Consider the following 144179-nt stretch of genomic DNA (forward strand, 5'->3'; position numbering starts at 1 on the left):
GGAAGGAAGGAAGGAAGGAAGGAAGGAAGGAAGGAAGGCAAGCCTTTAGCTTAGGTTTTTAAAAAGAAAATGAAGTCACTTCTTGTAAGGAGCATGCTTGTTAGTTTTGTTTGGATAGCTGTAAAGTAAAGTAAAAAAGAGGAGAGAGTTTATGGATTCTAAACTGTTTAATAGGAAACAGTTAGATAGTGATTGATAATGGGAGTAAACCAAATTTTATTTGCAACAACCTTTATTATGCAATATTTACAAGTGAGAAGTCGAAGTTATTGCCAACTAAAATTTGTGTATTGTCATATCTTTGACACACAGCTTGGAACAGTAATGTAATTAATGATTTTGGAAAATAAATATAGCACCTCACATTTTGATAACCTTTATAACATACTGGGGTTGTTACAGATTCTGTAAAGTTCAATTTGGACTCTTGGATGCATTTGAGGCAATCAAATCAAAAGGCAGTTGGCTTAATCCTGTAGTTTTCCTTGTATTTTCTGCTATACTGATGATATTATTCTCTATGTGGCAATTATTAAAGAAAGAGTTCTTCGATGATAGCTGTTTTTGAGAGATTTCTGACAGCTGTTTTTGAGAGATTTCATAAAAGTGGCTAAAACTAAAAAAAGAAATGCCACATTGGTTTTGAAAAGATTGCTATGCTAGGACACATCTCAACTAAATGACTACTAACCCATGATCCAAAGTAGATAGAAGCTGCTTTACAAGCTCCAATTCCCAAGAATCTGGATTTGCTGTGTTCTTTTCTAGCAATCATGACTGCCTCATGAAATTTATTCCTAACTATGCCAATATTTTGGTCCACTGCAATTAGAAAAGGATTTACTTGGCACTGGTCTGCAGTAATTGACTCTGCATTTCAACAGCTGAAAAGTTCATCAATTAAAGAATGTTCTTTGGTTTATTAAAATCTGAATGCCTCAACTTTTGTGATGACTGACAGCAGCCCTTTGGGACTAACAACAATCTTGTTAGAGACCTTGGGAGGCAGATCAAAGATGCCTGTTGCCAGTGCCAGCCTGTCATTTTCTTCTCTAGAGGGGATATTCACAGATTGACTACGTGCTCTTTATGAATCACAAATTACTCATATGCATGCTTCTCTTTTTATACATATAATTTTTATTAAAACTTTTAAACAAGAAAGTAAAAACTAACAGAAATTAACATAAAGGAAGAAAAAAGAAAAAGAAAAATGATAGGAAAAGCAAAGAGCATGGGAAAAGAAAAAAGTTTAAAAAAATAGAAAAAAATATATAAAATGGCTTCTGATATGCTTTATGGCAATTATAAGTACAAATATATTTTAACCTCTTTAAAGTTATATCATTTCTTTCTATAATGTATCCTAGCTACTCATCAAAACCAGTTCATTTTTTTTATTTTTATGCACAGAAACCGCAAGAGGCTTTCAGTCATCAATAAATATGGATAATATCATTTCTCTAATCAAAAAAATCAATTCATCCATTTCAACAAAATCAGTCAACTTCACCAACTATCCACCATGGGCAATGTAGAATATTTCCATCTTTGTGCATAACTCATACTCAGGTTTGAACCATAGAAAAGTACCATTTTCCTACTTCAAGTCCTGCATCTTGGAGATTACAACCGTATATAAAAGTGAACATAGCTGATTCCATATCACATCTTCTATTACTTGATTCATGATCAAACTAATTTGTGGGGGAATATGTTTCTCTGGTTGTTGGTTTATGTTTGCTGGATTTTGAGGCATCATCATTAAAATAACGCCCTTGTCTTTTCAGCAAAATTCCCTGCTTACAAGACTTTGAACGTATCGTTGAATCTGCAATTGGCCACAAGCAGTTACTTTCAGACTTTCAAGACTCTATTAGTTTGGCTGTTGCAATAAAAGTAGTCCTGACTTACATGGCATTGGTTTCTTGGTCTCTTCTATCTTAAAGAACAGACAGACTGACAGACAGACATGATACAGATACAATTATAGAAACAAATAGATATAGAAAAGATGATTAGGGGGCTGGAGGCTCAAACATATGAAGAATGGTTGCAGGAATTGGGTGTGTCTAGTCTACTGAAAAGAAGGACATAATGGGATGACATAATAGCAGTGTTTCAATATTTGAGGGGCTGCCACAAAGAAGGAGGTCCACCTATCTTCTTTTTTTTTATTGAAAAAGTTTTTACAAAAAAAAAGCTTCCCCCCCTTTCCCCCCTCCCCCTCTATCCCCCCTCCCCCCTCCCTTCAAACCCCTCCCCCCCGACTTCCTGGAACAAACACAAGGTATAGTTTAAAAATAAAACAAGCATATGCTAAAAATTTTCCCTCCTAACTCAGTTATACTCCTCCAATTCTCATCAAATCCTAACCTCCCCCATAGCAATCAGAAATAATACATCCTAATCATTCAAAGGCAGTCTGATATCTCTTAGTCTGATATCTATTTTGGATATAGTCAATCCATTTTTTTCCATTCATTTAAGTATCTTTCTTGTGTATTGTCTTTTGAAAAGGCTGAGATTTTTGCCATCTCAGCCAAATTAGCAACTTTCAATATCCATTCTTCTATTGTAGGTAGTTCTTTTTTCTTCCAATACTGTCCTATCAGTAGTCTTGCCGCTGTTACTAAATTTAGAATCAATTTAGTCTCAATTACTGTACAGTCTGTGATAATTCCCAGTAAAAAAAATTGCGGTAGGAACTTTATCTTCTTTTTCAAAATATTTTGTATAATCCACCAAATTCTTATCACCTTTTTTGCGCCTATTTATTCGCGCAGGACTGGCATAGAAATTTTTAGTAGTTTTATTATTTGGATTTAAATTTTATGGGGTTTTATGGTTTTAAATGGATTTTAATTTGGCCTTATATTTAATAAGTTTTTTGATTATTGTTTTATTGTGCACTTTTTACTTGGCTGTGAACCGCCCTGAGTCCTTCGGGAGCAGGGCGGTATAAAAATCTAATAAATAAATAAATAAATAAATAAATAAACCTATTTTCCAAAGCACCAAAAGGCAAGACAAGAAACAATGGATGGAAACTAATCAAGGAGAGAAGCAACCTAGAACGAAGAACAAATTTCCTAATAGTGAGAACAATTAACCAATGGAATGGCTTGCCTTCAGAAGTTGTGGATGCTTCATCACTGGAGGTTTTTAAAGAGTCTGGACAGCCACTTGTCTAGAATGATACAGGGTCTTCTGCTGGAGCAGGGGTTGGAGTAGAAGACCTCCAAGGTCCTCCCCAACTATTATACTGTTATTTTATTATACCGCTGATGTGTGTGTGTGTGTGTGTGTGTGTGTGTGTGTGTGTTTCCGAACTGCTAGAACCTATTTTTCATGTGCAACATAGAAGCTTAGGTAACTGGCAGTTAATAAGTTAATAAGACATCTGTGAAAGCTCATTAATGGGTATTGAATAATTTGTTGACAATTTCAGGAGTATCTAAATCATGAGTTAAATGGATTTCAAGATCCTGTTATCCTAACAGAGTACGTGGATCATTTTTCTTTCATTAGCAATGAAGCAGAAATAACAATTTTATTTATATGCATACACACTTCCATGCCTAAAGCTTGTCCCTTTGAAATTGCTAGCACTAAATCTTGTTCAACTCTCAATGTGGAGAGAAATATGGAATTAGCAATAAGCCACCTTGCTAGCAACTTTGTTCACTGCATGGTTAAAAAAATTAATATCAGACTTTATAAAATGCTTTGGCTTCCTCGTCTTCAAGATAGTCAATGACTGAAAATAATGTATTAATAGTCACAGATAGTCTTGTTTACCAACCAACTGACTGTTCAAAGTTGCAATAGCATGAATGAGTGGTATTTTCAACTGGTCCTCCAAGTTCCAGCCATCGCATCGTCTCCACAATCACTGAATTATGCTTCTGGACCTTGGCAACCAGCTTGCAATTAGGAAGGTTGCAGCATCTTGCAGTTATGTGATCATGATTTGCAACCTTCTTTGCAGGCTTCCTACAAGCAAAGTCGATGGAGAAGTGATGTGGTCATGGGGCATCATGCTTTACACCACATCCTTTAGCAATGGCAGTCCTGGTCCCAATTGCTAATGTAACTTGAAGACTATCTGCATTTAATCTAGACTAGTTATGCTGATCAATCAATTCATCACAGCACTATCATTTGAACTGGGGGATTTTACCAAGGGAGATTGAATCTATTTATTTTCTTTAGGGCTGCCATCCATGTCTGGAATATTGGTAAATTTTTGATTAATTGGTTAATTGTATGAATTAAAAACAACAGTTTGAACAACTACTTGCTGTGAAATAATAAAAAATATTTGTAGCTCGGATTTTAGATTTTGGCAGTGGTTTGCTCTCCAAGCTATTTTCAATTTAGCTTCTGAATGTTTTGTTACCAGACTAGGCAACATGATCAGCAGGATTTTCTTGTCCTTAGCTTATACATTACTTGTGTGCCAGTTTGGTCAGTTGGCTGTGTGATTGGTGTTCAGCATCTGGTATGAGGAAATACTGTTCGTCAGTATACTGTATCAGTCCTGGCACTTCTATTCTCCTTTCTTCAATTGTGGTTGTCAGTAAGTGCCGGTGTGGATAAACCAGGTTCTAACCATTTACATCTGTGGACTCCTTCATTTCACATCGGAACCTGACAGCCTATTTGAGTGACCAGTCATGGTTTGAGGTCATTAAGAGGCTATTAAATGCTAAAAGTCTCCTTCACCCACTAGATAAGTGCTGATAGGAATGGTATAAAGCAGGAGTGAAATCTAATTTTTTTTTTGCTACCGGTTCTATGGGTGTGACTGGGTGGGTGTAGCTATGTGACTGGGGGATCAAAAGACAGAAACTTACTAGCAAGGTCCTGCTAAAGCAGGGTTGGACTAGATGACCTCCAGGTCCCTTCCAGCCCTGGATTATCCTCTGAAGCTGTGTCTAGTGCCAGGTTTGTACTCCTTCCTTCCTCTCCTCCTTCCTTCCTTCCTTCCTTCCTTCCTTCCTTCCTTCCTTCCTTCCTTCCTTCCTTCCTTCCTTCCTTCCCTGCCTCCTTCTCTCTCTCTCTCTCTCTATCTATCTCTCAAAAATGAACCTCCCCCCACACACCATTTTTCCTCCCAGCAGGCTTCCCTGATAGCCCAAAAAACGGGTGTGTGTGTCCATTTTTCTTCCCAGCAGGCTTCAGGGAAGCTTGCTGGGAGGAAAAATGGACTCCCCCCACCCCCCATTTTTGGCTAGCACCCAACTGAGCTGCGTGATCATCAGAGGCTTTTTTTTTTTCTTTTAAAAACATTTTTTTATGTAAAATTTCTAGAAAAATATTTTAAAAGTAAAAAACCTCTGATGATCATGCAGCTCAGCTGGGCATGGGGAGGAGCAGGATTTTGCTACCGGTTCTCCAAACCACCCACTCCCATCCCTACTGGATTGGACGATCCGGTCCAAACCAGCAGCATTTCACCCTTGGTATAAACCTAACCTGGGGTATCTAGGATCTAACAACTTTGAGGTAAGTTCATTTCCTGAAAATATCTCAGACTGACTGACAAGCATGTTATTTTCTTTTTTTGTGGACAACAAAAACAAACAGACACAAGCACAAGGCAATAGATGACTGCAAATAGGAAGGAAAAGCGGGGTGGGGAATGTCCCACCACCTTTTAACCTGTCCAACATATTGTGCATCTACTGTATCTCTTTCCAGCTTCAAAACATAAGTGTTTGTCTAAGAGAAATAGATTGCATAAAAACTTACATTATAATAAACACAATTGCATAGAAAATGGAACATATTTGGTTAAGCAAATTATTTCTATTCAATTAATTTACTTGTATTTCAAGAAATATTTCCAAACTTAAAAGTCTTCCAGCACTTAAAATATCTGATAGACCAAGTCTGTTAAAATGGGAACATTGTAACACTCTGAAAATTAGTCTGCTTGATAAACTCGTTAGTTGCATGTCACACCAGAATATATTTTTTTTGCAGCTTTCTACTGTGATATCTTGAAGATTCTGATTTATTATTTCTTCTGGGCATTACAATATATAAGCAGATTGCAAAGCTGGTTATAAAAGAAGCAATGGGGTACTCCACTGCATACTTCCCTCCATGTGGATGTAGTTCCGTTGAGGACTACACGTTGAGTGCGGTTGGTCAGCCAGTTACGAATCCATCTGGTGGTGGTGCTGTCTAACCCACATTTTCTACTTTATCTAGTAGTAGGTTATGGTCTACTTTATCAAATGCTTTACTGAAGTCCAAGTAAATTATATCAACAGCATTCCTCTGGTCTACTAATTTAGTCATTTTGTCAAAGAATGCGATAAGATTAGTCTGGCATGATCTGTTTTGACAAACCCATGTTGGCTTTTGGTTATTACTTTGTTTGCTTCTAGGTGTTCGGTGATTCGTTGCTTGATTATCTTTTCCAGAATCTTCCCCCGTATTGAGGTGAGACTGATAGGTCTGTAGTTTCCTGCATCTGTTTTTTCCTTTTTGAAGATGGGAACTACATCAGCTCTTTTCCAGTCCTCTGGCAGCTCCCCTGTGCTCCAGGATCTTTGAAAGATATAGTTCAGTGGTTCTGAGATCACGTCTGCCAGTTCCTTCAGAACCTTGGGGTGTAATCCATCCGGTCCTGGTGATTTGAACTCGTCTAGGGTAGACAGGTGTTCACTTACCATTTTCTTCCCTATTTTAACTTGTGTTTCTAATCTGTTTTTTGTAGTGCTGTTATGATAGGTTGGATTGTTTTTCCTTTTGTGTAAAGACAGATGCAAAATATGAGTTAAGTAGATCTGCTTTCTCCTGTTGCTTGTCATCTTCTTGCCACTTTCTCCCAGCAATGGGCCAATTGTTTCCTTGACTTTTTTCTTGTTTTTAACATGTTGGAAGAAGCTTTTTTTATTATTTTTTACTTTTGTCGCTAGCCTTTGTTCATTGTGAGCCTTAGCTTTCCTCACTTCATCTTTACAGGCTCGGGCTATTTGCTGATATTCTGCCTTAGTTATTTGCCCCTCTTTCCACTTTTTATATTTGTCCTTTTTGTCTTTCAATTTGTCAGATAGTTCTTTATGCATCCATGCTGGTTTCTTTTGTGATCTACTATTTTTCTTCTTCATTGGTATTGTGTTAGACTGTGCTTTTATAATCTCACTTTTCAAAATTTCCCAAGCTTCTTGAGTTGTTTTCCCCCTGAGGATTCTCATCCATTGAATCCTTCTATTCTTCTTTCTTCAATTCTCTTCTATTCTATTCTATTCAATTCACTTCTATTCTCCTTTCTTCAATTGTGGTTGTCAGTAAGTGCCGGTGTGGATAAACCAGGTTCTAACCATTTACATCTGTGGACTCCTTCATTTCACATCGGAACCTGACAGCCTATTTGAGTGACCAGTCATGGTTTGAGGTCATTAAGAGGCTATTAAATGCTAAAAGTCTCCTTCACCCACTAGATAAGTGCTGATAGGAATGGTATAAAGCAGGAGTGAAATCTAATTTTTTTTTTGCTACCGGTTCTATGGGTGTGACTGGGTGGGTGTAGCTATGTGACTGGGGGATCAAAAGACAGAAACTTACTAGCAAGGTCCTGCTAAAGCAGGGTTGGACTAGATGACCTCCAGGTCCCTTCCAGCCCTGGATTATCCTCTGAAGCTGTGTCTAGTGCCAGGTTTGTACTCCTTCCTTCCTCTCCTCCTTCCTTCCTTCCTTCCTTCCTTCCTTCCCTGCCTCCTTCTCTCTCTCTCTCTCTCTATCTATCTCTCAAAAATGAACCTCCCCCCACACACCATTTTTCCTCCCAGCAGGCTTCCCTGATAGCCCAAAAAACAGGTGTGTGTGTCCATTTTTCTTCCCAGCAGGCTTCAGGGAAGCTTGCTGGGAGGAAAAATGGACTCCCCCCACCCCCCATTTTTGGCTAGCACCCAACTGAGCTGCGTGATCATCAGAGGCTTTTTTTTTTACTTTTAAAAGCATTTTTTCATGAAATATTTCAAGAAAAAATATTTTTAAAAGTAAAAAAAAACCCTCTGATGATCATGCAGCTCAGCTGGGCATGGGGGGAGGAGCAGGGATTTTTGCTACCGGTTCTCCAAACCACCCACTGCCATCACTACTGGATTGGACGATCCGGTCCAAACCAGCAGCATTTCACCCTTGGTATAAACCTAACCTGGGGTATCTAGGATCTAACAACTTTGAGGTAAGTTCATTTCCTGAAAATATCTCAGACTGACTGACAAGCATGTTATTTTCTTTTTTTGTGGACAACAAAAACAAACAGACACAAGCACAAGGCAATAGATGACTGCAAATAGGAAGGAAAAGTGGGGTGGGGAATGTCCCACCACCTTTTAACCTGTCCAACATATTGTGCATCTACTGTATCTCTTTCCAGCTTCAAAACATAAGTGTTTGTCTAAGAGAAATAGATTGCATAAAAACTTACATTATAATAAACACAATTGCATAGAAAATGGAACATATTTGGTTAAGCAAATTATTTCTATTCAATTAATTTACTTGTATTTCAAGAAATATTTCCAAACTTAAAAGTCTTCCAGCACTTAAAATATCTGATAGACCAAGTCTGTTAAAATGGGAACATTGTAACACTCTGAAAATTAATCTGCTTGATAAACTCGTTAGTTGCATGTCACACCAGAATATATTTTTTTTGCAGCTTTCTATTGTGATATCTTGAAGATTCTGATTTTTTATTTCTTCTGGGCATTACAATATATAAGCAGATTGCAAAGCTGGTTATAAAAGAAGCAATGGGCAAATTGTTCAGTGCTACAGAAGTGAGTAAGCATGTTCATTGGATAGGTGTATTTAATGATAGATAGGAAGTATGGGGTCCATAGTTCAGGTTGATTTAAGCATTTCAATTTCCAAGGAGAAAACAATGAAAAACTAAAATATTATATCTCCATAGGATAGATTTAATAAATGACCTTTGACCGTATAGTCAGGTCCCTGTTTGTTCATTTTATAAGGCATGAAAAATGCACCTTTGCTACTTGTAAAAACACAAATGTCTGTCGTGGATAAGTTCTGAGTGTCATATAGTTCATATTGTTGCTCTGTCTATTGACTGGTTGTTAGGCAAAATTGACATAATTTATGTCAATTTTGCCTAACAACCAGTCAGTTCAGTTTGAAGATAAGAAAAGTAGGGTGAACTCCCTCCAGATTCTGTGCATGTGAGAATGCTATCTGATGGGACTTCAGAAGTTTTTGCTTCGATCATCACTCCATCATCTGGAATTCTCTCCCTATCTGATTTTTTTTTTTTTATTATTATTAAAAAAGTTTTACAACAATTAAATTTTTCCCCCTCCCCTCCTCCTAAACCCCTCCCCCGGACTTCCCGGAGCAAACACAAGGTATAGTTCCTTAAACAAAACAGTCATACATTAAACTTTTTAAAATCTAACACAATTATAATCTTTCTCTCTCACATAACCTGACTTCTTCCATTAAAATCAAAAATAACATCCTTCATTCAAAAGCAATCCGAAATTTCTTAATCTGATATCTATTTTGAATATAATCAATCCAGTTCTTCCATTCATTTAAATATATTTCTTGAGTACTGTCTTTCAAGAAGGCTGAGATTTTAGCCATCTCAGCCAAATTGGAAACTTTCAATATCCATTCTTCTATTGTGGGTAATTCTTTTTTCTTCCAATATTGTCCAATCAACAGTCGTGCTGCTGTTATTAAGTTCAAAATCAACTTAGTCTCAATCACTGTACAGTCCGTTGTTATTCCCAAAAGGAAAAATTGTGGTAGAAACTTTATCTTCTTCTTCAGAACATTCTGCATAATCCACCAGATTCTTATCCAGAAAGACTTAATTTTCTTACAAGTCCACCATACATGAAAATATGTAGCATCATCACAATTACATCTCCAACATTTCGCTTGCATATCTGGATACATACATGATAATTTCTTAGGATCTAAATGCCATCTATAAAACATCTTATAAAATTTTTCCCTTAAATTCTGCGCTTGCGTAAATTTAACATTTCTAACCCAAATTTTTTCCCATGTTTCCAACATTATTGGTTCTTGAATATTCTGTGCCCATTTTATCATACAATCCTTTATTAAATCTCTTTCAGAATCTATTTCTATCAACACAGTATACAATCTCTTTATATGCCCCTGAGTTTGATTTCTAATTTGTTTAACCAGATTTTCTTCATTTTGAATGATACCAATTTTCTGATCTTCTTTCCATCTAGCCTTTAACTGTCCATATTGAAACCAAGTATAATTCCTCCCTTCTTCTTTTAATGTATCCAAAGATTTTAGTTGTAAATTTCCCCTCTCATTGTATAAAAGATCTTTATAAGTAATCATTTCTTGTTCCTGTTCTATATTTATATTCTCTACTGCGTGCGAGGACATACCCATATAGGAATTTTATAATTTAACTTATAATAATATTTTTCCAGACACATGAAGAGAAATTCTCAACACATGATTCTTAAAAGCTTTATCTACTTTCTTATCATACAATAAATATGCATGCCAACCATATAATAAATCATAACCTTCTATATTCAAAATCCTTTCCTCCGTCAAATTAAACCAATCACTTATTACCGAAAGAACAACTGCTTCATAATACAGTTTTAAATTAGGCATTTTAATCCTCCTCTTTCCGTGTATCTTGCATTATTTTCATTTTGACTCTCGCTTTTTCCTTCCCATATAAATTTATTAATTCCAATCTGCCATTCATCCAAATTTTTATCTTTCTTAATTATTGGTATCATCTGAAACAAGAACAAGAATTTAGGCAAAACATTCATTTTATAGCTGCTATTCTCCTAACAAAGATAATTGTAATTTTTCCAAGTATTCATTTCCTTCTGAATTTTTTCCATAACACATCATAATTATTCTTATACAATTTCCATTTGATGAAGTAAGAAAGACTCCTAAATATTTAACCTTTTTTACAATTTCAAATCCTGTTATTTCCTCTAGTTTTTCTTTCTGGTTCTTAATCATATTTTTGGTTAACACTTTTGTTTTATTTTGATTCACTTTAAACCCTGAGACCCTTCCATATTGATTAATTACTTCCAACAAATATACACTCGAATTTATAGGCTGAGTCAACATAACAACCAAATCATCTGCAAATGCTCTAACTTTATATTCATATCTTCTAATTCTAATACCCTCTATCTCCCTTAACTCTCTTATCTTATCCAATAAAGGTTCCAAAGATAAAATAAACAATAAAGGTGATAAAGGACACCCCTGCCTTGTTCCTTTCGCAATTTTAAAACTATCTGTCAAACTACCATTAATTATTATCTGAGCTGTTTGCTCTCCATAAATTGCCCTAAGTATTCGTAAAACCATTTCCAAATTGCATTTTGTCTGATAATTTAAATAAAAATTCCCAATGCAAACGATCAAAAGCTTTCTCTGCATCCAAGAATATAAACGCTGCCGGAATCTGATTTTTCTTTTCCAAATATTCCAATAAATTCACTATCTGCCTAACATTATTCCTCATTTGTCTCCCTTTTATAAAACCAGACTGGTCAGTGTGAATCCTTTGTTGTACAATTTCCATTAACCTATTTGCCATTATTTTTGCAAAAATCTTATAATCATTATTCAAGAGTGAAATCGGTCTATAATTCCCAGGCTTAGTACAATCCTGATCCTCTTTTGGTATCAATGAAATAAAAGTAGTCCTCCATGATGGTGGTACTCCTCCTCCCATCAATATCTGATTAAATAACTCCATAAGTAGACCAACTATCTCATCCTGTAACTTTTTATAATATATTGCTGTAAGTCCATCTGTGCCTGGGGATTTCCCTATTTTTAATTGCTTTATTACCAAAATAATTATATTATATAGGCCGATTCAACTCTTCCCTTTGTTCATTAGTTAAACCTTTAACTTTATATTCTTTCAAATATTTATCAATATCCATATTCAATATTGTATCTCTGGCATATAAATTTGTATAATATTCCAAGAAAGCTTTTTTAATTTTATCCTGTTGAAATCGCACTTTACCCTTGTATTCAATTCCTTCAATAGTACGTGCTTTCTGTCTTTTCCTTAACATATAAGCCAACCACCTCCCTGATTTATTGGCATTACAAAAAGTATTATGTTTAGCATATTGTATATTGGTTGCCACCTGATCTGCCATTAACATATTAAATTGACTCTGTAATATCTTTATCGCTTCAGTAGTTTTTAAATCATGTGGATTATATACCAATAATTGTTGTTTCCTCTGAATTTCCTCTTCTAAATCCCTACGCTGTTTTTGTAGTTTTCTCCTCTGTCTACTATTAATATATATCAAATTTCCTCTCATAAAGGCCTTACTCGCGTCCCACACCATTTCTATCTGATCTTCTTCTCCTCTTCGGGGTTTCAAGACAGGTTAAATCCTGCTTTAGTCATCAGAGGCAGGATTAATGCTGGGGTAATGGAGTGAATTTGCATAAGCATGGTTTTAAGTATTTTCCTCTGCATTATTAGAATTTGGTTTTGTTTGTTTACATGTTGGAATAGTGTGTTCCCAAAGTAAGCAAAATCAGCTAGGATAAGAAAAAGCATCAGGGGAAAGGGGGGAACTAGGTCACTGTGACCGGCATTTTCTGAATGGTCAAGCCCATTTTATAAGATCATCCATTTTTACATACTCCTTGATGTGCCCACCAGTTTATCACCTCCTGCTTTATGTGACATGTTCTCAACCTCTGATTCACAGTTCATGCTAGCAGTCACTTTATTTTTAGGCTTTGGAGTTCAATTCTACATATATTTAACTGCAAGTAAATTTCACTGAGGATAACGAAATTTATTTTTGAGTAAGCATACATACAGAAGCATAGCATCCCACTCAGCTAATTGTTATTCTGCTATTCACTGACATCCATCAGGATCATCATCATCAAAAATTAAGATCTGATAGGGAGAAAAGAAAGAAAAGAAAAAAGAAAAGAAAAGAAAAGAAAAACTGCTTGTCCTAGGGATGAAAGTTGGTATTATTATTCTTTTAAAAGGGTAGGGAGGGAAAATAAAAATAAAAAATAAGGTGACTATCAAAGTGATTATAGTTTTGTTAAATATTGAGTAGGGACAAATTTTCATGCTGTGTTTTTCAACTCTCTCAAGGGAAAAGGAGCAATTTATATGCTGTGCTTAGGTTTGTTCTTACCCTTAAAATCTTTGGTGAAGTTTTAAAACGTTACGAAAAGACTGCTAAGAAAAAATATTCTTAAATTGTTTTTATGAATATGTCCTATCCCTGACCTTCAGTGTCAAACTGAAAAGAAGCCATTAGAACAGATGTTTTTATGTCCCAGGTATGTTCTTTAATCACATCTTCAAATAATTTGTCTTAAACTATAGAAGATTTAATTGATCTGCTTAATTACTTGGTATATCCACTCCAAGGACCATGCTTACTGCTTTAGGTTGCAATCTTATGCTCATATTTATCAGAATATGTCATATGGAAGAGCTACATTGCCAGCTACAAAAAAATAACTTTTCTTATAACAGGAAAAGTAGCTACCACTGTTGTTGTTTTTAAGACATCCACCTTTCCCTTGCCTTTTGGACCCATAGATGTGCAATGTGTAATACATTAGCTAAGAAAGAGATGTAAAGAGGTGTAAAGTAATTGCTAAGAAAGAGATGTAAAGTAATTGACTCCCAGTTAAAATGCTGGGAGTTAAAACACTGTCATTAATTTATTAGTTCCTCTAGCTTTTGGATACCAGGGATCAGTTCTGTGGAAAGAGGTTTTTCCACAGACTGGAGGGGGCATGGTTTCATATGCTGCCTGCACACTGTGGATGGGGTTCAGTTGTTTGTGCCGCCCAGTTTCTGGCATGCCGTGGGTCTATGCCAGTCCACGGACCACGGGTTGGGGACCCTTGCCTAGCCAATTAATTAACACCTGCAGTATAGTAATGCTGCCTCTTGCCTTTAAAAGCAGTGTTTACCAGCCTGGACATTCCTTTGATTTTTCTCAGCCAGCTCATAGTCTGAGGACACAACCCACAATTTGAAAATAACCATGGTTAGGAAATTCTCTTCTGAAATTCTGAATGGGGAATTTATTCCTGCTCTCCAGATGTTGCTAAATTATCATACAACTAGCGGTGAGAGATGCTGAGATTTAGAATTTATCCATATGAAAAGGGCAATGTGTTTCTCACCAAACTACAGCTTTGTAAATGTATGCATATGGTATACAGAATTCCTGATTTGAGGTAGGACACACAATTCCCTAAAAGGCACAATTATTCCGATGAAATAAATGAAAACTTAAAGAAAAGAAAAGAAAATAGAATATTTCTTGCTGATACAGAACAAAAATCCTGGTTAGTCTTGCTTTTGCAAGACTGGAATATTTTCAATTGATACACTATAACTCCTTAGGCCAGTTTTATCCATAATACCTTATTTTCTATTCCATATTTTTAGTGAGTGATCTGTTACAGCTGAGTCATATTCTCAGTGGGTGGCCCTGGCTCAGGTTGGCATATATTATTTGTTTTGTTGTTGTCTCCCTAAAGAAATCAGAGCTCATTCTGGTCTCTTCATAGTTCAAATCTCTAAAACTGGTAGGCCTTCTTTTTAATATCATGAATTGTCTCTCTGAGGTGAATCAACTTGCAACAGGTTTGATTATTCAGACCAGCTTTTTCCAAATCTGTAGGTATATTTGGGCTACTATTTCCAAAAGATTTCAGGAGACATGGCCAACACATCAGAAGGTCATTTAGGCAACATTAATGTTCTGATTTCCATTCAAAACAATTGGGACATTTATTTTTGATGCACTGTGGAAAGTTCCATTTATTTTGCTCATCTGAACTGAATGAGTCCAGACTAAATTGGATTTTCATGACTAATAGCTAGTCCATTGTCAGTTTACAATACATTTATTGTAAACTGGCAACAGACTGAGATAACATGCTACTTCCACTCTTCCATCTTACCTTTGATTAATTTTTAGTCAACTTTAATGTTAATATTTATTATTTTAATATTTTAATACTTTATTTTGTTTTACTTACATGTAAGCTGCTGAGCATCAACCTTCAATGAGATGGGTGGCATACAAATTTAATGAACAAATAAATTGTAATGTTTAAATTACAATAAAGATGCTAGGATAGGCAAAAAGCAATGCATGAAAGTTCATCTTAATTATCACTTATTCTCTGCTCATCTTTCCAACCATTCTTTATAAGTTCTAAGATAAGTTCTAAGTTTAGTCATAAAACTCCAAGGACATGGTTTTGCTTAATAGGGAAATCTTTGTTATATAAGTTACAATGACACCAAGAAATTAATATATGTTTCTTTGGGAAAATAAGGATATTTGGAATTTAGTGGCCAGCAGACACCAATTTTGAAAACTGAAGCCTTTAAACACATTATTAATATGAATGGGTGGTCCAAAAGACTAATATGGTTTGCTGCTCTGAACAATACAGGTATTCATTTTAGTGATTAACTTAACAGTTGCTCTAGAATGCATCTAAGTCTTTGTTGAACTCATAATTTCCAGCCTGCATAACTTAACATGTGCATATGGAATGAGGAGCATACATATCTGGAGATTACTAATTGGGATAGAAAAGCATAGATGCAAATGTGAAGTAATAAACAGTATCCATATTTTTGGAGCAGAAATGTCTAGTGGATTATACTAAAGTTTTCAGAAATATTCTCAGAGTGCTTTTTTTTTCCTTTAAGGAAACTGAGCAGTGATATTTTAGCATGTTGATAGCTTTCTTATGTTTAATACATTTTTGCTTGAATAACCTATAGTAATTTCTTTCAAATGCAAACTTAACTGCTATGGTAGTTGCTTAGACTGGGCAAATTAAATTAAGCTTCTGGCACATGATTTAAACTTTGGTATAGCTAATTAAGTATCTAATGATTGAGGATGTTAAGAATTAGTAATGTTCAGGGCTAATAGCATTGTCAAATCTTCCTTCTAAGCATTGTCTACCTCCTTCAATATCAGTGGCTTGCAATGTCCTACTAGGATCTCAAATTATTTTGGCTGATTGATCTTCAGTTTTAATGACCCTAGTGACACTTGGGGGTCATTTGCAATGAGTTTTATACCTGTTATTAGCTCAGATGCTGTCAATACAAAGAGAATTTCACAAGCTTTCAGGAAAACATTTATTGAGAGCGAAGGGTATATCAGCCGGAACTGATAGATCACAAAGGATTTATGAGTTGCTCTTTGGTAGCAATAGTTGTTCCCCATCCTAGGAGAAATAAAGCAAACAGGCAGGAATGGGCAATCTGGAGTTGCTTTTCATGAAGAATTTGTGCTTGCAGTTAAGTTTTGATATCCAAAATAAGCCTAGGATTGAAACTCTTTTTCCCCTAAGTGCATTTCCTTTGAGCCAAACTCCATTGAGTGCATAGCAAGATCCCAGTAAAAAGCAAATCCTACTAACCTGAAAACACCGCACTGTTGATTGAAAGGAGTGGGGAAAATGTATGGTTTTAAATATCAAGACCTTTGAATGTTCTTTGGCTAAATTAAGGCATGCTTAGTTAAGCTAGATCAAAGTTTTCTATATGCAATGTCTTTTAATAAAAGAATAACTGAATAGTATCACTGCTGGACACATTCATTACGCATTTGTCATTTACAAAGTTGATTATATAAATCTTAATCATTGCACTACTTGGCTTCTATTTAGTGCTGTTCCAATAGCGTAGTAGCAATGAAAGTAAAAGACAAACAAATTTACAAGACCAGGCCATTTTCTAAGCATCATTTGAAAGTGTTCTGCTCCAGCAGTAACTTCTTTCCTCGTGTTGCAAGAATAGTATGTCTAGCTAAAACATTAGTGGAAACAGAACAGAAGAAGGGCATATTTTATATACAAAATCAGTTTGTTGGAACACGTTTCCTGAGATTAGATCAAACAACAGGGCTAATTGTAAAATTAGCACCCACTCACCCAAAAAACACCCTTCAGTGGCACTACTGCATTGCAAGAACTTCATTAGAACATACTGTCCTGTAAATTCTCATTATTTTTCATAAGATGGGGCTCACAATAGTTAAAAATGCAATTGTCTCTACCTTTTTAGGTGTCAATTCTACAAATTTCTTTTTTTTTAACGACTTCTTCATACTACCTTTGTCAAACTCTTGTAAAAGTTAATTACAACTTTGTATGCTTTTAAAAATATACATGAACACCTTTTTATGACCTTGCATTCTCTATTCAGGGTACACAGGTAACTACCAAAGCAATGTTGATAATTACTGAGATCACAAAAGGGAAAAAAATAAATTTAACCTTTTCTGCTCTTGCTAGAGTCTGGGCAAAAATCTTAAAATGACGTTTGGAATAGAAACTACAGAAATAACAGAAAAGGAGCTACAAATAAATATTTCTTTCCTGTATGAAACTGATACCTTATCTACATAGTGTATTTTTAAACAAATGCTTATACAATGTAAAAAAATCTTCAGCTTCAAGATTTAGCCTTACTTCACAAACGGGTGATCAGACCACAACCCGGATTCGTGCAGACCTTGAGCCACTTTAAATTGTGGTCCCTAAAGTCTCTCAAATTCACATGATGAAATGTATCAGTAATCTGGCAAATGATTTTCTACCGTTAAAAGAAAAAAAATGGAAGTGGGACAAAAAGGAAAATAATTCTGTTAATATTTACATGTTTAGGAATTTATTTTATTCATTTCAGTTTATGGACTACTTACTTATACAATTCTAGAGAGCCAACAATATTCAGATGTAAAAATATCCCTAAAAACATTCCATCATTAGAATAATATGTGTTGCTGTTGTAAGTAAAGTCTTCCATAGCTTTGGCATGACGCAGTTTTTACCATTTTTCTGAAAGACAAAATAAGTGAAGCCAATCTGACTTCAGATGGTAGGCTGTCCTACAAGGAATGTTATATATAGTCCCAGCAATCCTCTTTAGGACATTCATGGAGGGACTATCCATGAATTAAGTGGTTTTTGTATCAGCAGTGGCCCCATCATGCTAGAATTCAGTTTCAAGAAACTGTCTCTTCCTTACAGTTTCTGGATATTAGGATATCTAACACATCTTTTACTTAAACTGGGATTTTTTAAAAAAACTACAACTGAATAATAATCAGCATTTTAATGATACCTAATTCCATACTAATGGAACATCTTCCCTAATAGTTTCATACACGTACAATAGCGAGGAACCTCAGGAGCACTGCACAGTGGCATGGCCAAAGCTTAAACTCTCCTCCCCCATCAATATAGGTAGTTCTCAATTAATAACTGCCTCATTAAGCATCTGCTTGCAGTTACAGTGATGATGAAAAAGTAACTTTCTGACCAATCCTAACATTTATCACCTTCAAAGCAAAAGAAAGATGAAGATATAAGTACAATTGTGGTTTCACTTAGCAAGTGCTTTTTTATGACCAAGTTGTTTGCTTGACAATCAGCAGTTGATTGTTAAATGAGGACCACCTGTACTGATTAGGAAGGATTAGAGCCACAATATCTCTGATTTTTATAGCTAGCTAGAAAGGATCATTACCAATGCTATTGAATGCTACTGAGAGGTCTCACATAATAATGTGAACCACATCACTCCCCTTCAAGTCCCATTGCAGATCATCCATGAGAATAATCAATGCAGTCTCTGTTCTATGTCTAGGCCTGATTCCTAGATGGAAGGGATCTAAATAATTAGGACCTTCTGAATAGAAGCTAATCATTTTTTTTTTGTTTACATTTATACCCCGCCCTTCTCCGAAGACTCAGGGCGGCTTACAATGTATAAGGCAATAGTCTCATTCTATTTGTATATTTTATACAAAGTCAACTTATTGCCCCCCCAACAATCTGGGTCCTCATTTTACCTTACCATACCTTATAAAGGATGGAAGGCTGAGTCAACCTTGGGCCGGGCTCGAACCTGCAGTAATTGCAGGCTTTGTGTTCTAATAACAGGCTTCTCTATTGCCTGAGCTATCCCGGCCCTTTTTTCAACCTTACCAAAAATGGTAGGTAGGAAACTAGATAATTATCAAAGAAAGCTAGGTCAAGGAAAAGGGGAGAACAACACTGCTTCCTTCAAGTAGTAGGCACTGCCTCTTTTGCAAAGATGAATTCACTTTTACACATGCTATTATGTTTCTTCTTGTTATCTGCAAATTATGGGGCTAATTTGCCATTGATATGTTTCATCCTAGACATGACTGTGTCAATTTTTTCAGCCATCACAGACTCAAAAGAGCCCCAATTGATCATGCAAGATGTTGAAAATTATCTCGCATGATCCTATCCATTCAGAATCTACCTCAGAGCAAACAAGAATGATTTTGTCTTTAAAAAACTAGCCAAACTGTGTCAAAAGGCCAGCAGGAAGATCTTTTAGGAGAATGGAATGTTGTGACCTAAATGACATTACCCATTGACACTTTATAGATTGAATAATTGTGCACTCTACCATCATGGTATAGGCCCAAGCATGGACTTATAACTCTCTCCAGTCCTTTTTATTCCTTGTCTTTCATCAGCATTACTCCTGGCATTTCATCTGGTGCTTCATCTTTTGGAGATTATCAATAAATAAGGACCACTTGGAGGTTAGTTGGGAACAGTAGCGCCATGGCTTAAAAGTAACAAGATTTTTTTTTTCCTGGATTGTTAGGAATTTCCCAAGTGCCTAAGTAGATCTATAAGCTGCTTGAGGTGGGCCGGTTTAATGAGCCTGTTCTTCTAAGATGGTTATTAGTGACTACAAATCTTAAGGCAATTAGATAGTAATCTGCTATGATAATGGATTGAAGTTAATCTCCTCTCCTGTCAGTTCACAGTCTTATCAGTACTAAGGTGAAAACCAGTTCCAGTATATATGTGTACCACATAAGATAGAGTTGTGATTATTTTGGATAAAACCCTAATTGTCATGGTAACCATAAGATCCTGAACTCACACACCCCTTTCCAAGGCATGGAAGGTCAAATTCATGTCTCAATATATGAAACCTGGGGAGGATTAGATAATGAATCATTTCTAGCTTGGTATAACCTCTAAATTCAGCCAGTTGTGCCTTTTTCAGCTAACCACAGCTCTGCTTACATTAATATATGAACACAATTGCACATTTTTGTTTCAGCTGGCTTTGAAGTATGGTAAACATACAGTTTTTTCTTAGAAAAATAAAGAACAAACATGATTCATAACAACAAACATATTTGTTTGTTTATAACTTTGCTTTACAAAGTTAGGCTCTAGAGCAAAACCAACAAAAATATTACAAAAAACGTATGTTCTAATAGAATATCTAAAATCAAACAGGTATATAAATTATTTTTAAATGACAGTTCAATTTCCATAGAATGTTAAAGATTAGGTGTGGTACTATTTGTAATGTAAAAGTTAAATGACAAAATAAATAAAAATGACAGATTCTGAAATACCCTTCTTTATAATAAAGGACATGTGGTCACTGTACTCAGAAGAGGTGAACAGGGTTTATTCCAAAGATGTCGTTTTTCCAAACTGTTCTCTGCTTCTTGCTGTACGTTGTAGTATGATTTAGGAAAATTAAACTTGGTTCTAATCACAGAAGGGAGAGGTTGGTATGTTGACTAGATTGCCTTCCTTCATTCCACTTGAGATGTGGGGTCAGGGACTATAGTAGCACACTCGCCATATTTGGGTGGCCTTTGTATGCAAAGGTTGAACAGCATGCAGGAAGTATTCCCAATAAGGGGGGATCCATTTCATTATTGTGGAAAGCAGAACACACAATAACTGTGATATGAGCCTTACAAATTGCTTTCAACACACACATCCCAACTGTAATGTGGCTAAAATACGTTGGTGATTAGAAGGTTGATTTGAGTCTTTTGTAGCAATAAAGGAGAATATTTGTACCTCGGGGTTGAAATAAGGGGTCCTTGTTCCTCTCTGAGCTTGTTTGTTTTCTTGAGACATTTCATTACATTACCCAAACTAGGTAATAGTATCCATGGTGTCTTTTATCTTTCTGGAAATCATTTATTCCCATTAATTATATATTTTCCATGTAAACTGCAGGATAATTGAATAGATCCAAACACCAAAACACAAGTATTCTTGTACTTCAGAAAGTATTCCACTCATGTGGAACTAATTATTTCTGCTTAGATATCCACATAACCCAATGTGGATATCCGTATCAAGCTATTTTGTATTTGGATTATTCAGTTTCCATTATCCTCAAATAGAGGTTTGCCATACACAGCAGTTGTTTCGTTTATTACATGTTGTTAAATCTTCTGTTAGCTGGGGCTTCGCTTTTGTAATGATAATTTTGATGCAAAATCAAGTCAGCCTACATACAGGCAGAGCCAGGATGAAATATCAAGGAGAGAATAGAGCCATTACCATAGCAACTGCAGAAAGATAGAAATGGTGGCGATCAGTGGAGAAGTGAAACTCCATAGATTGGGACAGTATCAAAACTTATGCAATCATTTTGCTTCTTTCAAGTGTTAGTTATAGCCAAAATGAAGACATTTACTTTTCCTCCTTGGTGTAATTGTATTAGAACTGTTAATGGCCAGACAGCTTGGATAGTGACTACATTAAATCAGGGGATGCACTCCATTTGATTAGAGGCTGCATTTTAATTTGATCTTGAGGCTGAAAGCGGCAGAAGCAACAGAGATTTAAGAGGAGAGGCAATAGGAGGAATCCAGGATTCTGAGGGAATTTAATAACTTAAGTGTCTGATTTTGCATAATAAAATACCAAAAATGATCATACCACTTGCAGAACATATTTAAAGAATCACGAAATGACACTCATGATTTGTTTTTATTGCCTTGTGCTTTTCCCTTATAAACTTATTTTGTGATTCACAATATTTATCATTTTTAATAATTACATTTGTCTCCTATCCTTCTATGTGAAAATCATCACTGGCAGCTCTTTCTGCAATGTAAGTTCATCACTGGAGGCCAACTTGCTGGCACAGTGATGAATGCGTGGCAGAGGTCAGGATAAAAGATCTGGAAGATCTTACAGTTAAGTAAATCATTGAAGTTATTAATGACATGGTTGTTAAGTGAATCTGGCTTCCCATTGACTTTGCTTGCAAGAAGGTTGAAAAAAGTAATCACATGACCCCGGGATACTGCAGTCGTCTTATATATGAAATATTGGTAGTTGCCAAGTGTTTGAATTTTGATCACATGACCATGGGGATGCTGCAACTGTCATAAGTGAAAAACAGTCATAGGGGCCTTTTTCAGTGCTATTGTAACTTTGAACGGTCACTAAATGAACTGTTTTAAGTCAAGGACTACCAGATTACAAGGGAAAATATTATCCATAGAAAATAAAAAGAGAAGACTAGAAACACTTTGATATTCCAAAAATTGACATGAGGCAGTTCCGTAGACAACTTCCTCAAAATGCAAAGCAACATATACTGTGGGAAAGCTGCCCTGCCCCAACTTTCGGATCCATTGATATATGTATACACCTAACCTGTATACAATGGATGGGTCTTGTTTATAATAAAGCATTTGTCCTAAAGAATCGCAGCCTCATTTTGAGACATCAGTTTATCTAAAATGACTATCAAGACAGCATCACACATGGTTATCATAACAGAATTTTTATTGGCAACACTTTACACTCCCCCCTGCAAGAAGAAAAAATATATGGAAAATAAAGATATGAAAATGATCATTCAAATTAAACCAGTTGGTTTCAAAAAAAATCAAAATGTAAAGGAATATTCAAAATCCACAACATTCCTACAGAAATTTGGTTTCAGCTTTACTAAGGGCAGCAAATACAATCTTTTAACTGCTTAATATGTGGTATATACAAACTGATATTAAAATACCCAAGATGGGATCCAGAATTTACCAGCGGTAGCATCCCTTGAACAGACTTTTGCTCATAATGCTTTCATTTACAGAGACATGAAGCGAAGCAATTTTCATCAATTCCCTTCCCCATTAATCACTCCACCTAAACTACTCCAAAGACTCCCAATCTTTCTAGAACAGATTTAAAGAGGTTGCAAGGAGAAATCAACAAAAATGATCTCTCAATTCATTAGAAAGTTCCTTCTTTTAGATCATATGCTTACTATGAAAGAATTTTGTTTTTGGGGGGCAAACTCTGGATCATATCTGCATAGGTACTAGAAATTATACCACAAAAAACTGAGAAGTTATCAATTTCCTAGAGAAATAAATGCTACAAATTGGACTTCAGAATGTATACAATCAATTACTACTATTGCAAAAGGCCGTATTATGAAATAAAGCAAAGTATAGTTAATAATTTAGACATGATTGTACAGTTTAAGACTTTAAAAGTCATAAAACAAAGATCAGAATCCTTTACTAGAAAGATACATTAGATTCAATAATTATTAGGTGGGTTTAGGATAGGACTGCAGATCCCCTTTGCAATCAGGTTCCCCACAAGAGGTGACCAAATTTTCAATGCAATCTTTTAAAATTAAGTTTTGACAGCAAGATTTGGATGTGGGCACTGTTTTAGCATAATAAAATCACCTATACGGGAGGAAAATTTGTAGAGTTGTATTTAAAACATATTAAAAAGAATACTAGGCATTTCTCAGTATTGAGCAAATCTTTTGTCATTTGGTTGTTTTCTGTATGGCATAAAGATTCAGGAAGTATATACAACATAAGTTCCATTCCTATTCAGCTACAATCCTGCCTAGTCCAATGCCTTCCAGATGTCCTAGCTTAGAACTCCCATATAAAGACTGTAAGAATCTAACTTTTAAATATCTGGAAGGAACTAGGAACTAGTATTACTAGCTTTATGCTAGTCATACTATAATTATGTTATTGGTGCTTATTTTACTATTTAACATTTACTTATTTTACTTAATTTATAGGTGATCCAACTCCTAAACAACTTTGGGTAAAAAAAAAATTAAAACATTCTACAGTAAAAAGATAAACACTTATGAAATGGTTATTGGTATAATATGCTGAATAATTTTGGGAGGGGCAACCTATAAAACATATAGTTCTATGACAACTGTAAGTAACAGTGACAGAAAGGTTCTGCACTTAAAATTCCATTAAAATAAAAGTATTCAAAGGTGTACACTTATTGCATAAATTTATTTTCAGTTCCTTATGCTCTCTGACTTTTTAATAGCACAGATGACACTCTCCTATAACTGAAGTAGAGAAACTATAATGGGGACCTTCAACACTGAATATGATAAAATGTATTAAAAGTTTGGAACGGTGGCTAAATTAATAATACACACATATATTGAATAGAGTACAAAATATATGAACCTAAAAGCAATACTCGAGTTATTTGTTTTAAAGGAACTTAAAAAATGAAATAAACTAGAATCGTACTGAACTACAATTTATTGCGCAAGCTTATACAGTACATTTCTTGACTGAAGTCCATTAAGCTCAACAGAACTTAATGTTCTTACAGCAAAAAATACCAACTGATGTCCTTTAGATACTCTGGACTATAACTTCCACACACAACCCCTTGTTGTTTGCTTTTTTCAATGGGAGTGACAGCAGCTGAAGTCTAAAATACCTAGAAGGTACTAGATTGCAATCGTTTTCAATGGTTTAATAGGACTGCAGCTTTAAATAATTCTTAAAAAAAAAAGCTTTAGAGATGAAAATTTTAAAGCCACATGGCTTCAAGAACTTAACATAAAATGCTTGATGCAAAGAAGCTAAATTGGCTACAATAACCATAAATACTGAGTTTGTACAACAGTATTTTAAAGAGAGGCACATGATGTTGTAATGCACGACAAATTTCTGCCAGCCTTCAAATGTTTATTTGCCAGCAAATGATTAATTTTTCATTTTTTATTCATGTATTTGTTTTATAAGCTTATTTTTTCTACATTCATAGTGTTCAGAGCACCATTAGGTCACATAGGCTGCAGTAGATCAGAATGTGGCCATTACTGTCAATTAAAAGGAACAGTTTCTTTTAACTGTTAACCCCACTTTGTCCTGTTTCTTGTATGGACACATAAAAAGTAACAACACTTATACAAAAAAATAAGGCACATTTATTTTGATAAGGTTAAATTGAAATAGAAAACACAATTCAGAGAGCATTAGTATCCAAGTATTCAGTAAAAAAAACCTTGTACTCAGACTTCCATCTTCCTTATTCTGTATTCTGGAGTAATTGCACGTATCCCAATGTGTCAAGTAACAAAACAGATTCAACATATTTTCCAAAAAAGATGTATAATTCCAGAATTAAGTTCCACAGTTCACGATGGTTGGCTAATATTAAAATCTTCCACATTTCTCAAAGGTTCTTGGATTTCACTCTAGAGTTAGATAGAGTGGGATAAATGCAGACTCCTTGTGGAAAAGCTGAAATAATAATTTATAGAAGTCTTTACAAGTATTTGGACAATAGCTTCACCAGAGAATTTTCAGGTTCAATCTCCAACTGTGATTTCAACAATGTATGTATTTAAGAGTCAGACAGGGATCAGAAAACAATTTAAATTCAGTGTTAGCTCCCTTTCAGGTACAAATTATGAACTTAGAAGTCATAAACTAATATTTAACCTGAGATTCATTTTGTTGATGAGAGATAATATCCTTTGTTTCTCCCTCAGTTCTTGTATTCATGTATACTGGTGTTGGCATTTTATTAGAGAATAAGAAAAACTGTTTGCATCATGGCTTTTATGGCATTTAAGATCAAATGAATGCATTGTCATAGTATCTAGAAGCCGGGATTAAAATGTGCTTCTTATTGCACATCAATCTTTGAGAAGACATAGAATTGTATATTCTTCTTTAGTATCCAAGTCCAAACATCAGGTTTCATCTCAATTGAATTCTGTATGTGTTAATTTCCATAGGATTCATATTAATCTCACTGATATTTCTGGCATCTGGAGATGAATGCATCAAAGATAGGGACGTAGGTATTAGGCTTTCCACATGGAATTTGTTAAAGAGTTTGTACACCCTTAACTGAAAATGGAAAAAGACAAAAAATAAATTACTGCCAACACCCAGTTCAATGCAAACTTTATTTCACTGTTTTAAAGATTAGTCTTCCAAAGTTTTTAAGCTGTATGAAGAACTTCTCTGGATAGAAGAAACTTTCCACTGAAGTCACTTGAAACAGGGCTTATGCCTATTTTTGCTAAAAGCAAGAATAGAGTTTGCCTAGAAATGCCTAAAGGAAACTAACCAAGATCCAAAATGCTCTTCTGTTGCCAAGCCTGGATGAGAACCAAAGCTTCACACAAAGCCTAGTAGCCACACTTTAGTTACAGGGAGCAGATACAACAAAAGTACATATTTTAATTTTAATTATCTATTCATGGATTTTAAAATATCTATTTTACATATTATTGTTTATCTTTATTGACTATTGTACGCTACCCAGAGTCATTTCTTGCAATACGGACGGCTATACAAATCTGACAAATACGTAATCCCATACTACATAATTGATGTGAGTGTATTGTTTTTAAGGACAGCAGATGAACCAGCTAAAACTGTAAAGGAAAATTGAATGCCATTCTGACAAGTATAAATCTAGAGAATTCAATGGAACCTTAAGCATATTCAGTAAACTAAATTTATATTTTTCCTTACAGAATTTTAAAATTATGATGACTCATGGCAGCAGAAAGTAATATAAAGCTAATTAATATTAGGTACTACTGATTGAAAAAAACCCCATTCTTAATTGACAGTATATGTTCAGAATTAACTCACAAGCTGAGTTAATTTTTTCTTTCTATATTAAGGATACCAAAATATGCACCCTAACATAATGCAATATGTAAAAACTATAAAGTCTACTATAAATCTGGTCTCCAAAAAGAAATTCAAGCTCTGATTTGTGATAATAGCATGAAGCTTTACTGCTTAAAAATATTAACTCCATTGAGCAGACCCAACTGGAAACCAGATAACCAGTTCAACCAGTATACAGACCTTATTAAAATACGGTATCTTACCTTTCCCTGAGTGGTGGAACAAAGGAGCCCTAAGTCTGTGTTTGCAAATCTACAATCAAAACCCTTTCTGTGAAAAATCAAGGCAGCTTCTTCAGATGGCCCCGAATCTGTCTGAAATCAAATTTGGAAAACAATTAGGAAGTTTAGGCAACTTATCTTACATAATGTTTAGGCAGCTTACAAGGTATTTGACAGCCTAACACTGTTCTGTCTAATCTGTATAACGCTAGACTGAAATACACATACACACTTGAAGTCCTGAACATTATTATATGGCGAGCAATATTTACAGAAGTTAGACAACAGTGGTTAATATAGCAGGTAAAATCCTAAAATGCATGAACAAAGTAATTTAGATGATATATAAAATAGGTTCTGAATTAATATTTCAAATAGTTCAAAAGAGAAAGGATAAAATCCCAGTAAATTTCAGTAAAATTTGATATGACATATTTAACCAAAATATCTTCACCAAATAATAAAAGAGTAAATCCAGTTCAACTAAATCCAAATATATTAAATGATTTAGCAAACTTCCATACTGTTAATACACAATGACATTATTAAGATATATTATAAACATTCATTTATCTCTCAAAATGATTAAAAGTTCCCTGGAAGTTCATGTGTATGTTTGTATTTATTGAGCATATACCAGTAATATAAAACAAATTATTTTGTAACAAAAGAATGGTGAAAGTAGTTTCAATTGGCAACTGATAGGGAAAAAAACGTTGCAGAAATTCTCAAGCAAAATCTCCTTAGAGATTATATTCTTTGTTGTGCTTCAAAAGAGCTATAGTAAATCAGACCAAAATTCACTAAATCCAACTCAAATTCACTTTTACGTTCTGTAGAAAGTCCACAAGGCACAAAACTGGAAATTTTACAGAGACATCATAACTACTCCAAATTAAGTTAATGCCCATTCTGAAGGAAAATTATGTCTTTAATAGAACTGATAGCAATTCTTACAATAAAGTAAAACCCCACGGTTGCTCCCTTCTACTCACAAAGTAATAGTATTTTTCTTTTTAACTTTTATTATTTTAAAGAATGTCTTCAGCCAATCTTTCCAATTTATTCAAAGCTGTCAAAAGGAATGTGCATATGCCATAATATTCTACTCTTAATTTAAAGAAGATGTCATGACATATACTGCTGGAAATATGTAGCACTCCTTCCTGGTTACTGAAATATGTGACATATGTTGTCTGTCTTAATACGTTCATAGTACTAATTCATTATCTTACCAATTTAGCAATTCGAGAATATTTTTAGAGTCTTAGCGCTTCAGTGACATACATTATGACTCCTCAGGGTGCCGTCCGCCAAACAATATCGGCTGGCGGCCCCCAGGGAGAGGGCCTTCTCTGTGGGGGCTCCTACCCTCTGGAATGAACTTCCCACAGGACTACGCCAACTGCCTGACCTTCAAACCTTTCGCCGCGAGCTGAAAACATATTTGTTCATTCGTGCAGGACTGGCATAGGATTTTAGATTTTATAGTTTTAATTTTAAAGGGGTTTTATTGTTTTAAATTTATTTTAATTAGAGCCAAATTGAATAAGTTTTTTAAACAGTATTTTATCTTGTGTTTATATTGTGCTTGTTTTTATCTGGCTGTAAACCGCCCTGAGTCCCTAGGGAGAAGGGCGGTATAAAAATCTAATTAAATAATAATAATAATTATTATTATTAGTCAGATAACTTCATAATATTGTTACCATTACAAAAATTGTAGTTTGTGATTTATAAGACATAAGACATTTATCACTCTCTCCTTCAGCAGGTTCACATAATAGCAGCCCAGTTATACAGAAAATTAAATTCATTGTGAAATAGTTTATGTTATAGGAGAAAAAAAAAGAAATGCATCTATAAATCAATGCACATTAAGAGGAGGCAGCTATACTATATTATGCTTGTTACATATAGCAAGAAACTATGGATCTCATCTGCAAGCATATCATGCCTGTTCTCCACTACTCTGGAGCAGGATTCTCCATCTTTGGCAACTTTAAGACTTGTGGACTTTAACTCCCAGTGTTCCTCAGCCAGCTGGGAGTTGAAGTCCTCAAGTCTTAAAGTTGCCAAGGGTTGGAGACTCCTGCTCTGGAGAACACCACCTGAATATTTGGTATCAGTAATATTTCACAAACATTTTATATTTACAGGAATACTGGGAATTTGTAAGAGTGTGCATTAGGAACTCACCTTTGACTGTATTGTCCTCAGGTTAACTATATGCATATCACATGGCATAGATGAAATTAAAGGAGAAAAAGTATTCAAAAGTGAAGGGATAAAGCTGCCTGCAGAAGTAATCATTGGAATCACAGGATGATTTATAAAAGATGATGTTATATGACTGCGTAGAGAAGGGTAGCTGACAGGTGACTGTTCTTCTTTCTAGTAAAAAGCAGAAAGAAATTAATTAGCTATTTGTCCATGTGGTACAGTGGGTATTTACATCTATTTATATTGATACATGAGCCTATGGATAAAGCTAAATGCGTGCAAATTTTACATGTGCCCAGTTATCACAGTAATGTCCATTTATATATCTACTGCTTGGATTCAGGGCAAAGTGTTACTTACATTTTTCCCTTATCAACTTTTCTGCCTCTGTCAGACTTGGTCATGCTATATAAGAATGAATGATTACAAAAATGCTGATTTCAATTTGAAGTCAGCACTATCTAAAGAATGCAGCACTTTATTTTGTTTTCTTCTTTTATTATGGCACATAGAGCATTAATTGTTGACACGTTTTATCCCACTTGTTACGAGTCTTCCATTATTACTAGGCCTCAATCCCTTGAAAGTTCTGATTCAAGAGAACATTATTCAGGTCTTCTACCTACTTTGATAGTCTATACCATCTCTGTAATATCTCAGTTGTTTCCACTCCATTATACAGGTAGTCCTCACTTAACAACCTAATTGGAATTTCCAACGCTAAGCTTCACATTAGTCAAAATGTCACTGATATAATGCTTAAAGTGATGGAAGTTCTAACAATCTGCAACTGCTTGTCTACTTTTTCTCGTATCCTGGGATGTGCCAATGCCTTAAAACTAAACCTTGCAACATCATGGCAGTCAGGAGGTAGCACTTTGCTGCTAGGAGCCCCAACAGGCAGACTGGACTGTGTGGTGGGCTAAGAATGTTGAAGCCTGGCAGCTGGGGCAGCAGCGGCAAGCCCAGCACCAACAGAGCCCCCGTGCCAAGGAGGAGCAGGAAGTCTGCAAAGATCAGCAAGGAGTGGCAATGGATAGATAATAGCAGAGTTCGGAGAGGCCAAAAGGGCACAGATGGGTGGGAGGAGACAAAAGTGGGGAGAATTGAAGAATAGTTGTAGATGTGAATGGCTGCCAAGCACCTGGATTTTGATCAGAGGGATGTTGCAATGGTTGCGACTTTGAGGATGGGTCATATGTACGATTTGTCACTATTGTAATTTCAAACAGTCACTGAATGAATGGCTGTTCAGCAAAAACAACCTGTAGTTGTAGTGCAATTTTTGATTGCATTAAGGCGTCCAGTTTTTCCTATTTGTTTCCCATATTCTGTGCATTGGTAAAGAAATATTGGGCTTTTTGGAAACACTCCCATCCCCCAAGTGTTACACTTCTTAAGCGTCTGAAATTATATACCATCATAAAATAAATTATGTATTGCTGAAAGACAGCAAAGGTATTTATGTACTGTAACTTAAATCAGGGATAAGAAACAGAAACAAAATCAAAATGAGATCTAAACCCTAACTATGCATTTTCAGTGAACCTGCTGAGGTGTCTGCACACCTAGCCCTAGTTGTTTTTCATCAAACCAACGTCTTTCTTTCAAGGAAAGCACTGAGCAGTCAAGAAACAGCTGCATTTGCAGGTACCACCACATTATAAAATTAGGGCTTTCAGAGAAAGGCCTAGAACAGTGGTCCTCAATCTTTCCAGCTTGGCAGCCCTGCCCAGCATGGGGGGGGGGGATGTGAGTGGCAGGTGCATGCCCGCACACACAGCTCCATTGGTACAAATGGCAGACGTTCCCTCTCCATTCACATGAATGTAGGTTTGTGCATGAGTGGAGGGCACTTGTGCTTGCACATGAAGCTCCACTCATGTGAGTACAGGACACTTGTAGACTGGAGCTTTGCATGGTTGCATATTGCATATTGCTCATGTGGCCCAGTTTTGAACAGGCTGTTACCCGGTAGTGGGCCATGGCCTAGGAGTTGGGGACCCCTGGCCTAGAAGGATAATACAATTATCCTGATGAAATTAACTATAATTTGAACACTGAAGATGACTGCTTAATATAAGATCATAAAAAATTATTGTGGAATCTATCGATATATAAATGAATATATTTAATAGCTGGTAGACTATAAGATGATGAAAGTACTTCTTACCATATTTACTTCATTTCTTTTCTCCAGCAGAAGTCGAAACAGATTAGCTGTTATTTTGTTGTCCTGTACACCTTGCCCCAAGCCTCTATTATCATCTTGCATAAGTCGACGATCCATGATAACCTCTAACTGGCCTAAAAAAACCAAACACTGATCTTATTTCTACACGTTAGCTATTAAAAATTTAATTTAATTTTGCCAGAAATTGTTTTAAATGTCTAAAGCAATAATACAGGATATTTATAAAATAGCAAATTTAAAACTTCCCTAAATTAATGTTATAAATTGTTAAACTCAAAATAGCAGTCCCAAATGCTTGATAAACTGAAAAGACTTTTAGATGATAGTGTATGATGGCATTATTAAAATAAATTTGTGATTTTCATCACAGTCATACTGTAAATGTTACTACCATTTCTCACCACTTTTTAAACTTGCAACTCCAAGAGACTGAGCAGAATGAAGGGTCAAGCGAATCTTGCTATCTTGTATATAAGCCATTGTAGACATTGGATAAAAATTTGCTTGAAGAGGCAATTTACTCATTGTCTGTCTAGGCTGAATCTAAATTAAAAAATGTAACTTCAGTGAATGTTGAGAATTTAAATAATGCAAATAGAAAAACTGATTTTGTTTCACAAAATAGTAATTGTGAATATGACTTTATATAATTTATAAAAATATATATTATAAGAATATTTCAATCACATTTTTATTAACATGAGGCATCTCAATTGACACTAATAAGAAGAATACATTCTTAGATGTTACCAAAATGATTGTTAAAAATATTTCTGCAAAATTCAGCCACAAAAGGACCAGGCAAAGATATTATTTACGTCAGCTGAACAAACTACATTTTTAATGATATATTTTTTGAAACTCTGAACAGTAAACACTGTTGTTATATAACAAATGCCCATAAGCCTATAAAAAATTAAGAGTTTGTGAGAAAAAGTTTTTTTACTCAATTCTTGTTGCTATGCTGGCATCTCACATACACATACACACACACACATTTAAAGTTATCCATCAAAATTTCCCAAATATTATTGCCCTAGAACAAAGCAAATAATTTTTTTTCATATTCAGTAAGAAAGAAATGTATCTTTTCAGTGTTTAAAATAAGTTGTTAATTTTATATAAAATTTTGTGGCCTAAAATTCAGATTGGATTTTAGGCAGCTTATTATATAATTACTTTTAACAAAATATGTAAAAAGAACTTATGAACTTAATATATGTGTACAGTATCCATTAATTCATGAGAATTACCTGATATCCATTGAGGTCAGTATAAAATTTATTATGGCTTTCTATATCAGATGAAATTCTCATTGCAATCTCACGATTGTATTCTCCTCTTATGTCCACAATATTGGATATTTCAAGAGACTGACCTTCTAATCCTAAATATAAAAGATATCTCATAATACACTGACATGACATTTCAGAATAGTGATTAGTTAAACCCATAAACCTAGTAGATACAAGTGTCTCATAATCTCCTACTTTGGTAAAATTGGAATTTAAAAAATACTACTTTTTTATGCCTATAGAGTTCTTCCTGCAGAGTTGTTGATTCCTACCATTACCATTTACCACTACCAGTGTTGTATTTTCCATCACTGGGCGCTTTCAAAAAGAGACTGGACAACCATTTGTCTGAAATGATATAGGGTCTCCTGCTTGAGCTGGGAGTTGGACCAGAAGACCTCCAAGGTCCCGTCCAACTCTATTATTCTATGTTCGATGTTCCCTACTCTGAAACAGTAGGCCAAAGGACAGAAATTAATAAGTAAGCATATAACTAAGTAAGTAACCAATTAACCAACACACACATCTAAGCCTTCAAAAATCTGAATGTCCTCCAGTACTGTGAACTTAAATTCCTAAAATTAACCACCAGCATGGTACTGTAGAGAATTCTGGGGACTGAATTTCACACATCTGAAGTGCACACATTTTTAGGAAAACACACGTATGTAAGCACACACATGGACAAATATTTTATTGCCCATTGTTTTTTTCTATTTCTCCACTGTACTCACAGAAGCAGAAGCTAAGTATGCAATATCATTCAGGTGTTTCAGACAGCTAAAATACTTTCCAAATAAATGTTTTATTTTCTACATTTTCTTGTAGAAATAACTGAAGTTTTACATCTTGAAGGAAATATTCTTTTCAAATATTAATATATGGTTAACATTTGAACTTGCTAGAACACAATATCTTTGAGATGACCTTGTCTGATAGTTCGGAGACTTTCAAAAATCAAAGTCACCAGAGCTTGAACGCTTTTCAAAGGCAGTTTCACATACAATTTATCACAATAGCCTAGCCTCAAGTACTCTGCATAAACTGAGCAAATTAACCTCTGTTGTAGTTAAAACTAGACTAGAACTTCCCTGAACAGTCAGCAATGGCTGGATGAAAAATAATAAATTGAAACTGAGTCCAGACAAAATGGAAGTTCCTGTAAAATGAGATGTTTCCTTAATCATCATGGACCTTGGTCATGTTTAACCACAGCAATCAATATTTTGATTTTTGCCCTGGAACAAATTGACAGCCAGTGCAGAGAATGAATCCTAAGCATAATATACATTAGTTTTTTTGCATTCTTCCTGAGACCAGTGAAACCTCTGAATTTTGTAGCAATTGAATTTCTAGATTGACCACAAAGGCAGATCCACTTAGAGTGCATTAATATAGTCAAGTGTGGAGGTTATCCAGCACTAACACTACAACTTGAAGATCATTTTCTTCCAGAAAGAAATGCAGTTAGCATATCAACTGGAACTTATAAAAAGGATGATCCTGACTATTGCCTATGTGTGGGAAACCAGAGACAAATTCAAGGAGCTGTGGCTCATACCTGCTCCTTCTGAGTGAATGTTACCCCAATCCGATCCCTTAGGAAAGAAAAGCCTTTGATTCCATTTGGTTAACAAAGGATTATTTTACTAAGGATATTGGTTGCAATAAAGTCAAGCCAGCTCTGAAATTACTGTGCTTACTAGATACAAAAATAGGTTGTAGATTTGTCTCCAGTCCATCCTTCCTCCCGTGACCAGTGACCAGTCCGTTTCTAGCCAACTGGAGCTCGCCAAGATGTTTTCAGAACTCTTGAGATGTTTGGGGGTAATACACATATTTCTTAGGGTGCTTGCCATGGGATGCTGGTTCAGTCAGGATCTGGCTGCTCTGGTCCTTATCACCTGTCATTCCTCCCTTCCAATTTCCTATCACATACACACAAAGCTTTATTGCCCTTTCATCCTTCCCCCTTTCTTCCCTTTGTCATCCCTCCTCCCTTCTTTTGATGGCAGGATGCCTAAGAGGCATCAAACCTAACCATGCAGAGCTTATTCCATTCCAAATAGGCAGAAGTATTACCTCTCTGAAAATATAACTCCTCACAATAAAGGACGTCACAGAGCACTGTTACCTTCCCACGGTAGTAGTACCTATTCATCCACTCAGGTTTGCATGTTTTCAAACTGCTAGGTTGGCAGGAGCTGAGGTGAGGACGGAAACTTGCCCCGTCATTTGGCACTTAGGTCTTGAATCTGGGCTGCCGGCTTTCCAGCTGACAAGCCTAGTATCTTAACACCACCCTGACTCCTAACAATAAACACTTTAATTTTCAGGGGCAAAGTTTGTAGAGAGGCTGAGAGTTCCTCCGGCAGGGATTTGGGTTGTATCTTTTCTAGTGGTGGTTCACTTCTCTGGAATACAATTCCTCTACAATTGAGTGAATTAGTATATTAGCTTTTTGAAATACCTTTAAAAGATATATTTTTGGTGAGGCTTTTTAACTGTAGATTAATTAATTTTAGTAATTGATTTTACTTGTTTTATTGTTAATCAAAATGATTTTAATTCCTTAATTTGAAATTTGGTTTTATTGTAAACCACTGACAGATTTTAATGGTCAAAAGCAACAGCAAGTCAAACAAACAAATGACAGTCAGTTATAATCATCTATTCATTAGAAAAAATATGTATTATGTTTAAATAGAACAGAAGAGCTAACTACATTTAATTTACCTTACCGTGAACTTTATAAAGTCGTACAGTGTGTGTCACATGACTGAAAAAAGTAGTAACTTCAGAAAAAATTATCCCATGTGTCACTCGTATGATAGGTGGATCAGAAAAAACGTAAGGCTGAAAAAACACAAAAGAAAACGAATTTGTAACTTCTAGTTTCAAATTTCATGGTCCTGCCTGAAAGAGATAAGTGGAAGGGGAACCCATCGTCACTTCTATTCCAGTTAGTTCCCCCAAATATTTAAACCAGGGACTTAGAAACTTTAAGACCTGTGGACTTCAATTCTCATAATTCCCCAGCCAGCATGCCCACAAGTCTTAAGGTTGCCAAGTTTGAAGAACCCTGGATTAAACCATTCAAATATTTTACCATGAAGTAAATACAATCATTCCTTGACTTATGACCACAATTGAGCCCAAAATTTCTGTTGCTAAGGGAGAAATTTGTTACGTGAGTTTTGTCCCACTTTATTTTTCTTGCCACATTTGTTAAGTGAATCACTGGAGTTGTTAAATTAGCAACACCGCTGTTAAGTAAATCTGGCTTTCCCATTGACTTTGCTTGTCAGAAGGTCACAAAAGATGGTCATATGACCCCAGGACACTGCAACGATCATAAATAAGAACAAGTTGCCAGGTATCTGAATGTAAATCATGTGACCATGGGGATGCTACAATGGTCATAAGTATGAAAAATGGCCATAAGTCACTTTTTTCAGTGCTATTGTAACTTTGAATGGTCACTAAATGAACTGTTATAAGTTGAGGGCTACTTGTATTAAGGCTGATTTTATTTCTCCATGTCACTGTTCACTAAGAATGAACACTAACCAAGTGAACAATTATTAATTCCCCCTTTCACCTTTTAGCTCACTGCTAGCAGATCTCAATTTCTAAATGGGAACATGACAAATCATTCAAAAATGAAATCTTCTGAAATTCTAAATCCAAACCTAAACTAATCATATAATAAATGAGATTATAGTGTATAGTATATAACATATTATTTCATTTAATTTGCCTGATTATTTATCAAAACAAAGAGCAGGCAAACTACTTACATCAAATACACCTGTAATTTCAGCAACCATTCCTCCCCCACCCTCCTTTAATTAGTTTTCTCAACATTTTTTTTTACTAAGTTGAATTATTTTATTTTTACTAGGTAAAGGTAAAGGTAAAAGTTCCCCTTGCACATACGTGCTAGTCATTTCCAACTCTAGGGAATGGTGCTCATCTCCGTTTCAAAACCGAAGAGCCAGCGCTGTCCGAAGACATCTCCGTGGTCATGTGGCCGGCATGACTCAACGCCAAAGGCGCACAGAACACTGTTACCTTCCCACCAAAGGTGGTCCCTATTTTTCTAATTGCATTTTTTACGTGCTTTAGAACTGCTAGGTTGGCAGAAGCTGGGACAAGTAACGGGCACTAGGGATTCAAACCGCTGAATTGCCAACCTTTCGATCGACAAGCTCAGAGTCTTTTTTTATTTTTTTATTTATTTTTACTAGGAAGTAGTCAACTTTGATTCCAAGTGAATATATCAACAGTCACTTCACTTCCCTCCTACGTAAATTCCAAAGGTAAACCTATTGCAAATGCAGTAATATTACCTTGCCCTCTCCATCTGGCAGGAAGAGATAAGCTCCACTTTTATCTCTGTTACTGGAAGTTCCATACCAAGCAAACTCCAACTTTACCCGATAGTTTTTATTATCGTCTTTTGTATTTACTTTCTAAAGGGAAAGCAATTAATGAGCTTAATCTTCATTATAATTTCAGTATTAACAGTATTTAACACTATTTAAAAATAGTTTACATTCATACCTCAACAAGTCCAGAATTCCCAGAGAACCAGATTTTCATGTAATGATTCTCTAACATGATCTCATCCAAAGCGTTCTGTATCTCTTTAACAGTAAATATTCTGTATGGCTTGACTAACTTAGCTTTATCATTATGGTACAGATTATAATCAGCAAGTCCAGTTTCTGAATTCAGTCCCTCTAGAAGCTCATAAACTCCAAAACCCAAAGGAGGTAATTGAGCTAAGAAAGAGATCTGTTTTAAAAAAAAGAAGGAAAGAAAATGTTACATTTCTGATCTCAAGAGCAGATATCCAAGTGTCAAAAGTATTTCTGATTCTCAATAGTTAAGATCTTAAAATCAACACTAGAGATAAGTCAAAAGAACTAGTAAAAAACAACCGAAAAATGTTATTCAGAAAAAATATTTCTTACATTAATTACACTTTTTAGTTTGTTACATCCATCATATAGTAAACACACTATCAGGTAAGCCCAGCTCCTCCTGACTCCATGGACACACCTAGTTTTCATGATAAAGCAATGGAAGCGGCACTGCCTTATTTGAGGATTTCTTCAAAAAAAATATAGCCTCCTCACCAACTCCCACACAAGGATTTTGTGGACATTTCTCAGATTTATGCTTAGTTTCCAAGCTTACAGCTGCAACTTCCTAAGTAGTCTTTTGTCACAGATATCACTAAAATATGTTTATTTCCTATTTTAAGAATTATACAGGTAAAATAAGTTGGTATAATAAAAATGATAAATTAATCTGGTCAAAAGAAAATAAACTCAAAATATTATACTTAATAGTTTAAATTTTTTTATGTTTCAGACCGTGGTGGCTCAGGCTGCAAGATAGCCTGTTATTAAAACACAGCAGCCTGCAATTACTACAGGCTCAAATCCCACCAGGCCCAAGGTTGACTCAGCCTTCCATCCTTTATAAGGTAGGTAAAATGAGGACCCAGATTGTTGGGGGGGCAATAAGTTGACTTTGTAAATATACAAATAGAATGAGACTATTGCCTTACACACTGTAAGCCGCCCTGAGTCTTCGGAGAAGGGCGGGATATAAATGTAAAAAAATAAATAAATAAATAAATTGTATGTTTCAAGTAGACAAAATACAACCTACTTGCTTTATATAACCCATTACATGACATAATAAATACAAAGCATATAGCACCAGTAAGTATGAACATCTGTTTAACTAATACATTAATCAAAGTGAAATTAAAGTTATTTTTTCCTACCACAAAAAAGTTATTTGCATACTTTTATATAAAACATCTAGTTAAAAAAATAACTGCACCAACAAATCTGTACTCTGATCTTCTTATAAAATTCAAATTTAAACTGTTGAAATGGGGGGGAAATCTATCAGTTTATCAATATTGTTTTTTAAATTGCAATCCCACATTGAGTTTTTAATTTGAAAATAGATCCATTAATCCCATTAAGTTTTATGTCTAAGTAAAGGTTCTTAGGATTTAACTGTAAAAGTTCCAGAACTTTCAGGGCCTCAGAATGGAGGCACTAAGGGAGATTTTTTTGTTTGTATTTGAATTTTTTAAAAGACAATCCAGAAGATACTCTTTATCAACATTAATAAATTATTGATGTAGTATTTTTTTTTTTAGTTTTCAATTAGTAGAACATTTTCCAAAATTAAGTTTGCTTTAGAACATGCAGACATATGTATTAAAATAGCTTACCTGGTATGTATCATGTGATATTTTAGATGTTCCATCCCATACTGCACTAAGTTGGACCACAACTGCTTTTCCAGATGGAGAGAGTACTTTAACTCTAGGTGTATTCACATAGAGTGAAACCACCGATGAACGTTCTTGTTCCAAAGGGTTATAAATCAAAACGTGCCTGGAAGAAAATTGATAAACCTTGTAATTTGGTCAAATAATTCTGCTTCACTAAAAAATAAATTCCACAGATACAAGAAATCATTAGAAATTGGATCAATTATAGTCATGACTGGGTTCATGACTGGACTAAGCCATAATTTACTTTATGTATAGTTTGAGCAAGCCAGACATTAATCAGATTCAATCTTGTAGAGAAATAAAGCAGTCATAAATTGTTTCATGACTGCTGATGAGAAATTCATGATTTCTCTTCACCACTTTTATCTCTTCTATGCACTTCTATTGATGGCCTAAATGGTTGGGGAAAGCACCTAAAGTATAAAAAATGGGTTCTTGTTACTATACATTCCTAAACATTCCTAAACTGAGAGCCAGTTTGGTTTAGTAGTTAAAGCATCTGGCTAGAAATCAGGAAATTTTAAATTCTAGTTTTGCCTTTGGCAGAAAATCAACTGGTTGACCTTGGGTCCTAGCGAGACCTTGGGTCTCTCAGTCCTAGCGATGATGCAATGGCAAAAAGTAACCTCTTTTGAAAAACCTTGCCAAGAAAATTGCAGGACTTGTCTAGACAATGTTTAAGAATCAGACACGATGGAACAGAAGAACAACAAAAGAAAGCAACTGCATCAACAGTTTCAAATGATTATTTATTGTCCAAAAATAATCTACACTTTACTTATTATTCCATCTGACTACATGAAATAAATATGGCTTATGTTGTATGAACCCAGCCTGTTTTTTATTTTAAAAAAACCCATAGTTTTATATATTTTGAGGATATATAAATAAGTCCCTGATCAAGATGAATTAGTACAGGGAGTCCTTGACTGACCATCATAATTAGGCCTGCAAATTATGGCTGTAAGCCATGATGGCCAACACAGCAGGTCATCACATGACCCACCCAACTTTACATCTTTTTTTTTTGGCAGTTGTTAAGCAAACACTGTGATTGTCAAGCAAGCCAGAAGTAAGCACCAAAAATATCACAAATTGCGGTCACATAACAATGGGATACTGCAAATGGCTGTAAATGAGGGCCAGTTGCCAACCATCCAAAATGTGGTCACGTGACCATGGGGGTGAGGCAGCCATTCGAACTTCAAAACCAGGTTTTAAGTAGCTTTTGGGGGGAGGGACACACATTGTAACTTTGAATAAGCGACCAGTCATAAATTGAGGACTATGTAATTCTGTTGTAGGATATATTCAATAGACTTATATAACACTGCTTAAAAAATTACAATGCATAAATGTACCGTTATTTTTAAAAAATGAAATAAATTCATAGCAGGATTGGACAAAATTAAGCTTTTCCAAAGTAAACATCCTCCAATGAAGGAAACTCGCCAGACTCAACCCACCGCTTAGCAGCTTGCTGACTTGGCAGCATCCAGATATATTGGGTCTAAAACTTAAATTCTGGGGATTATCCAAATGGAACTAACAAATCTGGTGAATCTAAAGATAGCTACAGAAATGCTTTGCACTGTTAAAACCACAATTAGTATATCAATGGACATGAAACTCTAAACTTAACTCTATATTTATACAAATTACCAGAAAAAAATAGTTTTATTATTATAATAGTATATCTAGACATGGCATTTCTGGCACCATTCTCGTCTTGTTATCATCTTCCACAATTGGTTTCATTACAGAAATACTTCCTCTGTAAATTTGTACAAGTACCAGCTGCAAAGGTCAAAATGAATATATTGAGATTGTTTGTGTGTATTCTATACTGACAGAAAACAAAAGAATAAAAGCAACTAAGTTTCAAGAGTAAGATGCATTCCACAAAATTGATATACCTATAAAATTAATCAGGCCATATCAGACAGAAAACATCTGCTTTGATATGTATTCTTCTGAAAATACCTCCAGAAAAATAAAAAGGGTGATATTATATAATAGACAGTGTGAAAATGGATGGATGAATGGATGGGTGGGTGGATAGATAATGTGCATGAATTTACTAGCAATATAGCTCCAAGTAGCATAATTGTGACTGAACCTGTATCACCAAATCCTCTATCAATGTCTAGAAGTACACAATTTTATTAAGAACCAAGACAACAAAATAATACAAAGATCTACATAGAAATCATTCAAGCAGATTTTCTGTTCTATGCTTTGCCTATGTAAATGTTTTACACCAGGATAGGTAATATAAGATCCATGGATGCTAGTGTAATCAGGCACTATAATATAATTAATTCCAACTTTTAAGATTGTTTATACTGTACTCTTATTTACAAAAGCAGATAAGAACATTCATATAATAATAAATCCAGGATCAAATATAACTGAATGTTGGGAAATTCAGGAAGAAGAATGTAGCATCTTTAAAATTAAATCAGAAGAGTACTATTAAGTTAATATTCTTTTTTATACGGTAGCTTATAATAGGAATGTTACTGGCCATTATCAGAATAGAATGCTGGAATCCATAAAGACTCTTATTATATAGTTACATATCTAAAAAAGTTTACATTCTCAAATGAAGATTAATTCTATTTTGCTGATTTAAAACTGTAATTCATATCCCCACTGATTATATGAACCTAGATATATTCTAGTACCTTGTCACTGATACAAACTGGAATGTATATATTTCTGTATCTAAGAGACATGCAATCTATATGCTAATATATAGATAATCTGTGTATCACACAAACTGAGGAGATGGGAAAACTTTCAATCTGACTAATAATGATGCAGAAAATAAAGAGCAATATAAGTAATCCTTGACTTACGACTGAAATTGGAACTGAAATTTTGGTCAGAAGTCATGATGGTCAGAAGTCAAGGCACCCAAGTGACCAGATTTGATTTTATGACTGTTTTTACAGTTGTCATTAAGCAAATCATTCTCTCAATGGGCAAAAAATACTGAAAATTGGCCACAATGTTGCAAACTTGGTCACGTGACTGCAAGTAGCTACAGCCAGTCTTAAATTCTCAGCTAGATGCAAAGTACCTGAAATCCAATCATGTGACCATGCTGGGAAGGGAGGGAGCATGCAGCATTTTATGACGGAAAGCACATTTCCTGAGGCTGTTGTAACTCTGAACAGTCATTAAAGGACTGGTCATAAGCTGAGGATGAATTGTATAATATTCTATTTTGAACAGAATCACCAAGAAAAAGTCACTAAATTAATTTATGACACCTGAACATAAATTAACTGGGGGAATCTAATTTATCATGGAGAGAAATGTTTTGGGGAATAGAGAAAAATTAAAAGCTAAGAACAAGGTTGATTTACCAACCTCCTTCTGAGGTTGGTAAAATGAGGACCCAGATTGTTGGGGGCAGTATGCTGACTCTGTAAACTGCTTAGAGAGGGCTGTATAGCACTGTGAAGCGGAATATAAGTCTAAGTAAAATTGCTATAAGCAGAAGGAATACATCTTTTTAGTAGTCTTCAAATATATGTTTGCAATTTTGGAAAAGAAAAATAAAGCCACAAGATTTCTATACAGAGATTCCAGTTAATAAGTTTGCATTTCAGATACATAACAGTATGCACACTGTAGCTATGACTAACACAAATCTATCATACTTTTTTAGAGCATGTATATGATATTATGCCACCTATAATATCATAGTTATAATAATCAAAGCATCACAGTTACGATAACAAAGCATCACGCTCACAACAGACGCTTCTCATTCCATTTAGCACAGAACACCACTCATGTGGAAGACAGTGACCAGATATAACTCATCACAAATGAATTTAAAAAATAAAAAAAAAATCCTGAAGCATAGTGGCAGGTTTATTGAAGGAAGTTTTTCCCCATTTAAATTCCTGGAGAACTTGGAAAAACTGAACAACTACCTCTGTTTTAGAGGCAATAGGCAGCTATGCTGCTCTCACCATTCAGAGCACTTCTTTGTGGCACTGGCCTCTGGGTTTATGCTGGAATTGATTCTTCCTTCAAAAATTTAAAATTGTTCTCCTGTTTCGATCAGCCAGAAAGACCCTGAAGAAAAAAATTTCCAGTCAGAACATTTTTTTTCCTAGAATTAGAAGTGTGGCTTGGCCTATTCCAGCATTAAAGTGCTCTCCAAAATTTCATTCAAATTATGTTTTATTCTTACTGCCACTTTGGCAAGGGGAAAAAAGTCTACTTTGGTATGATCCTAAGCAATGGGATGGTGCACTGAAATTTTCATTTGCAAAAATACCTCCCTTTATGGACTTTCAGGAAAACTACAAAAATCTGGTGGAACTGTTGCATTGATTGCATGCTAACAAAAACAACAGAGATGTTTTTTTTAAAAATGCCCTAAGTAATTTCCCAGAAACAGACAACTGCAAGCATTAACCTTTACAAGGAAAATAAATTACTTACCTCTAGTATCAAAGATACTTCCATGAAAAATTCATACCAATATGCCTAATCATTATGTCATTCAACTTTTTTTACTAGCAAAACTGAACTGCATCAAACATGCATTGCAGCATAACTGAATGCAAAATCCTCAATGCTAAAACATAATCTCTTCAAGAAGCATTAATATATAACTGGTAAGTTAGCAAGATCTTCAAAGAGAGACAGTTTGCTTCCTTTCTCCTGATAAAACAGGAGAAACAATTGGCAAAATCCACAGATCATCATAAAAATATATGAATTATTTCACAAATTATAGTACCATCCATAAATGGTACCAAAAGAAATGAAGGTCATAATGCAGCCTGGAATCCTAAAAAAAACAACGTACACATATTGCTGTCTATAAAAATAATAATCTCTAATCCCTAAATGATTGAAAACATATTTGAAAATGTTGGAAAAAAATCTCAAAAAAGAAAGGAAAGGAAAGGAAAGGAAAGGAAAGGAAAGGAAAGGAAAGGAAAGGAAAGGAAAGGAAAGGCTTCAATATAATTGAGCATCATTTTGAATCTTGCAGTTTGATCAAAAGCACATAGCGAAATTTTACCTACAACTTATGAATGACCTCTGAATCTTAAACTTTATAAGTACATACAATATATTTTCTATTTTTTTTTAAAAAAATCCCAGTATAATACAGGTAGTCCTCGACTTACAACAGTTCATTTAATGACTGTTCAAAGTTACAATGGCACTGAAAAAAGTAATTTATAACCATTTTTCACACTTACGATCATTGCAGCATCCCCACGGTCACTGATTTACATTTGGATGCTTGACAACTGGTTCATATTTATAACGGTTGCAGTGTCCTGGGTTTATGTGATCATCTTTTGCAACCTTCTGACAAGCAAAGTCAATGGGGAAGCCAGATTCACTTAACAACCGTGATACTAATTTAACAACTACAGTGATTTACTTAACAACTGTGGCAAGAAAAGTCATAAAATGGGCCAAAACTCACTTAACACATTTTTCACTTAGCAACACAAATTCTGGGCATAATTGTGGTCATAAGTTGAGAACTACCTGTACTACTTTTGCCCATAGGGTCATAGCACTTGTAATAATTCTTACAGTATTACGGTAATATTCATCTTAAATAATGACATCACAGATCATTTGTTCAACAAATGTGCAAACAAGTCTATTTCAGAACTAGTTTTTCTTTGGTTACAGTGCAATTGGTATCTTTTTCATTTTTATTGTACCTAAAACTATATGCTGTCACATCTGCTATTTATATCTAAACAAAACTGTAAGAAAGAATACATCCAACTATGTTTACCTCTGAGACCCTATTAGATCTATGGTTCTCATTATTGTGCCTACAGCCCTCCACTTTGGTCCCTTTTCAGCTTCATGCCCTCTTATCTGTGTTGGGCCATGTGGTTCTGTGAATGGACAACCCCCCCCCCAAATGCAAAGCAACTACCATGCCTAGAACAATGTTGTCAAAATGTGTCCATTGGCCATACAAGTTGGGAATACTATAATAGAAAGGTTATATAAATATGCACAGCAAGTTACACACACATTTTCCATTGCACTGAGCCATAAACTATTAGCAATATTAGCAAAAGCAAGTATTTTTAAATCTCTGCTTTCATCTATAGCTAGGAGTCAGATGACATATATTTTTAGATGACAATAATAGTAACAACAACAACAACAACAACAGAATGTGAGCAAGTTTTCAAAGAATTAACTCTTATAATCCTATTCTCATTACTTGTGGCCCTTAGGAGTTAAAATATTTTATTTTAACTTCCATTGTTAGCAATGATTAATTTTCAATAGTCAGGCTTAATCTAATTTACTTTATTTCGCTGTGGTCCATGTAATGTGCATGCATCTCATCTTATTTATGAGTGATATAAAGCTTTGTGAACATGCTACAAGTTGATGTCCGATGCTCTAATTGCATTACTTGCTTTTCACATGAGCAGAAAAAAAGCTAACAAATTGTAGACAGGTTTTTTTTGTATGAAGAAAGCAATATGTGATGTTATTACCCAAGACTACTTGCAGAAAGAGAAAATGCAAAGCACAACAGGATGCAGCTCATATTTTGGTTTATCATATTGTATCAATTGGCTAAGAAAGACATTGGTAGCCTTCTTCATTTCATGTTGCTACTGTTTCTTAATGAAATTGATTGAATCTTAATATAAAACCAATAATATCAAGTACATTTTCTGAAACACTATAATAATCAATCTTTCAATTTAAAGATTAAATTAAAAAATAAAATCAATAGAAAAGTTAAGTTTTAAAGATTGCTTTAAAGTCAGACATTTTAGATTTATATTAAATATTGTTTTAGTATTTGAATGTTTTAAACATTTTTTTGTCTTAATGACCTCTAAATGTGCCTTTATTACTCTTTCACAACCAATAAAAGATGTTTGTGTTGTAAATATTTTTCTTAGCATTTCCTTTGTTTCTGGCTTATGTTTGTTTTATACAAGTAGTAGTTCAAATGCAACAAACATTTGAATTGATTTAAATTGTATTATTATCATCAATTGATGGGCTACCAAAGCAAGATACATTAAAGCACACACTTTTACAATTAAAATAAAAAAGTTCAATGCTGACAGTGTACAAATGAAAATAACTTTTATTGGAAAAGAGAATGGAAATTCACTAGTCTTCTTTTCCGTTTACTGTCTCCAATGAAACTGCATATTCTCTTGGAAAGTATCCAATTTCCCAGAAGCAAAAATTGCACATCTTACTATGATGACAGCTTGTTTTTGTAGAATTTTGCTTTATAGAACTATAGATGCAACTCAAATTATTTTTATGAATCTAAGCATTTATTTATTCAAGAAGCATTATTTCATAGTCAGGGGTTCTTCAGTAATGACATAGTTAACTTAACCAATTATAACAGAAATTGGTCTATTGCTAATCAGAAGTAACATCTGAGCAAGTGATCTGGGTTTGGGCCACATACTAGGAAGGGCAAATGCTGGAAATGGATAAACTAGAGCAAATGATGATTGTGCTGACTATGCATGCTTTACCATTCACACATATACAACACAGAAACATCTAACATTTTTAGATATTTTTAAATATTAAAGAACCAAATATTTACCTTGGCTGTTTTCCCAGCTGTATGACAGTCTTATGTGGCAAAGAGTCTTGTGAAGATTGAGTAATATCCTACCAGGAGGGAAAGTATTTTGGTTAATTACTGATGCAATATATGAAACAAAAACCAGAGCTAGGAACAGTCCAAGAGAGCCTGCAGTTGTCCTATAATGAGAGTTGGTGATTTTGGCTTTGACATTTTACATGTCTAAATTCCAAATCTTCTTTTTAAGTTCTAGTCAGGCTTTATCTGTGCTGAGTGAGCAACAATGTTGCTGGAGAAAATGCCCGACAAAAATCAATCTTCCTCCTCAGGAATGAGGAAAACCTATTCAGTTGGGTAAAGGGAGACGCACACCAAAACATTTATCCAGGGGTGAAATCTAAAAATTTTCCCTACCGGTTGTGGGCGTGGCTTAATTGGTGGGCGTGGCTTGGTGGTCAGATGACTGAGTGGGCATGGCCAATAACAATAAATAATAAAAATAATAAACAAAGTATAAAAAACAATAAGAGGTATCAAAAACCAACTTTCACACTTTACACACACACAACACAACACAACTGACTCACACACAATTTAAAAGCAGCTGTACTTCACACTTCACAGCCACAAAAAGCTCAAAAAACTTCATACTTTACACACACAAACTCACACACACACTCACAAAATGCCATATACAGCTTTCTGAGATTTTGTGTGTTTGTGTAGTTAGAGTGAAACACTACAGAAACACCAAATCTCAGAAAGCTGCACAAATATTTTATTATTTTATTTTATTTTATTGTGGACTTCAAATCCCAGAGTTCCTCAGCCAGCAAAGCAGGAAGTCAAAGCAAGCTTTTTTTTTTCCCTTCAGTAGCTGAAGAAAACATGCCGTTGCCAGCCTGAAAGAGCAGTAATTATAGGTAAGTGAGGAGGGGAAATTGGCTGGGCCTGGGTGGGGGCTCTTGTAAGTGGGGGCTGTTAAAAAGTGAGTTTAAAAGCCTGTGAGGATCAGGAAACTCCTCTGGGATTGCCAGAGGAGGCTTTTAAAACCTCGTGTTTTTTTCTTTTTTCTTTTCCCCTTCAGCTGAAGAGGTTTTTTTAAAAAAAACTTTTAAAGTGTTCTGATGATCTCTGCTCAGCCCCGCGATCATCAGAGGTTTTTTTTTTTTTTACTTTTCAAGGCATGTTTCAGCTGAAGAAAAACTTTTAAAAGTTAAAAAAACAAAACACCTCTGCTGATGGTGCGGCTCAGCAGAGGCAGAGGGGCGGGGCCAGGGATTTTTGCTACCGGTCCTCCGAACCAGCAGCTGCCATCGCTACCTAATCGGGGGAGTCGGTGCGAACCGGGAGCACTTCACCCCTGCATTTATCTCAGTCAATTGTGAGATACAAAACGAATCCATTGTGCCCAAAGCAACCCAAGAGAAATACAGCCAACATCTAACCAAGCAAGGATATTTGAAACTGAGACCGTCACAAAGTGTAATTTTTTTGTAAATTAGTCTGAAGAGTTTATTTCAGATTTTATTTTCAGATTGTATGTTCAATGGAAATGCCATTTTTGGGAGTTCATAATACAACTCCCATGCAGCACCAAAGTTTCCAGAATATCGCCTCTATGTTTTACCTCACATTGTTTTTCAAAGCAAAATAAACATTTCCTTTCATTAACACCTTTCTTTCCTATGAACAAGTATTAAACTCACAAAGACGTAGAAGTATTCTTAAAAAATAAAACAGGCAGTTTGCTTTAAAGTAAAGTACTCCAGCTGACCGTTCTGTCCTCCCCCACCCAAAAAAAGGCTAAGGTGGAAACAGGGAAGTTATGAAAATAGATCCTGGGAGTGTGACAAGACATGATGTGCATATATGCATGTTTCCTGTATACATAAAGGTTCTGCTGTTCTACTTCCTGCTTAAAGACCAGTTCAAATTTATATTTATATAAAGCTATCTTTTCATCAGCACAATTTATGGCTTCTGTTACAGTAACCGTGATCACATTAGCTGCTTTGTGAAACCCACCATTGTAAAGAATGGTGTTGCTGCGTTGTAGCTATACATTTCTTTGTCCTTCAGAATAAGAATGTGAGCGGATTCAGTGATGATCTCCTTCAAGTTCATTAATGAATGAAAAAGCCTGTGAATAAAATAAATACACCAATTATGAAGACTAAATTCTAATATTTTTGTGTTAAATTTGCCAAGAATTATTTTGTGTATTAAAATTGACATGCAAACATTAGACTGCTTAAACTTAAAGCAAGCAAACAATATTTAGTGATATAAAATAAGACTCCAGATACCATAATTAGATTTACCTTAAAGAATAGAACCTGTCGAGACTCTTTAAGACTTTTAATCCTTACCTTGTGCCATAATCTACAACCACCCAATCTTTTGAAGTTCCTGTGATAGCATCATGATGCTGAAAAAGTCCCAGATTTCTTCTCGCCTCTGTCAGCAATCTATAGTAGTCTACTGAAGGAAACATTTTTGTTTTCTCAAACTTTTTGGATTGTACCACAGCCAAAGAATATAGAATTTCTGCAGTTCTGAAATTAAAGAGATTGCTTATTATAGAATAATTAGCTAAATAAATATATGTTTAGTTGGACAACATTTGCAATTTTGAGTTACATTTCATATAATCACTCAAGTGCTGTTAGATGTGTTAGGAAAATATTTGATTAGAGGCATTATTTTGATCCTTCCACATATGGAAAGCTCACCCTCATAAAAAAACCCAAAAAACTTTGCTTCAAAAGCAAAGTCCGGCATGCATTAAGTATGAATATATCTATATTCTGGTATCTTAGGCCTTCTATAATATTGTTCAATGGATAAGTGACTGGAATTCAAGAAATGTAAACATTTTACAAACGAACAATTCCTTTAAACCTAAAATTGGATTTGACTTACTTCATTGGGCTTTTTGACAAAGTATAAATTTAACATTTGTCATCATCATAATTACCATAATCTTTTGGAGTGGATGACACATGAATAGCATTTGAAAATCCCAAAATGATGACACAACCATTTTCTTTGGTTGTCTCTACACTTCTATTTCCTGGGGGTCAAAGCAACTGTATTACTTCTGTATGTTCACAACTTGATGAACTAGTATTTTGCTCGTGGGAAATACCTTTCTAAATGCTTTGCATGTACTTTTTGACAATCACACATTTTGACTCTCACAGCCACAACAGTTCCCTTTCCCTAAGATCTGAGAATTTCTATTGAATGTTGCTAACTTAGAACCTATCAAAATGAGAAATGGAAAAAGTAAAAGAAATGAATATTGTTTACATATCTTTTGGAATTATGTGTTTGAATGTCTTAAGCTTTTAAAAGTGGGTTTTAAAAACCCACTTTTGTAGGCTGATTACCTATAATCATTATATGCCCCCAAACTTATTAATGGAGTGTTTTGTTCCAATCTACAGGCTTGTGAACTGCTTCAGGATTAACTGCAATGAAAAGTGGTATAAATGTACTTTAAATTAAATGATTATTTTAAAAATCTAGAATTCATGATGTAATTAAATTAACAAAAATAGTTGAGCACATCAAGTTGTTGAGCACATCAGAGAATGTTTAATAGAATGTTTAATAGATTTAACTGCAATTACCCAACAGGTGGATATGTACTTTCTCCTACAATTTTTAAACTGGGATCTGAAAAAAACATTTGACATTATAATATTCATTGCTTGGCAAGGAGAAGTATTTCATTGTCTGGAAAACAAAGTCAAAACAAAAAATCAAAAGAAATTCCAGGATTTTAATACAAACAAAAAGTCATCTATTAGAAAAAGTATAAAGCGTTAACAAAATGAAATAAAATTTTGGGGAAAAGAGAGAAACTATGGAAGAAACAGTTCTTGAATAGAAGCACAACATAATAAAAAATAAAAGTTAATTAATCTATCTTGTAATATTAGTAATCATACCTATTCTATAAAGGCCATCTCTCTCAGATAGATAGATAAGATAGATAGATAGATAGATAGATAGATAGATAGATAGATAGATAGATAGATAGATAGATAGATAGATAGATAGATAGAGATAGAGATCTATTTCTCTCTCTCTCTTCTTTATTACAGTAGAAGATATTAATTATGTAGGAGCTTTTATAATATTCCACAATAGTTAATATTTAGGCCAAGATTTGTTGCAATGTTCTATTGTAGAATCTATAAGTAATAAATGCTATTGGATTGACATAGAAATATAACAACATAATTACAAAAGCATGTGTTACTTGATAGCATAAGAGCATAAATATTCAAAATTACACTATTTACCTTAAATATGATTCTAGAACTCTATCAAAGCGCTTGTAGAAAGGTCGTGATGTAAAATATCCGCTCCAATAATGATGATCTCTGTCTGCATAGGTGAAAAAATCTCCACTCAAAACAGGGAACACTGAATTACCGCTCTTTCCATCCAATTTGCCAGCTTTATGTAGCGCTTCAAAATAATCTGATAACGTTCCAAACTGAGCCTAAAGCAAATTAAAATGTGGTATAAATTCTCTACTATGCATTCAATTAGAACAGATTTTGTTCAAGTAAACTTTGAAAAATCTACTGTTTCACTACTGTAGCTGTGATTTTCTCATTGTTGTTTTAGGTTGACCTACTTTATGTTTTTTTCCCCCCATATTTTTCTTTTCGCTATACAAAAATAACTTTTTCCACCTCAGTTTTGTTACTATAGTTTGTTAATTCCTCAGGTGAGCAGATGAGATGGGGAAGACTGATGTATATATTTTGCACGCAAACAATAAATCATCCAAATGGGGAACACTGTAATGGGGAATGTGACACAGATGAAGTAGGAACTTCTTTCTTTCGACTTGAGAGTCAGCTTGTATCTTTTAAATTTTAAAAACTCATACAAAACCTTGTCTAGGAAAAATCATATATTTTTTCTGATAAAACTTGAACAATTTTTCTGTTACCAGTCTTGTGGCTCCCCAAGCATCGTTAGCTGCTTCAGGAGTAGTTTTCATTCCCGATATAATTGAAAACCTTTGAAAGGCTAGTGCTGTCTCACTTGAAAACCATCACGGATCTGCTGTTAGACCCCTTGCAATTTGCATACCGAGCAAATAGATCAACAGATCCTGCTGTTCAGTGCAGCTCACAGTGAGCTGGGATCACATGATCCTCATTTTCAATGTTGCGTGACAGCTTCCCCAAGTCAATAGGGAACATGGAAGACAATGATATGATTGCTGATGTGCCTATGCTCCTTGCCTTCTTCACACTAGCAAAATCCTTGCTTGTGTGAAGCTTACAGGGAGAAAGCATTAAAAGTTAAGTAAGCCTTAAAGATTGGAATGTACTCCTGAATTACATATAAAAAATTTGGAACATCATAATTTTGTATGCAACAAAAGCTATATGTATCTGTGTGTGTTTAAACAAACTGCAGTTAGTTTACTATCCCATCTTACATTCCCATGTTTTGAAATTCACTTACTTTGAATATGACCTGAGTTTGTCTTAAACCATCATATCCATCATATTATTTAAAATGACATCAAAACCTTGAGGAAAAATATGTACAGAATCCCTCTCTTTTGTACAGAAGGAAAAGAAAGAATGAGAGTTGCATAAACCTAAACTAAAACACTGCAGTTCAAAAACTGTGAATAACACTATATTACACTTAAGGATAAATAATGTGCTTCCTATATATGATTATAAGGAATTCTTGGAGATGCTACACAGTGTTATGCAACAAATAATTTCAAAGCAACCATCTATAAATAATCATTTCAATGAAATCATTGAAGTCCATAAAAGATCTTTAATTGTTTTACATAGAACAGAAGTGCTTACGAATATAAAATGCTTATAATTCAAAATTCCCTACATATGAATTTAAGAAATAGCAAATCATGAAGCAGTTAATTTAATGGCTTTTCATTCAAATCTAAATCATTTCAAGGTTATTTAAATTCTACATAAATCTACTTTGTATCTTATATAGTTTCATCATGTTTTAGCTATGAAGTAATAACAGATAATTGTTTTAAAATTTACTATTATCTTCATAAATCTTTACTTTGGGGGATTTGAAAATTAAAATATATACAGTATCTGTGTTTAAAGTAAATTCTATTTCTATTCCAGTTAAACAAGTAAAACTCTGACATCTGGACACATTCATATTCCTAATAATTATATGGAAAGCCAGCACAACACATTTATCTTTGAAAATTTTAAACTGTGGTACTCTGTAAAACTCTTTTAAGAAAGAGTCATATGACTTGCTATAATTTTTTTTCTTTGAGTTTAGTGAAGATTTGGGGTTTTTTAAGGGAGAAGATAAAGTGATAAATTGTTCTGTTAGCTGAAGCAACTAGTGTAAAATTTAATGAGGTTACTTGAAAGTTGGGTTTAGTTTTCTTTGAGGAAGAAATAAACCACATGACTTACTCATAAAGCATATACAGTACAATTCTGCAATGTATCGAGGAGTAAAAGTTTCTTATTTCTAAATAAGTACAAATAAAGATAAAACTGTTAGCCAAAAACTGCAATTCCATATATTATATAACCCTATTCAGGATTCCAATCAACTTACAACCATTTAGGTAGTGATCATTAGAAATTACTACAGCACTGAAAAAATGACTTATAACCATTTTTGACACTTACAACTGTTGCAGCATCCCCATGGTCATGTGATCAAAACTTGGATGCTTGGCAACTAGTTCACATTTATGATGGTTGCAGTGTCCTGGGTCATGTGATCACCTTTTGCAATTTTCTGACAAGCAAAGTCAATGGGGAAGCCAGATTCAATTTACAATCTTATTACTAACTTAACAATTGCAGTGATTCAGGCTGTAAAATGGACCAAAACTCATTTAATAATTGTTTTGCTTAGCAACAAAAAATTTGGGCTCAATTAAAATAAATAAAATAAATAAATAATAAATAAATTGCGCTCATACATCGAGGGTTATCTGTACCCTAGAACAATATCTCTCACTAGAACCCAAGGAATCATATTTTAAAAAACTTATATATTTATTTGCTACAACAGTCCAGAAGCAAATGTAAAGCTTTGAAAAAATTTCTAGTGAAAAAAAAATAAAATGGGTGTCTTAAAATCATTGCTTCTTACCTTCACATGGAACTCAGGATGAGAATTCATATAATCAAACAACTTCTGATAATTCTGATATTGCTGATCCCATTCCGAACTTTCACTATAGCGAAAATCATCTCCTAGTGGAGCCAATAAAATATTGGTACGGAAAAGCTTTGACTTCTTTCTGTATTGATCTAAAATCATCCATGCCCTTAGAAATAAAATAATAGATTTGCAAAATTTTACTGATTGAATTGAATTACTAATGTTTTAAAAAAAGATTTATGCAACCAAATTTGATTTCTGAATTCATAGTCTGACTATTTAAAATCTACTCCTTCTAATTAAATATGCAATTCTATGAAAGTTTATTAACATTCATTTCAATTGATATAAAATGATGAGATCTTTAGCTTATTTATATTTAATCAGTATGATTGAGCAAACAGATTTAGAAAATCTACGTCAATGAAATGGGAACATCCAAAATCCAGAGCATTCATTAATTTCATTAATTTAACTCTATCCATCTATCCATCCACCCATCCAATAAAACATTACAGATTACAGTTCCACTCTTCATCTATGGCTAAGTTTATGCATAGCTCATTCTTCTAAAATATTCACAAATTTTCCCAAGTACTCTACAATCAACAAAAACTTATTGAATGTTGATTTATTTATTTACTAGCACTTATGTATTACTTCACTTCACTCCCAAAAGAATAGGTTTAGAGAATCTCCTACAGATAGGTCAGGATCAAAACAGTGAAACAATAATTAAAGTATAAATGCAATACAATAAAATAATAAATGCAATAATCCCAGAACTCAAGGAACATTCAAAACAAAATAATGAGAAAACAGAAACATTACTACTCTGGTATGCAAACTTGAATACTTATGCAAAGAAGGCTTTTCTACAGTCTTCTGTTTTATCAACCCTGTTGTAATAAACCAAGAGCTTTTGTCACAGAGTAGAAAAAGAAACTGCTCTAGGAGCACTTCAAAGAATTATGAAGCCCTTCAGTTTCAGAAACTGCCGGAGTTACTCACAGTATAAAACAGAATCCAGTAAAAAAAAAAAGTTCAAATGGCAAAAAGTACCCCATTTTTAAAATCATGCCACTAATATAAACCTTTAGTTTAATTAACATATTAGGAAACAGTGAGATAATATATAATAGGGCCTCTGGTGGCTCAGACTACTAAGACAGTCTGTTATTAACACAGCTGCTTGCAATTACTGCAGGTTCAAGTCCCACCAGGCCCAAGGTTGACTCAGCCTTCCATCCTTTATAAGGTAGGTAAAATGAGGACCCAGATTGTTGGGGGCAATAAGTTGACTTTGTATATAATATACAAATGGATGAAGACTATTGCTTAACATAGTGTAAGCCGCCCTGAGTCTTCGGAAAAGGGCAGGATATAAATGCAAATAAAAAATATATATATAGTGTCTTTCTCAGAAAGTGACCTATATTCCAGTCATCCATTTTCTTATTTGCCATTTTGCCTTATTTGCATTCTCCAGACATGTTAAATCTGAAACATTCAAACTGACTCAGAATTCCAAAGATGCAATCCCTAAACATTTGGAAGGCATCAGTTTGAGTAATATTCCTTCAGTTGACAAAGCAACTTCTATTGTGGATAAAAATGTCCACAGAAGACAACAGTGATTTAATGTCTAACGAAGAATTGTCAACTCTTGGTTTTACCATACAGTACATACAGTTAAGGCAATTATAAATAGTTCTCAGCTCCTGACCATAATTGAGCCCCGAATTACAGTCATAAGTCATGCTGGTCATTAACTGGGTTACCAAATGACCGCAACTGATTTTAAGACTTTTGTAGGAGTCATCAAGTGAACGCTATGGTCAATAAATGAACCCATTGTACCCAATAGGCAGTTTTTCCCAAAAACTGGATGGAAAGACCAATTTGCAGCAAAAATATTTTTTTTATAATTGCAGTCATGTGTCCGTGGAATGCTACAAATGTATGTTGTAAAGCCAGAACATAGATATTGAGAGACAGAAACTGGATCATGTTGTCATAATGAATATGGTTGCTTACAATTCCATCCGGCTATATCCAGGGGAGAACAAACAGCAGCAAGGCTATCATTTTGGTCCTACTGACAGCTCAACAGTTCTTCAGTCCAACACACTTAAGGCTCCTCCTGTTTCAACTGATGGTTCTAAGAATTATATAGCTGAGACCACTGCTGGTTTTTTTTTAAGATAACTTTTCCATCTTCTGTGAATTCTTTCATCTTCCATCCTGCTAACTTCTTTTCCCTTTTGTGTCATTTTTTAGATCATAAGCATGAGATGGGGTGAGCTGCCTTCTTTCACTTAACTCAAAAGCTACTCTGACATCCGGTTTTGGCTCATATGCCAGGTAAAATGCTTGAAATGTTTTAAAAAATCCAAAGCTGTATTAGTGCTAAAAACATATTTGTCTAATTATAAAATGTTCACATTTTATAGTTAGTGCATTATTGCTGTTGTTGATTGATATTTTTATACCCTTACCTGTGCTGAACGTTTCCAGAATGAATAGCTTCTGGAGGAACTCTCCAGGGGCAACTAACTCTTCCCCCAGGAAGTCGCTTAAAATCAAATTGGCAGCAGATTTTAGGATCTGGCCCACAAGTATGAGGAACATCATAGCTATAGAAAGGCATCATATGGCAGAGAATATCTGTATCAGATCCCAAATCTAAAATTAAAATACCAAGAGAAATATAAAAATAAATTGTTTTACATATATCATAAACCAGACCTCTTAGAATCTGTATCATGCAAGTTCAGGCCTTAGAAAGTTTTTCTTCCATCACCAATTAATTCCAAAAATACTTTTCTTTCTTTCTTTCTTTCTTTTTTACTATAAGCCATCTGTCATATAATAAAATATATATTATATGTCTTTCCTCTTGGTCATGCTCAAGGTTGCTAGATCCATGGATCATGTCATGTCACAAAAAAACCAATATTCTATCTCATCAGATGACAGAAATTAATATTAAATTGTATTTACATACCATAGTCATTTTCCAGTTTATAATCAAAATTAAAATTGACAGCCATATATAGAATTAGAGCTACTTTTTATTTAATAGGTATACTGAGAAATAACAGAAGCTTATAATCTGTGCTGTTTCAATACTAGTTTGAAACAGCAGTTTGTTGCTTTCACAGACTGCCATATGAATGCCATATGCCAAGAATTCACATGCACTCAATTTCAAACTCTTTATATGATTTCACCTTAATAGTCAAAATGATTCTTGATAATATGAGATCTCCAGAATGATAGTCAAGTACGTCAGGAGCTCTATGTGTAGAGAAGTCTAATAGTGTTATATACTATGAATTTTAAAAGAAATCTAGTTATGCTGGATAAACATACTGTTAAGTATGCTTTAGTATGCTTTCTGAGACTCAGAATGTCTTAGAAAAGTCAAATTAAATAGAACATCAGCTAAAACAGGTTTAGTAAGCAAAGGTATAGTAAACCTTGGAGAAACCTGCCTTAAAAACCCTGGAAACATTACTTAATTTAGGTATCTGACTATAAGTAGGAATGTGCTTCTTTCATCATTACATCCAAAAACTAACTTCGGAAAGGCGATTTGAAAGGTTATTTCCCTGACTAACTTCTACTTCTTCATGTTTAAGTTTACTTCTGCATGTTTTAAACCACAAAGAAGGTTTTAAAATGAACAGCTTAAGTTTGCATTATAACAATACCACCCTCCTTAGCTTTCTCTTGTAAAGGTTATTTCAAAATGATTAGTTTTAAGTTTGCTCCATTATCATTTAAACAACAGCCATTTGATTAGACTACAAAACAGAGAAAAAGAAAAACTGTAACAGTATTCCTCTGCTTCCTGGTAAGAAACCAGCTCACTTTTGCTGTCTCGCAAGTATCACCTAGCCTGCAAACATTCTGCTACTCTATTTTGATTATTTCCAGCTGCATTGCATTGGCATCCTTCAGTCTTAAAAGACTATGGTATCGTGCTCTGGAAAGAGATCCTAAGACAGCATCTAGTGTGGCTAAAAAGGCCAATTCAAGAGTGGCAATCCCTTCCATACTGAGGGCAGATACATTCTGTCCCCTGCCCAGCCCCCAGATTTCGCTGGTTCCGGGACTGCTTCTTTGCCTCAGCCTGCCGAACAAATGTCTCTTCGAATTGGAGAAGGCCATGCTGTGTCTTTAGCCTCCAGGCTGAATGATCGGAGGTCAAGGTTTCCCAGTTGTTAATGTCCATTCCCAGGCCTCTCTTGCAGATATCCTTATATTGCAGCTGTGGTCTCCCTCTGAGATGCTTTCCCTGCACTAATTCTCCATACAGGAGATCTTTCGGAATCCAACCATCAGCCATTCTCACGACATGCCCAAACCAGCGTACACGTCGCTGTTTCAGTAGTGTATACATGCTAGAAATTCCAGCACATTCCAAGACTGCACTATTTGGGAACTTTGTCTTGCCAGGTGATTCCAGCTAAGCTTATTATTACTAGATCCAACCTGTTTCTCTCCATATCCTTCCTCCTGTTCCACTCATATATTATGTCTTGATTATAAGCTATATTATATTTTACTACTTATATTCGCTATGGAAGACATATGACTAAAGATGAGGATTAAAAAACCCTATAAATAAATAAAAATGAGTAAATGCAACATCTATTCCTCTACACTTCCTTAAAATAACATATTTGTAAAGTCATTTATCATGCTCATTAACACTACCTGTTCTCCAAAAGTGCAGGATGGATGAATCTGAATTTTTATCTATCTACAGCAGAAAACAACAAAGAAGTCAACTATCTTGCTATTTTGTTAACACAGATTTGACGGTATAACCTATGTTACAACACAAATGCTGATAAAGATGTCTATTCAGAGCTTGTTTATTTGTGTCAGAAACATCACAATTAAAATAAGGTACACTATATGAGATAAAATATAAAATATAAAATACAAGATTATTCAGAGCTGACACTACATTACTCTGGGCAACAGACACTGTACCACAAAAAGTTCATTCCTTGCAAGAAGTTAAACATTATAATTATATATATTGTAACTCATTTATTACCAAGAACTTCATAATACCGAAGTACATATTTGAAGGAACTAAAGCTATACTCTCAATTCCAGTATTTGGTTTTGAAATTTGCACCCATTTTGTTAGGAAATGAAGAACATACTTTTTCTAAGAGCTTAACACTATTAAATTCTGGCAAAACAAACTAATGGCTTTTAGCAAATAAAAAGCAACCAGTAGACAAAATTCCCAGTTGCAATGTATGACTGTGAAGGTTGGACCATAAGAAAGGCTGAGCGCCAAAGAATTGAGGCCTTTGAACTCTGGTGCTGGAGAAGACTCCTGCGAGTCCCTTGGACCACAAGGCGAAAAAACAAGTCAGTTCTAGAGGAGATCAATCCTGACTGCTCTTTAGAAAGCCAGATCCTGAAGATGAAACTGAAATACTTTGGTCACCTAATGAGAAAGAAGGACTCACTGGAGAAGAGCTTAATGCTGGGAAAGATTGAGGGCAAAAGAAGAAGGGGACGACAGAGAACAAGGTGGCTGGATGGAGTCACTGAAGCAGTAGGCATGAGTTTAAATGGACTCCAGAGGATGGTAGAGGACAGGAAGGCCTGGTGGAATGTTGTCCATGGGGTCGCGATGGGTCGGACATGACTTCGCAACTAACAACAACAACAGACAAAATTAACCCTAGTTTCAACTGGAAAACTTCAGCATTTTATGCCAAGCTAAAATAAAAAATGCTAGGAAATTACTGGAAACTTGACATTCAGACAAATCAGCCATCAATAGATATATACAAATAAACCATATTTACACACATCCAACAGACAATAAAGCAGCTAAGTAGAAACAAAAAGACATATCCTCTTCAGCAGCCGGCACTGATTAAGCAAGGATTGTCACCAGACAAACAATCAAGGAGAAGACAATACTTATTCAAAGAATGACCAAGGGGAAAACCACACCCCCACCAAACTTGGCAGGACAAGCTACTACGTAGGCAGCAAACCCTACACTTACACTAAGGATATAACTTAGTAGGATAATGAAATGTCTGCAAGCAAACAACAAAGCTCAACAAGCACCAAGGACTCCAAAGTATTTGTTGCAATGAGCTCATGAAAGTAATACTTACCCCAACTCTGTCTCCAAAAGAATTCTAGTGCTTTCTGGGTTGCAAGATGTTTTTTAACTGAGTAATGAACTCTCTGTATTAGCATATTGGAAAATCCAGCACGTTTTAGAAGATAAGCCATAGTTGGTGAATGTCCAAATGGATCAACTGCCCAGCCAGATTTTGGCTTTACTCCTAATAAAAAGAATGTGTGTTGAAAGCAACATAATGCCAGACTATATAAACACACAACATTTATTCTTACACATTAACATGGGATCCCCAAAATTAGGGGACTGGTGCACAAATTGCAGTGGTTGATATATAGTCAATTCTAAAGCAAACAAAAACTCCTAAAAGATAAATTGTTGCCTCTTTGTTTTGTTTCATTTTCAGTGGAACAGGAAACATGATTACAGTGGAACAGGAAACATGATTACATGGATGAGGAAGAAACTAACTGAAGAACCCAAGTATGAAGCAAAGGTACTATCTAACCCCCCAAATGTAAAATTACATTTTTTCTATAAACACAAATTATTAAATTTTCCAAGAAATTAGACACATTAAAAAATGCAGGCATACAAAGTGAATGCTACCTATTTTGACTTCCTTTCATTTATATTTTTTAAGAATAAAAATAAGTGCAGTCTTTTGCTCTGCAGCAGGGCAGCCTTTTATTTTAAAAATGCAGAAATAAAGCATTGGGAGGATGAGGCACCTTACAGAACAGCCTGTGAACATGGTGGGCTCCAAATTTCAAAACCAGTCTCTTCTCAACTTGAATAATCAACAACAGACAGAAAAACTAGCACTGCAAACTCAGTATATGACAATTTATAAAGGAAAATAATTGATTCATTCATTGCTTAAACTTCTGTATTCAAATGGAGGAGTTGGCAAAATTCACAACACAAAAATTACGTGGACTTACCTACAGCTTTCTCTAGCCACTGGTGTCCTTCTATCAGTTGGTCAATTAAAGCAAAATAATGAGGAGAAGCTTCATCAGGCATGACCCAACCTCCAGTTACAATTTCAAATTGGCCATCTTCTATTAACCTGAAATATATGTTTACTTTTTTAAATCATCTGTAATATTGCTTGTTTATAAACAATAATAAAACCAGTTATCTTTAAATACTGATAGCAAGTACTTCATTTCTCAAAAAAAGAAAGAAAGAAATCACTTGTATCATCTTTATTAGAAAAGTTTGTGACCCCTAATTTTACAAGATGGTTTGAAGACTTTGTGAAGTTGGGAGAAAAATTAAAGCACTCTCTAAGAATAACTCTGCAGTCTTAAAATTGGGATTGGGGGGGTGAATATAGTCGCTGGTTCACCTCTTCAATAGCTAACTTAAGTTTCTTTTTAAGAAACTAGGAAACCCGATTGCATGAATCAGGAGATATCGATATATACATCTGTACATGCAGGTGTAGAGTGACATTTATTGATATGAGAGGCAAAGACTACAACTGAAGCAATTAGATCTCGTGGTAAGACTATTATAGTTCCTTTATCTTGTTTCATTTTTTTTCTCCTCTATTCTTTCCATTTATTCCACTGATTTAGAAGTAAAATGATGCGAGTTACTGCCAATAGAGAAATGTGGATTTAGTTTTCATACTATGTCTGTTGGGAGAAACTTGCCCATTTTATTAAATGTCTAGAGTGAGTGAATATTAATAATGGAGTTTCAGTAGACAATCAAATTATATTTCATTGAAACTTTGTTTTGAACGAAACCAGCATCACTATTTTTATAACAGAAATGACCTTAGCTATAAGTAACATTTCTATTCCAAAGTGTTTACTTATGAAGCTTGGTGATTTAATCATAACATTAAAAAGAAATGAAGCTAAATTGTGCTTTAAGAAATAAAGTCCAAGTCTAGCTATGTATTAGAACACTGTAATTTATAAACTTATACAAAAATGGGTCACAATGACAATGAATACTGATCCGGTTTTACTAGGGTGTATAATAGGTTGAAAAAAATATATACATACAATATTAAAATATCCCAACCTTTTCACAGCATCCTTCTTCTGACTATCTATTCCATCCCACCACTTTGAAAAATAAGAGATTTCAGACCACATAAATTTCCTTCCTTTATCTTCTTGAAGTTTAAGAACCATGTTATTGAGAATATGTTGTGTCTGATCTCTGAAGTAGTCATCAAATGTCTTCAGCCAACCTATTAAACATAATATCACATGCTGAACAAATTAAACTGAATACATTGTGATAATATCAGGGTTTCCCAAAAAAGAATCATCACCGCTTTTTATATAACAAAAAATTGACTGTGACTAAAAAAACTAGATGGTAACAAAAAGTAGACTGGCTTGCAAACCTGAATTGAACAATAAGAAAACACACTTTTTTTGAAGTTTATCTATATTTAAAATAACTTGGAAACATTTTGCAAGTATAAACTATGGTGATAATGGTAATATCTTATCAAGGAAGTCAATTGCTCTAAAATTTTAGTGGAAGAAAATATTAATTTTTATTTAATATTAAGAAAAAGTACCAAGGGGGTTCACTTCAGTTCAACTGCCTTTTTGTTATAAACAACTTAAGCAATAAGTGTGCATAAGTTGGATTTGTTTCAAATTTGTTCCAGTCATATCATTAAGGGGAAGTAATAAACTATTTTCTCAGCAAATGCATGGTGTTTTTTTTAATTTTCTTAGAAGGTCCTGAAACATGCCATTCTAGAACATTTCAGAAAAAATAAGGATTCCTAAAGTGCTCTTAACACTTTCATAGAATTCTGAGAACAAAACAGTGGCCAGCCAGTAAGAGATAAAATCACCTTGTTATTGCTGCAACCACAAACAACAATGAAGGCAAAAAAACCTCCACAAAGTCAATGCAAATAGAAACAAATGTTATACAAAAAACTCAATAAAAAACTAAAGGTAATTTCAGTGATGAAAAATGAAGTCAATTTAAGTCTTAAAGGATTTATTCACTTGTATCAAAATGAAAATTATTTTCTTAAGGTAGAAACTAAGTAGTTATGAATCGCTTCAGAATAAAATTTCTGAAAGTCACTGAGTTTTCTAAAAGAAAAGAATGGGACAGTTAAAATTAATATGTCTTAGACATGTATGAAATTCCAAATATCAGGGATTTTAAAAGGCCACAATTTGAACATAAAGAGGAATATAAAATACTAATCTAAAAAGAATGAAATGTGTGGGCAAACTTAAGAACTGAATTAAAATAAATTGCTATAAAAGATGCTGGTTTCTTTTCAGTGCCTACAATATTGATATTTGAATTGTACAATAATCTTCCATCAGACTAAAAAATAGCCGCTTGATTGTTTTAAAACAGATGAACAAACATACATTTGTCTTTTTTATATAGGGACAAGAAATCAGGTAACCATTGTATTGAAGAAATACAGTAACTAAAAAATAAATGTCAAGTATTTGTCAGAATTTCTGGGACAATAATTAGTAAAGCAAAACACAACAAAATGAAATAGATGGTATGTCTTGCCAATCCACTGCTACTCAGCTTTTATTTAATATGCCCTCTTTTGGTCAAGTTAACCACTAAAGGCAAACATAAAAGGAAGTAGAAAAGCATTAGGAACTATTGTGTATACGTCCTGAAAATCGTGTCAGCTGTTAGCATTAAAGTCTTGAATTATGGATACAGTGACTATATGCTCTCTTTATTTCAAAAAGCTGCCTTTTAGATTTATACTATACTATAATTTACTTATTTATTTTCTTGGTTTTACTCTTGAAATTTCCTTTGTAAAACAAAGTTATAAACATTTTTTTTTATCCTTATGAATCTCTCTCAAATTTGCTCTCTTTCAGGTTTTGCCCTTAATTTTTTCCATAAAAATATGGTCACTGCAATTATGCAAGACTCAGGCCACAGATTTAAACTTCCACAGATATCCTATAATTTTAAATAATTTATTAAATGCAAGGACCTAATTGTACAGTAATGAGAGTACAATAACTGTTATTAATTTGATGAGTGTTGGCATTTATATTTAACATTTGAATTATTCTTTCAAATAACTTAAATCTTTATACAATAAACTACCTGAAATATGGAACTGGGTTTTAGCTAATATGGCATAACTCTTAATGTAATGTGCAAACAGGCTATTGTATTATATATAATACGTAATATAATTACGTATTATATTTAAGTAAGATTGAAAGATATAGAATGTTTATGTGAATAAGGAGTATACCAACAGCCTGAATCTTCTGTAAATCAAGTTTCAGGCTTAAGATATTGCCATGTTGGTTTTTGCTTTGTTTTGGTTTTTTTTGTTTTAGAATACTAAAACTGTAAACTTTGGCAGAGATCTAACCATCTGGGAAGGTATTATGCAATTGTCAGCAAGTTCCAGAGAGCCTATTTGCCATCATTTTGGGGTTCTTAACAGGCTGAGATGATGTAGGCTGGAGTATTTTCTTTTTCTCTTGCTATTTTCTTAATATTTACTCAAAATGAAAGAAATCCTTTCTAGTATTCACCCTTATTTGAGTCTATTGTTTGCAAATCCTGTATTTACTGGCTACTGCCTGGCAGCCAGTGCCAACAGAACCATATTGTACAATCTCTTTATTTTGAAGTGTAAAATCCAATCCAGTGTTTATTGGTGGTAGGCTGAAAGATTAAGGCACAGAGATTAAGGCAAACAGAAATTGTTGTGAATTTTGTAATAACAGCTTAGTATGTCACTGGTCTCTCATTTTTGCTCATTTGGTTATTTCTGTACAATTTGTACTGAAATCTAGCCAGCTAGAGTGATTACCTGCTGATTCTGTAGCCCATAAAGTATTTTTAGAAGCAGTGGAATCAAGGAAAATACATTAATAAAAAAGAATTATATGATGATAAAACATTATGTTTCATGGAGCTGAGGACACAAATATGATTGCCCCAAACATATTTTGAAGCTTTCTGAACTGTTACCTGGATCATTATGTGAGTGAGGTACAACAAAAACTTGAAGAGGTTTATCATCCCACTCATGTTCATCATAAGTGATGTCAAACCCTTGCTTCCAAACTCCACCATCTGGATTATCAAAAGGAAGAATGTCATAGACTTTCAGCATCTAAAATGCATAAAAAGAATAGACCATGATATATAAAATTAAGAGGTCGATGAACATAGTTCTGAAAATATGGTTGTGGCCACTAATTTACTATTAAACAAAGTTCAAATAAATCATTGAAAGCCAGTTTGATCTGGTGATAAAAGGCACAGGACTAGAAATGAGAGCCATGACTTCTAGCCTTGCCTTAGCTGTAAAGCTGACGGAATAACTTTGAGTCAGTCACTCTCTCTCAGGTTTAGGAAGCAAGCAAGGGCACACCACATATTTATCCGGGCAGTTGAGTCAGCAAAGACTCTAAGGCATGGATGAATAAATAAATAAAGAGCCTGGTTCCAAAGTTCTGTTTGAATACTACATTCAAGGAATACTTTTCACAGATTTTTATATAAGTATTATTTGTCTAGATATCATAAATTGAACCATTGTACATATGTGATCGGCCATAATAGTCTAAAGTATGCCATTCATCAGCTTTTATAAACATACACATATTTGATATCCAACATTCCTAATGTTCAACTAATTTTTCCAACAACCATTAAAACACACGCCATAAACACACATATTTATTATGTACACATAAAAATATTCAAGTATTACTTAACATAACACTAATGATCATGAATAATATTCAGCCTTTACTGCAGCTTCAGGTAAGCCATATTTTTAGATTAAATCTGCCAATAACAAATGCAAAACAAAATATTAAACAAATTCAAATTTGCATTAAAAGTCAAAAGTTTTAGTATAGATATTGTAATCTGTGTCATTTTAATTTTTTAGCTATTTGCTATTTGTTTTATAACTTGCAAGTTGCCCAGAGTCACCTTGTAGGGGAAATGTGTGGCATAAAAATTTAATAAATAAAAATGAATTACAAGCAAAGTAAAGACAGACAATACAGTTTCCACCTAAACTGACAGACCAATACATAAGAGAAACAAAGTTCAGTTAAGTTCTCTGGCACTTGCTCTGAGCAAATTGGATTCTTTCTTCATGAAAGTTACATCAGCAGAAATTATTTTTTAAGAGAGCAATACATTTCTTATCAGAAAACTTTAAGAATGTAGCCAATTCTTAGAAATTCTGATAAACAAATTATTCCTAGGAAAAAATATTATTTTACGTATAGTGCTGCCCAAACTGCATTCTCCTCTTTCTCAGGGACACAACACATACCCCAAATATTTGCATTTGATGGAGAAAAAAATATTTGCATTTGATGGAGAAAAAAACCCAAACCCAAGCAAAATTAAAATAAGCTAAAAAGCCAATGCTTTTTGTATGTATTATATATGTATTTACCTACAAAACATTATTACCATGGTTACAGCTTTCCTGATATAAAGGAAATTTTAGGCATATTCAGACAATTTGCAATGGAATTCTATTAGGAAGGGGTTGGGATCAATTTGTACACTACTGTGCTCCTTTCTACAATCCAATACAAGAAAGAAACCAAAAATTAAAATTAGGGAGAACATTATTTCTTTCAACGTCTGCTTCAATTTGACCTGTCAACTTCAGATAAATGAATAGATAGTAAAATTGGCTACATTTTTAAAAATCGAACTGTAAGGAGTAATACTTTGTAATATTTTATTATTTAAAATTAATAGCATACTAGCTGATTTTCTGAAGAGTTGTTTGCTTGTGTGTGTGTGTGTGCGTGCATAGACATAACTTCTTGTGATTTTCTAAGGCTCTTGGAATCCATTACTTAGGATTCCCCAACCCTCAAGATGGTATGTTTAAAGAAACTGATACTATATAAAGCTGCACAAGCAGAAGAATAAAGCTGTAAAATCTCGAGAAAATAGAAAATACCAGCAATGTATACTGGTTCTGATTGCAATTTCGAAAACTGTTTCTTGTTCTGGAAAACTATTTTATTATCAGAATGGTTCTTCCTTAACCCCTGGAACTCTATGTGACTCTATTCTTTGCAGTAGCTGCTGCCATTTGAAAATGGTTCAAGACCCTTTTGAATTGCTTTTGACATGCTTCTACCAGAGTAGCAGATAAGTGAGGGATTATACTGAATGCCTCAATCCAGAGGCCTAACTGCAATGCCTGGGTTCTTAAACTTCATTAGTGTCCATATAGCTTTTGCTATTTATTTACTTATAAAAGTTATATATGTCTGTCTTGTACATTAACCTTGGACAGCTAACAATGAGAGAATATAGAAGTAACAATCAAAAATAATATACTAAAACCTGTATATTTTTTCAAAAAAATATTAATCAAGGCACTATATAACAAAGTACCATATAACAAACTCAGCTATTCAGACCACACATATAGTCCCTAACAGACCAAAGGTTGTTACAGTAAGCGTGCTGGCAATTTAATTACTTGCCAATTCTACTTTTGGGGGGAAAGGTATCATCTCAAGGAATCTGTTAGAAATGTAGACTTGACAAAATATTGGTGGAATATCGGACAATTTGTTGTAGCTACTATATAGTTAAATATAACAGATCAGAACAGGCAACTGATCTGCAATCTTAGCATTCTTAGTCATAAGCAAAGTCTGGAGTCTCACAGGTTTCTTATCCTGCATTAAATACTCAAAGGCGTGTAAACAGCTATTACATCTCACAATAGGAGAAAGTTGGAATTCCCCCGATACTCTGAATCATAACTGGCCAAGGATTTGAGGAATTTTAGTCCCAATAGTACAAGGAAGAAACTATTCTCTTCCCTTTAATAATGAAGATGTAGACCTGCCATCTACACACATTTCAGAAATCGATGACACTGCAATGAACTGCAATCCCAGTAAAGCACTTCAAATCATACAAATGCATATCCAAAGAAATCATTCTAGGAAATGCCTAATTATTTTAATTTGTGTAATCATGAGTGCTAAGTGTATATATTCAGAAATTAACCTGATCCAAGGCCTGGAATTTCAATAAATTTGATTTGAACATATCTGAATGACTGCTCCTACAAAAGCTTTGCATGATATGAAATACTAGCCATCATATAGAACATGGCTGCCTAACATGAGGCTCCTGGCTGATGTGCAGCCATTAGAGTCCCTTTGGCCACAAATTTGAAAACCTTTGTGACATGATTTCTCATACTTTTGGAACAGAAACTATATTGTAAGCCCTCAAACAGACAGACAATTCAAGCAAAAATTTTTATTTTATTTTATTGAGCAAGCCATTGTCGGTAATTTACTGAGCTTCCCTAATGTTGGAAAAAGATAAGCAAAACACTGATCTGACTCATAACTGGATGTGCTATCTTGATCTCAGAACAACAAGGATCTAATAGCGGTGAATCCCAACCACTTATGGGAAAAATGAACAGAGCAATATTCTAGGAAAAAGACCAGACTTTTGGGAACTTGGAATGGAACAGAACTAAGGGGAAGAAACAACAGCTGTCAAGATTAGTTTTGCACAATGATTTGAAATAAAAAGTCAAATTACTGGCTATTAGCCTCTAGTAGTGCATTATTTTCAAATATATTTTCTCAAAAAGATAAGCATTTCCACAGTAAGTACAAGTAGTCCTCAATTTTAATCAATTCCTTTAGTGACTGTTCAAAGTTACAATGGTTTTGAAAAATGTGACTTATGTCCGTTTTTCAGTTACAACCTTTGTAGCATCACCATGGTTAGGTGACCAAAATTCAGATGCTTAGCAACTGGTTCCTATTTATGACTGTTGCTGTGTCCTAGGATCATGTGATCATTGTTGCAACCTTCTCACAAGCAAAGTTTAATGGGGAAGCCAAATTCTCTTAACTAATCTTACTAATTTATCCACTGCAGGGATACTGCACAACTGTGGCAAGAAAGGTTGTAAAATGGGACAAAACTCACTTAACAAATGTTTCACTTAATAACAAAAGTATTGGGCTCAATTGTAGTTGTAAATCAAGGACTACCTGTAATGTCTAAAATACAGCCTACTTTAACATTTGGTATAGTAAATATCAATATAATAAAATTTGCAGCTACGGAGAAAGCGTTATTTTTAATTGTAATCTACAATTTTTAAAAAATAGTTCAAGTCACTCAGACAAAAAGCATTGTAAAGAATTTCCTCCAAAATAGTCATTCATTTAAGATTGAGTGACTGTAGGTTATTGTTTGATATATTTGATCTCTAGTGAAGAAATTGTATTGAAAATTCTTTACAATGCTTTTGTCTGTGAATTTCTCCTTCACTAGAGATCAACTGTATCAAACAATAACCTATAGTCACTCAATCTGAAATGAATGAATAAAACAGTAAGGGAAAAAGTCATTAGCAAGTATACTCAGTTTACACTCATATCCAAAAAATACACATATTACAAATGAATATAAACCATTTAAACCAGGGCTGTCCAACTCAGCCCATGGGCCGGATGCATCACATGCTGGCCAAACTCATGCCCAGTTTAGCGAAGGAGGAAAAAGTCCTGATACATCACATGACACTGCTGTGATGTGAGTTTGACATCCCTGATTTAAACCATCATATTTGCATATCATAGCACATTTTCATTGGCTATCCCAGTGATTTCAGTATCTGCATGTTTGTTTGACCAACCTACCAGTCAATTATTTCAGTTTAGGAATCCAAGTATAACTCTCTGAAAGGCTACATAAAAATCTCTATATTTCTTTGGCAGAGGACTAAAAATAGATGGATAATAGCTAATATTCAACTGATTCTTACTTGAACATCTGAAGCTTGACTTCCAATCTTTGAAGCAAACTGACAATCTTCAGGCTCAATTGAAAGATATGCAGTGGCAAGAGGCAATACTTCTGAAAAATTTCTTTGATTAAAGTTTAACACTTCTGGATTATGTTGTCCATCTTTGACAGATTCACTCAAATTGATCACAGAATCTCTTATGTTTGAAATAATTTCATTGTTTTCCGCCAGCAAACGTTCCAAGTGGTCTATTTTCTCTTGCAGTATTGAAAGCTGACCCTGTTGAAAAATACACAATTAGACATCCAAATATCCTTATATTTATTTCCTCTCCCTGTTCTAAATATCATAGCAAAGACATTGTAATTATCATCAAAACAGTGTAAGAAACTTTCTCAGAAAAGAAACAGTATTCAAGATTCTTTCATTCTTTAATTAAAGTGAATTCGTGTAGGATTTAGAAATTTTCTGAAAAAGCAAACAACTGTGGTACTCTATTTTGCTGCAAACCTAAAAAAACAACCAGCCCTAATTTTCATTCTCCCAAATCCACTATGAATTCAGGAATAAGTTCTAAAATTGTCCCACCATTAAAATAATTTATTCAAAATTATACTATTATGGTATCTTAGTAGGCTACAATGGTATCTTAGTAGGATACAATGGCATTATTTATTAAGATAAGAATTAGCTATATTATAAAATATTGTTGGAACCGAAAATCAAAAGGAATAATTAGCAGCCTTTCAGAGTACCTACAGAATTGCAGTCTAGATACATCATCAGTTCAAAACATTTTATGGGTAAGTGAACTATTTGCTGTAGTTTGAAATAACAGATTAAAACGATTTTTGCAGGTTTATCTATATTCTTATTTTTCCAGGAAGTAGATATATATTTCCTTGTTGATTCATTGTACCTCATCACAGTATTGCTACTTTTGAAAGCGTATTTTTGAAAGTGTAATCTCCTATCATAACAACCATACTGCTTTCCCTGCTATGATACCTCCAGAGGTGAAATGCTCCCGGTTCTGACTGGAACTGGTGATCTGTTAGCGCCTGTGGTTGGTGATTTGGCAATCTGGTAGTGATGGCGGAGCAAAGCTCCACCCACCCACCTGGGTGTCCTTACTTCCTGGTTTTAACCAGGAAGTAATGTGTTTTTTACCTTCTGCGCATGCACAGGTCTGCATGCGCATGTGATAAAGCGAGTGAAGCGAGCGCATGCATATGGCACATGCACTTTCGAACCAGTAAGGAAGGTAAGTAGATTTCACCCCTGGGCACCTACTATATACAGGTGTATAAAAAACACCTGCATAAAAATATTCTTTTCATTTCATTTAGTACATTTATTTGCAACTACAGGTTTTAGCAAGAATTAGAAGAATATTGCATTATTAACAGAATTAACAAAAACACAGGCTTTTTATATTTTCTTAGATTTTTAAAATAGACATGTACATTATATTTTCTGTTCCCACCATATAAACCAGTGGCCCCCAACCTTTTGGGCACCAGGGAGAAAGGTTTTTCCGTGGACCAGAGGGTGTGTGGTTTTGCATACTACCTACATCCTACTGAGCAACTACGTGCTAGATGGAAGGGAGATCAGAAAATTGGTATAGAGCAGAACGAGGGAAATTTGGTAAAGCAAATTAGAAATCAGTCTCAGGAGCATATAAAGAGATTGTATAATGTGTTACTTGAAATAGATTCTGAAAGGGACTTGGTAAAGGATTGTATGATAAAGTGGGCACAAAATTTTCAGGAGCCAATATTATTGGAAACTTGGGAAAAAATTTGGGTTAGAAATGTTAAATTCATGAGCACAGAATCTGAGGAAAATTTTATAAAATGTTTTATAGATGGCATCTAGATCCTAAAAATTATCGTGTATGTATCCAGATATGCAAGCAAAATGTTGGAGATGTAATTGTGATGGCTACATATTTTCACATTTGGTGGACTTGTAAGGACATAAAGGCCTTTTGGATAAAAATTTGGTGGATTTTACAAAATGTTTTGAAAAAGAAGATAAAGTTCCTGCCGCAATTTTTCTTGTTGGGAATTATTACGGATTGTACAGTAATTGAGACTAAATTGATTTTAAACCTAATAACAGCAGCAAGATTACTAATAGGACAATACTGGAAGAAAAAAGAAGTACCTACAATAGAAGAATGGATATTGAAGGTTGCCAATTTGGCTGAGATGGCGAAGATATCAGCCTTTTTGAAAGACAATACGCAAGAAAGATACTTAAAGGAATGGAAAAAATGGATTGACTATATTCAACGTAGATATCAGACTAAGAGTTATCAGACTGTTTTTGAATGATTATGATGCATTATTCTTGATTGTTTTTGGGGGAAGTTAGGAATTGATGATTGTAGGGGTATAATTAAGTTGGGATGAAATTTTTTTAGCATATGTTTGTTTTATTTTTAACTATACCTTGTGCCCGTTCCGGGAAGTCGGGGGGGGAGGGGGGTTGTGAAGGGAGGGGAGAGGAGGGGGGGAAAGGGGGAAAAAAAATTTTGTAAAACTTTTTGAATAAAAAAAAAAAAGTATGAAATCAAGGAACAAGATTTATTGCCAAGATTATGATTCAGAATATCAAAGATGTAACGCATATTTTGTAGCTTTACCCTGATATTCAAATTTTCAAAGAATCTCATGCCAAAAGCTTCAGGTTTGGAAAAACTATTTTAAGATCAGGCCAGTATAATGTTGAATTATGCAGAGTCCTTTTTAAAAGTTTTGTTTTCAGATTATGTGTTCTATCTATCTATCTATCTATCTATCTATCTATCTATCTATCTATCTATCTATCTATCTATCTATCTATCTATCTGGCTTTGTGTGTGTGTGTGTGTGTGTGTGTGTGTGTGTGTGTGTGAGAGAGAGAGAGAGAGAGAGAGAGAGAGAGAGAGAGAGAGAGAGAGAGAGAGAGAGTGTTCCAGCATAACTCTGGAATGCCTTGAGCAATTTCAACCAAACTTGGTACACAGATGACTTACTTTCTGGAAAGAAATATTGTGGAAGTAAGACACCCCTCGGGGGGGAGGGGTGTTCTGTTAAGATACAGCCTGTTGTGCCTTAAAATGGCTTCTATTGTTTAGCACAGTGGAGTTGCCATGGTAAGAGCTTCACAGTACTCCACAAGGGGGCTCCCTCTGGTAAGGGGGAAAATCCAATATTAGAAATTACATTTGGTCCAGACATTTTCAACAAGGCTTTATTATTCTTGAGGACAAATGTATGGCCATGATCAATAAAACATTACTGCAACTCGGCCTGCCTGCACCACTACGAGACCGACACGATGTGTACTTCACACAGATTACATATGAGAAAAGAACTACAATGTCAAACAGATTAGTGCATATATCACGGACAAGAAGCCATTTCTAAATCAAGAGCAAAAAAAAACCACCATACCAAATGATCATGGATCAGCTACCAAAACAACAAGGTGATATCATGTTACTTGATGCTTCTGGGGGCACAGGGAAAACATTTTGAACTAATTTAATTCTCGCGGAAATCAGAGCTCAAGGTGAAGTTACTATTCCTGCCTAATACAAGTTTGGGATAAGTAAATACCCAGGCAACGCCAGGTTATCAGCTAGTCAATAAAAAAAAACCCTGCAATTTCTGCATGCCAAGTAATCTGCAAATTGAAACAAGTTTACTCAGGAATCAGTCCCACACTAATCAACACTCCCGTAGCTACAGTGAGCTGTGCAACAGCTCAGAATCAGCAGCAATTTTTGTCAAGAACGAGAAGTATTTAGGTAACATTAGGTGACAAGTGTAGGAAATATTCTAATCTGAGTAGAACAGAGCTTTTGTTGGGAAATAGTACAGATATTTTTTATTGCTTTGTACTTGTGTTAAAGAAAGGTTCAAGTACAATTTATTTATAGAATTTACTTTGAAGTAATTTTTTAGTCTAAAACAAAATAAGTATTTTGTTTTAAAAATAAATAAGAATAAGATAAAATAAGATAAAATAAAATAAAATAAAAATAAGAACGACTAGCCTTGTGGTGCAACCAAAACAATCTGGAACTGAACACACTCAAAACCGTAGAAATGGTGGTAGACTTTAGGAGAAACCCTTCTATACTTCCACCTCTCACAATACTTGACAACACAGTATCAACAGTAGAAACCTTCAAATTTCTAGGTTCTATCATATCGCAAGATCTAAAATGGACAGCTAACATCAAAAACATCATTAAAAAAGGACAACAAAGAATGTTCTTTCTGCGCCAACTCAGTAAGCTCAAACTGCCCAAGGAGCTGCTGATTCAGTTCTACAGAGGAATTATTGAGTCTGTCATTTGCACCTCTATAACTGTCTGGTTCGGTTCTGCAACCCAACAAGAAAAACACAGACTTCAGAGGATAATTAGAACTGCAGAAAAAATAATTGCTACCAACCTGCCTTCCATTGAGGACCTGTATACTGCACGAATCAAGAAGAGGGCCGTGAAAATATTTACAGATCCCTCGCATCCTGGACATAAACTGTTTCAACTCCTACCCTCAAAACGACGCTATAGAGCACTGCACACCAGAACAACTAGACACAAGAACAGTTTTTTCCCGAAGGCCATCACTCTGCTAAACAAATAATTCCATCAACACTGTCAGACTATTTACTGAATCTGCACTACTATTAATCGTCTCATAGTTCCCATCACCAATCTCTTTCCACTTATGACTGTATGACTATAACTTGTTGCTGGCAATCCTTATGATTTATATTGATATATTGACCATCAATTGTGTTGTAAATGTTGTACCTTGATGAACGTATCTTTTCTTTTATGTACACTGAGAGCATATGCACCAAGACAAATTCCTTGTGTGTCCAATCACACTTGGCCAATAAAATTCTATTCTATTCTATTCTATTCTATTCTATTCTATTCTATTCTATTCTATTCTATTCTATTCTATTCTATTCTAGTATTTGGTTTAGTATTAACAAAAACACTGAATATGTTAAACGATACATGATATCAACATTTATTAATAACCCCAACTATTGTATACAAAACACAATTCAGTTTCAATATCTACATGTTCCAGAAGACAAGAGAAATATTTCAAAGACAAAGATTAGAACCTTACCATGAAATGGTTCTAGTAGGGCTGTACAAATCCTTTAAAAGAGTTACTTCACAATGTGTCGGAGTGAGGGTGTCTGCAGGGAAAGTCAATGACATCCAAAGGGCATGTGCAAGTAAGGGATTGAAACTAGACCCATTTTTAATTAAAATAACTGTGCAAGGACTGCAAATGCAAGGTGATAACTGCAACTTCACTATTCCCTTAAAATTTTAATTTCTACTGTTATATTTTTGTTAAATATTAGCAAGGTTCTAATAATTGCAATGGTTTCAACTCAAATAAAACTAGCTGTTTTCATAATCCCATCATTCAATGGTAGCCTGATGTGTATTCATTACAGCTTTTTATGGTCTCAGCCTTCCGAACTACAACCAACATGGCTGATATGGTTTAACTTCATTAACCAATCAGGTTTTAATTCTTTTATTATTGTTTTATCTTCCATTTCAGATAATCTGTGAAAAATAAGACAGGCCTTGCCTACAGATGTAATGGAGCAGAGACATCTCTTCTCTTTAAAGCTGAAATGAGGTGGTATCTTGCTGGTGTTCTTGCATGAACAGCATTTAGCATCCCTTTATCTGATGGTCAGAATGTACTACCATTCACTAAGCTGACTGGGGTTTATTGAAATTGAAATCCAAAGTATCTGGAGAAAAAGTTGAGGAAAGTAGCCTATATATTTCATTTTAGAGAATTTTCATGACTAATCAGCCACCACTGAAGCAATCCTCCAATGTTATATGATTTCCAGCTTATCTTTATAATATCTGTTAAACATACTTATATTGAACTAAGCTTCAAATTTAGTGGGTGGTTTTTAAGCAAGTACTATAATTCATAATATTTTAAAATCATATTTGAATCTATAAAGATTGATAATCTCAAAGGAAATTATGTATGTACACTATTACAATGCTGAGGAAAAAGTTTAGAAAGTCATACATGTGAAGTATCATTTTGTGCCCCCTAGTGGTATATTAAGCAAACTAGACAAAAAGATAAATTTTTAGTTCTATGTAATTCTTACCTACTACTATAATTTATGAAAGTTATTACAAAAGGAATCCTCTACCTATAAAATTAATATTTTGTGACTGATATCCGATTGCCTACAAACAATTTTACAGCTTTTTTATGTATTGTGAAAGCTTTAAAAGAAAAAACTGCTCAACTATTACAAAATCATGTATCAGATATATGTTTTTCTCCAGCTTGGCAACACTAATCTTAACAGTTTAAAATGTTCAGTACACAAAACTATCTTAAATTAACATGGCAAATCAAAACATACATTTTAAATGTGTGCCATATTTCTCAAGGCTTAGAACAGTATTTTCTCCTAATTTCGGTCAGTTCACTTCTGCTGTATGCACTGGTCTTGGCTTTACATCTTCAAGCTTGCTTCCATAAGCTTGACTATAAGCAACACCTTCAGAAGATGTTACCTCATCAAAATGACAGCAGTCTGGATTATTCGGCAATTATGCCTGCATTGCTCATAAGAGCTACACACCTCTTTGGGACTATTCCTATGGTTGGTTCTTTGTTCACTCTTTTCATATTCTCATTTCTCCCTCAGCTCTGTCACAATCTGCACCACAGCCCAGCATTTGTAAAGAGATAGCTCAGTATTTCAGTAAGAGCAGGACTGTTACAGGAAATGGGAAATGTGGATACTAACAAACCAAATAGCACACATCCTTCCTTCCACAGGCATTAATTCATTTTATAATTATTTTAAAGGCTAATATAGTAATTTAAAATACATATGTAATTTTTTATATGGTTGCTGGCTGATATGTATGGACACATACAAAAAAAAATATGTCACAAGAGCACATTAGAACAGAGGAATCTCCAGAATTGGTTTGGTTGAAACTCAAACCCCAAGGCTAAAATGGTGGGAGAGGTGGGCACTGCAAATAATTTTTTGACTGCATTCATATTTTTTGCCTATTTCTTCCTTAGTAGACAGAATCTTAAATTCAATGATACCATCTTTGCGGATTAAATATGTTATAATTCAAACCCTTACCATATACAGTAAGTACAATTTTTAATTTTAAATGTTGCCACAATTTGCATCTGTACACTTTTTGGAGATAGGAACCTGTCTTCAAGTGAAAATTCCCCCTAACATTGAACAAGTTTAATAATGGCAACTCTTAGAAGTAAGACTTGTTTAAACAAGAATTTCATTAACAAGAGCACTGAGTCCAGATCACAGGAAGTAACTGTTCCACTCAATCCTGCCCTGATCAGATCCTATTTGGAATACTGCCTCTAGGTTCTAGGCATCACATAAGAAAAGGTATAGTGACAAACTGGATCTTTTAAAAATATTGGAATAGAGAAGAAACTAGTAAATTGGGTAACTTAACAGTTATAGATATCAAAAAATAAAGTGATATGTAATATTCTGTTCAGATGACAAAGTAGAGTTTATTCAAAATAGTGAAGATTAAATTTACTTCACTTTTATAAGTTTAACCAAGACTTTAAAACATTCTAATAAATGTATTTCCAATCCCACTAAAAATCCTAAGTATTTCAAGAAAAAGACATTTTACAGTATATTGAAAACAGTAACTTTTTGGTAGTCTTAATTGCAATGCAAATTTAACAGCATGATAAGTCATTCAAGTTAAATGTCACCCTTGCAAAAAATGAATTCCCTTTTTTAAAAAACTGTGTATCATCCTTCAAAGTAAAACCATCTATATCAACATAGCCTTTGTACTTCTGTTCCTAATGAAAAACACTGCATTTATAATTTGTTAGCTTACAACCCAGACAACATCAAGACATCTACCATGTTTATTGTCTGTGAATGCAAGCTGGAATTCTGCCCTGATCTACTGCTCTGAATCAGATTGTGCCTCCAGGCAAGTTTACAGCTTGCATGCAACCTAAGCCATTGTGAGGCCTGTGTCAGGGAGATAACTGAAATCTACAGCTGCACAGTTCTGCCAAATAGAGATTCCTGGATGGTTTGTTTATATCCATTTCTCAGCAAGCTTAAGCATCTGCCTATCATATTATCCACAGGCAAACACTAAGCTAGAAATTTTAGCTTTCTTTTATTGCTCTGGCTGTACTTAATGTTTTCTTGCTTTAAGCAATCATAATACTAACTTGTGGGTTAAGTAAGCCAACAATGTTCCAATTCTAGCTAAGCACTGCATATAAATGCTTTTATTTGGCACAGCATCCAATTATCTGAGATAAATAACAATGGATAAGAAAGGGGAACATGCAGACTTCAGTAACCTAACTGGTTCTTTTAACTGAAAATCCTATCTATCATAGGAAGAATTCCTATTACTCTCTCAACAGATGGCAGCACATTGGTGTTACAATGTTTTAGGGTAGAATTAGTCACAGTTGTAAAACTGTTAACAGTAAAGAGATACTCATCATTTCCAGTCTATCAAGTAACAGGTCTTTCAAAATAGAAAACAAAGATACCGCCCACCCCAAAATCACCTGCATCTTTTTGTTTCCAAATACATTTTTACAGAACTTCAATTCACATATACTATGTTGCAAAAATAAAATAAGAAAAACTTTCTAAAACATTACTATAAAGCACAAAACACTGTGAAACTTACCAATCTATAGCTTACATATTCGACTTAAATTTTTAAAACCGCTGTATTACATAAATTACATAAGTTCTGACAGTGCTGCCTTATCTTTTTAATGAACACACCTTATTAAATGTTCTTCTACATTGTTTGCATTTAATGTATTTAATTTGTTTTTATATAAACCACTTTGAGATGCTTCAACATAGGAAGCAATACATATTAAATAAATTGGGTTTTTTTACTTTTTAAAAGAAAGATTCCTTTACATCCCCTCACGGACCAGTACTGGTTTTGGTCTGTCAGAAACTGGACTGTGCAAGCGGCAGGTGAGCAAGCAAAGCTTCATCTGTGCATGCACAGAATCTAAGTAGCATGCAAAATCATTCTCCTCCCCACCCACCCCTCCCGGTCCATGGAAGACCATTTTTCTTCCAAAACCGGTCCCTGGTGCCAGAAAAGTTGGGGGGGGGGCTGCTTTACATCACAGCATGAAAGGCCACTGAGTGACTTTGGGCCAGTCACTCTTTCAGTTCAACTCATTTCACAGGGATGTTATGACAAAAATAGGAGAAAAAAATATTTTAATCACCTTGTGTTATTTATAAAAGAATTTTTTTAAAAAAATCTAAAACCTAAAAAAGTAGGAACTTGGAATTTTAGAACCACAAAATTAGGCAACACCATGAACCTTTCACTGCATAATACATTTTGTAATATACAGTTTGCTAAATAGTCCAGAGTCTGGCAGTTCTAAATAATATTTATAATACAATGGTTTATTTGTCCTACTTGGAAATGTAGCAGATGTATCGGACTTGGTTCAAAAGCAAGCAAACCTAGCATTACATAGTTTTTTAAAAATGTAGAAACTCAATGCCATAAATTACCACCTCAATGCCATATACAACTCTATTTTCATGCACAGAACAAAACAGCTATAGAAAGCACTGAACTTTCATACTTGGTTAACTTTTTAGCTACAAATTAATTATCAGAGTAATGTAGTGGTTGGAATTTCCTACTTTCACTGAACTCCTGAGTTCAGATTTAGTGCTGGGCCAATCTAGTGCTGGCCAATCTTCCACTCATCATCTATCACACAGGCTGCTCAAAGAATTCAGAATTCAAAGCATCTTAAACTACAGTTATGTGATAAATAAAACACAATTGGCTGGGTTTATTCATTACCAACCATATTTACCAACCATATTTGGATATTATACTGTGCCATAAAAGAAAGTAGCTTTTTTGTTGGAAAGGGGTTACTGCACTATCCACAAGTCAAAGTAAGAATGTGAAAGGAAAACAACACGGAGCAGTTTATACTCTAAGAGCCCTGAAACTCATTTTAACAGTCAAGTAAACTTACACTTCCTAGACTTAAACGAACTTTCATCTCAAAGTCATGCGAGAAAAGAGCGCCTGATAAAAACAGCTGACTTACATTTTGAGAGCAACATCCTATCCTTGTCTACCTTTCACCTTTCTCCTACAGGACACAAGAGCAAACCGTCTCTGGAAATTCTACCCTTAAGTCTTCATCCCTAGTCACTACTGGAGATGTAACAAAAAGCAGTGGTTCATAGGCATAGGATACCGGACTAGGGCAAGTATATTCTTTAAAATCCGGTTCCAGGACTGGACTCCGGCTCGTGTGAAATCTATCCAGTACAGCTATGATTGAGCTTCCATTTAAAATCTGCTAGAGAGTGGGCTGCTCTCGGTCGCTCGCTCTCTCTCTCTCCCCACAATTAAACCTAAACGGTCAAGATTTAGCTAAGAAGAAAGCTTAAAGCTTCTTTACATCCCCAGCAAGCCTGCTTTGATGGAAGGGCTTGAGGTCCACCGTTTCCTTTCTCCCCGGATCCGAGACAAGGAGACTCCCCAACCCCCCGGCACTTCCTTTCTGAAGATATGCCTACTCTTGCTTGAGTCATCCGCGCCACTTCTCCCCCCCCCTTTTTTTTTTTTACAGACGGAGCGCTCCGCATTTTCTCCCCCCTCCTCCCCGCCTCTTCCCCGAAGCGTCCCAGCTTGCCGGGCGAGCCTCCCTTTCCACCCCACCAAAGCCGCCTCCTTCTTTTACCACCCCGCTCCGCGGCGGCTGCCGTCCCTCGCTCACCTGGGGGAAGGAGCCTTCCCGGCGGTGGTTCTTGGGGCTGTCCAAGTGGCTCCGATCCAGCATCAGGTAGAGGGAGAAGATCACCACGCAGAAGATCGCGCTGCCGAATATCGTGAACTGCCGGCTCAGCTTCATCGCCATCCTACGCCAGGCGGAAAACAGCCCCAAGAGATCAGCCCCGGGTCTCCTCCGACGCGCACCGGCCCAACGTCAACGGCCGCTCCAACAATCAAGTTCTGGCCACGTTGGTGAAAAGTCCCGGCCCCGCTGCCTACCCGGCGGGTGGCTGGAAGGACGAAAGTTCCTCCCGGGCCCGGACAGTTTGCAAGCGGGGCCGGGACAAAAGGGTCGCCCGAACCCGACTCTGAATGCCGCCGTAACTCAGCTCAGCTCCCCCGTTCGAGGCGAGCTAGACCGGTTAAAAAGGCATCCGAACCTCGACCACGAAAAGAGCCCCGTTGTACGATCCGCCCGGGAATTTCCGGAAAGGGTGCGGACGCTACTCGTGCTTCGTCGGAGCGGATAGAGAGGGGCCCGGCAAAGGGGAAACGCGCCCGGGCTTTCGACACACCGAAACCCCGGCCGCCAACCCTGCCGCGCCAGCTTCCCTCGCCTCCCCAGAGCAGGACTGGCGGCAAGAAGCGAGAGGCAGCGGCTCCACAAACCCACAAGGCGGCGCGAGGGAAGGAAACGAGGAGGAGCCTCGCCCCGTCCTTCCCGCCCTCCCGTCGCCTAGCAACAGCAACCGCGGCTATGGCGGCCACCTTAGGCTAGAGCGCCGCGCGCCCCGCGTCACCGGCGTCGAAGCTCCCAAGCGCTCGGCTCGCCAGTCAAGGTGGAGGGGGTGGGGGTGGCCGAGAGGCGGCGGCGTTTAGCCCAGTGGCGACCGCAGGCTCTGCCATTACACCCCTCCGCCTCCCATGCCGTTTAGCTAGAGCGCGGCGTGCGCCAAGCCAAGGGCTATATATTCCCTTCGCTTTCCTATTACGGGCGCCGCTGCTTCGCTTGACTTCTCTTTTGTGTGTGTTTTAATGACTAGGACACGCGCCCGCTGAGCTCGGGATGCGTTTTGTGAGGCAGCGGGTCCCACCGCGCTCGAGACAGCCGGCACAGCGACGCTTGGGGCATTTCCGTGCCTGCGGGCGGCCGCAAAAATCGTGGAAGGAAGGAAGGAAGGAGTTTGTCAAATGTGTCGGGGCGAGAGAAAGCCCCTTTTGTACACCGGGAAGGCTTGGAAGGGAGCAGCTGCTGCGGCTGCAATTTCTGTGGATATTTTTTTCCACTCTAGCTGTTACTACTTTCGAGTTTGCACGGCAGATGTGGGCGGCGCAGAAGCCCGGCATTTCTCGTCTATTTTCAGGCTAGATAGAACAAGGTGTCCCCTTAACGCCTGATGTTTCCACCTACTCGCCCTTTATCAAGCAATGGGACACAAATTGGGACGTTTTCTTTCTCTTTTCTTCAGGTTAATAATAATAATAAAACAACACCCACCATTCTATATTTGACATGCTGACACATTCTTCAGTGACTGCTCATAGCTAGAAGAGAAGGCCTTACTTGTTTGCTCCAGCCCCGCTCTCTAAATTGTCTTAAGAAGGTAAGGATAGGCTTGTTGAATGGGGCCAAAACCTGTCATTTTGTTTCTCTCACTGGCTATGCTACATATTTCTGGGGCGTTTGTAGGCACCTTCTTTACTGCCTTTACTTCCCCTACTTGGGATATTTGGAAACTGAATTTTCAAAAGGTAAGTAGCGCTGATAGACTCCTCTTCCACGAATGTATCAAATCGCTATAGTGGTTCATTATCACATTTTGTGGTAATGAATTCTGATTAATTAGACTGCAAAGAAATTCTTTTGTTTGACACCTAAGGTGGTATTCCAGCTAGCATAATTGGAAGACCACTGCTTTAGTGTTTTGACAGGAGTAAAAATCCTTCACCTATAAATTAATGGTTTATACAGCTTGATCATGCCTCCCTCAGATATCTTTTTTCTAACCATAAATTGTGGTTGGGTTGTTATTCTGGGGGAGGGGGTTGGTTTAGGAGATCAGTACCAAAGAATTGTTAAGATTTTCTGCAGATGGTTTACGTCACAAGGCTTCCTCAGTACAGAAGAGGGAATTTTCTTGCAATATCTGTAATTACGTAAAAATTTGGATCCATGGGAGGTTGATTGGTGATTGAAGGTTTCCTAAAAAGTAATAATTTAGTTGTTTACAAATGTCTGCAGCAAGTATATTAATATCTTGGTATCTTGCAAGGCCAAACCACAAAGGAAGTTCAAGGCACCTGGCTTATCTCTGTTGCAAGAAAATTCCTCCCCTCCCCCTGTTTTGCTTGTACTTTTACTGATTTCTTAGAAGACTCATTACTATCAGTAAGATGCAGAAGTAGGGATGAAAGATTTTAACATAGGTATATTTAATAAAAAATAAATCCCTAAATGGATACAGGAAGAATTGCTTCAAAATATGCATTCCAATGACAAAGCATTGTACTCAATTAATGTAAACATAATTTCCCATGCCCAACTTTTTCTGAAGTTACATATGAATTTTGCCTAATTTATCTACTTACAGCTTTATCATGTTCAGGTACACCTTGGGTTATGATAGCAGTTGGGACCAGGATTGCTATTGCTAAGTCATGCAGTCATAAAGTGTGGCCTCACATAACAATGGCAGTCTTGGTAGTCTTAGTTGCCATTGTAATCCCAAGGTGCCCAGATCATTAGGCAGGAAGAAACAAAACATAGAGAAGTATATGGAGATTGAGAAAAAGAGGCTGTGACTCCACAAAAATGCAGGCCAGTTGGGAAGCAGGGTATGGCTCTACGTGAGTTAGGAAGGCTAGGGGAAGCAGGGAGTGGCTCTTGATTTGCATTGACTTCACTTGTGGGAAGCTGTCAGGAAAGTTCATAAATGGCAATAAAATGACTGTGGGACACTACAGCCATTGTAAGTGCAAGTTGCTTGACAGGTGCTTGAATCAAGATTGCATGACCATGGAGATGATGCGATGGACTGGTATAAGAACCACTCCTTCGGTGCCATCACAACTTTGAATGGTGGTTGAATGAGTGGTCAGTAAGCGAGGACTTACCTGTATTGATGTTTCCAAGTTATCTCCTGAAAGTCTAATAGTGAAGTGTGATACATATTCTTACTTGTAATGTTTGCACTAAATTTAAATTACATTATAAGTATACTCAAGCCTTTTTGTAGGTACAGTTTGACTGAACTCCATGGGCAGGATCTCTGTATTTACCATCTAAACCATGGGTAAAATTGACTTACCTTCCTTACCAGCTTGGAAGTCCACACACCGCGCATGCTCACTTCGCTCACATATGCGCGTGCATCACATGTGCACATAGATCTGCGGCATGCATAAAACTTGCACATGCACAGAATATAAAAAAACAGGAAGTATTGACACCTGGGTGACAGGTGTCGCTGGTAGCTTGGCGATTGCTACCAGATCGCCGAACCACCGGCTACAATTGCTACCGGATCGCGAGATCCAGTCAGAACCAGGAGCATTTCACCCCGATCTAAACTCAGACTCAACATTGTATGCAGTAGTTGCACAACCCCGTACTTTGAACCTCCCAACCACCCCAGTTACCACTCTGTCATTGGTAGGTGCCTTCCTTCTGTTTTCTAAAAATACAAATAATAGGTCAAAAACATAAACGAGTATGATCACATTGGGGAAGATTTCTCTAAGACAGGGGTCTGCAAACTTGGCTCTTTTAAGACTTGTGGACTTCAAGAGGTCGACCGCGAGGGGCCTCACTTGTGGGGTCCCGCAGTTCAACATCTACATGAAGCCGTTGGGTGAGATCATCAGTGGTTTCGGGGTGAGATACCAGCAGTACGCTGATGATACTCAGCTGTACTTCTCCACCCCGGGCCACCCCAATGAAGTTGTTGAAGTGCTGTCCCGGTGTTTGGAAGCCGTACGGGTCTAGATGGGGAGAAACAGGCTCAAGCTTAATCCCTCCAAGACGGAGTGGCTGTGGATGCCCGCATCCCGATTCAGTCAGCTGCAGCCGCAGCTGGCTGTCGGAGGCAGTTATTGGCCCCAAAGGATAGGGTGCGCAACTTAGGCGTCCTCCTGGATGATCGGCTGTCGTTTGAAGATCATTTGTGGCCGTCTCAGGAGGGCCTTCTACCAGGTTCGCCTGGTTCGGCAGTTCGCCTTCCTTGATCGGGATGCCTTATGCACAGTCACTCATGCCCTCGTTACCTCTCGCTTGGATTACTGTAATGCTCTCTACATGGGGCTCCCTTGAAGTGCACTCGGAGGCTTCAGTTGGTCAGAATGCAGCTGCGGGTGATAGAGGAGCTACGCGTAGCTCCCATGTAACACCGCTCCTCGCAGACTGCACTGGCTGCCTGTGGCCTTCGGGTGCACTTTAAGGTGTTGGTTACGACCTTTAAAGCGCTCCATGGCTTAGGACCTGGGTACTTACGGGACCGCCTGCTGTTACCACATGCCTCCCACCGACCCGTGCGCTCCCATAGAGGGACTTCTCAGGGTGCCGTCCGCCAAACAATGTCGGCTGGCGGCCCCAGGAAGGGCCTTCTCTGTGGGGCTCCCACTCTCTGGAACGAGCTTCCCCTGGTTTACGTCAAATACCTGACCTTCGGACATTCCGTCGCGAACTGAAGACCCATCTTTTTATTCGCGCGGGGCTGGCTTAATTGGATTTTAAAAGGGAATTTTACCAATTTTAAATGGGGTTTTAATTGATGGTGATTTTTAATATCAGGCTAATTTTGAATAAGTTTTTTAAGGGTATTTAAATTGTGTATATTTGTATTGTTGTTTTTATTTTGCCTGTACACCGCCCTGAGTCCTTCGGGAGAAGGGCGGTATAAAAATCAAATTAAATAAATAAATAAAATAAATAAACTCCCAGAGCTTTGCTGGCTGAGGAACTCTGGGAGTTGAAGTCCACAAGTCTTAAAAGAGCCAAGTTTGCAGACCCCTGTTCTAAAATAACCTCTGGGTTTGAGGCAGGAATTTCCTCGAGATTTCCTATAGATTACAGCTAGTCCTCACATTTAATAACCGTTCAAAGTTACAATGATCAGATTTACAAATGACACACATTTATGTCCATTGCAGCAACCCACAGCCATGTGATTGTCATTTGCATGCTTCCCAAGCAGCTTCTGATAAGCAGCTCTCTACAAATCATGCTTCCATTAATGTAATATTTCAATGTAATTTTTTTAGTTATTTTCCATAACTCAGAGATAGGAAATTCTGCTTTGCAGATCATTTTGATTTAATGAATAAAGCAATTAATCTCACTAGCTGAGTTCCAAAACAATGGAATGCCAAGCATACTTACTGTTAGAATGATTAAGACTGCATAAACATGCTGATGACTTACTCCATTGCTTACAAATCTGGGCAATTGCACATGGAGGCTAGTCAGGTACAACCACATTCCAAACATAGACTTAGTTGTTTCAGAAACTGGATAGCAACTGAATTGACCAATATTGTCCAGAACTTTTCTGAAACTGAAAGAAATCCACTTGGCTCCACATAGCTTACTGGTAGATAGCAAGTGACTTGAAACTGCTGGAATAAACATGTTACTATTGTACAATCGTTTCAGCTGCATCCTTTGCATCAGAAAATACAAGGCTCTTTTCCTTGGATATGTGCCACTTTGAGTTAAAGTTCTACAATCTAAAATTTCAACATTGAAATGTCAACATTGCCTAATGTTTCTTATGAAAGTAAACAGATTGACAAAGGAAAGATCTGAAAGAGAAGATTTCAGCCAAGAACTGATAGGCTAGATTCTTAAAAACTGTAACTTTTTAGAGTGAAAGCCCAAGATACATGGTTTGATAATTTGGCATTCCCAGAATTTATTAATTTCTCAAACCCTCACTTGAAAACCTGCCTTTCTTATAAGGCCACTTCTGTCACTACTCTTCTTGCTAAAAATGCAGCTTTGCAATCTAAAGTTTGAGCAAGTTTTTGCTAGTTCAGGTTTGCTTATGATTACAATCAACAAATTAAAGTTGTTTCTTGGCTACATGAGTTTGTACTTATATATATACTATATAAAGAGATAATCTGACACTTTGCACTAAGCCATGAATTGTAGAATGAACTACAAGCATTAAGTCATAATCCATGATTATGACTATGGTCTGTACACATAATGCTGCAAGTCAATAGTGGTTAAGGCTCCAGACTAAAAAGCAGGAGACAGTGACTTCTAAGTCGCACCTCAGCCATGATGGTCAGCTGGATAATTTTGGCCCATTCATTCTCTCTCAGCCCAACCCACCTTATAGGCTTGTTGCTGGGGAAAATAGGAGGAAGAATGTGTGTTAGATATGTTCAATTCTTTGAGTTATCTGTAGAAATAATAAAATCAGTAAATAAATAAAATTTAGGCATTTTTTCTAGCTCACAATTTAAATGCTGCTGGAAAGATACACTGTTCTTGAACTGACAATTTCAGGGATGTTAGCACTTAGTTTGGTTATAATTTTTACATAGTTCACTGTTATTTATGCTATAAATCACAAAATCATTATTAGGCATTTGTAGCATATTTAGCAAACCATAGCTTAGTTACTGCATGTGAAGTTAGCTTGCAAATATATCTACAGGCAACATTAACATCAAGCTAAAAGAGATACTAGTGTTGCGAGGATAAACGTCTTGAAAATAAATTGCCAATTAGAGTGACTTGGAAAGTTTTCTTTTTCCTCTGAGATTTAGGATTGCAAATATCACCTGCACATAATAATTTATTCAGCTTGTATTGATTTGTTTGAATTTTTACTTTTTAAAAAAAGGCAAAATAGAAGTAAAATCACTTTTAGCTTTTAAATGTTCTTCAGTTCACATCAGTTATTTTAATGTATGGTATAAAAAAATCATAACATACTGCACTGGAATAATTTTGGCAGCACAGAGATACATTTTGCATAATTTGTGTTGTTCGTTACTTAATCCTTACTAAAATTCAAAGTAATGTTAAAATATATTTTACCACTGTCAGGATGCTTTTGCAAGCAAATGGAAATAAAAACTGTAGAAGTTATTACAGTGTAAGACATACTTTTATGATATTCCTTTATTCCTCAAATACCACTAATATTTCACTGTATCCCTGATATTGTAATTAAAAATAGCTAATTGTCAAGTAATACGATGAAAGGAGAAAGCAATGCCCCCTAATACTCATTTTCTTTTTTCCCCCCTTGAGATTGTTGAATAGATTATATTTTATTTATTTTTATATGTATGTATGTATATAGGTCTTGGCATTTTCGGGGGTCTTTTCCCGTGTAAGGTTGAGAGTATCTTGGCAACATTTCAACGAGGTCTCACTCATCATCTTCAGGCTGGTGACTTCGGATTCGTGTTCTCGAACAAAGAGTGGTCAGAGCTGCTTTTTGTTTTTCTTTATGTAAGTAATTACACATTACTTTGGGTAAGTAACCAAGACACAGAACAAGACAATGGCATCGCCCTCCTCCCATACATCAAAGGTACCACAGATAAAATCAGCAAAATTCTCCACAAACACAACATCAAGACAGCCTTCTGCATAGACCAAAAAATAGCCAACATCTTAAGAAACCCCAAAGACAAGATCCATCTAGAAAACCAAGGAGTCTATGAAATACCATGCAAAATCTGCCCAGCCACATACATTGGACAACTAATAGAATAAATGCATGTATCGCAGAACACAAAAACGCAGTCAGAAAAGAAGAAAAAACCTCCCTTTTCTAGCACCTTAAAACCACAGGGCACGAAATTGATTTTGAAGGAACCCAATTAATCTCAAAAACTGAACACTATAACAAGAGAATAATTATGGAAGCCATTGAAATAGAGAAACACCCCCACAATGTGAACAAACGGGATGACAGCTCCTGCCTCCCAGACATCTGGAAACCAGCATTGGTCAACAAATGAGTCCCAGCCACGAAAATTGACCCCGGGCCCAGGACAACACACAACGCCACCACCAATCATCCTCACCATATTCAAACCCAAACCCGTCCCACAGATGAAACACAACCACCCTCCAGAAGCCAGACCATGCTGACACCACTGGCTGCTGCACCCCCTCCGATCCCCACACAAAGCAGGTTGACACGCACCAGGAATACATGACAGGACCTTGGACTCAGAGCCAAACCAGGGCCCAGGATTCTGCATCACAGCCATCTGCTCAAGACATCACATCACAGAACTTCAGAGGCCACAACACCAAAGCTCAGGAACAAAAAACCAGGACCACACCCACACAGGATGCTACAAAACAGCTGACCAATATGCAAACACCCACTCCATCTACCAATCAAGATGCAGCCACACAGCCAACCAACTAACTCACAGCAACACTCCCCACCAGTATTTGTAGAGAGATGGCACCGACCACTCTTTGCTCGAGAAGCATGAAGCCGAAGACACCAGCCTAAGATGATGAGTGAGACCTCGTCAAAACGTCACCAAGATACTCTCAACCTTACACGGGAAAAGACCCGAATATGCCAAGACCTACATACCTATACCCGTGAAAACCTACGGAAACACACACAGACACACAGACACAGACACACACACACATATATATATAGCCACCCAGTGGAATCCAGCAAATAAGAGGTGCTCAGCTGCACAGTTATAAGTAAATAAACAAACAAATAAATAAACAAAATTTAAAAAATCCTTCCTCACAAACTGCACCATTGCCTCCAGAGCACACCTACCATGCCAGGCAAACACTCCACTGCCAAATCCCCACCCAAAAAGGAGATCTCCCATCTCAAACAATCTAAGCTCCAGAGCTCACTGTAACAGCATTTCCAAAAAGGCATTAAGAGTTGTTAACCTAATTTTACTAAGCTGCATCTCCGTTAACATTGTACTGCTAACTATGGCATACAAAACCTTTGCCTTGTCAGACCAATTCTCGAATACAGCTTGTCTCCCTGGAATCCACACTGTATATCAGACATTAATACAGTTGAGCGTGTCCAGAGGTATTTCACGAGAAGAGTACTTCACTCCTCTGCTCACAATAGAATCCCTTATGCCACCAGGCTCAAAATTTTGGGCTTGGACAACCTGGAATTACGCCGCCTGCAGTCTGACCTAAGGATAGTGCACAAAATTGTCTGCTACAATAATGTCCTACCTGTCAGTGACTATTTCAGCTTCAATCTCAACAATACACAGGCAAACAATAGATACAAACTCAAACTAAACTGCTCCAAACTCGATTGCAGAAAATATGGACATCAGCAACAGAGTGGTCAATGCCTGGAATGTTCTACCTGACTCCGTTGTTACATCCTCAAACCCCTCCAACTTCAACCTTAAAGTGTCTACCATGGACCTCACCCCATTTCTAAGAAATCTGTAAATGGGGCATGCATACATGCACCAGTGTGCCTACCGTCCCTGTTCTACTGGCCCCATTTATTTGTACTCATTTCCTGTGTTCATGTACATGTTTATACTTATACCTGTTATCTTGTACATGTTGTGCATCTTGTACAAACTAATTAAATAATAAATAAAATAAATCATGATGGCAGTACTACTCATTGAACAACTTCTCATTTAGCAACCATTTGAAATTGCCATGGCGCTAAACATGAGGAACGTATGATAGTTGCAGCCATGGCATCAACACTATGGTCACATGATGCACTTCAGGCACTTGGCAGCCGGCTTGCAATTATGACAGTTGCAGTGTCCTGTAATTGTGTAATCTGCTTGTGCAGCCTTCAACTGCCAGCTTATGACCAGCAAAGTCAATGGGAAAATCAGCAGGAGTTTGCAAATGGCAATCACATGACCATTGGCTGCTGTGACTGCATGGAATTTGCCTACTGCTGTCATAAGTCGGTGCATTCATGTGACATCATGCTTTACAACCACATCACTTAACACAATGGAGTGCAGGCCCAATTACCATTGTTAAATGAATATAACCTGTATAAAGAATTAATACTCTCTTTTGGGATTCAAATAGGGTATTGAGCTAATTTTTAATTAGGCTTTATTCAGTTAAGCATGATTGGCCTCATATAATAAGACATAAACTTCATTTAACTGCCTGAGTACCATTTGCACAGAACATTGGAATACATATAGAGTAAAAAAATAGATGGCTTGCTTAGCAAAGATACCAAAAAAGCTACATTATTGTTAATGTGAGTTAACAATAGCACCAGTGTCAAGGTTAAATGTGATAAGACTAATACAATAGTAGCATTAAAGGGGCAGGATTTCTATTTAGCAAATGTCTTGGGGGGGGGGGGAAGGAGTCTAAATATTGTCTCCCTCTTTCCCGCTGTTTTTTTCCATCTCCCTAAATTCAAATTAGCTGTTTGTCAGAGATTTGAATTATAGAAAAAATATATTATGAGATTCTATCATGAATCTCTTAAATAACATGTCACTCCTCCATAATACAATTCCTTTCAATTGGTGGAAATGTGGATGGAAGCATTTTTTCTTGAATGTTAATGTTTCCTTTCCTTTCTCTTTTCTGTGTTCCACATAGAAAAAGCCTTCATAGCCTCTCAGTTCTCTGCTACTTATTTTCCTTTGTTGACTGATTTGTTTTGCAGAATTTGCAGAAAGTTTCATTTATCTGTTGTTCACAGTTCTTAGCTCAGGTCTACTCCTTGCACATGTATTTTATCTAACAATATTCCCAAATAATGCCTAAATATATGTTACCTTTTTAATGCACTAATATTCTTTATCTGAATTAGAAATTATATAGTTGTCTGAATGCTGCAAATTCAGCAAAGACCATAGTATATAGAAATATATTAGCCTGAACTGAAAAGAGTCCATTCAGTTGCTAAGCAACTTTATGATTTAACAGCATGAAAAGTGCAATAATTTCTTGTCAGAGTTGGGAGTTGTAATTATGCAAAAAGCATGGGAAGGAAGAGATTAATACCACATCTCAATTACAAGATATGAGAATACTGATAAAGGTTTGGTTTTCAGTCTATATCGTTTCTGTATAGAAGAGGAAAACAAGTAGTTTCCAAGACAAATAGATTAAACGGTATTAACTTCTTTAGTTATAATCCTTTTCAATAGCACCTGTCTGAAACGTTTTTTGGCAATCAATCATAAATCATCTTGTCAAAGTTTGGCTTGGCTGAAAATTCTGAAATGTGGCTAAGTTAGATTACAATATTTTCTACAGATACGATTGAATTCATATATAGTACCTAATTTCCCACTGCTAGTACTAATATGTAAAAGGGTTTTATATTCTCAAGAGTTTAACTCACAGCTGCTTCTTCTGGTTCTTCCAAAATAATGGGTAGTTGGTGCAAAACGTGGTATACATCTATATAATAATTGCCTTTAACCAAAGCAACATATCCCAGCTAAATTCTGATTCTTGCTTCATTTGAGGGGTGGTTAAATTTTTAAAGTTTTAACAAAGGAAAACTCATGTGCTGTACTGTGTGACCTTTATAATATATACCGATCCCACATAGGCATTCATAAAAATAAAACAATGGGTGACTATAGAAAATAACATTGAGTCAGTTGAGCTGAGTCAGTAGACACCATGGAGCATTTTATGTCTTCAGATACAGGTAGTTGTCAACTTACATTTGTTTATTCAGTGACTGAAATTATGATAATGCTGAATGAAGGGACTTATGATCCCTGCTCAAAGTTCTGACTATTGTAGTGCCTCTGCACTTACATCATCAATATTCAGGTGATTGACAATGTGCCCACCCTTATGATTGTTGAAGTGTTGCAACTGGCCACCACCACCATAGTCCAGAATGCCTCATGTTTGTTCCATTCACAAGAGAAAACAGAGATGAGTCGGGTTGCTGTTTGCTTTCTGCCTGCAGAAGAGAATTTATCCCTAGACGATCTCTGAAGTTTAAAGCATTGGCTTTCTGTAGTTTCAAGCTATGCAAAGAGTCCATAAATAGGAAAAGCCATCACTGGTGACAATTGTGCCAATGTTCTGTTTCCCTCCCCCAATACTCCCAACAAAGAGTCAGTGAAAGGCCTCCTCTTCTACTTTATTTACATAGATGAATGTCCTGGCCATGTCTACCCATGGGCCTGCCAAGTTTCTGAAGATAACGAGGAAATTATAGATAAGGCCAGAATTACTCACGAATATATTCTTCCCTCCATTGATACAGTTTGCCCGTGCAAATTCATTGCTTTGTCCAAGACAAAAAACCAGGAAGTCCCGCCTCCTATTTATAGTCTCTGCAGATGTCCATCATTCCTTGGCCTTTTCCCAACGCTGTTTCTGCTGCGCGCGCCGGTCACGTCTGCGCAGTCTTGCATCACTCCAAAACTGTTCTTGGCCCCTCCTCCTCCCTTTGAGTGGGTGCCAGGGATGGAGAGGGCCCAAGAGAAGAAGGGCTTGCCAGGTCTTCTCCCTCACTTTCTGAATCATCCGAGTCCAGGAGTCCGGGTCCAGGAACCTGGGTCACAACAGCCAAGTAGCTAGAGGTGAGAATCAGAAGGACATCAATTTGCTAACTTCTAAACCTCATTCCATGCCTAAATAAGACTCATGATATCCTCTGTACAGTTTCTATTTATCTACACATAGCATGGCCATTGTTGCATAGAATAGAAGTAAGAATCTGACATTTCTGTAATTCTCAAGTTAATAAGCTCGATCCATAGTGACATGTAGTGTAGACACAGATATTCTTACCGCAGATTTTTGTCGCTCTCTATCCTACATTAACTCCTGTCTGTCAATAATTGCCTAACTTTGTCATGGGTAGGAGCAGGAACAAGTGAACTTGCAGTTAGTAATTGGTGCATAGCCAACTCCAATCCAGCTTCCATTAGTGTTGAAGTGGTTGGACTGTATTTTCCAGAATTACCAGAAAAGCTTTCCAAACAGAATGTGATATTTACCTTCTAGTGAAGGCAGAACAAAATGATTAGCAGCTAAGCATTTTTTATAAGCAAACTAAAGTAAAAGTGCTACAGTCCAAGGTTCATCTAAAGCAAAGTTCACCAAAAAGCTGTAAAGATGCCAGGTGAGCCTCTCTGAGTGGAAGGTGCCCTAGATGAGAAGGCAGTTTGCTGTTTGCCCCCCACCCCCTAATTTTGCATGTAGGAAACCTGTGTAGTAGAGTCTTTAATAAATAACTGCCCTCTAATTCAAATTGATTGTTTTTTTCAGTGTTCATGTTCATCCTCTGGAATGAGATTTCCCCTGAAGTTTGAGTGCTCCCCACCTTACCGGTATTTCAAAGGGCTTTAAGAGAGTTTAACTGATGCCCTTTTCTTCCTTTTTGTTCTCATCTTTTGCCATTGTTCTTTCCTCTTGTACTGTTCTGTTTTTTGTATTGTTCTGTTTTAAAAAGTTTTAACGTGTAATCTCCCAGAGTCACTGTCTGTCAGGCTCATTTAAATTTAACAAATTATTATATACACAGCTGCTAGTTCTTTAGCTGGTGTTTTCCTTCATGTGCACTGAGTTTTTCCTAAGAACCTAGGACAGTGATGGCTAGCCTTTTTGCCATTGCGTGCCAAGAGTGGGGGGAGCACGGAGGGGTTGTGTGCGCACATGCCCACACCCATAATTCAATATGCCCTGCCCGCCCACGCATGCGTACGTGACCCCCCCCCCACGACCTCCGCTTTTGGCACATGATGGCCCAGTGGGCCCAATAGGTCCGTTTTTCACCCTCCCCAGGCTCCAGAGCCTTTCTAGGAGCCTGGGGAGGGCGAAAATGGCCTTCCTCATCCCCCTGGAGGCCCTCCAGAGGCTGGAAACAGCTCTGGAAACAAAAATCAGCTGGCCAGTGAGCACATGCACACCAGAGCTGAACTAGGCCAACACTCACGTGCCCATCGATATGGCTCTGCGTGGCACCTATGCCAGAGGTTCGCCATCACAGACCTAGTATGTCATAATATATTGATGTAGTATTTGTGTGTGGATTCAGGTGGTATGGTCTTTTGTAATTGACAGATGGAAATTTTGTCAATGTGCACATTTTCTTAGAGCCCTCCAAGAGGTTTTGTTATGGCACCCAGTGTGCCAATAACTACCAGAACCACTATGGTGGTTTATGCCATAATCTTTCAGTTTTGATTTTCAGATGTTGGTACTTTCTCTGTCTTCTATTCCAGTATCTCCTGGTATTGCCACATCAATTATCTACACTTTCCTCTTTTTAACCATACCTAAAGTTAGTACACTATGAGCCAAGGCTTTATCAGTTTGTATTTGGAAGTTCCACAGTATTTTAACCTCATTTTTTACTACTTTCTCAACTCTATGTTTCCATCCATTTTTCATTAGTGGCACATGATCATTTTACAGAGGTTCTAGTGAATCATTTTGGGAACTGTGTTATGTTGTTGTTTGTAATCAGTTTGTGCAATCTCCTTGCATAAGCTGAGTATATGATCTACACAAATTATCTGTTCACAACAATATCAAATCACAGCTGCCAGATCTTTAGTTGGTGTTGGTGTACATAGGACATAGAATGTAAAATGTTGCAATGTATTGCTGTATATTATTATTATTATTTGGAGTGAACCTGAATGGAAATACGACTGCAACATACCTTAAGCTAGATTCATGTTGTGTTCTACTAATTTTTGTTTTATGAGATTGGTTTTTAATAAATATACAAAAATATACTGCTTACATTTCTCTATAAATTATTTGTTGTTTTTATACATTTTCCCACTAGAACAATATTTTCAACCTGAGCACTGCATCACAAATTCATGAGTGAAATGCAAACATATTTTGATCACCTATCAGTCCAGGAATTGTGAATTAGTTCTCCTAAAAAAATAATCAAACTAGTTCATTCTTATTTTCACCTGTGACATGTTAGAAAATAAGAAAATGTAGTTTAAAATACCTATTGTGCATTGTGAAAGATTATATACCTAACTGAATTCATGTACGTATTTGCTCTTTGGCTAAAGGTTAGCAGTAATACAATTTTTATGTATAGTTTTGGGATGTGTAACATAATAACCTTTCCCCCCTTCCCAATAAATAATGTATTATTAAAGTGTGTTGTCCTGGAATACCTTGTGTGTGCTTTCTTTCCTCAACTAATAACTCATGATCATATATATCACTCTGCTAAACAAATAATTCCCTCAACACTGTCAAACTATTTACTAAATCTACACTACTATTAATCTTCTCTTCGTTTTCATCACCAATCTCTTTCCACTTATGACTGTATGACTGTAACTTTTTGTTGCTATCATTAAGGGTTAAATTGCAATCTATGACCATCATTTGTGTTGTAAATGTTGTACCTTTGATGAAGGTATTTTTTTTCTTTTTCTTTTATGTACACTGAGAGCATATGCACCAAAAAAATTCCTTGTGTGTCCAATCACACTTGGCCAATAAATTCTATTCTATTCTATTCTATTCTATTCTATTCTATTCTATTCTATTCTATTCTATTCTATTCTATTCTATTCTATATAGCCAACTGCTTTGTTTTTATTTTGTGATCAGAAGAAGTCTGTACTAAGTACCTTTATAGAAATATAGGGCTGAAAGGGACCTTGGAGTCTTTTAGTCCAACCCCCTGCCCAAGGCTGGAGTCTTTATTCCATCTTGAACAAATAGCTATGCAATTTTTTTCTTTTTAACTTCCAGTGATGGAGCACCCACAATTCCAGGAGGTAATGAGTTAATTGTTCTCACTGTCAGGAAATATCTCCTTAGTTCCAGGTTGGATCTCTCTCTAACAAGTTGCTTGTTCTGCCCATTGGTGCTTTGGAAAATAAGTCAACCCCTCTTCTCTTTGACAGACCCTCAGATATTGGAAAAGAGCTATCATGTCATCCCTACCCTACATTAGAGTAGAGATACCTAGTTCTCTTAACCATTATCATACAGTTTAGTTCACAAGTCTTAAAGCTGCCGAGTTTGCCTTACCATCTTTGTTGCTCTTCTCTGTATTCTTTCTTGTATCTCAGCATCTTTTCTGTAACATGGCAACCAGACATGGATACAGTATTCCAAGTGTGACCTCACAAGTGTAGTATAGAATAGTATTATCATTTCTTGTGATCTTGATGCTATCCTTCTGTTGCTGTAGCCTAGAACTACATTGGGTTTTTTGGCAGCTGCAGCACACTGCTGGCTCGTACTTAGACATGTCCTCAGTAGAGGCATACCATAGTTTATCAATTAGTTTTTTAGAATTACTAAGAATGGCGGCGGCGGGGGGTGGTGTCAGTGATTAGTATACAACCTTTTGAAACTCTGCAACTCGAACACATTTTTTCAATCACTTATTTTAAGAGGAAATTTTCTACGGATAATACCGTAGTAGAGATCAGAGATACTGTTAGGTTTTTCCATTTGCTAGGGGATGATTAAATAAGCCCCGTAGATATTTTGAATTTTTATGAATTAATTTTTTTTTATTGGCCAAGTGTGATTGGACACACAAGGAATTTGTCTTGGTGCATATGCTCTCAGTGCACATAAACGAAAAGATACCTTCATCAAGGTACAACACTTACAACAAATAATAGGCTACAAATAAGCAATCAGGAAACTCTTTGCCAAAGAGAGTCCACATCCTCACCAATATATTATGCTTATATCCTGCTTGGTAACAACTTTAGTATTAAAGCATCATAAAGTTTTGTAGCTCTTTAAAGACTAGTTGTATACATGCATTATATGTATTTAAAATGTTTATATAGCTGCCTATCTTATAAAAACATGCAACTTCCAATCAAAAAATAATATATAAGCCATATGGAAACTATTAAACCAAGTCTAGCTTCCGATGTACACCTCATCTTATTCCAGTGCTTGGGGGGAAAGCCAGGTTTTTAACCCTTTATGGGATGGTTGGAAGGGTAGAAGGGTGTTTCATAGGGCAAGAGCTGCCATGGAAGAAGCATGTTTCTTAGCTCCTAGGAGCATGCCCACTCTAAATAATCTGGTAGATGGGTAGAGGTCCTTAGGGAGGGGTGGTTCTGCAAATAACCCGACTCTGTACCATATCAGCATTTTAAAGGTGATGACCAGTGTCTTGAATTGCATCCAGAAAAAAACAAACAGCTGGAAGCCAGTGGAATTCTTGCCAAAAAAATCGTTAGATGGGTAAACCTTGGTATACTCATCACTGCGTGCTGCTACTACATTTAATTTAGTTGAAGTTCATCGATGGACTTCAAGCGCAGTCCCATGTAGAAGAAATTGTAGTAACCCAAATAAGAGATGACCAAGGTATGGGAGTGACCATGAGCAAGGCCTTGTGGTCAATGAAAGGTTATAATTGGCACCATAGATGAGTCTGTGCAAAGGCCTCCCTAGCCACAGCTGCCACCTGCTTCTTTAGCAGATACCGTGAGTCCTGGAGGACCCCCAAGTTGCATACCAGCTCAGACCAGGAAAAAGTCACCCTATCCAAAGATAAAATATCATCTGGATCGGCAGGAAGGAGGGAAAGTGGCCAACAAACCAGAGCCTCTCTGTGTTGCCAGGGTTGGGTTGAAGCCAGTTCATCTATATCCAGACCTTTGTAGCTTCCAGGTAATTCAAGCCAGTACTACCACATAACCACCTGTCTGTCTAGAGATGGAGATTTATAATTTGGTGTCCTCAATATACTGATGATACCCTATACCGACAGATGACTCCCCTAGCAGATTCATATGCTGTAATTGTTAAAAAGGATTTAAATATAAAATATTGCAAAACCTTTGCAATATGGGCACCCCATATTGCAGGAGCTAGAACCTAGAACTGGCCATGGAAGAAGCATGTTTCTTAGCTCCTAGGAGCATGCCCACTCTAAATAATCTGGTAGATGGGTGAGGTCCTTAGGGAGGGTGGTTCTGCAAATAACCCGACTCTGTACCATATCAGCATTTTAAAGGTGATGACCAGTGTCTTGAATTGCATCCAGAAAAAACAAACAGCTGGAAGCCAGTGGAATTCTTGCCAAAAAATTCCTTGTGTGTCCAATCACACTTGGCCAATAAATTCTATTCTATATAGCCAACTGCTTTGTTTTTATTTTGTGATCAGAAGAAGTCTGTACTAAGTACCTTTATAGAAACATAGGGCTGAAAGGGACCTTGGAGTCTTTTAGTCCAACCCCCTGCCCAAGGCTGGAGTCTTTATTCCATCTTGAACAAATAGCTATGCAATTTTTTTCTTTTTAACTTCCAGTGATGGAGCACCCACAATTCCAGGAGGTAATGAGTTAATTGTTCTCACTGTCAGGAAATATCTCCTTAGTTCCAGGTTGGATCTCTCTCTAACAAGTTGCTTGTTCTGCCCATTGGTGCTTTGGAAAATAAGTCAACCCCTCTTCTCTTTGACAGACCCTCAGATATTGGAAAAGAGCTATCATGTCATCCCTACCCTACATTAGAGTAGAGATACCTAGTTCTCTTAACCATTATCATACAGTTTAGTTCACAAGTCTTAAAGCTGCCGAGTTTGCCTTACCATCTTTGTTGCTCTTCTCTGTATTCTTTCTTGTATCTCAGCATCTTTTCTGTAACATGGCAACCAGACATGGATACAGTATTCCAAGTGTGATCTCACAAGTGTAGTATAGAATAGTATTATCATTTCTTGTGATCTTGATGCTATCCTTCTGTTGCTGTAGCCTAGAACTACATTGGGTTTTTTGGCAGCTGCAGCACACTGCTGGCTCGTACTTAGACATGTCCTCAGTAGAGGCATACCATAGTTTATCAATTAGTTTTTTAGAATTACTAAGAATGGCGGCGGCGGGGGGTGGTGTCAGTGATTAGTATACAACCTTTTGAAACTCTGCAACTCGAACACATTTTTTCAATCACTTATTTTAAGAGGAAATTTTCTACGGATAATACCGTAGTAGAGATCAGAGATACTGTTAGGTTTTCCATTTGCTAGGGATGATTAAATAAGCCCGTAGATATTTTAATTTTATGAATTAATTTTTTTATTGGCCAAGTGTGATTGGACACACAAGGAATTTGTCTTGGTGCATATGCTCTCAGTGCACATAAGCGAAAGATACCTTCATCAAGGTACAACACTTACAACAAATAATAGGCTACAAATAAGCAATCAGGAAACTCTTTGCAGTTTCCATATTGAAACTATTAAACCAAGTCTAGCTTCCGATGTACACCTCATCTTATTCCAGTGCTTGGGGGGAAAGCCAGGTTTTTAACCCTTTATGGGATGGTTGGAAGGGTAGAAGGGTGTTTCATAGGGCAAGAGCTGCCATGGAAGAAGCATGTTTCTTAGCTCCTAGGAGCATGCCCACTCTAAATAATCTGGTAGATGGGTGAGGTCCTTAGGGAGGGTGGTTCTGCAAATAACCCGACTCTGTACCATATCAGCATTTTAAAGGTGATGACCAGTGTCTTGAATTGCATCCAGAAAAACAAACAGCTGGAAGCCAGTGGAATTCTTGCCAAAAAAATCGTTAGATGGGTAAACCTTGGTATACTCATCACTGCGTGCTGCTACTACATTTAATTTAGTTGAAGTTCATCGATGGACTTCAAGCGCAGTCCCATGTAGAAGAAATTGTAGTAACCCAAATAAGAGATGACCAAGGTATGGGAGTGACCATGAGCAAGGCCTTGTGGTCAATGAAAGGTTATAATTGGCACCATAGATGAGTCTGTGCAAAGGCCTCCCTAGCCACAGCTGCCACCTGCTTCTTTAGCAGATACTGTGAGTCCTGGAGGACCCCCAAGTTGCATACCAGCTCAGACCAGGAAAAAGTCACCCTATCCAAAGATAAAATATCATCTGGATCGGCAGGAAGGAGGGAAAGTGGCCAACAAACCAGAGCCTCTCTGTGTTGCCAGGGTTGGGTTGAAGCCAGTTCATCTATATCCAGACCTTTGTAGCTTCCAGGTAATTCAAGCCAGTACTACCACATAACCACCTGTCTGTCTAGAGATGGAGATTTATAATTTGGTGTCCTCAATATACTGATGATACCCTATACCGACAGATGACTCCCCTAGCAGATTCATATGCTGTAATTGTTAAAAAGGATTTAAATATAAAAATATTGCAAAACCTTTACAATATGGGCACCCCATATTGCAGGAGCTAGAACCCTAGAACTGGCCATGGAAGAAGGAGAACCACTGTTAACACAGTGTTTCCCACTTCCAGCCCCCAAAGCCACTCCAGAAGGATATCATGCAATTTCAGTGCTATGCCCCAATACAGGGAATCCCCCAGTTATGATATTTCACTTAGTAGCCATTTGAAGTTATGCAATACACCACCCCCCCCACACACACAGAGTATTTACAACACAGTCCAGAAATTACATATGTTGCAGCACTACGGCAGTCATTCACCCTTATGAACCACTGCAACAGTCACCCTGCCTATTCCACCACCACCCCACACACACAGAGTATTTACAACACAGTCCAGAAATTACATATGTTGCAGCACTCGGCAGTCATTCACCCTTATGAACCACTGCAACAGTCACCCTGCCTATTCCACCACCACCCCAGCTCCCCACAATTGCTTCCCCTTCTATCCTGCCATGCCGGACTCCTATCATTAAGATCTGCCTCCTCTCTGCTGCAGTTTCTTTGAGAGGAGGACGATTTAGCTTTGTCCCCTTAAGTTCTTCATTGACCCGAAATGCCAGGTCAGAGATTCTGCAAATATATTCTCCAAAAACTTAGCCAAAATGGAATGTTTGTGTGGAAATCATCTAATGTTTAGATCAAGAAGTGCATACCTCTTTCTTTAAGAAGTGCATACCTCTTTAAGAGGTGCATACCTCTTTCTTTTTCAGGGCAAATGGTATCAACTTCCCACTTACAAAGAGCCTGAAAATATCTTGAATTTTTGCCCACAATTTGTCTACCTTCCTAACCAAATGAGAGCATTGTGAGATCTAGCTCAAAAATGATAAAACTGATGCCACAAAACCGTATTCATATCTTAATCTATAAGCTCAGAAGAATACCAGATAGTTCACATGACATTGCCTCAATTATCTTGCAAGGTTTTGTGCAAGAGACATTTAACATTGAATGAATGTGAGCAGTTTTATCTCAAGAAAATTTGCAGACATGTCACATGGCCTGATGAGAGATTATTTTTATTATCATTATCCAGAAGGCTTAGGTAACCTTTAAATGACTACTGTAGGTGAATGTCCAGATGCAATCTGTGGAGAAGTAGTCGCACTTTGGCATTCTTATCACTATGGTATACTCCCTAAAATGGACATTTAACCATGATTGATTGTACTGATTCCTTATTTTCTGCCACTAATGCTCTAGGTGACTTTCAGATAGGTCATTTACTGAAGCTTTACAGAGAATCAAGAAGCCACCAATATTTGTGACCAAGCAAAAAAACATCACGAATAGCAATTTTAAAAGAAAAAAGTCTTTTAAAAAATCTGCAATAAATGATCCCAGAACAGAATTTATGGATGACTATATCCATCCTAATCGGTCTACCCACCACTCCTATCCAGTTCAACTTGGTATATTCCAGCAGAATGGTTCTGAGAACTGATTTCATTTTCCCATTAATTTCTGCCTATAATACTTTCTTTGCAGTTTCCATATTGAAACTATTAAACCAAGCCTAGCTTCCGATGTACACCTCATCTTATTCCAGTGCTTGGGGGGAAAGCCAGGTTTTTAACCCCTTATGGGATGGTTGGAAGGGTAGAAGGGTGTTTCATAGGGCAAGAGCTGCCATGGAAGAAGCATGTTTCTTAGCTCCTAGGAGCATGCCCACTCTAAATAATCTGGTAGATGGGTAGAGGTCCTTAGGGAGGGGTGGTTCTGCAAATAACCCGACTCTGTACCATATCAGCATTTTAAAGGTGATGACCAGTGTCTTGAATTGCATCCAGAAAAAAACAAACAGCTGGAAGCCAGTGGAATTCTTGCCAAAAAAATCGTTAGATGGGTAAACCTTGGTATACTCATCACTGCGTGCTGCTACTACATTTAATTTAGTTGAAGTTCATCGATGGACTTCAAGCGCAGTCCCATGTAGAAGAAATTGTAGTAACCCAAATAAGAGATGACCAAGGTATGGGAGTGACCATGAGCAAGGCCTTGTGGTCAATGAAAGGTTATAATTGGCACCATAGATGAGTCTGTGCAAAGGCCTCCCTAGCCACAGCTGCCACCTGCTTCTTTAGCAGATACCGTGAGTCCTGGAGGACCCCCAAGTTGCATACCAGCTCAGACCAGGAAAAAGTCACCCTATCCAAAGATAAAATATCATCTGGATCGGCAGGAAGGAGGGAAAGTGGCCAACAAACCAGAGCCTCTCTGTGTTGCCAGGGTTGGGTTGAAGCCAGTTCATCTATATCCAGACCTTTGTAGCTTCCAGGTAATTCAAGCCAGTACTACCACATAACCACCTGTCTGTCTAGAGATGGAGATTTATAATTTGGTGTCCTCAATATACTGATGATACCCTATACCGACAGATGACTCCCCTAGCAGATTCATATGCTGTAATTGTTAAAAAGGATTTAAATATAAAATATTTAAATATTTTATATTTGTAAAATATAAAAATATTGCAAAACCTTTGCAATATGGGCACCCCATATTGCAGGAGCTAGAACCCTAGAACTGGCCATGGAAGAAGGAGAACCACTGTTAACACAGTGTTTCCCACTTCCAGCCCCCAAAGCCACTCCAGAAGGATATCATGCAATTTCAGTGCTATGCCCCAATACAGGGAATCCCCCAGTTATGATATTTCACTTAGTAGCCATTTGAAGTTATGCAATACACCACCACCCCACACACACACAGAGTATTTACAACACAGTCCAGAAATTACATATGTTGCAGCACTACGGCAGTCATTCACCCTTATGAACCACTGCAACAGTCACCCTGCCTATTCCACCACCACCACCCCAGCTCCCCACAATTGCTTCCCCCTTCTATCCTGCCATGCCGGACTCCTATCATTAAGATCTGCCTCCTCTCTGCTGCAGTTTCTTTGAGAAGAGGACGATTTAGCTTTGTCCCCTTAAGTTCTTCATTGACCCGAAATGCCAGGTCAGAGATCCTGCAAATATATTCTCCAAAAACTTAGCCAAAATGGAATGTTTGTGTGGAAATCATCTAATGTTTAGATCAAGAAGTGCATACCTCTTTAAGAGGTGCATACCTCTTTCTTTAAGAAGTGCATACCTCTTTCTTTTTCAGGGCAAATGGTATCAACTTCCCACTTACAAAGAGCCTGAAAATATCTTGAATTTTTGCCCACAATTTGTCTACCTTCCTAACCAAATGAGAGCATTGTGAGATCTAGCTCAAAAATGATAAAACTGATGCCACAAAACCGTATTCATATCTTAATCTATAAGCTCAGAAGAATACCAGATAGTTCACATGACATTGCCTCAATTATCTTGCAAGGTTTTGTGCAAGAGACATTTAACATTGAATGAATGTGAGCAGTTTTATCTCAAGAAAATTTGCAGACATGTCACATGGCCTGATGAGAGATTATTTTTATTATCATTATCCAGAAGGCTTAGGTAACCTTTAAATGACTACTGTAGGTGAATGTCCAGATGCAATCTGTGGAGAAGTAGTCGCACTTTGGCATTCTTATCACTATGGTATACTCCCTAAAATGGACATTTAACCATGATTGATTGTACTGATTCCTTATTTTCTGCCACTAATGCTCTAGGTGACTTTCAGGTAGGTCATTTACTGAAGCTTTACAGAGAATCAAGAAGCCACCAATATTTGTGACCAAGCAAAAAAACATCACGAATAGCAATTTTAAAAGAAAAAAGTCTTTTAAAAAATCTGCAATAAATGATCCCAGAACAGAATTTATGGATGACTATATCCATCCTAATCGGTCTACCCACCACTCCTATCCAGTTCAACTTGGTATATTCCAGCAGAATGGTTCTGAGAACTGATTTCATTTTCCCATTAATTTCTGCCTATAATACTTTCTTTGCAGTTTCCATATTGAAACTATTAAACTTTTAAAAGTAAATACACATTTATTTTTTTTTAAAAAAACCAGTCCTTAGCAGAAAGAAAAACATTTTATGGTATCTTCCAGCTGAGACTTGAAAGTCATTTAACATATAAATTGTTTAATTTAGAACCACCATCTGCTAATCTTAGGCAATTGACCACCTGTATATAGAACAAATACACCTGCCTCTAAAGTCAGCTTACTACTTTTTTTCTTTTCTCCATTTATCTATTTAACATAATAGTATTGAGCATGATCAGATTCAAAAGGTTTCAGGTTTAATTTTTGGTATCCCAAGTTGATTTCAAAAAGAGCCTTAATAGAAATCCTACATGCCTACTGCTTATTGTCATGCATATACACCAATGTGTATTGGCGTTCCCTGCAATTGGAGCTACCAGGTTGAAGGTCACCAGGTTGAAAAAGTTAGCCTATCCCACTATAAAGTTATTGATAGTTCTCTTTTAACTGCTATGTTTAGTGACTGTTAGAAGTTATGATGGCACTGAAAAAAATAACTTTATTACCAGTCCTCACACTTATGACTGTTGCAGCATCTGTGCTGTCAGGTAATAGAGATTCAGGCATTCTGCAACTGGAAGGAGTTTGTCACAGTGTCCTGCAGTCACATGATTGTCATTTTATTTTAAAACATCAAAGCTAGTAAACAGTTCAAAATGTTTAAATTAAAAAAGGAAAATAATACATATTCCTTTTTAATTTAAGCATTTGAACTATTTTATTAGATTTGATGTTTTAAAGTAAAATTTTATTAGTCAGTTTTGTATTAGATATGGTATATAAAGAAACAAATGCTAACTTTAGACTTATTTTCTTACCAAATTTATTTAAAATATTATTTTAGCTTTTCTTTCACAATATTGAAGCTGAACAAGAGACTATCAAATTAGCATTTTAGTACTAAATTTTATATGCATTTAAAGCTAAGTGCTGTGCAAAGTCCTATATTTTTCTGCAACAATCTTGTGAGGTAAATTGGGCTGAGAGAGAATGACACACCCAAAGTCATCCAGTGTGCGTCCATGACTGAAGGTAGAATAGAACCCATTCCTTGTCCAAAACTTTAACCATTATACCACATTGGTCCACTGTGGTTATCATTCCATACTGATAAACTTTTTGTCCAATTTTTCTCATGCTTTGTACAACATTCCTTGTAACTCACACCAAGTAGAATCACAGCAAAGTGCAAATCATGTAAATTCACCATTGGTTGTTGTCTTCCAATATTACAATATTACATCACCAAAAAGGCATTAAGAGTTGTAAACCTAATCTTGCGTAGCTTCTTCTCCGGTAATATTACACTTCTAACTAGAGCATATAAAACATTTGCTAGACCAATTCTCAAATACAGCTCATCTGTCTGGAACCCGCACTGCATATCGGACATTAATACAATTGAGTGTGTCCAGAAAGATTTCACAAAAGAAGTCCTCCACTCCTCTGCTGGCAACAAAATACCTTATGCCACCAGACTTGAAATTCTAGGCTTTGAACACTTAGAACTATGCCACCTTCGCTATGACCTAAGTGTGGCTCATAAAATTATCTGCTACAATGTCCTACCTGTCAATGACTACTTCAGCTTCAACCACAACAATACATGAGCACACAATAGATATAAACTTAAAGTAAACCGCTCCAAACTCAATTGCAGAAAATATTACTTCAGCAACAGAGTGGTCAGTGCCTGGATTGCACTACCTGACTCTGTGGTTTCATCCCAAACCCTCCAAAACATTAATCTAAGACTGCCTACTGTTGACCACCTCCATTCCTAAGTGGTCTATAAGGGGCGTGCATAAGAGCACCAGTGTGCCTACTGTCCCTGTCCTAATGTTCCCTTTATTTGTATTCATTTTATGTATTCAGTTCATGCTTATATTTATATATATTATCTAATACGTACTTGACAGAAAACAAATAAATAAATAATAAAATAAAACAAAGATGAAATTAGGACTATCCTATATAGTTATTTTATAGAGATATCTTATAAGCGCATCTGTTTTTCTTGCATGTCCCCCATTATTATAATTGCCAAAATTACATTATTTCTCTTTGCCATAAACAGACTTATAATTATTTAAGTCAAAAAGAATCAAGAATTTCAACAATTACAGGGTGTGAAATGGGAAACTATGTTTCAGGCAATATTCAGGCAATTCTGAATGTTATTATTAAAATGATGGTCTTAGAAAGATGAAGAAAGAAAAGGAAGAGGAGCGTAGGGTAGGGTAGGGTAGGCAGTGGTGGGATTCAGCCTGTTCGCACTACTTCGGGAGAACCGGTTGTTAACTTTCTGAGCAGTTTGATGAACTTGTTGGAAGAAATCATTAGGGCAGAGAACTGGTTGTTAAATTATTTGAATCCCACCACTGAGGGTAGGGTAGGGTAAGGAAGGGTAGGGAAGGGAAGGGAGAGGAGAGGAGAGGAGAGGAGAGGAGAGGAAAGGAAAGGAAAGGAAAGGAAAGGAAAGGAAAGGAAAGGAAAGGAAAGGAAAGGAAAGGAAAGGAAAGGAAAGGAAAGGAAAGGAAAGGAAAGGAAAATCTTTGTCAATCTTTTACTTTCCAGATATATTGGACTACTAATTGTAAAGTACTTGGACTAGAACAGGTTAGGAAAATCTGCATATTAGAGATTTTCAGGGACAAAGATAATAGAACATGGTGATAATGGCAATAATTACATGTTAAATTGTGTTAGACATTTATACATTATACATTTAATGCTGTTATAACATAAGTACCGTGGTCTCTGTATATAGAACGCATGTTGAATTTCTCATTATTCTTGAAATACTTTGCTTAATTGGTGATTTCTATGCATTAATCTGGTAAAATGTTATTTAGCTGGTTGCTACTTTTTCCTATCGAAGTTTGTGATTTTGCTATGACTGAATCTGTTCTATGATATGAGTGCCAAATATTTTAATGCATGATAAAAATCCTTTTTATCACTTTTATCACTGTGTCAGCAAGATATGAACACACCTGCTGGGTTTCTTCCCCGTCCCCGTGAAAAATCCATCTGACTCTTCATTAATAAATGAGAGCCTGATGCTGCCAAGAGACACACCAGTGAGGACAATTGTCTCTTTATAGAAGCCAAAGTGCAGTCTGTGGAATCTCCATTGATAGCTCAGTGGGGGAGTACATGCTTTGCCTACCAAATGCCCCTGTTTCAGTCTCTGATATCTCAAATGAAAGAGTCAGGTAGCAGGTAATAAGAAAGCCTGAGCCAGGCTAAATGCTACCAGTCACAATAGATAGGATTACATTCAGTTGAATATCTGAAAGGCATCTGGTGGAAGGTAGTAGAAGAGTTTGCTTGCCACTCATATTTAGGAAAATATTAGGCAAATCTGTGGGGTCATCTTTCTTTCCTCATATAATATACACTAGGGAAGTTTCATCTCTCCTCATGACCCTGAGCTGAACCTCGGGGATGTTTCCTGCTGTTCCTGCTCCTTAGGAGAACAAAGGGAGAGAATAGCAGTTGCCCCAGAGTCTATGAGAGTGAAAAGCTCCACCTTCTGCCTGGAATCTAAAAGTAACAATAACAGGAGCAATTAGGTATGTTTGCCCTTTGTCTGCTGCCTGGAGTAATGAGGTATCCTCAAATGGTGAATGGCTGCCTTTTAGAACTCTGGGGAGGGAGGCTGGTAAGGTGTCCCTGAGATGCTGTTTGGGACTGAGCTGGGTATTTGTTGGCTTTGTGCTCCATCAGATTACAAGTTCTGTATCTTATTGTTGTGACCATCACTCATGTTTTTTACTGGGCATGATCTAGCTATATGTACAGGGGCTCCACATTAAAAGCACAGTCCTTGATCTCTTCCTGTCTCCTGATGACAGGGATCTACTGGCTGCTCCAATTTGCATGAGTTGTCCCATGCTGGATTCTGAGGAAGTCATTGAGAGAACTAGTATGGGGGAAGACAGGAAGCAGTAGGCTCTTTTTCCCCTTTCCCTTCCTCCCAGGCCTCAACTCTTCCAGTCAGGCAGCTATAATTACACCATGTTTCCAGGGAATTTGGGGTGCTTCGCTTCCTGTGCTCATCTCAAAGGTCATCATTTCTCTGAACTGGTCAGTTGGGGCTTAGTTATTCCACCCTACAATGGCAAGTAGAAAAAAGTATGAAATATACACTATCGCTGCTAGAGCTTCCAAATCTCTTATCTATCTGTGATTCTCTGCTGAGATCCCCAAAGTGTCATTTGAGTTTATGCATAAAGTCCTGGTAATTATCAAGAACCAGATCATTTTCTTCAAAGAACATTTTCTTGGCCCCTGTTTCATCTGAACCCTGACAACCCATAGACATATGGTCATGACCACAACTCCCAGTGGATCTGGGATGGAGTTAGCATCATCAGCATTTTTATGATACTTCATCCACATAACCTCTTGTAGTAGTTTCATGTAGGTGTTGCCAAAAACTCATTAACAAAGTCTTTTAACCCTCCAACAACCGAGCTGCAGTACACCCTTGATAGCTTTTTTGTCTGTCATAAGGGCCACATGGCAGCTCCACCCACTTTTATACCCTGTGGGGTGTGGCTCAGTGACTCAGCACTCTCTGAGACTGCCACACCTTTTCCTCTGCTGCGCACACTTATCTCTTCGTCGCTGCCTCAGATCAATCCAGGATTGATCGTCAGCACTGGGACTTGAGGCATTGCCAGGGAGGAGGAGGGTGCAGGAGAGGGAGGCCTTGTCAGCTCCTCCTCCTGGCCTGCAGCTGGAACTTGGGACGGTGCCAGTGAGGAGGGTCCTGGTGAGGGAGGCCTTTCTGGCTCCTCTCCCTCACTTTCCGAGTCACTCTCCTCCATGAGAACAGGCTCGAGGGCCGGAGTCACAACAATAAGTGAATGGACCGAACCTGAACCACTTCATATCATAGTGCCTAAGGAGGTCCAACTTCTCCCCACTCCTGAACTCACAATCGTCCTGTTCAAGAAGGAGTAGAACTACTGCAATACCATGTCTCCAACTTTAACCCTTGCACTAAGTCTTGTGTAGTCTACATAGAGAAAAACTGGCAAAAAGCTGCATCTGAAACGTGTCTATATCTATGTCTTTCTCCATCCCAAACACTTGGCAGAACATCCAGGCAGAAAAAAAGTGGATTCAACTATGGATAGTTGTACTATTTATATTTCCTAGAAAGGCCCAGTAAAATTGAGAGCGCTGTCCCCTCATGCAACGTTGTAAGAAATGCCAAAGTTGAAATTCCTAGTCTATCTAACTAATATATTGCCCAAAGAAATTAGAGGTTTTCATGGGAAGGGACATAGCAGGGGGAAATGACAAAATGTGACCTGTGACAAAATAAAAAATTGACTTACTATCGTCATGTCCATAAGGACAGAGTTTGTGTAACAATATTGTTTATGTGTCATCAGGTTCATATGATTTATTGCAGTTTAGATTGTGATCTCATTACCATCTTTTTTGACATTTTAAAAAAACCTTATTTTAAAATTAGTACAGAAGCTTACGGTTTCAATGAATTAAAATTCAAATATGTGCAAATTATGTTTAAGGTTTTTTTTCTAACATTTTCTAGAAACTAATATTCTAAAACACAAGTAATACCAATTCTTAATCTTGCTGAATACTTGTATTTTGGTGCAATTTTAATTTGAATTAATTTAGCAAGAAAATTCAGTTAGAATTCATGAGGTTTTCATAGAAGTACTGGACTATGACTTGCTTATCTCTTTCTCAGCTTTCTCCTTACAACCATCGTGATTATTATTCATGCAATTAAGGTTCAACAGTTACTGCTAGTATACAGGTCACTAAATAGGCCTATATTAAACATTAACCTACAGAGATCTTTGCTTATGCACCCTTCAATTATTCAGGTTATTCATATTGATTTTCTAAATTATTCACCATGTCCTTATGTACATTAATTTGTAATATAAATCTATGTTTAATTTCTTATTATATTTCTCTGGGATTTCTCTATGAGTGTGTGTGTGTGTGTGTGTGTGTGTGTGTGTGTGTGTGTGTGTACATGTGCATGTTTGTGTGTGCATGTACCTGTTCGTTGATATTATTCAGTAACACTATCTTAATTGTCACCAATCAGCATTTTATATAATCTTTGTAGAAGTGATATGAGATTTCAATACATAGCCATTTTGAGAATAAGTAAAATAAAACAAATAAACTATAAAACTATAAATATGAGTATTAGAATACTAAAAAAATAATACTTAAAACTAATTGAATAAATTATAAAAACTGCTTTGGGAATAAATTACAAAGTCAATGTGTTTGTATGTAATTACAGACCTGTGAGATGTAACAAAGACCAAAAAAAATACAAAACAGCATAGAAAGCTTAAGGACAAAAAATTTACCTGTAATATTGTAAAATTAGGAGAGAGTGTTTTCCTCAGTAATGCAATGACAGCTAAAATAATTTTTGAATTTTATTATATTAATTATGTTGGAATTACGATCCAACAGTGAATAGCAAATGAAATCTTCAGAATAAATGGAAGTTCTTATATAAGTGAAATTTTGAAGGGAGAGCACAAGTTGCTATAGAAGAGGGATACTGAAGGAATAAATGGATAGACTAGTCTCAAGTTCCTCCAGGTCACAGGGCAAAAGGAGTATTGTTATACTTTGCCTCCAATGTTGTAGGGGTCAAGGCATTAAAGCAGGCTAAGGAGAAAGCTCTGAGGTATATGGGGGAGTGCTTGGAATACTTTGCCTGACTCTGTGGTCTCTTCCCATAATCCTGATAGCTTTAACCAAAAACTTTCTACTATTGACCTCACCCCATTCCTAAGAGGACCATAAGGGGCGTGCATAAGCGCACGAACGTGCCTACCGTTCCTGTCCTATTGTTTTTCTTTTCTTTTTCCTATATATGTTTATATGTGTATATACTATATAATCTTTTTGTATGATGTTGTGACAAAATAAATAAATAAAATAAATAAATAAAGAGTTAATTTGCTGACATGAACAATTTTCTGCTTACATCCTGCCAGTATTGATTGCTTAAATTGCCCTGCTGTACTTGGAGGTTTATAACATCTGCTCCCAGATTGTGTCTTTAACTCTGAATAGACTCATGACAAGAATACCTTTACATAAGAAGCTGCACTGGTATAGATCATTCTGAATTCTAGTTTTTCCAGAAAGAAAGAAAAATCTAACAAAAGCACAGCAGCCAAGGAATCACTAAGAAGTGAAGTGTGAGCCAGAATATAATTGACAAATGCAACAATATGATCCCAGTTTCTAAACGGAATGCTACATTTAAAACACAGTGAGCTAGTGCTTGGAGTAGCACTCTTAGGAATCTGGACTGGATGCTTTCTAAGGGCTTTGGGTTATTACAGTATATGCCTATATTCGGGTTTATTGATTTTGCTTTTAAAATTTTATGGTAAGAGATTTGTTCTTGGCTCTTTGGATGTGAAAGAAGCCCAGTATGGCCATGGGACAGTTGTTGGCCTTATCAGAAATATACTTTAATTTGTTCACAACAGATTGCAGATTACAGAAGGTTGGAATATCACCAAAAAAAATGACATTTGTACTAATTTATCTGCCATTGATGGTTATTATCTGCCATTATTATCTGATGGTTATTATTATTATCTAATTATTATTATTATTATCTGCCATTGATGGTTACTCATCTAATTTCATCTAATTTCAGTCAAGAAAACCATGGTTTTGGTTTCAGAAGAGTTTATTTTCTCCCTTGACTCATCTGCTAGAGCCCCAAAACTACTTCTAAGGCCAAGCTGAATTAGGAGAGAATGACTGCATCATTGGCATAAAGAAGCTGGCCAGTTGTCTATTGTTAAGCTTGCAGTGTTAGAATTCTGCTTTGATCGAAGTGCTGGCCACTCGGTTCAGATAAATATTAAAGAAGGGCCATAATACAGGCCTGCTTGCACTCTGAGATATCATCCAAGACATCTAACTTGTGTAACTATGTTTTTGTGCACCATCCTAATTAAGCAAAGTAATCTCTGATCTAGGGATGAATGAAAGAACTTCCCCCAGACTTTTTCTGTAGGGAAGGAATCAAAAACTGGTTTTAAATCAATAATGACACGGGGTATGCATGTGGGGATTTCTCTGCTAGGAACTAAAAGAGTGCATACTTATTTATTAGCAAGATATTTTTCCTGTTCTAGCCAGTTCACAAACTGTAGCACAGAGTTTCTGGGAACTGCCTAGAGTTTGCTGGGAACACTTTAGAACAGGGGTCTCTAACCTTAGTAACTTTAAGGTTTGTGGACTTCAACTCCCAGAGTTGAAGTCCACAAGCCTTAAAGTTACTAAGGTTGGAGACCCCTGCTTTAGAAACTCAGGTGGTAATGCTGTTGCCTTTGTTAAATAGTGGGACAATAATAGAAAAGTCCAATCTTTAAGGCATTTGGAATGTGTTGTTAATGTGTGTTTTATATTGAATGTTTAGGGAGGAGGGAAGCAAGTGGGAAAGCCCATCAATGACATTATTTTTCAAGAGTGTAGGAAGTATTAGATCACTACTGGGGGCTTTGTTTCTCATTTTTCATTGATAAATGCTGCAGCTGGGATGGAAAGAACACTATTTAAAGGGTGAGAAGACACAAGAACTAATGGAGAAGGAACTGTATAGCCTGTTGTAAAAGTCTTGCCAGTTCTCAGAGGAAATCTTAACTTCTAGCCAAACCATCTTGTTAGCTGTGGAACTTGCAATTATCTTCAAAGAAGAGTGTCATTTCTATCCCCTGTGGCTTGGAAAAATCTTTCTCAGTTGGTTTGTATAACTTCTTTAATTCTCTAGTGCATTCTTTTGAATGTAATCCACGTTCTCCCATATGTTTGACTAATGGAGTTTAAAGGAAATGGGCCTTGGCAATTAGGCATTCTGTTTTGTTATTATTACACTCTACTGTTTCTCTAAGATATTTCAAGATTCTCTCCTATAGACCTTTTCAGTCTAATGCCTTTTTAAAAAGTTTCTTGAGACAAATATCAGAGACCAGCAATCTTAATGTCTGTTTATAAGCAGTAAGAATCTTGCCCTTTAAACTGATGAAATTAATGAAGGAACACAACTGTGATTCTTTATGAAGAACAAGGACTTTTGAACAATCGCCCAGTTTTGTAAAATCAAAGCAAAATAAAAAAGTGAGAAGGAAAATGGAAAAAGAACACAAGGAGATAACAGTCCCTGCATCCTGCTATTGTATTTCAAGATCAATGATCACCTGTATAGGAATCATAACAATGTTTCCAGAATGTATCTAGTTACAGAATATATATATTTATTTTCCTTTACTAAGTGACAAAGTTACAACTTTAATTCTATTATTAAGTCAACTGCATTCAGTGTTAATGTTTTTAAACTTTTAATTGGGCATACCTGGATTCATATTATATAATTACTTCACTCTTCTAGAATGAATTATGACATTATATAGTGTAAATACATATTTTATTACTCTTTCATATTCATTTTTGAAAAGCAGAAGATGAGAGCTGAGTTTTGAAACTAAATATGCTGAATCTAGCTAGTACTTGGATGATAGACTTCTCCACTCCTCTGTAACCAACAAAATACCTTATCCCACCAGACTTGAAATCCTGGGTTTAGAAAACTTAGAATTCCGTCGCCTTCAACAGGACCTGGGTTTAGCTCATAGAATCATCCATTGTAATGTCCTTCCTGTTAATGACTACTTTAGTTTCAACTGCAATAATACAAGAGCTACCAATAGATTTAAACTTAATGTCAACCGCTTCCAGTTTGGATTGCAGAAAATATGATTTCTGTAACAGAATTGTCTGTGCTTGGAATGCATTACCCGACTCCGTGGTATCTTCTCATAACCCCAAAAGCTTTAACCAAAATCTATCCACTATTGACCTCACCCCATTCCTAAGAGTACTTTAAGGGGCGTGCATAAGAGCACAAACGTGCCTACCGTTCCTGTCCTATTGTTTCTTTCCATATATAAGCATATATATATATGCTATATATATATGCTTATACTTCCTTGTTTCTCATCATATATATGTTTACATATTATATTATCTTTTTGTGTGATGCTTGTGTATATTGTTATGGCAAAATTAAATAAATAAAATAAATAAATAAATAAATAGACTGCTAGTAAATATTATTATGAATCAGTTCTGATTGGAGCAGCCTATAGGCTTGGTAACATAATGCATACATTAATGTATACTACATAGCAGCTTTATAGGTTAGATTGGGAAGACAAAAAGCATCCAGAGGGAAGGTAGCAGCAAACCACTTTTATATTTTTGCCAAGAAAATTGCATAGATGTAATCATGTAGGAGACAGCCAGTTTGCTGTCATGGGTAAAGCATCAAGCCAGAAATTGGGAAACTGCGAGTTCTAGTCCACCTTGGACACAAAGTCACTGGATGTCCTAAGCCAATCACTTTCTTTTTGCCCTAGAAAGAAAGCAATGGCAAACCACTAGAAAAAAAACCTGCCAAGAAAACTTCAGGGACTAATCTGGCATGGTTGAACAGAAGAAAAAAATAATGAAGACACTAGGAATCAAGCTTGATTTAAAGGAGACTTATCCTTAAGCAACTTACCAAGGAGTATAAAGGAAAAAATATGAAAGTAAAGAATGACATTATTCTTTTGTATCCTTAAGCTACTTAACTATGAGACAGTCATGTCTTCCTCTTTTTGCAAATTATTATTTTGGGATAAAGATGATCCTTCTGGCTTAAATCTCAATGACAATATGCACTGGTTATAGAAATGATTACCAAACACTGCAGAGCTTACAAGAGGAAAAGGCATGACCTGGTATTAATGCTTAATATCAAACATTCATGGGAGGAACATCAAGGAAATAGCACGGCAAAGCAAGAATCTGCATGGGAAGTGCCACTGACAGATAGCTGAGGTGGTTGACACTGTGAAATCCTATCAGTGACTGGAAAGTGCTAGATCACAAGGCAGCACTGGATTACTGATAGCAGCACAGGAACAGGCATTAAGCACCAGATTCATAGAAGCCAGGGGTTTACCACACTAGGCAGAACCCAAGGTGCAGATCCTGCAGAGAGACGCCTCAGAGACAGTTCAACATATAATGGCAGGGTATAAGATGCAGGTGGGATCAGCATAAACTGAATGCTATGACCAAGTAGCTGGCATTGCACAGAGAAACATTTGCACAGTGTATTGGCTATACGCTCCCAAGTCCAGATGTGAGATTCTATAAAAAGTCATGGAGAATAACAGGGCTAAAATTCTGTGAGATTTCCAAATCCTGATGGACATGCAAGGATTAGCCAATCAATCAAACACTGTGGTATTTGACCCAGGCCAGAAGATAGTGGGGATGATATATGTAGTGGTGCCTAATCATAGCGACATCAGAAAGAAACTATATGAGAAGCTGGAGAAAAATCACAGCCTGAAGGAGAAACTAGAGAAAATGTGGAAAGTCAAAGCCAAGATGGTTGCAGTGATGGGAGGACCACTCAGGGAAGTCACTCCTAAGTTGGGAGAGTGGCTCCAATGGGTTCCAACAACATCAGAGCTCTCTGTCCAGAAGAGTAGAGTTCTAGAAACAGGTAGGATACTATGCAGAACTCTCAAATCCTCAAAACAAGATTAAGGAAGACACCATCCATTGAAGTGAGAAGAGATAATATACATATAAATTACATGTTCATGTTCATATTCATATATATTTATGTATTTATAGCCAATGTTATTTCTGATTGCTTTTCCTGTCCCTGACTTGAAAAGTATTTCACATGAATATAAGTGTTTAGGAATGCAGCCAATATTATTTACTGCCCCGATACATGTAAATCTGGTCATTATTCCTACTCATTTAAAAAGTCAAGTCACATTGGTTAATTTCTGAAATGTGATTATGATGTAAAATACCAGGGATCAAATAACATTCAATAGATTTTCACAGATGGGGGGAAAAGCCTATATTAATATGAATATAAGACTTCCAATGAATTCCACATCATCTTTTTTTAATAAAGGAACTTCAAAATCAGTTCTGTGAATAATCATTATGGGCATGCTGTTCTTTGCATTCATCAGAAAGAAAATACTTTGATGTAAAATAGTAATGAAATATTTATTTACTGCACATTAGACTTACATGCTCCTTGAAGCTCATGACAGCTTACAATATAAAATCAAAGAAGCACAGACATAATGTAAAATAAATAGGAATTAGTCTTTAGATAGTGAAAGATTTTAGGCCATAGAATATGAGTGTTTGGGGGACGAGGGAAATGTCAAAATTATTCTGCCGTTTCAATGTCTAGCATAACATTAAATAATAAGAGAATGTGCAAGTATATATCTATATATCTTGTATAAAACCATTGATCACAGGGTGATCCAATAAAAACAGCAATAGTGATATCAGGAAAAAAAACAAATTGAATCCTGACATGAAGAGTAAAATGGACCTTCTCATTCCAATTCTAAAAAGCTATTTGGACTGGGTGGAGTCAGAAGACCATGACATGTAGCTCTCTACTATTCAAAATCTTGCTGCCATCATTCAACATCAAAGTGGGCTTATATGCATAGTCTAGCATATGGTGGTATCTGATCATTGGCTAGAACAACATGGTGGATCAACTGCATTCTTTTTATGAAAGCATTCTGGCTTAGTCAAACTAATTCAACACTTTTCATTACTTCTTTCTTGCTTGTCCTGTCTCTTCCCCCATCTTTTAAAAGTTTTAAGTCTAAGGACAGGACCTATTTTTAATTGAAATGATTAATTGAGTTCTGGATATAATTTTTGTCTGATGATAAGATTTTTAAGGAAGGAAACGACTGAAGTGATTGAATACTTTATTTGTCCAAGTCTGACAAATAAAGGGATTTGTCTCTGGTGCAGAAGCTCTCAGTGTACATTCAAAATGACAGAATCATCACCATCATACCAATAAGAGGGGTGAATACATATAGGAATAAAAGATAATAAGGATAATAATAATGCTATAGCCATACTACATGGCAGCGGTTAAATGCACTTTCTTTAGCTACCGGTTTGGAAATGTGAGCACTCTCTCTCTCTCACTCGCTACGCTCACATGTGCCTCTTCTGTGCATGCGCAGAGGGTCAAAAATGGGACGTAATGATGTCCCTACTGGTTCGCACAAGCCAGATAGATCTGGCTGGATTTCACTGCTGCTACATCGGTGAATACACGTAGACATTAGACAGCACTGTGAGAATTAACAGAGTGATGCACAATGGAAAAAACTGTCCCTGTGTCAAGTTGTTTGGGCATGCAATGCCCTATAGCTCTGTCTTGAGGGGAGGAGTTGAAACAGTTTATGTCCAGGATGTGAGAGATCTGCAGATATCTTCTCAGTCCTTCTGATCAGCACAAGATTCGGTTCTTCTATGGAAGGCAGGCTGGTGGCAGTTGTTCTTTCTGCAGTCTTTCGGTAGGATGGTGTTGTGCCTCACCCGCCCTCCTCTCCTCAGCCGGGCCCCTCCCATCTCCTGCTATCTGAGCCAGAGACTGATAGTGAAGAAGAATGGCCTGGCATGCCTCCAGCCCCCAGCCCTGGCACCATGCCCGGACAGACTGAGCAAACAAACCTCCCTACAGCGTGTGAGCGAAGCCAGCCACGAGCTAGAATTACCGGCAGCTGAGGATGAAAAGACATAGTAGACAGATCCCCGCTTCCGGAGAATGGAGAGGCGACATCAGCAAAAGGAAGGAAGGGGCAGGCCTGGATAAGTGCTGAGTCATGGAGCCACACCCCATGGCCTATATAAAGGATCTGCTTTTTGGCATTCCTTGAGTCAGGCAAAGTCTCATCTGGTTGCTGAAGTCACACCTTGGATTCCTGCCTGCCCTGAGAACTCTGACAGGAATTTGGCAAAGCTGCAGAGGCTTCGTGGCCACGCTTGATACAGACTTCCCAGACCTGGCCGTCAGAGGAGGAGTGGGACACGACAGATGGATTTGATTATAGTGGTGATGGGTATACTGTTAAAGACCTAAAGGTCAGTCTGTGGACAGAACATCTTGGAGAAGATATGCGAATGGTTGCTAAAAGTAATGCTGCCTTGATGGCACATAATCAATAAAAATAATTTTTAAAAAGTAAATAATTTAAATCTTTGATAAGAAATTGCTCTTTTTTAATATTTTCTTTTTCAGACATCTCAGCAGATCATGCAAGTTATGGTAGATGTATAAATCTGCTGCCTTTAATTTTCAAGGTGTTTTCAGATGTCATACTGAAATAAAATAAAAACAATGAGATCTAGCCCAACAGTAGCTGTACACGCTCCTTAGATCCACTGCTTTTGAACAGTACGTTGGCAAATCATTTTTTATTTATTTATTTATTTTTATTTATTTATTTATTTTTGTCATAACAATATACATAAGCATCACACAAAATGATTATATAGTATATAAACATATATATGAGGAAATATAAGTAAGTATAAGCATATATATATATGTAGGTCTTTGGTTATTTGGGTTTTCTCCCGCGTAAAATTGGAAGTGTCTTGGCGACATTTCGACGAAGTCTCATTCGTCATCTTCAGACTTCAGCTTCATGCTTCTGGGAGCAATGTGTGACTGCAGCTGTTTCTTTCTTTTTAACTGCTAGTGGGGGTTTGAACTGATTGGGTGGGAGCTTGGCTGTGTTCTGATTGGATGGGGTTTTTTTGTGCTCTGATTGGATGGGTGTGTGTCCTGTTTGGGTGGGGGCTTGGTTGTGCTCAGATTAGTCTGAGTTGCAGGGGGATTTGAGCTGGTGAGCTGCATTGCTGTTGTTTGGCTTCGTGGTCGTGGTCGTGCTACATCTTCATAGTGGGTGTCAGTCTGCTGCATGTATGGATTGGAGGGTTTGAAATGGCTAATGTTGCAGCTGTGGTCTGGCTTCTGGTCCTTGGTTGTGCTTCATGATCAGTTTGGGTTTGGGTCTGTTTTCTGGGTGGATGTGTGGTGGTGACGAGGTCCACACAGGATGTCACCAAATAACCAAGACCTACATACAAACACCGTGAAAACCTCAGAAAACATATATATATATATATATATATATATATATATATATATATATATATATATATATATATGTTTTCTGAGGTTTTCGTGGTGTTTGTATGTAGGTCTTTGGTTATTTGGGTTTTCTCCCGTAAAATTGGAAGTGTCTTGGCGACGTTTAAGTCTCATTCGTCATCTTCAGGCTTCAGCTTCATGCTTCTGGGAGCAATGTGTGATTGCAGCTGTTTCTTCCTTTTAACTGCTAGTGGCGGTTTGAACTGATTGGGTGGGAGCTTGGCTGTGTTCTGATTGGATGGGGTTTTTTTGTGCTCTGATTGGCTGGGGGTGTGTCCTGTTTGGGTGGGGGCTTGGTTGTGCTCAGATTAGTCTGAGTTGCAGGGGGATTTGGGCTGGTGAGCTGCATTGCTGTTGTTTGGCTTCGTGGTCGTGGTCGTGCTACATGTTCATAGTGGGTGTCAGTCTGCTGCATGTATGGATTGGAGGAGTTTGAAATGGCTAATGTTGCAGCTGTGGTCTGGCTTCTGGTCCTTGGTCATGCTTCATGATCAGTGTGGGTTTGGGTCTGCTTTCTGGGTGGATGTGTGGTGGTGACGAGGTCCACACAGGATGTCACCAAATAACCAAGACCTACATACAAACACCGTGAAAACCTCAGAAAACATATATATATATATATATATATATATATATATATATATATATATATATATATATATATGTTTTCTGAGGTTTTCGTGGTGTTTGTATGTAGGTCTTTGGTTATTTGGGTTTTCTCCCGTAAAATTGGAAGTGTCTTGGCGACGTTTAAGTCTCATTCGTCATCTTCAGGCTTCAGCTTCATGCTTCTGGGAGCAATGTGTGATTGCAGCTGTTTCTTCCTTTTAACTGCTAGTGGGGTTTGAACTGATTGGGTGGGAGCTTGGCTGTGCTCTGATTGGATGGGGTTTTTTTGTGCTCTGATTGGCTGGGGGTGTGTCCTGTTTGGGTGGGGGCTTGGTTGTGCTCAGATTAGTCTGAGTTGCAGGGGGATTTGGGCTGGTGAGCTGCATTGCTGTTGTTTGGCTTCGTGGTCGTGGTCGTGCTACATGTTCATAGTGGGTGTCAGTCTGCTGCATGTATGGATTGGAGGAGTTTGAAATGGCTAATGTTGCAGCTGTGGTCTGGCTTCTGGTCCTTGGTCATGCTTCATGATCAGTGTGGGTTTGGGTCTGCTTTCTGGGTGGATGTGTGGTGGTGACGAGGTCCACACAGGATGTCACCAAATAACCAAAGACCTACATACAAACACCCGCGAAAACCTCAGAAAACATATATATATATATATATATATATATATATATATATATATATATATATATATATATATATGTTTTCTGAGGTTTTCGTGTGTTTGTATGTAGGTCTTTGGTTATTTGGGTTTTCTCCCGTAAAATTGGAAGTGTCTTGGCGACGTTTAAAGTCTCATTCGTCATCTTCAGGCTTCAGCTTCATGCTTCTGGGAGCAATGTGTGATTGCAGCTGTTTCTTTCTTTTTAACTGCTAGTGGGGGTTTGAACTGATTGGGTGGGAGCTTGGCAATCACACATTGCTCCCAGAAGCACGAAGCTGAAGCCTGAAGATGATGAATGAGACTTCGTCGAAACGTCGCCAAGACACTTCCAATTTTACGCGGGAGAAAACCCGAATAACCAAAGACCTACATATATATATATATATATATATGTAGGTCTTTGGTTAGGAACGGTAGTCACATTTGTGCTCTTATGCACGCCCCTTATAGTCCTCTTAGAATGGGGTGAGGTCAATAGTAGAAAGTTTTTGGTTAAAGCTTTTGGGATTATGAAAAGAGACCACAGAGTCAGGTAATGTGTTCCAAGCACTGATAATTCTGTTACAGAAGTCATATTTTCTGCAGTCTAGATTGAAGTGGTTAACATTAAGTTTAAATCTATTGGTTGCTCTTGTATTATTGCAATTGAAGCTGAAGTAGTCTTTAACAGGAAGGACATTACAATAGATTCTATGAGTTAAACTTAGGTCCTGTCGAAGGCGACGGAGTTCTAAGTTTTCTAAACCTAGGATTTCAAGTCTGGTGGGATAAGGCAGTGGTGAAATCTAAAAATTTTTACTACCGGTTCTGTGGGCATGGCTTGGTGGGCGTTATGTGGCTTGGTGGGCATGGCAGAAGAAAGATACTGCAAAATCCCCATTCCTATCCCACTCCAGGGGAAGGATACTGCAAAATCCCATTCCCACCCCACTCTGGGGCCAGCCAGAGGTGGTATTTGTCAGTTCCCAAACTACTCAAAATTTCCACTACTGGTTCTCCAGAACCTGTCAGAACCTGCTGGATTTCACCCCTGGGATAAGGTATTTTGTTGTTTTCAGAGGAGTGGAGAACTCTTCTTGTAAAATATTTCTGGACACGTTTGATTGTATTGATGTCAGAAATGTGGCATGGGTTCCAGACAGGTGAGCTGTATTCAAGAATTGGTCTAGCAAATGTTTTATATGCTCTGGTTAGTAGTGTAGTGTTTTTGGAAAAGAAGCTCATAAGATTAGGTTTACAACTCTTAGAGCCTTTTTTGCTATGTAGTTGCAGTGGGCTTTGGCACTTAGATCATTTGATATGAAAACTCCAAGGTCTTTAACAGGGTGGGGGTCATCTGTAAGGTAATGTCCATCAAGTATGTACTTAGTGTTTGGGTTCTTTTTTCCAATATGTAAGACTGAGCATTTGCTGGTTGAGATATGGAGTTGCCAAGTTTTAGACCAAGCGGTTAGAAGATCAAGGTCTTTTTGAATGGTAGATGTATTGTCAGTGGTGTTAAATAGTTTGACATCGTCAGCAAAGAGAACACAATTACTTGAGATATGGTCACAAAGATCGTTTATGTATAGTATGAAGAGTGTTGGTCCAAGAACACTACCTTGAGGAACGCCACTCTTGACAGGAACAGGATTTGATAAAGCATTGCCAATTTTAACCACTTGTTGTCTGTTAGACAGAAAAGCAGATATCCAATTGTGAAGGGGTCCTGAAATGCCATAGGATTTTAGTTTTAGGAGGAGTTTATCATGTACTACTGAGTCAAAAGCTTTGCAGAAGTCTACGTAGATTGCATCTATTGCTTTGCCTTGATCAAAATTTGTAGTCCATATGTTTTTACAGTGGAGAAGTTGTAAGTTACATGATAATTTTTTTCTGAAACCAAATTGTTTATTAGAGAGTAGGTTGTTTATTTCTAAGTAGAAGGTAATGGAAGGTAATGGTATTGTCCTTGAAAATGTTAACCTGTAAATACATCTTCATGCAATTTCTTTGCTTAATGAAATCCAAGCATTTGATCATTCACTTGTCTATCTCTGTCCCTCCTGTGCATTTTCCCATTGATTAAGTGTGATGCAGTGAGGAACTAAGTCTGTGTTGATGTGATTTAAAGATTAGCTTAGACTGCCATCTCATCTGGAGTCATCTAGAGGAAATTACTTTTAAAGGGCTATTACTTGGGTCCAATAGCACAGATATCTCTTACTGCATACAGAATGCTTGGATAAAGTATTTAACACACAATGACAGTGAATCCTCTTAGCAGAGAGTTACACACATCTTAAACTCCAGAATAAAAGATATCAAGAGGGTTAATGTGTATAGCAAAGACAGTATCAAGAGAAAAGAATCAGTACATAAGCGGTAAAGGGCTAAATGATGTAGTCATTCACATTTTATAACTCCACAAGGAATCAAGCAAATCCTACATGATCTTTTAAGATATACTCAGTGATTTTAAGTTGCATTCCCCTTGCAAAGAAAGATAGATGGAATTACTGATTTATGTTTTTGAGTGATTTACCTTACACATGCTCACAGTTGACTCACAAGGTGACTTTGCTATCAGAAGCTCGCATTCTATACAAACTTATATTTAATCAATAAGATGAGGGAACGTTTTTCTACCAAGTCCAAACTAAATGCCCATTGATCTACTTTGTCCACCTAAATGTTCTCTTTCTTCCCAGCCCAATATGTTCAGTGTTAATAAAATTTGGGAACATGAATGGCTCACAGAGAAACAGTCAGCCAAATCTGCATTTGGAACTGTTCGCACTGTTTTTCACCTGCCTTTTAGGTATCAGGAAAGTATACTGGCATACAATTTGCTGCTCTCATTGTCAATTCCTGTCCTACTCTAATGTCTCTGTTCCCAGTTGCTGTCAGACATAGGGTGAAAAACTTTAATAGATTGTATATAAATTATGGCTGCCTTGCCCCGTTGGAATGAGGGGAAAAAACACATTAACACAAGTATATCTGAGGATGATATAAAGAAAACTCTTGTCTGGGATCAGATGAAGGCAATGTCATGGGAACAGGTTTTGCTAGAACATATTTCTGTCAGGGATCTTGCCAAATGCCCTTGGACATGATGCTGAGCCATTAAAGCTTTCCTAGAAAAAAACAGAAAAGAGAACAAAATTGGCTAAAATAGAATGTTTGGACATCCCATAGTACACAGTTGAAATTCCATGGATGGGACAAGTGGTATCATTTCTTCTAGCTCCAGGCACATTCCCCCTGTTGACTGATTCCACCAATCATATGGAAAATGAAAAAGGCTCACTGTTCTGGATCCCAATTTGAAGGACGGAGGGAGGAGTATCAAGTGGAAAGCCATTGTCCCCACTTTTAGATCATAAGATCATATGGTGATAAGGTCCAATATAGTCTATAAAGGCAAACACCCTTTTCAATTCAGGGGTCTAAATTTAAGCATCCCTAATAGTGTTATGTGACTTTGCTGGATGATTCAAATCCAGAAGAAACAATCATCATCAAGTAGAAGCCAGATGTTGCTGTGGGAAATGTGAAAACCATTCTGGAATCATCCCTATATTCTGATAGTGTTCAACAGTCTAGATCAGGGGTCTCCAACCTTAATAACTTTAAGGTTTGTGGACTTCAACTCCCAGAGTTCCTCAGCCAGTAAAGCTTAAAGTTACTAAGGTTGGAGATCCCTGGTGTAGATCACATGGTAATTTGGAAAAGTGGTCAAAAGCTGGGTGAGATCTTGTTATTTCTTCAAGGAATATTTGTACGTTAAGCTCTTTTGCAATGTTATATCTTGGGGCTAGTTCTTTTGAGATAAACATTTATAACCATTAGGAAAATGGACCTTTCTATATGTTGATGCCTGGCTAGTATATTATTAGTAGACTGATCACCAAACATTCACTATGTCTCTCTGCATATTCTCTAAAAGTTAACTACTTTGAACTTTCAAATAGATTAAAAGCAAATTAGCAAAGTTAAGGTCATTTACACTTACTTGGAATTCTATATGTATCTGAATACTAGGGCCATGACCCCTTTCATTATGAAGCCAGAGAACAAAACTCATGTGAAGTTTGTTTGTTGAGAACAGGTTTTTCCAACATATTTTAATTTACCTTTGTTATATCTGCTTCTTTACATCTAATTTGTGAAAACGTTTGTATTATTGCTTTGTTGTGCAATATCATGAAGGATAACAACAAGCTCTGCTTAGGCTTCTCCTTGGCAAGACCAGGCTTGAACCAATTAAATAGGCATGCTACAGTCCAGCAACTTCTGATTAGTAAAGATTGTAGAAAAGCAACAAAGACATTATAAAAACAATCCCTATGTATGGAAAATGTGTATCAAAACTCTCTCTTATTTATAGTAAAATCAAAGCTCATATTTTCTTTATCTCTTTTTCTTGGCCAAGCTATGCAATGATCTTCTAGACAGGCCAAGGTTTCCTTGTTTCACATAGATAATGGAAAGATTTGGAATCAAATTATTTTCCTCTGTGCAGAAAGTAAATATCACAGCATCTCCCCTTCCCTCATTCTTAGAGGAATCTTCATTCTTCATGCATTCTTCCTTACCTAATAGCAAGCTCAGAGAGGATGTTTCTTTCATGAGAGGATTCTTTCTTTCATGTGTTCATGGAGGCTGTAATAGCTCTTCTACTTTATTATAAGGTTATATTAACAGAATATTTCAAGTCTGAATATACAATTCTCCCCCCCCCCACACACACACACCTTGAGAAATTAAGGAAGATCTCTTCTGAGCCTCTTACTCCAGTCTCTATCCATCTATGGTCTATGCTGTCTCTTATCTGACCATTCCCCAGGCAGTGTCCCTGTCTCCCAAGGTCATTTTTACATACCATTACAGCAATGGAGTAAGTGGAGGCAGGAAGCCTAATTTCCAACTATCTCTTGTTTTGGGGGGAAAAAATCAGATCTGATAACAGACTGTTTTTCTCTTGGTGAGAATTAACTCTCACACCTTCACTTCCATTATAGCATAAATCAGTAAATCCTGTAAAGGCCTGACATTGTGATTATTCATCCTCAAAAGCAAAAAAAAAAAAATCCATTTGAATTTGACACTCCTACAATCAAGCATGCATGAAAGGCAAAATTATGGCACAGAGGTAGATAGTGTGTGGATTTTTTTCAGATTCACTCCAATTGTCTGCCGATACTAGTATGGACAATACCTGGCAACCTGTAAGAAGATACATTTCAAAAATTCCCCAGGATTCTGATTGCTCAGCACTAGAAAATTGATAATTTGCATGAACTCATAAAAAAAAAGCTCACTGAAACCTATAAAGCTGACAATCTAATTTCTTACAATGTGCAAGAAAAATATATGCAACAACATACTTTACTTTGCCATGAGTTCTGCCATGTTAGCGAACTTATGAACAAAAGTAATTTCCTTATGGACAGTTTCAAAGACATATTTATATAACTGAGATAATCATGATAAATTATGGGTAAATTTGTCACAGGCCATACAAAGGTATACATTTTGTATGCTTGTAATACATTTTATGGACCCATAAGCTTTTTGCAACCTTGTTAACAAATGTGTGATCTGCAGTAACTAAATTTACATCTTCCTCTGCATACATCATTAAGGTTAGCACTTTAGATTATTGAATTAGAGCAATTAATATATTCAGTGAAATTATATTCATATAATACTTTTTTAAAACTTCACAAATTATAATGAAGATAAAATAATTCAATATTCCATTCAATTTGGACAAATATTCCAACTTTAATTCTAGTATTATTCATAGTGAATCCTATTAGTTGTCAACCTATTTCTGATTTAGAATAATTATGGAATATTTAAGGTTGATTAAATTTAAGAATTCCAACCATTGTCCTGGTCACACATGGTGCTACAGCATAATGTGGTTTCTTTGCTTTGCTGTAGCTGGAAGAAATTTGAGCATTGCGGTTTGTAATTATAGTTTATAGCTAGTGTATTGTATATCAAATTGAATGTGGAGCCTTTAACCCTAGTTAAGAAAATACTGATTTAACATAAAATTGGAACGCAGTCAGTTTATCAAAGGAAATATTTTTTTCCAGGTCAGGCTTGTGTGGAATGGAATAAATGGTGAGATGAAATCTGAATGTAGAAAGTAAATTTCCTAACTCAGAATTTCTTTTAAAAATATAGCTGCTAAATCTGACAGTGCAGAAGGGAAAATTTTTTGCCTTTTAGGACTAGCAACGACAAGAAGAGGCTCCAGAATATGCAGAATACCATGCCTGACTAATCCAGATTTTCACTCTGCTTGCTATCTGCAGAGTTTAATGTTACATTCCTTCATTCTCTTCTATAATTAAAGAGGACCAAAGCTCAGTCTGTACAATTACATGGTAACTTCAGTGAGTTTATCTAAAAATAGAATCCTGAATCTGCATATTATTTCTAACCATAATGTACAATCAGCAATATCACCACTTATTGCACTAACCTGAACATGCTATTCTAATATAGGTTAATTGATATTTCAGTGTGTCTTTAAGTACTTTGTTCTTTCCCATCTTACCTTCGAGGTTCATCAGAAATATCCTACAAACAAATATGATTGCACATCTTCCAAATTTGTGCGCACTGAAATATCAAGTATAAAAGGACCTGATTTTAAATTACATTTAAATTTAAATTAAATTTAAATGTAACAAAATTTGAATGACCTTTCTAGTAAAAAAATATATATATAACCATTAGGGTCATTATCACAAAGATTGGCACTTGTATAATTTTACCTTAAATAATGGGGCGGAATAAAAATTGATTGATTCTACTAATTGTTTTTTCTGCATTTGAATTATGTAATAAGAATTCCTCATCAGATTATTTTAGTACCAGTAATGCAATGCATTTTCAATCAAAAGAGAAATTTCCAAATACTGAAAGAAAATAAAGCAGAATATTTAAAAGGTCAAGACTTTATGACAGTGTATTTTAATTCGTAAAATATGGAATGCAGTCTAAATGCCTCTTGACACCTCATTCCAGTGATGAATATTATAATAAGAATGACAAAATGGAACAAATTATTTCATTCACTTTACTAAGATTATGATAGCAATGCAAAGTGGCACAAATTTTATTAGTTCTTTTTACATTATTTAATCTTCCCCTTTTCAAACCCATTATTTAGAAATACAATAATCGTATTTTGAATCCAAATATGATATGATTTTTTTAGAAAAGGAAACCGGTCAGACTTCTCTCCAACTATAAATATATTTAATTTTTAATAACAAAATAAGTTAACACACTGTTATTTACTCTTTTTAACATGATTTATGTGAGTGTGTTATATTAAATCTCATTCCTTTCAGAAAATGCTCCATTGGAGCATAAATCTCATCTCACAAGAGTGGATAATATTGATAAAATGCATTAATAGGCTTCTTAGGAAGCCTGTTAATGTAGACTTTTTCTGCAATCCATTTAAATATTGTGAAAGTGTATTGTTATTTTTGGCCTTTAGTGGTTTTCTCCTGCTTTAAAGCATGTACATTTCTTGAATCATTTCTTTACTGCATAGTGATTTTATTTTTAATGTGTTCCCATTTCAGGATTTTTGACTGGAGATAAGGAAGAAAGTACTCTAAGTGTTATATGAGCTATGCAGTATAATACAATATACACTGGAGAACAAATTGACCAAAGCAAAGGACAGTTACTATTTGAGGTTAACTCCATCACAGGAAGTAGACACAATCAACTCAAAAAGTGATAGGTGTGTTTCAGTTGCGAGGATCTGCCCTAACCTATTGAGATGGGCTGCCTCAGATGGCAGATACCTAGGCCACTCCATTAGAAGCATTATAACCTCTAAGTCAGTGTACTTAATTACTGTAGATTAGTGCAAGATGTTTAAAAATATGCTCTTCATCCAGAAAGATTCCCAAAGCTATTCTAAACAATCTAAACAAAGTATAGCTAGGTTTATATTATTTGCATAAATGATTCATGGATCATATTCCATAATTCAGCTAACTGACCCAGTCAGTGTAGAGAGTAAGGAAAATGACCTTGACAAAAATATACAAGAATCATTATTAGGCAAAAAAGCTCAAGCATTTTTAAAAAGTCCTGAACAAGGAGATAACATATGGAAGTGGCTCAGGCAGATGTCTCTCTAATTCACTGAATTATTATGAGGACAAGATACAGAATCATCACATTTGCAAGATTCATTATTATGATCAATCTTCATAAAAATAGCTGTAGATTTCTTATGAAGTTGATTTTCTGACTGATCTACTTAGCACGGTTTTTCAGTCAGTGATCCAGGTAGGTTTGAATTAGTCCCAAACAGTTCTAACTCTGATTCTGTATGAACCTCTTCCTGAGGATTCCTAGAAAGGGCTTCTCCTGGCAGCCTGTCTCTAAACCATCTTAGTTTACATGATCTATGGTCACTTAGGGGGATGAGAAGGGCAGCTTCCATCTATGTGAACTGGAAATATTCCTCCAAATCTTTTTATATACCTAACTCAATTGTCTCCCCAGTCCCCACAGATTACAAACTAACCAGTAGTACATGATAAACTTCTCCTAAAACTAAAATCCTATGGCACTTCTGGACCCCTTCACAAATGGATATCTGCTTTTCTGTCTAACAGACAACAGGTGGTCAAAATTGGCAATGCTTTATCAAACCCTGTTCCTGTCAAGAGTGGCGTTCCTCAAGGCAGCATTCTTGGACCAACACTCTTCATACTATACATAAATGATCTTTGTGAGCATATCTCAAGCAATTGTGTTCTCTTTGTTGACGATGTCAAACTATTTAACACCACAGACAATACATCTACCATTCAAAAAGACAACAGAACTCCCAACTACAACTTCAAAAAAGCCAATTACGACCTTATAAACAACGATCTTTCATTTCTGAACTGCCAAAATCTGTTTGCAACCTGCATAACCCCTGATGACCACTATAGAGTCTTCCTACTTGAAATCAATAGAGTCATTAAATTATATGTACCACGAATGACTACCATGTCCAAGAAAAACAAACTACCCATATCAATAAAAAAGCTTCAATCAAAAAAAAAATCCCTCTGGAAAAGAAACAAAAAAGGCTATGTTACAAATTTCAAACCTTGATTATCTAACCGCTTGGTCTAAAACTTGGCAACTCCAAATCTCAACCAGCAAATGCTCAGTCTTACATATAGGAAAAAAAAAACCAAACACTAAGTACATACTTGATGGACATTACCTTACAGATGACCCCCACCCTGTTAAAGACCTTGGAGTTTTCATATCAAATGATCTAAGTGCCAAAGCCCACTGCAACTACATAGCAAAAAAGGCTCTAAGAGTTGTAAACCTAATCTTACGTAGCTTCTTTTCCAAAAATACCCACTACTGACCAGAGCATATAAAACATTCGCTAGACCAATTCTAGAATACAGCTCGCCTGTCTGGAACACTCACCACATTTCTGACATCAACACAATTGAACGTGTCCAGAAGTATTTTACAAGAAGAGTTCTTCACTCCTCTGAAAACAACAAAATACCTTATCCCATCAGACTTGAAATCCTAGGCTTAGAAAACTTAGAACTCAGTCGCCTTCGACAAGACCTAAGTTTAACTCATAGAATCATCTATTGTAATGTCCTTCCTGTTAAAGACTACTTCAGCTTTAATTGCAATAATATAAGAGCAACCAGTAGATTTAAACTTAATGTTAACCACTTTAATCTAGATTGCAGAAAATATGACTTCTGTAACAGAATCATCAGTGCTTGGAACACTTTACCTGACTCTTTGGTCTCTTCTCATAATCCCAAAAGCTTTAACCAAAAACTTTCTACTATTGACCTCACCCCATTCCTAAGAGGACCATAAGGGGTGTGCATAAGAGCACAAACGTGCCTACCGTTCCTGTCCTATTGTTTTTCTTTTTTATCTTCTTATATATATATGCTTATACTTCCTAATACTCCCTCATATATATGTTTATATACTATATAATCTTTTTGTGTGATGCTTATATATATTGTTGTGACAAAATAAATAAATAAATAAATAAATAAATAAATAAATAAATAAATAAAGAAAGAAAGAAAGAAAGAAAGAAAGAAAGAAAGAAAGAAAGAAAGAAAGAAAGAAAGAAAGAAAGAAAGAAAGTAAGTAAGTAGAAATTAAAAATAGGAATAGGGAAGGTAGTTGTAATCCCATAACAAATGCTTTCAAGGCAATTACTAACTGATGGGTGAATTAGAATTAATTCTTAGTCCATGGAAAATACTCCAAAGTGGGTGACAAAATTAAAATACCAATTTTTAAATGCACATTGATCAAAATGTATGTTTAACATATTTGGTCCAAAGTAATTGTTTTGTGTCTACACTCCATTTTTGAACATGGACGAATTAGGACTATCAGATCTGACCTGAAGAAATCTGAACGATGCCTTGGGGACAACAAAATGTTTTTATTGATGTTTTTCTGGTAGCCCTATCTAAGGTTCAGATTCACTACAAAATTTGGCATTTTTATAATGTACCAATATTATTGTATAAGTATCTGTTTAAATATAATAATATTTAAAAGCATTAACATTTCAATAGATTTTCCTTTTCTACATGTTTTTAAGAATGGTTTAAGTAAGTCGTGATGGTACAGTGGTTAGAATGCAGTATTGCAGGCTAACTCTGCTGACTGCCGGCAGTTCGATCCTGACTGGCTCAAGGTTGACTCAGCCTTCCATTCTTCTGAGGATGGTAAAATGAGGACCAAGACTGTTGGAAACAATATGCTGACTCTGTAAACTGCTTAAAGTGCTCTGTAAAGCACTATGAAGCAGTAAAAAAATCTAAGTGCTATTGCTATTGCTATTAACACTATAAGAGCACGTTAACTCCAATGGCAAGTTGATTGAAATATCAATCTAAGCTGGCTCCTTTCTTTCTTTTGCCTTGAGCAGGGAAAGGCAACCTGAGGCCATTTGTATTATATTCTGTGGGTTCCGTAATAATTGAGGCTCCCCAGATGTTCACACATAACGTTTATTTTAACTCACAGAGACCAGCAACAACCAGCAGACCAGGCCTGCTTTGACAGCCCTCTTTATATTCAGCTCCAAAAGCAGGAGCCAATCAGAACAGAACAAGAAACCATCTCCACCACTAGGGGCCGCCACTGCCGGTGCAGGACATAACACTTCTTTCCCCCTAGCTTGCACAATCGTAATCCTGGAGATACGCTGGGCGCCGCTTGATTCGGCTGGACCTTCGTGGCTCCGTTGTAGCCATGGTCACTGGCTGACCCAACTCCTCAGCCTCTTCTGTGGGGGACGTCTCCGGCCCAGGGACCCCTAGCCCCTCCACCGGCAGAGCAGACAAGGCTTCCTCTCGGTTATCAGGTACAGGGGCTGGGCGTCTTATTCCCTTGTAGCTTAGCTCCTCTGCCCGGGATGATTGGGTTGGGCTACCTCCTGGCTCTTCCTGAGTGCCCCACTCTGGCAGCTGCCCATCCCCAACCTGATGCTGGGCCCTGAGCTGGTCACAATGTCTGCGCCACACTCTACCCTCATCTAACTCGACCCTGTATGAGCACGGGCGGTGATTCCCACGATCTTTCCTGGGAACCATAGGGGTGGCCGCTGTAATTCGGGCATACACCGCCTCCCCAAATCAAATCTCCTGTTTGCCCCATGGAGTCAATGGCTGACTAGGTGAGTATTGGGGTGCAATCTATCAAGTGTGGTCCTCAAGCGCCTGCCCATGAGTAACTCTGCTGGGCTCTTATTCGTAAGTGGGCACGGTGTGGAATGCTGCCCAGGAGGTACCCATCCAACCTCTCCTGCCAGCCCCCTGGGCCCGACCTGGCCAATGCCTCTTTCACTGACCGGACTGCTCGTTCTGCCCGGCCATTACTGGCCGGATGAAACGGGGAAATGAGAGCATGGCGTATTCCTAGGCCCGCTAAGAATGACTCAAAGTGGGCGGACGTTAGCTGTGGCCCATTGTCCGAGACCACAAGGTCGGGTAACCCATGAGTTACAAACAACCGTCGCAAAGTTCTAATGACGGCTTCTGAAGTGGTGGAATGCATTAGTGCGATTTCCACCCACTTCGAGAAAGCATCGACGACCACTAAGAATACTTGCCCCTGGGAGACGACTTCCGGTGTCCGGTGGCAACGGACGTCTGGAAGGCTTCTTCTGCCTCCAGTGTCCGAATCCGGCCGCCGCCGAGGCCCTTAGGGGCCAGGTGTTCCGAAAAGGACACCTGCCGTACGGACGGCCCGCCAGGGGCCCCCCAGCCGATATACAGGACTGGGGGGCCCGATGCTGGCGCGTCCTAGGCTCGGCGGGGTGCGGAGGCCACAGGCCGCGGCCATTACTTTGGTCGTCGCCTGGGCCGCTGTGCCCGGTGACACCGGGGCTTTGGATTTATAATTGCAGCAGCCTGGTGGTGAACAGGAACGGAGAAGAATTGAGGAATGAAGAAGGAAGGAATATCGGCAAGCGTGGTGGAGTACTCCGGTGCGGGGGTTTTCTCCCCTGCGACTGGAAGGAGTACGAATCACTTTGGAGAGAGGAGAACTTAAAATAACAAGATTACGGTTTTGTGGAGCTCTGGAGAAGAGGTGATGGAGAAATTTAGGAGGGAGGTTTGAGGCCCCCTCCTCTGAGGAACAATGGTGGCGTCCAGCTTCCGCCTTCACTATGAGAATCTTGATGACATCACTTCCCTTGACTTCCTGGTTGATTAACTGTACTCTGGACTCGTTGCTCCTGTGAGTGCCCCTGGTGGATCCGGAGGAAATTATAAGGATACTGTGCTTGCCTGAGGATTTTGAAAATTTTTTTTAAATGGCAAAGGTCAGAGACCAACTGCTGGAGAAATGGAGAATTCTGGAAAAGTTATCTAATATGGACAAGAAACTGGATGAAATAAGAGCAGAAATTGTGACTATCCAAAAGGATTTAAAAGATACTCAACAAGTCTCAGCAGAAAATAAGCAGAAAGTGGAAGGTCTGGAGGGTGAGATGCGGGCAGTGCAGAAAAGAGGAGGCGACAAGCAATGCTGTGCTTGGACTACAGATGGATAAAATGTCTTATTTCCTTAGGTTACATAATTTGGAAGAAGTGGACCAAGAAGACTTGAGAGATGTTGTGACTAAACTGTTGGGAGAATTTCTTGGGAGAGGTGTTGATTTTATGAATTGGGATGTGGATCGAGTTTATAGAGTTAATTCACAATATGCATACGCATGCAGTTCCTAGAGAGGTTCATGTCAAATTTGTGAAAAGAGGCGAGAGATGAAATTCTTAGAAAACATAGGAGTGGGGCACTGACTTATAGGGGCAGGAGATAGCCATTCTGAGGCAGATTCCCAGACAGGTCGTGAAATGAGAAAGAAATATTACTTTTATCAAGCAAATTGTACCAGAAGGAGTGGGCTTCAGATGGCTGATGCCAGAGGATTGATGATTTTCGGGAGGGCATTACGAAAAAATTAGTACAATTGCGGAGGCTGCGGCCTCGTGGAGGAACACAAAGCCCTCCTGGATTTAGATGACCCAGGAATTGAAGAAGGGGAGGTTATAGACCATGGGGCGGAGGCGGCTGCCGCTGTTGCGGCCCTGGAGTTGGGTCAGGCTGAACCCAGAGTTCTGAGATCCAAAACTAGGAAGTGACAAAGATATTTGGTATTGTGTTGGTTTTCCTTATTCTCTTTCGTATGATATTCTGATTATTCTTGACCCTTCCTTATTGTGTATGTAAGATTGAAACTTAGCTACTTCGTATCACCTGCTTGCCATATGGCTGTTGTATGTGTTTAAAATTTTGAGTAAAATTCTTATCATGTATAAGAAAAATGAAAATTTACCATACCTGATATGTATTTGCATAAATCTTTTTTGACCAATAAAAACTTTTGATATGAAAAAAAGAATACTTGCCCTGGGAGACGACTTCCGGTGTCCGGTGGCAACGGACGCCTGGAAGGCTTCTCCTGCCTCCAGTGTCCGAATCCGCCGCCGAGGCCCTTAGGGGCCAGGTGTTCGAAAGGACACCTGCCGCACGGACGGCTCGCCAGGGGTCTCCCAGCCGATATACAGGACTGGGGGACCGATGCTGGCGCGTCCTAGGCTCGGCGGGGTTCGAGGCCACAGGCCGCGCCATTACTTTGGTCGCCGCCTGGGCCGCTGTGCCCGTGACACCGGGCTTTGGATTTATAATTGCAGCAGCCTGGTGGTGAACAGGAGCGGAGAAGAATTGAGGAATGAAGAAGGAAGGAATATCGGCAACGTGAGTGGAGTACTCCGGAGTGCGGGGGTTTTCTCCCCTGCGACTGGAAGGAGTACGAATCACTTTGGAGAGAGGAGAACTTAAAATAACAAGATTACGGTTTGTGGAGCTCTGGAGAGAAGAGGTGATGGAGAAATTTAGGAGGGAGGTTTGAGGCCCCCCCTCCCTCTCGGGAACAATGGTGGCGTCCAGCTTCCGCCTTCACTATGAGAATCTTGATGACATCACTTCCCTTCGGCTTCCTGGTTGATTAACTGTACTCTGGACTCGTTGCTCCTGTGAGTGCCCCCTGGTGGATCCGGAGGAAATTATAAGGATACTGTGCTTGCCTGAGGATTTTGAAAATTTTTTTTTAAATGGCAAAAGGTCAGAGACCAACTGCTGGAGAAATGGAGAGAATTCTGGAAAAGTTATCTAATATGGACAAGAAACTGGATGAAATAAGAGCAGAAATTGTGACTATCCAAAAGGATTTAAAGGATACTCAACAAGTCTCAGCAGAAAATAAGCAGAAAGTGGAAGGTCTGGAGGGTGAGATGCGGCAGTGCAGAAAAGAGGGAGGCGACAAGCAATGCTGTGCTTGGACTACAGATGGATAAAATGTCTTATTTCCTTAGGTTTCAAAATTTGGAAGAAGTGGACCAAGAAGACTTGAGAGATGTTGTGACTAAACTGTTGGGAGAATTTCTTGGGAGAGGTGTTGATTTTATGAATTGGGATGTGGATCGAGTTTATAGAGTTAATTCACAATATGCACGCATGCAGTTCCTAGAGAGGTTCATGTCAAATTTGTGAAAAGAGGCGAGATGAAATTCTTAGAAAACATAGGAGTGGGGCACTGACTTATAGGGGCAGGAGATAGCCATTCTGAGGCAGATTCCCAGACAGGTACGTGAAATGAGAAAGAAATATTACTTTTTATCAAGCAAATTGTACCAGAAGGGGTGGGCTTCAGATGGCTGATGCCAGAGGATTGATGATTTTCCGGGAGGGCATTACGAAAAAATTAGTACAATTGCGGAGGCTGCGGCCTCGTGGAGGAACACAAAGCCCTCCTGGATTTAGATGACCCAGGAATTGAAGAAGGGAGGTTATAGACCATGGGCGGAGGCGGCTGCCGCTGTTGCCCCTGGAGTTGGGTCAGGCTGAACCCAGAGTTCTGAGATCCAAAACTAGGAAGTGACAAAGATATTTGGTATTGTGTTGGTTTTCCTTATTCTCTTTCGTATGATATTCTGATTATTCTTGACCCTTCCTTATTGTGTATGTAAGATTGAAACTTAGCTACTTCGTATCACCTGCTTGCCATATGGCTGTTGTATGTGTTTAAAATTTTGAGTAAAATTCTTATCATGTATAAGAAAAATGAAAATTTACCATACCTGATATGTATTTGCATAAATCTTTTTTGACCAATAAAAACTTTTTATATGAAAAAAAGAATACTTGCCCCTGGTACGGCCCCACAAAATCTATATGGATGCAGGACCAAGGACCCCTAGGCTCCTCCCACTCTCTAGGGGGAGACTTAGGTGGCAGCGGTCTTGTCTCCTGACACCGGTGACAGGCCGACACACAGGCCTCTATGTCTTTATCTAGTCCTGGCCACCACAGGTAGCTCCTACCCAGGGCCTTCATCCTAACAATGCCCGGTTGACCCCGGTGAAGTGTCCCTAGAATGGACTGTCGGAGGGGGGGCAGAACTACAACCCTATGCCCCCAGAGGAGGCAACCCTGTTGGGTAGAGAGCTCATGCTGCCTTCGCTTATAAGGCTGCAATTCAGGGCTGACAGGACCCTGGGGCCATCCACGGAGAACCCAATCAAGAACTTTTGAGATGACTCTGTCCAAGCCAGACATTCTAGCAATGTCACAAGCAGTAACGGGAAAGGCGGAACCGTCAATCAGAAAAACATGGGACGCTGGAGCCGGGTCTTCCACCTTGGTCATCAATGGGCAACGGCTCAGCGCGTCAGCATGGCCCAAATGTTTCCCAGGCCTATAGACCAGGGAATAGGAATAAGCTGCCAGGAACACCGACCATCTGGTCATTCTTGGTGATAGTACTTGCGGAGTCTGTCTATCCCCAGCCAAAATCCCCAACAGCGGCTTGTGATCTGTAACAAGTTCAAACGGGCGACCGTAGAGATACTCATGGAACCGCTTGACCCCCGCAACCAACGCCAATGCTTCTTTATCCAACTGTGAGTAGTTGCGTTCCGCGGCAGCCAAGGTTCGAGAAAAGAATGCAATCGGGGCTTCCGACCCGTTGGGCAGCCGATGACTCAACACAGCGCCAACCCCATACTGAGACGCATCGCAGGAGAGGACAAGCGGCAGGTTTTCGTTGAACTGTGTAAGAACTGCGTTAGACACCAAGAGTTGCTTGACAGCCTGGAAAGCAGCAGCAGCATTCGCATTCCAAACCCACGGGGACCTGCTATCCAACAGGCGGTGGAGAGGCTCTGCAACCGAAGCCTTGTGTGGCAGAAAGATTGCGTAAAAGTTTAAGAGCCCCAGGAATGCCTGTAACTCTGACTTGTTGCGGGGTGTCGGCGCATCAAGGATTGCCTTGGTCTTGGCCGTAGTGGGGTGTAAACCCGACCTATCCACTAGGAACCCTAGGAATTCTACCTGGGGCACAGCAACTACACACTTGCTTTTCTTAACTTTGAGCCCCACATCCCTGAACTTAACTAGCACCTGGCGTAGTCTGGACATCAGTTCCGGAGTGCTTGCTGCCGAAACCAACACGTCATCGAAATACGGCACCACCCCGGGTATTCCGTGGAGTAGGCGTTCCATGAGGCATTGGAACAACCCTGGGGCCACACTGACGCCAAATTGGAGACGGCGACACTTGAACGCCCCTCGGTGAGTGACAATCGTCTGTGCTGCTGCTGTGGACTCATCCACAGGCAATTGTTGGTATGCCTGTGCTAAGTCATCGCCTTAAAGAGGTTAAGAAACCAAATACTCATGCGGGAGATAGCCTCCCTCGGACTGGCTGTTTTGGGTGTGGGGGAAATCATATGCGAGCCGCCTGTAAATTCAAAGACGCAATTTGCCGCCGTTGCGGCCGACGGGGCCATATTGCCCGGGTTTGCCGATCGGTCCAGCCTGAGAGGGTTCCACAAAAGGGTCCATCAGCCGGCCTTTCTCTTGGAAGACGACCTCACCTGAGATCCAGGAGGCCGCAGGATGACTGCTATGCCATTTTCCGTGATGAGATGCGAGGAACAAGGATCAGGTGGCGATCTGAGGAACCGATCCAGCAGAAAATCCGAATTTCCGTCCTGATCGAAGGGCGGCCATGCTTGATGGAAGTTGATACCGGATCTGCAACTTCCATAGTCTCCTGGAGCACGATAAAGCGTCTGGTGCCTACTATTGCTAAGAAGCGTCTGAAGCCTTGTGTGCTGTTATTAAAAGACTATCAGGGACGGCCAATTCCCATTGTGGGTAGTGGGAATTCAGGGTACAATTCAAGAAATTTGTAGGCCGCCTATCACTGGTAGTTGTAGATGGCTCATTGCCTAATCTTCTGGGGCTTAATTGGTTCGAAGCCCTGGGTTTGACTATTCAGGGTGTTAACTCGATTGGAGCTAGTCAGCTGGATACACTGGTCAGGGAATTTCCCACTGTGTTCGATGGCCAGTTGGGAAAATATACCGGAATGCCTGTTTCATTTAACTTAGACCCTAGGGTGGTGCCGCGCAGATTAAAACCGCGCCGGGTGCCATTTGCCCTAAAGCCTAGGGTGGATGCAGAATTGGACAAACTCATTGCCCAGGGCGTTTTAGAACCAGTAGATTATGCCCAATGGGAGACCCCCATTGTGACTCCCATTAAGGCGGATGGTTCAATCCGCATCTGCGCGGACTATAGGGCAACCATTAATCGAGCATTACAAGCCCATGCATATCCAGTGCCAGTGGTGCAGCATCTGCTGCACTCCTTGGGGCAAGGATCCCATCCTCGTCGCCAGTATTATATTCTGTGGGTTCCGTAATAATTGAGGCTCCCCAGATGTTCACACATAACGTTTATTTTAACTCACAGAGACCAGCAACAACCAGCAGACCAGGCCTGCCCTGACAGCCCTCTTTATATTCAGCTCCAAAAGCAGGAGCCAATCAGAACAGAACAAGAAACCATCTCCACCACTAGGGGCCGCCACTGCCGGTGCAGGACATAACAATTTGGATATGGATTTCCAGTTGCTATTAGTTATAAGCAACATGGCCAATGGAAGGAATGACAGGAATTGAGGTTCAGTAACACCAGGGAGGCAGTGTGCTGCTTACCAATGGCCTAAAAAAAGAAATCAAAGAGTAAATTGTCTTATATTCTGAACAGGATCTAATAAAATTGTCTTCCCTATAGAGTGGGAACAAGAAGCTTCCCAAATTTCTTTGCAAACAGAGGCCTTTGTAAGGAACCCTTGAAGAACCTTTCAGCACATCGAAGCTGGAAAAATACTTAGGTTTCTTTTGCCAATCAGTGCTTGAGAGATGACACACACACACATGCTCAAAGATGACACACACAGAGACAGACAGACAAAGTTTTCCCAGCTTTCAAACTTTATTACATTTCCTCTTCAGATTTTCCTTAGATTCTCTCTTTTTATGCACTTTTGCATTGTATTAATTCAGGAGAAGAAAAACATTTGTATCCTTTTTATTTGGCATTTTAACATTTTTGTCCTGTGGTTTTGCTCCCTTTTCCAGATATCCTTGTCTCAGTTTGTACAAAGTCACCTCAGTTACTCAAGCAAGACTTTTGTTGCTATCGCTATCTCTTATTGCTACCTCTGTACTCATTGATACAACATATGAAGGACATTATACCAAAAGAAATCACATCCTCTCTCCCTCTTTTAAAAAATTGTTTTTGTGTTGTTGTTGTTTTGAATTTATATCCCACCCTTCTCCGAAGACTCAGGGCGGCTTACATTGTGTAAGGCAATAGTCTCATCCTATTTGTATATTTATATACAAAGTCAACTTATTGCCCCCCCAACAATCTGGGTCCTCATTTTACCTACCTTATAAAGGATGGAAGGCTGAGTCAACCTTGGGCCTGGTGGGACTTGAGCCTGCAGTAATTGTAATTGCAGGCAGCTGTGTGTTAATAACAGGCTGCATTAGCAGCCTGAGCCACTTCCCAGCCCCTGTAATGTATGAGAAAGAGTTCTGAAGAGATTTTATTATAAAAACAGATTTTCAAAAATAATCAAAGAAGATAACTAAAGAAAGACCAGTTTGAGGATATATCTATATGAGCAATTCTAGAATTTGAAATAAATAAAAAAATACCAAGAGTAATTTATAGAACTATACGTACAGAAGCTGGATGAAACAAAATAATGTGCATTCCCATTCTTTGTTTAAACTGCATATTTCAGTATCTTAATATGACTCTAGCAAGGTTATACAGAACAATAAAAATAAGATTATAAATGCACTCAAAAGACTGAAGGAAGAAAGGAAATCTTCTTATATGAGTTGTCAAATCTGAATGAAATTCTGATCTCCAACCTGAAATACAAAGAAATATACTATACGTACAAGAATAGAAATAGATTTAAAAGTCATATATATGTATAGATTAAAGTTGCTTCTTTCTACTGTATAATCCCAGTATGAGGTAGCATCTGCATTCATAACACATTTTGACCTCTGTGAAATTTTACTTTGATAATTCTTTGTGTTTTTTGTCATCTTTTGAAAAACAAATATTGAATTTCAATATTTCTCCTTTAAAATTAATGTATCTCCTAGTTTTGTTCTCAGTGATCTGCTGTTACTTTTGACATACATACATACATACATACATACATACTCAAAATCTGGTCTGTTGTTTCAGAAAATTAATAAGCCTATTTTTTAAGCATAAACTCTTCACAAGTTGATAATGATGCATTAAGATCAACTTAAACAACTGTCTCGTCTTTTTAAAGTAAATATACTAGCATAAAATGCAATGGACCAATCTTCCTTCTCTTATTGGAAGAAGGTTTTCTTCTTTCCCAGACTCCATTCTCATACTGCCTATAAAATCTCATTCATCTTGTTCAAATAAATGTATGTGAGTCCCATTTTTTTTTGTTTCACTCCCATTCTGAAAATGGGAGGCGGCAACGCAAGAGGAGGAGGCGGAGAAGGGGGAGTGGCGGAGAAGGGGGCATGAGAGGGAGGAGAGACGCCGCTTGACTTCACCCGAGAGGAAGAGAAGAGCGGAGAGGAGAGCCGAGCCTGTCTGGAAGCAGAAGCCGCTTCTCCTCCTTCAGGCAGGTGGCAAGACTCAGTGCGCATGCGCAGCCCTCCCCCCCCGTCAATGGTGTCCTGCTTTGCCATCGCTGAAATCTGGTCACTTTACCAAGGACCCCTCATTTCAACACTGATTTACAAATATTGTGCTTTATTCATATGTAGGAACTCATCTACTGACGAAGGCAAAAGAGCTACATCTTTAGGCTGAGAAAAGGGAGAAGCAGGAGAGCCATTACAGAGCATCCTCATTTATAACCTAATCAGGGCACAGTGGTAAGATAACAGAATATTTGGGGAAGGGCTCTTGTTAAAAAGTGGGTTCTGTACTTATTATTTCTAGATGTCTATAATAAATCCGTGCGCCTTTGGCGTTGAGTCATGCCGGCCACATGACCACGGAGATGTCTTCGGACAGCTCTGGCTCTTTGGCTTTGAAACAGAGATGAGCACCGCCCCCTAGAATTGGCAACGACTAGCACGTATGTGCGAGGGGAACCTTTACCTTTATAATAAATCACCCTTGTATAGAAAGCAATGGAATATCCATAAATATGCTTATAATCAGACTGCAAACTTTAAATACAATTATTTAAAATCACAGGCATTACAATATCATAATCTACCATCTTTGAAATGTAACACAACTTTTGTTAGGAGTCTTATACACTCTGCAAAAAGAAAAGGTCTATTAGGAACAAAAGGAAAATGCTTTCCAAATAAAATAAATGGGCAACATAAAGCATAACCAAAGAATTCTAGATGAAAATACAGATTTTCTGTGGAATACAAGTAGATCACTATTATAATAAAGTATATAAATAGTTTGCCATACCCTATGACAGTGATGGCGAACCTTTTTGGCACCGAGTGCTGAAAAGGTTGTACAGAAATGCCACACGCACATATGGGGCCATGCTGAAAATGTCACGCTCGTGTGTAAATGTCACGCTCTTCGGGGCCATGGTCCAGAAAATCCAAAATTCTGGGTTCTAGCGCGCATGCGCATGTGATGGTCAGCTGGCTGGCGCACATGTGCAAGCCAGTTTATGGCACTGCTGCGCATGTGAAGGGATCGCGCTCCGGAAAAGCTGAACTTCCGGGTTCTGGCGCTCATGTGCACCCAATACTCAGGCGGACAGTACACATGCGCACACCTGTTTTTAGCACTGCTGCACTCGCGAAGGACAGCTGATCATCGCGTGCACATGCAGGCCAGAAACCGGGAAAACAAAGAGGCAAGGCCACGCGTGCCTGGTGACACGGCTTCACATGCCACCACTGCCTTATTGTGTAAGAGACCATTTTTCTGATAACTAAAAATTGTGCAAAATAATGTACTGTAGGCCATCCATCTCCAATTACTAACATTTCAGATGTCCTTGATAGTCTTTCATTTCATAATCATGAGTTACTTGGAAGCATAATTACCTTTATAGATAAAAAGACAAATTTTCTCTAGGGAATTAATTGTAGCAATTTAAAATACCATTGTGAATCGTTAACTTCTCTTAACAATCACCCAGAGACTCATGTTATAAATGTTAGTAAGGCTATTCAAAGCATGGCATAAATTCATGATTTAATTATGTAACGCAGCACAGTTTCTGAAGTAATATACCTTTCCTGAGGTAATATACATAAGGACATGATGCTACAGTAACATGCTGTAAAGATAGTTCTCAACTTACAACTAATCACTTAGTGATTGGCATTTACTTCTGGTTTTCAGCAACTCTGTAGCAAACAATATCCTCACTTAATGATCACTGTGCTCACTTAATGATTATGGCATTTGCTTTATGACAGCCATGTTTGCTTAATGGTTTTTTCAAAAAAAAAGGTTGTAAAATAAAATCTCATCATATGATGACCCATTTTATAACCATAATGAGATACAAACATAGTTGTGTGGTTCATTTTGTGGTCATAACTCAAGGACTACCACTAGGTTCAATTTCTCAAAATAGGAAGTGGTTAAATATAATACTTATGATGCAATACATTTGCAATAGTAGCTTCATATTTCATGAAACTGTTGTTTATCTTTTTTAAAGCCTGCGTATCAATATGCAGCTACACCTCAATAAAACTTTCAGATATGCTGCTACTGGATACATGGATATTCATGCTCTGTTTTCACACTTTCTGTGTTTGCTTTGGGAATAACCTGTGTACAAATGGTTAGACCACAGGCTTTGAACTTAACAATAATGATGATATAAAATGGTGTGATTTGGGTCATAGCAAAGTGAAAATTCTTAACCTTTCTGCTGCAAATCTGTATCTACTTAGTCTTTTCTGGGCCAATTCCCCATTCTTCTTTTCTCCAAAGAAAAATCTTTTGATACAAAATGCAGGTAACCAACTATAGAGAGGATGCACTGAAGATAGTAGAAAGTAAGCCAGACATTC

At 37.1% G+C, this 144179-nt stretch overlaps 1 protein-coding gene across 2 annotated transcripts; it reads right to left on the minus strand.

Moving 5' to 3' along the window:
• Nucleotides 1-22681: 22681 nt before the first annotated feature.
• MAN2A1 (mannosidase alpha class 2A member 1) lies at nucleotides 22682-82379 on the minus strand. 2 transcript variants are annotated; one of them, XM_058167798.1, is made up of 22 exons: nucleotides 80705-82379; nucleotides 69858-70118; nucleotides 65021-65165; nucleotides 62081-62252; nucleotides 60982-61109; nucleotides 60069-60242; nucleotides 56400-56586; nucleotides 53890-54067; nucleotides 51048-51250; nucleotides 49104-49289; nucleotides 48760-48874; nucleotides 46750-46817; nucleotides 39069-39234; nucleotides 37370-37603; nucleotides 37156-37278; nucleotides 35545-35659; nucleotides 32762-32895; nucleotides 31910-32051; nucleotides 31488-31621; nucleotides 29291-29485; nucleotides 27074-27184; nucleotides 22682-26072 (listed from the first exon to the last, which is right to left on the minus strand). In XM_058167798.1, exons 1-22 carry the CDS (start codon nucleotides 80843-80845, stop codon nucleotides 25920-25922), a joined length of 3465 nt encoding a protein of 1154 aa, XP_058023781.1. In that variant the 5' UTR covers nucleotides 80846-82379; the 3' UTR covers nucleotides 22682-25919. The 2 variants fall into 2 exon arrangements, with proteins under 2 accessions (XP_058023781.1, XP_058023782.1); XM_058167799.1 differs by lacking the exon at nucleotides 80705-82379 and adding an exon at nucleotides 74990-75230.
• Between the last annotated feature and the right edge of the window lie 61800 nt (nucleotides 82380-144179).

Source organism: Ahaetulla prasina, chromosome 2, assembly GCF_028640845.1.
Source record: "Ahaetulla prasina isolate Xishuangbanna chromosome 2, ASM2864084v1, whole genome shotgun sequence".
Classification (NCBI taxonomy): Eukaryota; Metazoa; Chordata; class Lepidosauria; order Squamata; family Colubridae; genus Ahaetulla; species Ahaetulla prasina.

Coding starts and splice junctions, on each gene's coding strand:
- MAN2A1 (XM_058167798.1), bottom strand. CDS start 80,845: ATGGCGATGAAGCTGAGCCGGCAGTTCACGATATTCGGCAGCGCGATC. Junction 37,604..39,068: donor TATCACATGATACATACCAG/GTAAGCTATTTT, acceptor TTTTTAAAACAG/ATCTCTTTCTTAGCTCAATT. Junction 29,486..31,487: donor AAAGAAATGAAGTAAATATG/GTAAGAAGTACT, acceptor GCTTTTTACTAG/AAAGAAGAACAGTCACCTGT.